General features: G+C 47.9%; 6 protein-coding genes across 6 annotated transcripts; 4 read left to right on the top strand and 2 right to left on the bottom strand.

Moving 5' to 3' along the window:
- Positions 1–15,968: 15,968 nt before the first annotated feature.
- On the top strand, positions 15,969–37,795 carry LOC306954513 (uncharacterized protein; the record flags this gene model as incomplete). The annotated part of the gene is made up of 14 exons (XM_079545609.1): positions 15,969–16,155; positions 21,511–21,585; positions 22,075–22,124; positions 22,711–22,764; positions 26,389–26,539; positions 28,775–28,857; positions 31,492–31,647; positions 31,757–32,035; positions 32,684–32,841; positions 34,436–34,638; positions 35,052–35,116; positions 36,127–36,291; positions 36,961–37,029; positions 37,685–37,795. The coding sequence occupies 14 exons, from the start codon at positions 15,969–15,971 to the stop codon at positions 37,793–37,795; spliced, it is 1,806 nt and encodes a 601-aa protein (XP_079401735.1).
- A 4,968-nt stretch (positions 37,796–42,763) lies between these two features.
- Positions 42,764–43,408, top strand: FNDC10 (fibronectin type III domain containing 10; the record flags this gene model as incomplete). The annotated part of the gene is made up of 1 exon (XM_079545421.1): positions 42,764–43,408. The coding sequence occupies one exon, from the start codon at positions 42,764–42,766 to the stop codon at positions 43,406–43,408; it is 645 nt and encodes a 214-aa protein (XP_079401547.1).
- A 4,861-nt stretch (positions 43,409–48,269) lies between these two features.
- On the top strand, positions 48,270–69,932 carry SSU72 (SSU72 homolog, RNA polymerase II CTD phosphatase; the record flags this gene model as incomplete). Its single annotated transcript, XM_079545509.1, has 5 exons — positions 48,270–48,349; positions 54,408–54,551; positions 67,431–67,570; positions 68,490–68,608; positions 69,627–69,932. The coding sequence occupies 5 exons, from the start codon at positions 48,270–48,272 to the stop codon at positions 69,726–69,728; spliced, it is 585 nt and encodes a 194-aa protein (XP_079401635.1). The 3' UTR covers positions 69,729–69,932.
- A 3,884-nt stretch (positions 69,933–73,816) lies between these two features.
- Positions 73,817–79,582, top strand: TMEM240 (transmembrane protein 240; the record flags this gene model as incomplete). Its single annotated transcript, XM_079545637.1, has 4 exons — positions 73,817–73,873; positions 74,131–74,237; positions 78,736–78,944; positions 79,434–79,582. The coding sequence occupies 4 exons, from the start codon at positions 73,817–73,819 to the stop codon at positions 79,580–79,582; spliced, it is 522 nt and encodes a 173-aa protein (XP_079401763.1).
- A 7,052-nt stretch (positions 79,583–86,634) lies between these two features.
- On the bottom strand, positions 86,635–103,924 carry ATAD3A (ATPase family AAA domain containing 3A; the record flags this gene model as incomplete). Its single annotated transcript, XM_079545400.1, has 16 exons — positions 86,635–86,808; positions 90,410–90,518; positions 90,724–90,891; positions 91,882–91,952; positions 92,295–92,346; positions 93,861–93,985; positions 96,202–96,327; positions 96,860–96,916; positions 97,139–97,294; positions 99,059–99,128; positions 99,612–99,777; positions 100,671–100,740; positions 101,002–101,061; positions 102,167–102,268; positions 103,445–103,521; positions 103,699–103,924. 16 exons carry the CDS (start codon positions 103,922–103,924, stop codon positions 86,635–86,637), a joined length of 1,809 nt encoding a protein of 602 aa, XP_079401526.1.
- Positions 103,925–106,822: 2,898 nt separating this feature from the next.
- Positions 106,823–116,479, bottom strand: VWA1 (von Willebrand factor A domain containing 1; the record flags this gene model as incomplete). The annotated part of the gene is made up of 6 exons (XM_079545611.1): positions 116,377–116,479; positions 111,516–112,079; positions 108,993–109,271; positions 108,213–108,485; positions 107,451–107,720; positions 106,823–106,863 (listed from the first exon to the last, which is right to left on the bottom strand). The coding sequence occupies exons 1-6, from the start codon at positions 116,447–116,449 to the stop codon at positions 106,823–106,825; spliced, it is 1,500 nt and encodes a 499-aa protein (XP_079401737.1). The 5' UTR covers positions 116,450–116,479.
- Positions 116,480–120,300: the final 3,821 nt, after the last annotated feature.

The raw sequence follows: 120,300 nt of genomic DNA, 5'->3' as shown, positions 1-120,300 counted from the left end.
AATATGAAAAAAAGCAAACGACAAAACCAAAACTCGCAAGCAACAGAAGCACAGAGTGCCAAGAGCCAAACTTTGCCACTTCCAAACGTGCAGCCAATCTCAGCAAGTGCCACAGCACAGAGACAGCTCAGCCCGGGCTGACAGAGCAGCTGATGAGCTGCTAGGACATGTACTCAGACGCAGCTGCAGCTCTGTGCCATGTGACATGCAGTTAACACTACCACCTACCAATAAAGCAAGCGAAACCACTGAAGCCTAAAAATAAACTCTTCCTCCAGCCAAACATCCCCTTTTAAATGTATGGAGGAGTAATTTGATGCAAAAATCGAGTTTCTAACATGCAGAGAGCCTGATTTCTGTTCAGCCATAGCATCTCTCTAGCTTCAGGCTTTTTCTGCTGCACATCGCTGTGACATCCCAACACCTCTCACGCAAGCAGCACCAAAAGCAGATGTCCTTGTGAACTTCGTGGCATCTTCAGTTCTAATCATTACAAACAGACGCCTCAGGCAGCACTTTCATCTCCAATCCCTTTGTGGAGGTGGATGCAATATTGCTGAGTTTGAAGCGCACCAGTATTCATCGCTTTTATGAAGCTAAAGCCTCATGAGATTTGTACCATCTCTTCTTCCTTCAGACCTGAGATAAACAAGAAAGGTAAAAAAGACAAACATTTCCTATTTCATCCAAACGAGGGCTCCAACAGTATGTGGGAACAGCAGGCACAGAGCTCAGCAGTTGAGGGTGAAATCCTGCCCTTGGTGAACCCCAGGGGCCTGGGCTGCTCCTGCAGGAGCCAAGGTTTCATCCATAAATTTCATCCAGTCAGGGACATCAAATACCATAAAATAACATAACCAGGAGAAAACAGTCTGTCCTCTGCCTGACAAAACCAGGCACATCAGCACCGCCCAAAGCTCACTATCTGTTTGCTCAGTACCTTGTGTTTGCACTGTGCTCACGGAGCCACTGTGCCACACAGCCACAGACCCACTCTTCCCCATAACCTTTTACCATGCAATGTGTAAGAAAACTTAAGCTTTTGCATCCTCAGCACAACTAAGAGGTGGGTAAAGAAGCTTATTTTAATTAGAAGCGGATCCAAGGAGTTTTACATCCTGCTCTGAAGCCCATAACAGCACCCTGAGTTCTGTTCTCATAGAAGAGTGAAACAGCAGCAACAAAAACCACTAACCAGGGGCTTGAGTTTATCAAATCGGCTTGCAGCAACTGGAAGTGAACTTGTGTCTCAGCTGTCTCCATGGCCTTTCACTCTCTGTGAAACAGAGCAGGCAGAAGGAGCCTCAGCAGCACAGTGAGTTCATGCTGATGAGGCTGCTCCACTGAAAAGCATCAGAAAGAGTTGAAATGGTGACAGGTGTAACAGAGCCATAACAATCAATAGCTGCAAGTGGCAGCAATCAGAGAAAAGATATGCAAACATTTACAGAGCACTGACAGGACAATGACCCTTTTGGGTCGGTGCTGATAAGGCCTTAACCAGCGGAACAAAAGTGTCCCAGCAAGATTCCAGCTGGGAGTTTTATTAGCAAATGCTTAGTTTGTGTTTTGCTTTTTGGTCCTCAACTCATCTCTCTCAGGAAGAAAAGATGCTGTTCACATGACAGGCCTCAGTGGCTTGCAGTTATTTTTGTGATGACAAGACAAAAGTCACTTGCTTTATCCTTCGTCATCTCAGTGCAGACTGGGCAAACCTCATCAAATGTTTACAGACATGTAATACAGACAGCCTGGAACAGAGCACATCAACACTGCCTGCATCAGCAGCAATCCCAGGTAACTGTACTGCAGCACAAGCAAGTAACCCAAATGGTGCTGACCATTCTTCAGGAGACAACTCAACAACAGGGCTCCAGGAGATGCACACTGTAACTTCAGTCGTTTCAGTGGGATTCTATGCAAGAACAGCGGCGTGCAGGCCAGGCCCAGAAGGATCTATTCCCAACACAGTGGGAACGACCCTTTATGGTTTAGCAGGGCACACAGAGCACCTCACAGCTTTCATCCCCTCCCAGCTCCCAGGTGAGCCCAGCAGCCATCAGCCCCATTGCTGCAGCCGTGGCAGTGCCCCAGGTGTGCTGCACTGTGCAACAACTGCCCTGGCCCCCGGCTCCTCACCTCCCTGCTCTCCAGCTCCCATCTCTGGTCAGAGAGTTTGGATTCTTCCAGGGTATTTCATTTGACACAACCTCAATTCACACCAGTTCGATACCCAGCTCTACCACTTGCAAGTCACTCTCTTTGGGTCTTCTCTTTTTACCTTCTGTGAAGTTCTGCTCTTACACACTCTGTTCATACTGAGCCCCATATGGAAATACATGTTCTAATTCTCTCCCATTTCTTCAGAGCCACATTTACTACCTCAGTTCAGTCTCTTGTTTCCAACCAGCTTCCATACTACTACTGACAGGGTCACACAAAACCCTAATAACCCACAAGTGTATCTCTGGTATAATGGCTAATACTAAATTGTAATACATTAGAAAGATGTTTTGCTTTCAGAATAGCTGTTACAATGCCTTATTAATTTACAAACACTGGGCTGTAACACTGCCTTACAACACAGCACCAGGCCCGCTTCTTGATGTGGAAAAGCACACAGCCAGCCTCATTTCATTGTTTATTGTTTTCCAGATCTCATTCCACAGCTCACACTCACACAAAGAGCAGCACTGTCAGATCAGGTCTTGTTTATCCACTGAGACTAAAGGATGGGGCGGAGCTGCAAAGTTAGGCAAGCAGGAGTCGAACTGCCCTGTTTGCAGGAAGCACATTTTGCAGATCACAGAAAAAGTTCAGTAGATCAAAGCCAACCACTTCCAAGTCATGAAAAAAACATCAGTGATACCAGACTAAAGAAAAACAGGGATGGGTTCAATCCTGATAGCAACGCTTCTCTTTAAGTCAGCCATCTGATTCAGCTTAATTTTGCTATAGGCTGATGTCGGAACAACCATGCTCTAGCATAAATTGGTACCTAAGTAGAATTTCAATGGAACAGGCTGAAACCACACTCATCTTACCAGGAACAAACAGAAAGCACCAGGCATATTATTCCTGCACTGTAAGAGTGGTTCTTCTACTTTTCAAGCCCTACTGGTAAGGGCAGTGAACAGATGGCCAAGACAGTGAGCACACTCCAATTGAAATACAGTTTGCAAAGGATTTGGCTTTGTTTATATCCTGGGAAAGGAAAGAAAGCTTAAGGCAACAGAGGCAACGCTGGAGGTGAAGGCAGTGAACGCTGCATCTCTCTCACCCAACACTGCTCTGTATGTTACTGAAGTGTAATGCAGCCCCACTCTGAGAAGGCAGTTTCCAAGTCCTGATCTTCAGTGGCTCAGACAAAGAGGGCAGAGAGAGCCAAGAAATATCACAGTGCCTGACCACAGCTCAGGAGACACAAGCTGCGAGCTGCCCCAGCACCACCAGATCTTCTGGATTAGAACCGTGGCACCATCTCAGCTGCTACATAGCAAATTTAACCAGCAGGAACTAGACTAAATTCATCAAATTCCTCCTTAGCCCACCAAAAGGGTTTGCAGAACTGGCTGAAGCACACAGTTTAATACTGCACTGCTAAGCCACAAGGCCTCAACAACACCTCATTTCACAGCTCACCACAGCTCAGGATATTCTTCCTTGCGCTGACAGCATTGCTGTTTAATCCAAGTTTAGCAAAATGGCATCGCTGGCACAGAGCAGAAGAGAAGAGCAGATGATGCTTCCGTGGGTAAAGTATCACTATCAGCTAAATGAAGCCATCCTTAGTGAAAGGCTATTCTCAGCAGAAAGAAAAATTAAAAATAGGGTAGCTGCTTTTTAAAACCTATCAACCATGAAAAAGCCTGAGTGAGGTCAAACCATTTCCATACCTCATGCCTCACCTGCTCCCAAAGTCTATTTAACTGCATTACATAAACAGAACAAAGCAGGTCATTAATATGCCTTTGCTCAAGGATTAACATCTTGTCATTTCAACTTCACTGTAATTGTTTTGTGGAAGAGCAAGCGTGCATCCTGAAATACTGGGACACAGGGCGAGGAAACACTAAAAATAACTTGCTAGGCACTGTGCTTAAGGACAGTCCCACTGACTGCATTTCACCTCTGCAATCCACACTTGTCCTTTACAGACACCAGCCTGGTGATCCTTCTGTCTAAGCTGAACTCTGCATTCAGTTCATACTGATTGTATTCTAGCTGTTATGGTGAGATGAGAACGTTGCCTTTCCTTTCACTGCTGTAAGAGCAATGCTCTCTGTGGTCATCATGCCAATTTATTATTTATTCTTCCAGCCTGATAAAGGATACTGGCTTAAAAGCAGCAGCAGCTTTGTTAATGTTTTGTTCAATAACAGTAATTGTGTGCAAATCCTTCTAAGAAGCTTGACTCCTTGCCTTGAAAACCAAGCACTCATCTGCATCACCTCAATCCAAAAGGACCCAATTTCCTTAGTGCGAAATAATGAGTGAAAAAGAAAGTGACAGTGTGAGCCACACCACCTATCACCAGCAGCAGATATACAGCAGTATTTTTAATGAATCAGCTCAATGTTGACTAACATACTACACTGATGGAATACAATTCATACTACACTGATGGAAACAAGAGTTGCAAGTAGGTCAATATTTACTTTAGCCCCTACAAATGAGAAAAGAATCTCCAGGAGACACCACAGGTCAACCGAAAATCAACAGCTGTCACTAGCTTCCCACAATAGGTGCTGCAGTGTACCACAGAGAGGTGGAAGACCTTCTGTCAAGTCAGGCGTGCCTGACATTCAGAGCTGCGTGTCACCATCAGCTAAATTCTACAAAACAATTTCTCTCCACTGAGCACAAAAACTTCAGGCTTCAAATTGGTAGGATCAGTGCTCATCTGCTCATTGGAGAATTAGGAGTGATTATAAGTGAAAGTTCACACTGGGCATCTAGTGCATCTCTTATTACATCCCATAAGATAATTGCTCATGAGCCTGATGAAATTTCCTTCTGGCTTTTGATGAACTGTGCTCTCTCCAGGAGGGAGAAAAACATATCAGCTCCAGCCACTTGCTTTAATTGGACCTGACAGCTTGCAGATTGCTGCCTAAAGCCTTGAAAAGCTCAGTAGCTGAGCAAAATCCGCTTTTTCCTCAATAGCATATTTCATAAAACCAAATACAACTCATCCAGGGAAACTGAAAAATCTCCGCTACTCACAGAACAAGCTCAACTTGTCTATTAGGAATGGCTCAGATGTAACCAGGCCTTGTAGCAAAGCATGGGCTCAGTCGCCTCATGAAACTCCTTCCCAGCCCTATTTTCAACCACCTCAAAATGCAGAACCACACAAAAACATATCCCAAAGTCCAGAAATCTCTCCTTTCTTCCCATCTTGCTTGTGCTCTCACTTAGTCATTGGTCTGATATATTTCTCAGAGGCAAGAGTATCTGGCCCAGAGCTGGTGGTGCTGGGCAGTTAGGTTTGTATGTCCTTCACACCAGCTGTCAAATCCTATTTTACCATGAAAGCAAGGATTCAATAACTTAAAAATTCAGAGTCCTCTCATCTTCTTACACAACTGCCTCATCCATCCAGAATGGCAGTTATTCTCCCTAAAAAGTCATTAACAACCAGAACACTGCCATTACTGCATGAGTAAGAATCAAGAGGAGGAGGAAGCACTGAGCTCAAGTTGATGGAGCTGAACAGTGGGCTGAGCAGTGACTTGGAGAAAACACATTGTTATGATTCTGTGATATAATTATTTGCAGGTTTTTTAGATTCAGGAGCCCTCAGTGGTGATTCAACAGGATCACAAACCACCTAAGAACAAAACTTCCTCTAACGTTTTAAAATGAAAAGAACCTTCCTGCATAGAGCAAGCTGCAGCATAAAGCCATCTGAACCTCTGCTGAGCCTTGATATCTCATCCTACCAACCTCCAGATTCCCCTTCAGGCTTTTAGAACAGTCAACATTGCACTCCTGCCATTTTCCAGCCTACAACTCGCCCTTTCTGTGCACTGGAAGCAGATCAAAAGGTTTAAGTCTAATCTATCCTGACATGCCTTTGGCTAGAGAGACATCAGCTGCGTAGGAGCAGAACGAATTGACTAGTAAGCTGTTACTTTCCTTCCTGGTACTCAATAAAGGTTTGCGGGTCAGTACATACACCAATTCCCTTACAATTCTGCACATTTTAAGAGCACAGATGTTATCTTTCAGCTCTGGATAGCTTTACAAATGGAAACTGGAGCCGTGGTTATGGATGGAATTGGTGACAGAGCCAATAGAACATATATCCTCATTCTGTTCTCCAGAATCTGGCCCATATTAGTCACACAAGCAAAAAAAAATTAAAACAAATAAAGAAAAAAATAAGAAAAAACGTGGATCAAGGTCCAAGATCAAGCTATTTACTGTCCTGATAGCACAGATACAACTCCACTGCTGCTTCTTCCCACGTACAGCTGGTCTAAAGGCTAGGAGACTCACTCTCTATTCTGGGAAATTTCAAACAAAACTACAGCTCTCATTACGGAGGGAACAAAAACATTTAAATTCCGTAAGTTTCCCAAGGAACAAAATCTGCCCACTTTTGAGCAGATACACGCCTCTCCCCATTCCAGCCTTGGTTATTTACCTGTCTGAAGTACAAACACACACCCAGCCCCTTCTGCAGCAGAAGAGCTCTCCAGTGCTAATGGAGCAGTCATTTTGATAAGAATCAAAACAATAAAATAGGCAGAGCAGTTCCTTTACACTCCAAATACACAACAACAGGAGCTATGGGACTACAACGTGAGTCACCTGATACACCATCTACTGCCATATTAATTGGCCACCTTCAGGAAGAACTTCATGAAGGGAAATGTCATTGGCCCAGCAGGAGTTAGCTGCACTAGACACAAAAGCAGACAACTGTAACTCAGAGCACAAAGCAAATCCCATAAAGGCATGCAGCTCGCTAGCTCTGCCAAGGCTATTGAAGCCTTTTTTTTTTTTTAGATTTCTGCAATCAATATGACACAGATGTGCATTATTTACAGTAAACGAGGCCCTCATTTAATTCTTACTCAAGAAAGCAAATTCTAGAGTTGAGTGTCAGCAAGAAAATCAGACCAAATGCACACACTGCTTACAATACAGCTGAAGCATCTCCTTAAGTTTGTCCTCTGCTGTTGCTGGTCTTTGTCAGTTCAGAAAAGATGACAAATATCATAGAAACATGCAGGGGGTAAAAAAAAAAAAAAAAAAAAAAAAGCCACATGTGCTTCAGTTCTGAGTTATATTCATAACACAGCATATGGCCCAGCGATAGAAAATACCCAGCAGGAATCAGTTGCAACATTTCAGTCAGTTTTCTCCGTAGCAAGTGAGGACATGGCTGCAGTACCTGCTTCAGAGTAGGGAACAGCCACGTTCACAGCCTGGGACATTAGTGGGGCAGCTAGCACTGGTCACCCAGAGGAAAAGCAGCAGAAAATCAGCAGGAGCAGGCAGAGCCATCCCACGACAGGCTCAGCCGTAGCTGAACGCAGCAGAAAGAAAAGCAGCCACTGAGAGCTGACCTACCCCCAACCCAGTGCAAGAAAAAGGAAAAAACAATTAACGGGCACAAACCTGGCAGAGAGGAGAGACAGCAAAATCCAGAGAGCCCTTCAGACAGCCGCTGTCCTTAATCGACGGCCGCGTTCGTGCCCTTCCCGCATTCATTCTCGGCGCAGGAGCTGGACGCCGACCCGCTCCGCCGGCCTGGGGAGAGAAGAAAACGGGAGCTCAGGCGGCAGCAGCACAGCCTGAGGGCAGCCCAGGACGGGTACCGACCCCGGCCCCACATCCGCGGCACCCGCTGCCGGTTCCCGTAGGGCCGCAAGCCTCCCCGGCAGCCTGGCAGCCCCGCGGCGCTCCGTGCCCGCTCCCCGAGCCAGGCACCCGCAGCCCCGGGCCCCGCACAGCCCCTCCGTCGCTCGGCAGGGCCGCGGCGCCGCCCAGGCCGCGAGGTAGCCGCACACCTCGCTGAGGTAACCCGAAGCCCGGAGGCGGAGCGGCCGAGGGAACTACCCCGCGAGTCTGGCAGCTCCCTCCCGGCGCCCCTCTTACCGGGCCGAAGAGCCAGGCCGGCCCCGCGGGTGCTGCAGCGGTGGCTCTCTTCTACCCCGCTCCCCGGGGCCCCCAGCGCGCCCCGCCCAGGCCTCTCCCGCCGCGCTGACAGCCGCGGGGCACGCTGGGATATGTAGTTCTCCGAGAGCGCTGCTCCGCGACAGGGAGGCGCCGCTGACTACAAATCCCGTCAGGCAACGCGCGCGGAGCCCCGCGGCATGGGCCGGGCCCGCCAAGTCTCGGGGTGCGCGCCAGCGCCTCGCCTGAGGTGAACTGCGCGGGGCGGGAACGCGCTTTGCTCTGTGGTGAGTGTCAGCGTTTGCTCCAAGCTGCGTTTATTTAAACGATTGAGCGTTAGATTTTAGGGCGAGTTAGCTCGCTTTAAGGGTGATGTGGGGACTCGGCGCCACCATTGGCGTGCTATTGGCTCTGCAGGTGCTCAGAACGGCGTTTCCTGCAAGATCACTGCAGGTGCTCTCGTGGATCTCCTGATCCTGGAGCAGAAACGCTCTCTCACGCTGACACTCATCAGTTTGTTGATAACGGCGTGCACTCAGGAATAGGACAGCATGACCATAAAGCACCATTCCTTTTCCTGCTCACCCGTGAATGCTACCCAGAGCCCTGCAGCTCCAAAGGGCTCTGCACAACAGGCACTGCTTACAACTTATAAAGACCAAAAAGACCAAAAATCTGAGGGAAAATCCACAGCATCCCAGCTGCTGCCATTATAAAGACCTGCCCAAAGCCAAACTTCTCATGAACGATTTTCCAATCGTGTTGCAGGGAATCTCTTTTTGCCCACTGGATGCCGCTGTTACACAGAAAGAGTCGCAGGCTGCAGGCTTCTGCAGGCTTCTGCCCCAGGCACTTCACCTTACAGGCGTGCAGGGCCAGCCAAGCTGCATGGATTCAGCCCTGTTAACGAGCCTTTATTAGGGTATAACTCCACGTTTTGCAGCTCGCTGAAGTGCATGTGAACCTGTGATGTGAGTCTTGGGCCATGCCTTGCCCACACGATGGCAATTCCAGCAGCAGAAATCTAGAGATGTTTTCTGAAGATGATTGAACAGGATTTTGGAACAAAATATACGCTGTTGGGGGGAAAACAGGCTGTGCAAGATGTGTCTTCAGGTCATATATAGGACGCTTTCCTCAGCAGCCATGTTCTGCCTATTTTGCATGCTTAATATCTGAATTTGCATGCAAAAAGACTGGCTCGGAATTATCTCCTTAAAAGCAAAGCCTGGAAATGGCACCTTTCTCTGATTCATGTATTACAAATCTGTGCTGAGGTTATGATTACGCCTTGTGGTTATGCCTTCAGAGGCAATGACCTGGATAGAACAAAAAAGATATGTGAGGCTTCCACACTTTAGTGAGAACTGCAGTATTTCAAACTCAGCTGAGTCTCAGAACAAGCCATAAACTGACCTACATCCAATACTCAGCTTTGGGAATTAACTCTGAGGAAGTCCAATTCCACATCTAGGTCTCTCCTCTGAAGCAAATGGAAGCACAGCCTAATAGAATCCATACCCAAGGGGAATCCCTCTTTGTTCCTTGCCAACAACTTTTAGCACTAAAAAACAGCAATCCTGATTTCTTTAAACCATATTTCTTACTGGAGAAAGTATGACTTCAGGTCAATACAGATTTCAGGGTTTGAATCTTTGAGATTCTAAGAACTGAATGATTTCCTTTAATCCCGAGCCTTGGCCTTTTGGGAACTAGTCTAAACAACAGGAGATTTAAAATAAACCAAGAGTCTTTTCAAAGCTAATAGGTGTATATGTTAAAAGGCCTGTGTCTATCCTGGGATGCCATCTGTATCCAATAAACCTAAAGGCAAATAAGGCAACTGATAAAGAACAGGCAAAGCACGAGTCCAGCTCTGTGTGACATGCAGGGGTGTAAATCTGATAACTCTTGAATTTGGTGGAGATTTTCCAGCTTTAAAATAGTGTAATTAACAGTAATGTAGTATAATTGGCCTGTGACCATTAAATAAATTATTCAGGCAAGTAAGACCAAGGCAGTGATATTGTTTTTAACATTTTGCAGTGGGTATTTGAAAAAGTGATTGGAAGGGTTCCCAGCACACTGTGGAACTTGTCTGCATTCGTTTGTTTAAAAAGAATGTCTAGGGAAGGTGAAAGCCGCCTCTTTGGTTCAGAAGAGGACATGCTTACTTTGATTCATACATTAAATATTAGTGCTGTGTGTGTTGGACTGTTCTACCCATAAATAAGGAGCAATACCACCAAAAATTGGGAACAGCACTGCTAGTTTCTGTTGACAACATGAGGACTCATCTGTGCCAGATTCCGTCTTGCTATTACACGGTCATTTTCACAAATACAAATGAAGTGCAAAATAGTACCGAGGAGCACGTAGCGTTCTAATCCCATATAGGCTGAAAGACGATGGAAGGAATGTATCTTCGTTCTTTTGCTATGAACTGATGGACGTGACAGGGTCCTTAAGAAAGTTAGCCCTTTCCCTGACTTCCACCCCACCCATTTCAGCAGATGCACACCTAGAAGCAAGAGGGAAAGCTGCATGATAAAAACAGGCAAATGGTCATTCAGTTACTTAATCTAGCCTTAAAGTTGGAGGATTCCAAAATCAGAAATGTCTTCTCTTTTTAACATTTATTTGTCACGCTGGATGAATGTGGCATATGGAATTCTGCAATGGAAGTCTGTCCATGCTGCTATAATTAGCTAGCAATGGTGACAGCAGGCAGCTTTGCCTCCTTATTATCTTAAGATTCTCAGTGCTGTATTATGCCATGAATTTCTACCACATCAGAATGCTAATGCATGAGAAAGCTTGTGAGTGCAGCATCCTGCAGCATCAACATAGCCTTCAATATCCCAAAGTGATCCCAAGTGTGACTGCAGTGAAGTCAGTGGGATTACATCAGCAATTAATCGAGATTTTGCCTTCTTTTCTCAGCCACAGAGTAGAGAAGGAAGCTGATCTTCCATTTTTCCTGCTTCTGCAATTACTTGAGCAACTTACTCGTGTACCTGTGATCAAGTTCTGCATGGCTGTAGATGAATATTTGACACTGAATCTCCCTGCAAGGAGAACAAGGTTTTTGTGCTTGTCTGGCTGTACTTAGTATGCTGTGTACACAGTCCTTGTATGAAATAGGCAGATTTGCAGCAGGAGAATTAAACCCTTTTGGAAAATTCTGTCACTTTTTAAAAGTAAACACATGAAAAGCAAGCACACCCTTTCAATCCTTAACAAAAGCAGGCAGCCCATTGCAGGTCCAGGTTTAGAGATCACTGCAGACATTAGCTTTGCTCATCTGCAAACCAAGCCATGAAATCCTATTGCTGGTGCAGACACTGGGGAACTTGTCAGAAGGGACACTGCATCTTTGCTACAGGAGCATCTGAGCAGGCAGATGAACAAGGAGCGAGGAAAGATGGGAGCAAACTGGAAGCTTTCAGAGGTAAAAAGCTTGAGTATCATCCTAACTGTCCAATGCTGCGTTCCTTGGGGCACTCAGCAGTGCTCTTTTGAACCCACCATTAACAGTCCTTCATCTCGAGAAGAGGGCCTTGAACTTGTATGCACCAAAGGGGTTTTTCCCTTTTCTAAATTATACAAACAGAGCTTGGAGAGCTGCTTTCCATGAGGTTTGTTACTTGGTGTTATGTAAGAATGAGAGCTTGTGTGATTATAATTTCTTCTTGAGGTTGGGCTTGCAGGCAGTGCTGGCTAGAACATGCATTTTCGTGCGAGAGCCGAGTGCCTGCATGCCAAATGGGCTGTTTGTGTGTACAGCCACAGGATCTATGAGACTAACAGGCACTTGTGCAGATTTTATCTCCAAATATGGCCTCTGTTATTAGTGCAGGGAAGAAACAGGCAATAGTACTTTGATTCCTTTATGCTGCTCAGACAAGTAGAGCTGGAAATGCAGGCAGGTAGCAGTTCTCATATCTAGAGGTCTTTCTGTAACTGGTTTAATATCAGCTTGATTGTTGGCTGTGGAACTCTTCCATACACTAAACCAGAATTGAGGTGTGAATGGCCATGGCCTCGAGGAGCTTATCCCCAAGCAGGCTTGGTAACCAAGATAGCTGGGCCAGCATGCCATACTGAGGCAAAAAGTGTGAAAAATACATTATGAGAAATGGCCCCATTGGTTCCCTATGGAACAATCTAATGGATCCTAATTAGAAGCTGTCACTTCTTGTTACAGGAAGGAAGGAATGGTTCAGCTTTCCCACCTTTGACTGTTGGAGAGGCTGAGATGAAGGCTGCTCCTGAGAGCAGTTTAATTTAAGGCTCTCATTTGCTAAATGTTTGTACCCCTCATTTCTTATACTGGACACCTGTTCATCCTATGCCCTCCAATATTTGAGCACAGATACTTTGAGTGTGTCTACCTGGATGTCAATTGCAAGTCCCACAAAGGATTTTGGTTATAATTAGAGTTGCTTAGTTGCATAAAAAGGGTTGTGGATGTTGCCAGTTTGACAGGTAGGTTTATAAATACAGCTGTGAAACTGCTCTCCCTAAACAATAAAGCCTCCCCCCTGTATCCTCCTAGCACAAAAGTACATTTCTTACAGGCATTTTTTTCCAGACAATTCTTGGCAGCATTTACATAACCTGGTTGAAAACACTCCTGCAGCCAATTAGATGCCTGATCTGAAATCCAAAGCTCTGATTAAAGTGATGGACCATTCCAGGACTGTAATATCTGTACAGATGGTTAATATGCATGGCTTGCTCTCCAGGGGAAAAAAGTGGCTTGTTTTTTTTTTACAAGTACCTACAGTCTGAGCTTTCCAATGGGAAGTGCTGTTTCGTTCAGATTATTATTTGAAAGCCATCATCAGATTAGAGGAGGCAAAGGGAGATGATCAGATAATCCCTGAGGCACAAAAGATTTTGATATGGATTTCAAGAGCGCTGTCACCTGTGGTCAGTTTTCACAGCTCAGGGTGCTTCTCCTCTGCACTTTCATAGAACACTCAGGCTCAGTAGCTGTGCACCTCAAGAAATGTGGGGTGTTGTAGCAGTGTGTGAAAGGAAGGAGCTTCTGAGCTGGCTTCTCAAATGATGGGTGACCTACTGGTAAACCCTGATCTCGCTGGGTTTGTTTAGCTTTCCTTGAAAATTAGAAAACATCCTAGAGGAACAGAGAAGAACAGCTCCTGCTGCTGTGGGCCCTGAGATCTCTCTATACATAATGTGGAAGAACAGGACCAAAAGGAAGGATTTCTGGCTGCTGGGGATATGGGTTCTATTTACAGTCTGCTGGAACTCCAGTAGCAGGCTGCACAGCTCAAACAGCACAAACACTGACAGAGCACGAGTGAGAAGCAAACCCTTTTGCTCTCTGCTGGGCTGCAGTTTCCCTGGCTCTGTATCTGGTGCAAAAATACAGAAGTAAAACTGTAACTGAGTTTCTTACAATGGTAGAATAGTTAAAAGTGATAGATTGGAGTGACTTTATCAGTGGAAGTTCTCAGATTGGCATCCCTTAATTCAGGATTTTAACCTTTTCCAGAGTCCTCTTTGTCAAAACCTCAGGAATCCCCAGCATTTCTCAGGCAGGAACCAGCACATGAGGAAGTAATTAATGAGAGCAGGGAAGGAAAAGAAAAAAAAAAGAATGTGCTGAATAGATGCAAAGCTGAGACTCAAATCCCTCTTTCCCCAGGCTGCCTTCTCAGTCCTCAAGATGCAGACAAAAGGCATTCCAGCTCCTGACAAACAGCCTGGGGAGATGCTGAAGCATCCATCAGCCCCACGGGACATTCCTGATTTCTGCAGAGGAGCGTTTGGACTGAAGGCTGGCTGATGCACAGGGGCTGTGCAGTGTAGGTGGATACCTGAATCAGCAGCAAGGTTATCCCTGGTCCCACGTGAAATGATCTGGCAGGCATAGGTTGAGTGAGCATCACGTTAGAGAAGTTCTGCTTTTCAGAAAGGCCTGAGCACTACATTTCAGCTATTTTGTGTTTGAGTGTTTCAATACAGAATACTCAGTTAATTCCCTTTGTAAAAAGTGTGTTTTTTTCTGGAAGCTGTGCACGAGTGACGGTTCTCCAAATCTCCCACTTTCCTGTAGGCTGTTTCTCCCTCGTGCTGGCATTCACCTCAAAAGATGTATCAATTCCATTGAAAGTATTTGTGTATGGGAACTGCTGCGTCACGGCCTGAAGCTCTGATTGATCACCTGAGGTGAGCCATGAGTCAGCCAGAGGAGCACAGGTGAAGGCAATTCACCTGTCCTAGACCTATTTAAGAGCTGGCTACCACTGGGGAAGGATCTTACCTGGAGATCCTTTCTTCTGGTGCTTTCTGTAGGTGAGCCTAGCTTACAGGTAAACCTTCCATTTATTCTCCTTATTATCATGGTCTACTTCACATAACTCTCATTTATTTTGTGATTATAACATCTTAATATCCATTGATTATACAGTTTGTAAAGAGTAACTTCGAAAACATAGCTGTTTTGGATAAATCATAACCTTACAGGATGCCGTGCCTCTGTATCCCCATCTGCAGATTATGGAGACATTCTGCTATTTCCCAGCAGTACCACAAAGCTCCTTTGATTAACATTTGTAAAACTGTTCCTGACTCTTAGATGGGAATTGCTGCTGAAGCATTAATGGTTATGATTTTTGCTTATTCTCCAGATGCCTGAAACGTGGAACTTGGCAGAACTCCAGAGGAAGCATCCTTCTGAGCTCAGATAAGGGACAAGCCAACCTGGCAGCTGGGCTGCTGGTGCAGGCAAGGTTCATTACAAACCTGGGGGCTTCAGCTGAGCTCAGCAGACAGCTGTGCTGTGCAGGAGGGCTGTTCTCTCCTGCCCCTGTCCAGCTGAGCATCGTCACCTGCCTGGGTAAAACAGGTCGGATTCTGCCAGAAGGAAGCAGCCCATGTAGAATCATAGAACCAGTTGAGTTGGAAGGGACATTTAAAGGTCATCTAGTCCAACTTCCCTGCAATGAGCAGGGACACATAGTGCTAGATCAGGGTGCCCAGAGCCCTGGCCAGCCTACCCTTAAAAACCTTAAGGTTTCAAGGCTGTTTCCCTTGTTAACTAATGCCAGTGTCCCTCATGATAGCAACAAGTGCCCACCACGTAGGCTTTGGGCTCCTCGGCTTGTTTATAAAGGGGAGGGGAAAGCAAACACGTGGGAGAAGTTGGTTTGAGTTGTTCCCGGGTGGGAGCAGGGATGTCTGCTTTACTGCTCGCAGTGGGCTCGGCAGGCGGCCGGGAGAGGTCGGAGGGGCCGAGGACTCCGTGCCGGCTTTGGGGGCAGCGGGGGCACTCTCCCAGCCCCGGGACTCTCTCCTAGCCTCGGGACCTCCGCTTCCTCCCGGCAGCCGCAGGCGGGGAGGGAAGCAGAGGGGAGGGAGCAGCAGCGCTCCTCATCCCACGGCTTATTTTTTCCGGTCGGTGCTGGAGAGGGGGAGGTGGGACAGCCCTCCCCTCCTCCTTCTGCAGCACATGGGAAGCAAAAGTTTCTCTGCTGCTGCTGCTTCTCCTTCTGGTCCCCCTCTGCCGGGTCCCCCCGGTCCGGACCCCGCCGAGGTTCGCCGCTGAAGGATGCGGCGCGGCTCGAACGGCGTTGGGCTGCGCTGCGCTCCGCCGGGCGATGAGGAGTAAACCGCTTTTGGAGCATCTTCCGCTTCTCCGAGGGCTGGGGAGGAGTGAAGGCGAGACTTGGATCGAATCTTGCAGAGAGTAACCTGAGGGATCTGTGGATTTCTGGAGCGAAGGAGCTGTTTGAGGGAGAAAAAAGAATCAGATGCTTTAGCAGCGCCAGGGAGGCAGCGCTGCATCGCTTTGCTTCAGCCCCACCATGGGCACGGGCATGTGTTCGAGGAGGCAGAAGGGGCTCCTGCAGACCGGGTTTTGCCTGCTGGCCGTGGCGTGCCTGGGCTCGGGAGCCTTCCTGTACCACCACTTGCAGCAGAAGGTGAGGAGTGCCGAAGCCCTTGCCCAGAAATACAAACAGCAGCAGGAAGCACTGTCTGCCCAGCTCCAAGGTGAGTGAGCGGCTGCGTGCGCCTGCTGAGCTTCCTTTGCTCCAGCACAGCCCAGCGATGAGTGGGGGGCCTTCGTGGAGTGAGGTTCATCTTTTGGCTTTGAAGAGCTCTAAGATGATGCTTTCCCCTGTTTCTTCCCCCCCCCTCAGCTTTGCATCCTGGAGTTAAACGGCCTCGAGGCTGAATTGCTGCAACAGCAGTGATGGGAACAGCATTTTACTGGAGTGGGGTGTGCAGCATCACACCCGTTTGCTTCTCTCTACAGTTCTCTTTGACCATAAAGGATAACCCTGCATCATTCTAAATGCGGAGCAGGAAAAATGCAAACAGGACCTGTGTAGGTAGGCTGTGAGTTCTGACTGCTCTCTGGACCCTGAAAGAGAATGAAGAGGCAAAAGGGGTCCATCAGTAGAGGTTGTCATCATATCATCTCATCTGTTTCCTTTGGAAGGAAACAGACCCATTGCCATCTTCTCTAGAGATTGGTTTGTGGCTCTTGTCATTCTATTTGGGACTGACTGGATGCTTGAAAAAAGAAAAAGAAAAAAAAAAAATCCACAGAAAACAGGGAAGGTGGTGAATGGGCTTTTCCAAGCTCCCTTACCAGGTACAGGTTGGTGAGCGGTGAGAGCAGGAAAACTCAATCCTCTGATGAGAGCTGCTGGAAAGCAAGCATGTTGTATATATTCCCATCGGTCTGCCTTGCTTACAGAGCTGTCTGCCTGTGGGAGAATGATGCTGTAGCTGTGGAGATGTTCTGGTAGGGAAGGCTGAGGATGAGTTAAGCTGTTCCACTGCTGAACTCTCTTCTTCTGCAGATCTGCATGCTTGATTCTTCCTGCCCATGCCAGAGCGACACTGCCAGCACCTCTTGCTGGGGTTGCTCTCTGGAGAGAGCTTTGCTGAACTCACTGCAGAGGGGCTGGGTAGAAATCCACTCCTTGGTAGCCAGTGGTTGTGTGTAGTGCAGGAGGATGGTTGTTGTGGAGTGCCCACAGCACAGCTCTTATGTGGATGCGATGCTGCTGGCATGTGGTGCCTGTGCCCTGAGGTCAGGGATTCATTTAGGGCTTTTTTTCTCAGAGTGAGCAGGATTAGATTATGGCATTTAAATCCAGAGCTCTTCCTGGGACTGAAATCAAATGCAGTGTATCTGTTATGGCCTCTGTTCACACACAAAGTGACATTGTTTCTATCAGCTGCATGGTTGGAAATACCCCGGGTTTGTGGCTCAAGATACGTGGGCTCTGGGTTAAGCCTCTTCAGGTGGTTTTGTGTGCAGAGTCGTGATGCAAAATGAGCGCTGAACATAAGCTTTCTGTGCTCACGGCTGTGCATTTCTACCTGTGAATTCAGGAAAGAAGATGTGATGTGTGCTGGTGTTATTTTGGATTTGTTGGGTTTTTTCAAAAGTATGTTTCCTTGGGAGACAATGTTGTGAATCAATCTAGCAAGTATATGGGTTTACTGCAATTATCTTACATTTCTTCTTGCTCTGCCATGAAGCATTTGGACACCTGCAGCTCTGGATGTGCTGCACAGCCCCTGCAGTCTCCTCCTGCATCCCGTGTTTGAGATGCAGACACCAGCAGGGCAGGAGCTGGCCCACATTCCTTTCTGGTACGTCAGCATCTCTTGCTTGCCCTGGAGAGGGGCTGGCTCCTTAAGGAGCAAGCTGACAGCAGCAGCCTCAAGGAACCCCATTTCTGTTGGCTGCAGCCAACTGCTGAGACAGGCTCATAGTATTTTTCCTCTCAAAATATGTTTGAATAGCAGTGCTGTCGCCTGTTGCTGGGGTTTCTAACCCTCTGCAAGTCCTCCGATTCCTAAATACAGTTGTTGCCATGGATACACTTTGTATTTTCAGAAGCCACTTGTCCAACAATTTTAAGAGTCAAAGATTATTTTTTTTATGATGTGGGAGAGTTGCTTGGCAGGTAGGAGCACACTGCATGCCTGGCTGTGGCTGGGAGCTGGCTGCCTGTGCCCGGGGGGCTCTTGTGCCCCACGCTGCCTTGGTGCATGGCTTCAACTGTCTTCTGCATCTGATTCATCTTTCCAGCTCTGCTAAAGGAAGATGTGTTGTTATGAGGTGGATTTTGGTGCTGTTTATTTATTGTATTTACTATTATTCATACACCTGAGTGCAGTTAATGCTTCTGCCTCTGTAAATAAAGCTGGAAAGGGCATGGGTTGGGCTGATGGCAGCCTAAAGTGAAAAGGAGTGGAGGAGGGAGCAGAGCTGAATATCTGGATCTGTCTTGAACCAGCCATGCCTGTCCCACACACAGCCTGGGGAATGGGCCTTATCTTCTCCTGCTCAGAATAAGAGCAAAGCTACTGATCTTGCTGTAGTGTAAAACACAGCATGCAAAAAGAAACCTCCTCCCTTCTCAGTGTAGTCCAGATGGCAACAAGGAGCAATCTGCTGGGCTTTTCTGTCCCTGTATCACCTGCTGGGTGAGGGTGAGGATATGTCTGAGGCCACGTGGAGGCTGCTTACCAGGTTCTGGGCACTGCTGGAAGTGCTGGGACATGGAGAACTCTGTGCTCTGGGTGATTCTGGAGTTCAGAATCACCCAGAGTTGTCGGCTGTGATGTGATGGGATGGAGGCTGGCAGGAGTATTCAGTGCCTATAGCAAGGAGAGTAACTGAGAAGAGAGCTTTCTCTAGGTGATTAGCTGGAACTGCCTGTGAAGCTGGAATCACTCTCCTCCTGTCATGGGTCTCCTAAACTCTCCCTGGCAGGTTTATCTCAGCACAGCTGAGATAACAACCCCTTCCCAGAGTCACCCAGCACTCTGAGATCTCGTAAAATGAGAACATGTCTGTGGAAGGCCTGGCCTGTTCTCCTTTCCCAAAGGCAGGACGCTGTGTGGGATTTCATTGTTTCAGCAGTTCAAGTTCTGCATTTTTAGCTCATTTGTCAGCAGGTGACAGTGCTTTAGTGCTGAGTTCTGGCTGGATTCCAGCCTAGTTTTAGGCACCAATCACTCTCCATTCCCTCTTATGATTGCAAATTGTTAAAGACTTCCTGGCTTCCTGTCTGCTGAAGCTATAAGTGCCATTTTGGCGTGCTGAGCTGTTGCTGGGTCCCACTACAGAGGTGAGCAGGAAGACAGCTTTATGCAGCAGCTGCTGAGCTCTGCAAAGCTCAGCCCAACTTCTCTGGTCTGTGCAGACCTGGTGATATAGTGGGGGAGATGACAGCTCCTTTTCTGCTCCTTGGAAATTATCTCAGGGGCAACTGCTTGGGTGTGATGGCCTGTCTGGGGGATGGCTCCTCACTCTGGGGTTGAACTGAGCTTGTCTCACCGTGAGCCCAAGCTGGCAAGCCTGAAAAAAAGTCCTCATCCCTGCAGTATCTAAAAGAAGTGTACTCCAGGAAGAGCCAGCTGGTCTGTCTTGTACTGCTGATGCTTGATTTCAGTCCAGGAAAAGTCACCATCTGGAAGTACTGAGGTTGCTCCACGGGGGACAGTAGGATGCTGAGGTATTTGGATTCAGCTTGTGCTTTGAAACTGGGCCCTCAGTGTGTCAGCTGCTGCCCTACCTGGCTGAGTTTTGCCTCCAGGTGGCTTGGGAAAGAACTGAACTACTGAATTATCATCACCGACATCATTAGGTCCCAACCCCTTATTATTCCTGGCTTGAATTATCCCTCTTCCCTTTCCCTAATTTGCTCAGGCTCTCAATTGTTGCTGGAGATGACTGTAAATAGCAACGGATCTGTTGCTGGTAAACCAGGGTGTTGCAAAGATCCCAATCTTGGACCCAGCCAGTGTCATGATTTAGCTTAAAAGTCATTGAGTTAAACCAGCTGGGGTTTCTCTTTCTGGGCACAAGAGGCACTTCCAGCTGGGAAGGAAAACATCATTCATTGTGAGTCTCTTTAGTAAAGCCACCAGACTTGGATCTCTTGTGATCCAACAGAACACTCGGAACAGCAGCTCCCCAAAGTTCTTGAAGGAAGTGATGTGGGAGCACAGGCTGTGAGAGAGGCAAGTCAGTGTGCAAGATATTGGAGGGTGTTTCTTTCCACCACTTCATTCAATGCCGTGTTGGATTTGTGCGCCTGGCGCTCCTGTCGCTGCGCTGTGATCAGTCTCTGCTCTCTCCTTGCTCTGCCTGCAGGTTTGCTGAAGGCTTGGCAGTTATTTAAAGTGAGAAACAGCCAACTCACTCTGACATCTGGGTTTTGCTTCGCTTGCAGGGAGTCTGAAGGCTAAAACCCACACATGGTTATGAGACGTGACTGGTGCTGGGCTGCCATTTATCAGTGAATAGCTGTGAACTTCATAGTTGCTTGTTTGCAGAAGTGGAAGCTGAGGAGATAGGTGGCTAGAATTCCTTTCCTGGAGAGAAAAGATTGACGTGGCAACAAGATGCTGTTCTTTGGGTGGTTTTTGTTTTCCTTCAGGGTCTGCAAAGGTGTGAGACCTGCAGGTGGTAAGGTAGGGAGGACTATTCTGATCTAAGTTTGGTCCTCAGCCTTGCAATTCCTGGTTGAGCTGTAGTATTATTTATGAAAGTGTCCTGGCCTGACTTCTAGGATGTGTGATGATATCAATCCCATTGGTTCATTTTCCTGGACACTGTGCGGCACCCATGGTGTGATTTGTCCCAGTGTCCTTGGCTTTGGAGGTGAGGTTTTACTGCCCTGGTGTCTGAATTGCTTGGAGCCCCACGCTGTTATGTGGCAGTCTCTGCACAGAGGGAATGGAGCAGCTTCTGGTTGCAGCTGAGTGCTGTGGCTCAAGGGTTGCTCTTTGTTACCATTCAGACATCAGAGTGCATTAAAATCATCATCCATCAGGAGGTTTCTCTGGCACTTCCATTTGTCATGTGGCCAATGCACAAAGCAGTCTCGTCCTTCTATCTTCTTGCTCCTCTGTGCGGAGCACAGATGCTCTTTTGTATCTAATGGGAGAGAGAGCTGCTGGCACACTCTTCCTTCATGTCCTTGAGGGCCAGTTAATGGTTGCGATGGAGAAAGAGAGAAAACATCTCTCTTGCATGCTGCTGGTGTGGAGCAGAAAGCTTGGCAGTCTCTGGTTATCTAAGTCCTAGTATTGGACTTGGCCCATAAACACACAGTTCAGCCACTGGCCACTACATCCAGCTCACAGCTTGGGTTCCTAAGTGAAACCTGAGTGCAGAGACAGGAAGAGCTGCGAAGCCCATTGGAAGCAAAAGAGGCCCGTTGCTCATGTCTAATTGATTGGGCACTTGCTGGCCTGATCTGTGGGAGGACTTGAGGTCCAGATGTGCCCCTGTGTGCGTGACCTGCAGAATAATGTCTGGGAAGAAGTGTCAGGGTTTAGCTCATGCTCTGCCTGTTTCTGCTTCCCCAGTTGTGTATGAGCACAGATCCCGACTGGAGCGATCCCTGCAGAAGGAGCGAGGGGAGCACAAGAAGACAAAGGAAGGTAAGTTGGCAGAGTGGAGGTGGAGCAGCAGCCAGCCGACCTTCCAGCTGTGGGCAGATGCACGTGTGGCATCCAGAGGCCTTCAGCACAGTGTGTGTGTGTTACTCAACACTCACCAGGCAGTAGTGAGCTGACTTGTCTATTGCCTGTGAGCTGGGGGGCGGGTTCTGTTCTCTCATATCCCTGCCTGTATTCTCAGTCTAATCTGTGAGTGATGGCACCCACGATGTGGTGTCTGAGCACTCTAGAAGAGATGGCTATATCTGGTATTAGACTGCTTTTTTTCTTGGAAATAGTAAACTTCTTAAAAGTGATCAGAAGATGCTGAGCTCTACAGGGACTTGTTAACAATGTTAGCATCCCTGCACATGGTGGTATGTGGACACTATGGACTGATGCATCTTCTAAAGCTGATGTACAAGATTAAACGTTCACAGGCAAGTCCTTGTAAATCCCTGCTCATTTAATTGTCTTCTCTTCCATTTCCAGATTTCTTAGTGTACAAATTAGAAGCTCAGGAAGCTCTCAACAAGGAGAAGGTAGGTACAGTTTATTCCTCAGGGCATGCATGTGTATTTGCATGGACACGTGAAAGAATGTTTTTTAGTACTACCATGCTTATAAGGCTGGGGCTGCTGTCTTGAAGATGACAAGTGCAAGAAAAACTTGGGCTGACTTTATTTTGCGAGGCTGTTGGTGTTGGAAGATCTCTTTCACCTTAGGGAGAGACTGTTGTGCCAGAGCTATTGTGCTAATTCTCTTGTGTGATAGCACAGCGGAAGGCTTGATTGTCAGCTGTTGGTGTGGCAGGGAGTCCTGTGCTGCAGGCAATAAGAGTTCTTCTGAGAAGAGAATTTCATGGTACAGAAGAGTCCTGGGGGAGCTGAATTCAATATATACTGCAGGGAGCATGGGGAACAAAGGCCATGAGCAAACCTATCCATTTTCTTTTCCAGGGCTAGGCAAATGATTTCTACTGGCCTGTAAGTGGCAAAGTTGACAGGAAAACGTTGAAATGGAGAGTGTTCAGGATGTGCAGTGTACTCAGTACTGTTCATACTCGGCTGAGCTTTTGGCTTTTCTGAGACCTAATGGCACTACTGACTCTTATTTATTTTTCCCTAGCAAGACTCTATGAACAGATATGGGGCCCTCAGTTCCCAGCACAAGATCCTGAAGGTAAGATTTTGGTCTGGTTCCAATGCTCACTGTGTGCTGCAAGTTAGAAAGTGCCCCGGAAGGCAGGTGTGGGCAGTTCCTTACCACAGATGCCTGGGACAGACCATGGGCTTCCTGCAGCTAGTGCCAGCCCAGAGGGAGGAGGCCACACTGTGGTGTTGATTCACGTTCCTTCCTGCCTATTCAGGTTGATGGGAGTTTTCTTATTTGTTCTGTTGGACTTTGCATCAGATTACAGCCTTGGTGTACACTTATTTCAATGGCAGTCTTTGTGCAGCTTATCACGCAGGAGTTTTGTTCAGGATGTTCTTTTCTGTGTTCCTTACCATGAAAATGGGCCTCTTTGCTGCAGCTTGCCTCATTAGGATAGGAGGATGTTTGAGCAACATAAGCAGCTCAGGTAGAAGTGGCTCATAGTGTTTTTTATCTTATCGTGTGCTCTACCTGAACTGTATCATAACATTAAAGTTGGGTTTTGTTAGCACACTGCAACTGTGGTCTCTCGTTGCTGGTGACTTTCTTAATGTCTAAAGTTGGAGTGTTCCCAGCCCAATGGTGACTTAGTGCTGGGGCTCAGAGAGCAGGCTGACTTCCAGCAGCATTGTGCACCACTGAACAGAGCTGGACGCCCAGCTGCCTGCCTTTGGATCCCAGCCCTGGGAGGAGGGAAGTACAGCTCTCCCGGGCATTATCCAGCTCTGCAGACTCTGGGAACACTTCAGTCATTTTTGTCTTCACAGTAACTACAACATGAGCAGTGTGGTCCAGCTTGCTTTTCTCACGGGGACAGTGAGAGCACTTCATCCTGGCTCCCTTTCTCTTGCTTCCTCTTATTGGAATAAATTTTTCATCTATTTTGTGTAACTGCATTTACAGCTGCTGAAAGAAAGATGGGCCCTTGGGACTGAGGTCTGGTGGATTGCAGCTTCTCCCCTGGAAATGCTGCATACAGCTCAGCTTGTAGCTAGCTATGGAGCTGTGAATAATATTTGTTTGTGGAGTATAGGTGAAAAATGCTTCCCACACGGATTATCCTCTTCACAAGGAATAGTGCTGCCAACTCGATCATTATTGAGGAAGCAAAAATGGATGATTGAGGATGTTTAGCATTGAATAGAAGCATCTAGCCCTGTTAAGGTGAACGTCCCAGATGTGACCAAAGACTTCCATGAAGCCACATCGGTATATCTGGCTTTTGTGTTTGTGGCCACTGTGCTGTACGTGGAGGTTTGCCTCCACAGATAGCTCTGTGTTTAGATAGCTCTAACACAGATAGCTCTCCAGTTGCCTTTTGCTGCTCAGAGAAAAAGGATCACGTTTACTTGACTCCTGAGCTGTCATTCTGATCTGTAGTGAAGGTACCTGTGTCTGATTAATGTCTACAACAGGCAGACTGATCTCAGGAGCTTAGCTCTGTCCAAAAATAGCAGCTGGAGCAGTTGCCTGCTGGGGCCAGATTTCATCTCCTTATAACTTCTTTCACCCTCTTGAATGGAGGTGGAATTTTTTCTTTTTTTAACATCTTTCTGCAGAATGCCTCCTAGCACCCCCGGAATATGCAGGCAAGGAGGCGGGTGGCTTTAAACAAAGAATTGTTCACATGAGCTTCCTGAATCTGCAGGAACCTGGAAACTTGCAGTGAGGTGTGCCCTTCCTTTGCCTGTGGGCAAAGCATTCAACCACTGATCCTATTTTTGTATGGTGCAGCCCACAAAGCTGCCTTCTAAACTGTAGCAGAAATGTGTGGTTTTCATTCTTTCTCCTCCCATCCCTGCTTGTTTCCCCAGGCATGGTGGAGAGATGCTGTGCCTGAATTGCAGCAGCTGTATCTTCTCAAACCCCATTGGGGATGTGGGATGCAAAGTCTCACTGGCAAAAGTCCATCCAGTTGAGACAAGGGGTTCCCTGTTTCACACAGATGAGCTGATTTCTGGCAGTGATGTGCAGGGTCACAGTGAAAGGTGATGGTGGCATGGGTTCTGTGTTTGCACAGCATACATGTAACATGTTCCAGACCTGCTGTCCTGCAGCTACCAACTAGCTTAGCATTTTTAGGTGCCTGAAATGTGCATACATGAGTACAGTTTGTGGGAATGAAGATACTCTGGGTGCTTAACAAGCTGAACCAGGACCAGGTGCTCTGGGTGACCTCTGCCAAGGCAATTCTCTCTCCTCAGTCTCCTGCTGCTATCAGAGGATGAATATTCCCTCTTCTTCCTGGCCGTGAGCAGTCTGGGGACAGACATTATGCGTATCAGACACAATACGGGCCAGAAATTAATTGACCTGAGCTGATGAGGCTTGAGATTCCTTGAATTGCTTAGGGTTCTGTATTAAAACCAGTTCTCACATGCTAGTGCTGGTGCTTCTCTGAGATGGTTAGCATCCAAATGATTTCAGGGGTCTGATTCCCCTTTGCTGCTCTTTACCCACAGTCTCTGAAAGCAAGAGCAGGAATCTTTTTTTTTTTTTTTTTTTTTTTTAATTCTCTATTTTTCTTCCTGATCCTGTGATCTGATGAACCCAACACCCTCTTTGCTCTCTCTCTGGAACCCTTCCTTACTGAAGGCTTTTTCTTCTGCGTTGCATTTATTTTTGGAGCATAGTTATTTCTTTTCTTTTAGCTGAGGATAATTGCTTCAGGGGAGAATGCCCAGGACACAGACACTTTGTTTCACTGGGGATAAATGCCAGCATCGATAGCATCTAAATTAAAAAAAAAAAAAAAAAAAGAGGGAAAGAAAGGAAGAAAGACATTTGTTTCATGGAAAGGCCAATTGAAATTGCTGCCTGAGTTCTGAGGAGCTGCTGTGTAGAGAGGCCAGGGTTCACCTGTGAGCCAATCCATCTGCATATGTAATTGGTGTTGACAAACTGCATGTGGAAGTGTCTCTGGGTTACCATGGGAACCTGAAAGGAGGTGAATTCTGGTTCAGTGGGTCTCAGCAGAAGGATATCTCAGTGTGTTGTGTAGCTGGGCTCTGCAGAGGTGAGAGGAGGAGACAGAAGTGCATTGGAAAGCTGTTATCAGATGAGTTCTGGCCTGTGGTCTTGTGAGGGTCCTGTTATCCTGGTGTCTGATCCCCACATTAACACGAGGAGCGTGGGCCCATCTCTGGCTGCACTGAGATGTGGCTCAGCTCCTGTAACACAGTATAGCTGGTGCTACCTGCACAGAAACATTCATCCTTGCAGGTAATGCTGCCCTTCAGCATCTCCAGGGCTCTGGAAAGGACCCGGGACTTATGCAGCATTTCAGTGGTATTTGGTGTGATATCAGCAGAGCTGAGTGCTGAGGAGGAGTAGGAGTGTTCTTGGCTGTGTCCCAGAGTCCCCATCTCTCTTCCATGAAGCAGTGGACTTGCTCACACGCTTCTCTTCCATTTTAGTGGCTTCTGAGGAGACCTCCCTTCAATTTATTTGGCATTTTACATCCCTCCTACACTACAAAAAGAACACTTTTCTTTTTCTGGCATGTTTAGTTACCTTACTGGAGGAACCAGAGGCTCTTCTGCCTCTTCTCCCCGAGCAACTCATTAAACAAGCTCTCAAGTAACACTTGACAACAGTTAGATTACTTTTCTCCTCCTTTGTTGTACTGACATCGATGCTTTTTGTATTCAGAACCAGCATGAAGATGTCAAGAAGCAGCTGATTGACCTGCAGCTGCAGCACAATAGCTTGAAACTCGAACATCGTAAGACTCTGGAGGCCCATAGCCAGAAGTATGCCCAACTCCAGCAGGAGAAGGATAGTGAAGTCACAAATTTGCAAGGTGAGTATGATGGAGAGCCAAGAAAACGCTGGGCAGGGAAAAGACTAAACATCTGAGCTAGGGAGAGGGCAATGATTGTTCTTCAGGTCTTCCAATAGATGATCCTACACTGTAGGAGAACCTATGTGAGACAGTGAGCATGCAGTGCCAGCCCTGAGCACAGGCATGGGAGACCTATACATGGGATTCAACCTCTCTTCTTGAAATATCCAGCTACCAGTGGACTAAGAAAATGAATTCTGCCGCAGGAAAGAATAACACTCAGGAAAGCAATTGTGAAGACAGAAGCTAGTCAGGAAGGTCAGCTTAAGGCTGAGATATATTAATATTCTCTGCCTGCCTTAATGGGCAGCTGTTTATTTCATCCGATCTCTTTTCTGCGCTTCAAGCTCAAAAGCTGTTAACTTTTCCCATAAAAGAAAGTACAGATGACTGTGGCATACAAAAGAGCAAGGAAGTCTCCTGAGAGGTGGCAGACACAGAACTAGTAGCGTTGCTAATACCTCGTTTTCTTTCCTTATGTTCCATAAATGCTTTCTATTTATAATATGTCCCAAGGAGAGGTGATGGAAGACGTGCCTTGTCGGCAGGTAGAATAAAGAACGAGCAAGATCTGAGTAGAGGACATTGCTCCAAGTTGTTAGAGTGGAACTGAGGGATTTGTGCCAGGTTCAGTTATGAAAAGGAAACCTTTGCCCCAGGTGTGCTGGAAGAAGGCAGAAGTCCTCAGGGAAGCATGAGGAGCTGTTTTCAGCAGTGGAACCAGGTTTAGCAGCTCCTTGTGGTCACCTCGTGCTTCAGAGCTTTGGGTAGCTTTCATGTTGCTGACAAAGCTATCTATGCACGCGTGATGCAGGCTGTGGGATGATGCTCTTGTGCCATGTGGCCCAATGGTTGTGATGCTGTTGGGGTGTTTGTGCCCCATTCTTCTGAGTCTCTCCTTCTGGAAGTGGTTTTTGATTGCTAATTGACAAGATATTACCATATGCTCTTGCCAAGCCTGCTGAAGCTTCCTGATGTTGCTAACAGGAGCCTTTTTAATCCTGTTTGCATCTCCCCCCTCCTGCTGCATTATGATCTATTTTCTCCTCAACTTTGTAAAAATTGCCATCTATTTATGCTGTGTTTCACACTCCAGCACAGCCTGTCCTCTGCTGCTCCCCCACTCTCATTTTGCACTTTCCACTTTTCCCTGCACAACCTGTTCTGAAGACAGAGGGTTGGGTTTGATCACTGCTGAGCTTGTGTTACAGATAACCCCACTGTCACAATTGAAACTTTTGTCTTACTGAAGCCATTGATTAAAAAGCCGTGGTGATGTCATTTGGAGCAAGACTTCACATTTCTGCCTCTTGGCATGAAGGCTTTGATTTCCAGGTTCTGAACATGTTTTGAAGACCCGGATGTGACTGAGACATCGGTTCAGTGAAACTGCTTCATCTCTCCTACACCAGAGAGGCCTCTGGTTCTCTTGAAGGCTGGTGGAAGTCTACACCATGGCCAGAGATCTTAGCAGTGGCAGTCCTGGAGCCTTCTTTGTTCCTGCTGTTAACAGTCTTCACCACAAGGGAAAGACACAGCACACAACCTCAGTGGCACTGTCCTGTCCCAGGGATGGATGTTTAAGAAAGAGATACCACTGTAATAACACCTCAGCCACTGCTGAGCTGCAGTCAAGCACGTGATTTGGCCTACAGCACTGTCCTGTTATGGGGAGAACTTCCCTTCTTGTCAGGGCAGATGCAGCAATGCCTTTTTGCAGAGCAATCACTGTGTGCACGGTTATGGTGATATTTTGAGAAAGCTTCAGGCTCCAAAATAAGGCTGACATTTTTTGATGCTGTTTTTCTTTTTATTGGAGGGTACACAATTATCTGCAAGGCACTGAAACAGAAGTTTATTGTGTCTTGTCACTGAAGCACTAAGCATGCAAAGAGCTTGAAAGGACCCAGGTTTGGGAGCTGCAAGGCACAATCTTGCTACTTAACAGGATGGGAATGAGCATCCCTGGGGACTAAGTTGTCCTGTTTGCTTTCTGTATGTTGCCTGCGTGGTTTTGTTTTGCTTGCACTTAGCCTTTCAAGGCTCAGCTTCTCTGTACAGTTGTAGGGAAGCTCGGTGTTGGATCTGCAGGGTGGATTCTGGAGCTCTGAAGTTTCAGTGGAATTTATGGTGAGGAAGAGACTCTGTGATTGCAGAAACAGCTCCTCAGATAAATTTGTTCTTCTCTTGCAGATACAGTCTTTAAACTCAGAGAAGAGAGCAAACTTCTTCGCAAGGCCCACCAAGAAGTTCACTCTCAGCTACTTAACGCCCAGGTAATGGACAGAGGGGCATCCAGGGCCGCATGGGACAGCTGTACACTGGGGCCTTTGTGCACCATGAAACACTCTCTAAATAATAAACCTACTTAGCAGCTTTATTCCTACATGGAAGCTGCCTATGACAGTGCTAGAGGAGCCGTGTAGAGGGTTTCTGGACAAGTAAAATTCTCCAACCTGGAATCTGTCCCAGTAGCTGAAAATAGATGAGCATGAACCATCTTATTCCCAACCTTGGGATGCTTGCTGTCACTTATCTGCATCTCAAATTCTTCCACCATAAATGATGATAAATTGCTTCTGCTTGTAAAAAAAAAAAAAAAAAAAAAAAAAAAAAAAAAAAAAAATAATAATAATAAATAAAAAAAAAATTAACTGCAGAGTGACACACCAATGCAGAAATGCCTCGACAAGCTTGTTGGGAGTGCAAACAGGAAGGGTCTCCTTCCATGTCTGCTTTTGAAGACATGGATGCTAGTAGAGCATCAGACCTTGAAAAGTATCAGAGAGTTTTGTAAATAAGATGTCACAGCTCCATAATGGAAGGGCTGGAGTGAGGCTCTGTATGTGGAGGCCAGGGGCACAGGTGGAAGCAGTGTTAGAAGAGCATGGAGTTCACCTGGTATGGTGTAGTGCTTGTGCTCTGCAGGTTGTGTCAGCCTTTCCAGCATGCTGCAGAAGTTCTGCCCCCACCCAGTGCTGCTTACTCCTGCTGGGTACCATTGCATTGGGCACAGCTGGTAGGACCAATCCAAATTACCATCCTGCATTAGAGGAAGCAATCAGCACATCAAGTGTGCAAACTTGCAGATACTCTGAGTAGTATTTAAGAAAACTTGACTGGAGGTAGTTAAGGCTGCCAAGCTGAGTGCTTGCAGACTGAAGAACATGATGGCAGCTTCTGTGCTTGCCAGCCTTAATGCTCGGCCCCTTCAGCACTGTGACCAATGGGAACAGCAGATTGCAAGAAACAGCTCACTGTCATTTCTTGCCAAAAGTGGAAGTGAGCAAAGAGTAAAAGGATTTGCCCAGGGAGTGGGAGACAGAGCTCAGCTCCTTGCTCTGAAGGTACCAGACGGTTGTGTTACAAAGCCATGCTCCAGCCATCTGTCTGCTCTGCTATTTCTGCTTCCTTGGGAAGCAGTAGGGCTTGATCCAATGAGTTCAGAAAACACTTTAGATCTTTTTTGACAAGGAGCCTACTGTTAAGTCCTACAGTTTTCTGTTCCATTTTCTGATTGTTTCTTTCTGGCATTTCATCAGTGCTTCAAACACCAAGGTGAAAGGGCTCACATTGCCTTTGGTGGGGCTGGGTGCCACATGCAGGATCAAGGGCCCCACGGGCACGCAGCCTCTCCCAGCACAGCCATGCTTCCTTGTGGTGCCTCTGTGCCAGGTTCTCTTGTTGCTCTGGCTCTCTTCAGGCAGGGGATGGCTTACAGAGGAGCAATTTGCACTCTAGATGCCACATATGTTCATCAGAGATGCAAATGTGTTCCACAAGCCCTACCCAGAGGACTGAGCCCGCAATAGCTGTCACATCAGTTGTTGTGCAAAGGTAAAATGTGGCACAGGATAATGGAGCACAGCTTGCTGGCATGGGATACCAGCAGCCCTCCAGCTCAGTTCCCTATGACACAGGTTTGCTCCCATTTGGTTGTTCTGACTGGAAGCAGTCCCTTACCATGGCTACGTCCACTGAACAGCTCTCTGCTTTTTGTCTTTTCCTCACTTTTTATTCTAGCTTTGGTGGATCTTTTTATTGACTTTTTATTTTGTTTCAATGTTTGCCTTAAGGTCAAATTTCAGGGGGAAGAACTGAAATCAACAAAGCCTGCTCAGGAATTAATTTCCTGCTAAACTTCCCTTGCTGCCTTTTCCTGCTCTGCCCAGTCCCCATTCTGGTCCACTCCCAGGTACCTTGGCAAGCACATGAAAAGCTCTCTCCCCTTGCTTCCCTATAAATAAGGGGGGTAGGAGTGGGGAGCTTTTCCTGAATAGCTTTTCCAAGTCCTACTTTTCAGGGTTGGAGCTGGAGGAAATGTGCTGCAGTAGAGAGAAAAAGTGTTGTGTTTGTTGAACAGTCCAAGAGAATTGATTTTTCTTTTGTCTCACAAAGTAAATTGAATTGTCAAGTGGAATTATGCCAATTGTGTTCGTCTTGGAGGGGCTGACAATATCTACAGAGAAGTGCCTCCACAGAAGGAAAAAAAAGCTGATGTGAATGTATGTGAGAAGAACAGGAGAGGGAGCCTACAAGAGCCATGATGAGGTTTTACTGTGCAAAAGGAGGAATTACATTAACAGCTTGTGCAGTAAACAGCACTGCTGAAAGCATTGCTGTTGTGTGTCACTGTCTCTAAGGTAAAAATATGCAATAAAATAAGATGCAAGATTGGCAAAGGGGGATACAGGATATCTGTGAGATCTGGAAGGAAAGCTGAAGACTAACTTGGTTTCCATTGATGATTGTGGATTATCATCAGTCACGTGGCTGTGTTGTTTTTTGGTTTTTTTTTGTTTTTTTTTTTTTGCAGTGTGTCTGAGCTGCACAACCTTCAGAACTCGGCAAGGAATTGTTCAACCCTGTTATCATCACGTAAGGTTTCTCTTTATTTGTTGTCCCCTCAGACCCAGATGGAAGAGTTCAGACAGCTCAAGGAAGCTCTGCAGAAGATGCCAAGCTTCAAAGGAGGAGGAGGAGGGAAGGGGCAGCAGCAGCTCCAGGTGCTGAAGGAGCAGCCTCTGGATCCAGGCAACAGCCAACTGCAGCTCACGAGGCAGAAGGTGTGATGGTCCTGGGGAACTGGGAGCCTCTCCAGATGATCTAGGGCTTTTGAACTGGGGGGAGCAGTCCTTTCCTCCGGAGCTCACTCTTGTCCTTCCTTTTCTGCAGGCTTTTCCAGTCAATCCGGAGCATCGCCCTGCAGGGAGCTCGCTGGCATCGCAGCTCTCTGGGGTTCGGAAGCAGGCAGACGGTCCTGTGCTGCAGGGCCGGAGCTCCAACAGCAACGATGGCCTCAGGTCCCAGGTGAACGTGCCCCTCACCCACCCGGCCCCTCTGCAAGATGCCGATTCACCACCAGAGGCTCCGCCGGCCTGGCCAGCAGGACACGGGGATGCTCGCATCATCCGATTCACCCGCACTGTGAACAGCCTGCCGAATGGAAGCCCAGTATGTTCTGCAGACCCGGGGTTTGTTTTTCCCTGAGAGCTCTATGGCCTGTGCACTGGGCAGGCCTGCTGAGTTTGTCTCACTTCACAAGCCTGTATAAAAAAAGAACAGCTTTCATTTCTCTCCAAAAAGGAAACCAGTTCACTGGGGAACCTTGCTTGCTTCCTGTGGCCTGCACTGAAATAAGAAGAGTTCACATGTGAATTCAGGGCTGTGAAGGGCCACGGGAATGCTTGGGAGTTGCTGTAAATTGTGTGGGTCCCTGTTAGGGAGCACAGCAAGGGACAGTAATGACAATGTGATAATTAACATATAGTTAAATCGCAATGACATTAGCTATTATAATTGCAATTTTTTTTTTTTTTGTAAGAGGTGGTTTTGCTGTTCCTTTTGTCTTGGCTACTCGAGATGAGGGGAGTCCAGATCTCATAGGACTCAAATCACTTCCTTTTGGCTGTGTGGAAGGGGAACGACCTCTCGTACTGGGGGTGGCTGGACAGGGCTGTCAATTTGTTCTGGGCCGCTTCTGAGTCTGTTGTTGTCTAGAAAAAGATCTGCTGGCCCAAATGCAAGGGGAGAGGTCTGCAGGAATACAGTAAGATTAAGAGCTTGGGTACATCCTGAAAGCATTTGTGTGCCTCTCTGCAGGATGTGAACATGGTGATGCGCATTCAGGTGAGCAGCCATGAGGAAAGCCAAGCTCCTGGATTGTTGCTGTCTGATCTGAAACAACCTTCTGCTGCTGAGAAAACCCAGGTGCCAGACAACCACCGCTCAACAGGGAGCAAACCAGTGCAAATGCAAAGGTTGGTGATGCAAAGCCCCCTTCTGCTCTCCAAGACCTGTGATCCTGAGACTTCTGTATTTGGAATGGGATAAAACAGCAAAAGCTTACGCCAGAAATGAAGACACAGACAGAATCCCCCAGAAAATGCAGGCTTTTGTCCCGTTTTCCTGCGTAGTTGCTCTTGAGATGATGTAGTTTATATCAACTTCAGCTTCATCTGGAGAAGGCAAACCAGTTTAACCATGTCTGGGGACCTGTTAGAATTTTCTGAGCCTAGCTAAAACCCTCAGTATTAAAGTTCCCTGTACCTTGAGGCTGTTTCTCCTCCTACTCACAGAGCATAAGGTGTTCTCCAGACCTGCTCCTGGGGCAAATGTGGAGGGAAGCTATGGGGAGGGCAGCTGCCTGGAAGGGGCTTTCAAAGGAGGGTGTGATGGTGCCCTGTCAGTATTGAGATGGGCAACTCCCACAGTTCTTGTGTTACTGCAGGTTATGGGAGTGCAGGCAGGGTCCAGGATCCTGTCATACTGTTTGCTGAACAGGTGCAGGAGGAACTGCTTTCTGTCTCAGCAGTACTTACAGAAGACCAGGCTGCTTTGCAAAAGGAAGAAAATGTCTTTCTGAGGCTGTAATTCATTGAATTCTGGCCAAAATCCAAAAACCAACTCTGAAAGTAGTGCTTCCTTGTGTGATTTATTTGTCCTGTGTGTGTGTTCAGGTAATAGCTGCTCAGTTTACTTGAGAGGGGAAAAAAAAAAAAAAAGAAAATTTAATTCCAGTTTCATCTGTAGGAGAAACTTCTGGTTTTCATTCCAAACTATCAGCCAGACACCACTAGTGTCTTCTCTGCCCTGTATCTCTGTTTGTTCACTTAACCTGCAGACTTCTCAGGTCAGAGATTGTTCTCTAAAGATGGCTGGAGAAATTTCCTCAGAGTGATGTCACACTGCTTTAGTAGGCAGCATCTGCACAAGCACACAGGGACAGCACAGATGCTGTGTTGCCTTCAGCTGAGGGCAAATGCTGAAGCTGGGGCAGCTGAGTGGCCTCTCTTTGGCTGCTCCAAGTCCAGAAAGGATGTTGTCACTGTTCTGTGAAGCACAACATGCAAACATTGGCCACGTTTTGATAAATGACATCTCAAAGGCAAAGAATATGGTATGCTTTTCCTTCCTGGATCTATCATCAAGAAATTATTGAGCAGCTGGAGGCTGTTGTTTACACTGTTATTTGTGGTATGAGTGCATAAGCCAGCTTCCTCAGGAGGTATGGATGCCAAGAGTAACACTGAATCACAGAAGAGCCCATGTGGCTGGTGCCAAAAACCCTTGCACGGGGCGGCTGAGACCAGCAGATTCCAGACAGACTCTGGATGGCCAGTCTGCGTGTTGATGGCTTTGTGTTGATTGCTGATCTAAAGGCTGGGCTTCTTACTGCAGGTTTGTGTGGTGGTAATGTGCTGGGTTCAAAAAGCTGCTAAAGCTGAGGCATTACATTAGGGCAGACTTCTGCGTGCATTACGTGTTGTTGTTTGCTGTCTTTAAATGGCATTTTGAAGTTATCTCCTGCATATGCTGAGGTGGGGTCTGTTTTGTTTTGTGCCTTTGCTGCAGCTGGAAGGACATAGTCAGCAAAGTGAATGCCCAGATGGATGATGTGCACAGTTATCCCAAGAGCCTTCACCTCAACTCCAGGCCTGGGCAAGAGGCTCAGAAGGGAAGCTCACAGCCATCCAGTCAGAAGAGAGGGGCAGAGAAACAAATGGATGATCAGGAAGGCGAGAGGGAAAGGATGGATAACGAAGAGCTTGAAATGGGTATGGTTTCCCTAATCCTCTGCTGTACAGCACTAATATATTGCCAGCCAAGGCTGGAAGCTAGAAAAGCTTTCTGCATGTGTTTGAAGGAAGACTTGTAGCTTCCACAGAGATCTTGATATTGTCTGGGTAAAGCAATTAAATATTACAGCTACCCAGCCAGTGGGGAGCCCAATGGGCTTTGGGGTACAGCAGTCCAGTCTGAGAGTATTGCTGAGGTGTGCTGCTGTGCTCAAAGGGCTTGAATGCAGAAGGGAGGGAAGCTGGGAACTGAGGCTCCTGTGAGAATCTTACTGGAAACGATGACTTGCATCCTGTAAGCATTGTAAGGATTAGCAGATCAGTCTGTGTCACTGCTCTCTTTTTGTCTTTAATCCAGAGACTGTGCTGATAACTGTCCCTCTTTTTCGTAGATGCAGGAATGATTGAGAGGGAGAACTTGCATTCTCAGAAAGAGACTGTTGTTCAGGAGCCTATGGTAAGAAATACTGCTGTGCTGTTATCAGGATTCCTTCTTCTGAATAAAAATCCACTGTTGCACTTTAATCGGTGCTTTCCCAGAAGTCTTTATGACATGCAACTCCAAACTTCTGTCTGCTTCCGGAGGGTTTTGGGGTTAAAACCATTAATTTGCTTCATTAAAGGTATGACTGGTGAAGTGCTGAGCCAACACTGGCTCTGTCTTCTTAGATTTCAGTGTGCTTCTTCATCTCAGTTCCCCCACTTCAAAAAAAGCAGGCAAACGCAAACCTTTTAGCAGCAGGAATAATATGGCTGGCTGAGTATTTTCTCTGTAAAACTGAAGGTAATTTGCTGATGACTGACATGGGCACAGTGAACTGACAGTGCCAAACTCTCTTTAGAGGGCTCATACCTGTTTCATATGGTGTGGTGGGAGGGCAGCTGTTTTGGATTTGAGCTGAATGGGCAGAAAGGTGGAGGAGGTTGAAGCTCAAGACAAGTATAAGAAGGGAACCACTGAATTTGTAGAAAGCAACTGCTTGATGTTTGTAAAGCTCATCAAATACAGAAGAGAGAACCTACTGGTAATATTTCTGGGAAAGCAGTCAGCTGCAAAACAGCCCTGTGACTATTTTGCTTTCTGTGCTGACAGTGAATTGATCTCCCAAGGAGAAACCAGCTCTAGAGAGAGAAACAAAGCCTGCAGCAAGATCCTTCTGTGCCTCCTATATAGCTTCATTACTGCTGAAATGAGGAGAGCCTGAACTGCAAAGAGCAGATGAAAGATTGAGATAGGACTAGAGAATGGGGAAAAGGCAGGGGAATACTGCTAAGAGTAACCAGTGCTCTCTTCTGGATGAATGATATTCCTGTACTCTTAATCATGTCGTGATGGACCTTCCTCCTGAAATCTGTGTCAGCTCTGGCTGACAGCTTTTCCCAGATGGTGAGGGTGGGGCTCATCTTGGCCTCTGCATCCCATGTAGGTATCTTGTCTGGTACTCACAAGAGCCTTTTCTTGTCCAGATGCCAGATGATGCTGCAGATCCTGCCCAGGATCCCAATAACCAGGGTGAGGATGAGTTTGAGGAAGCTGAGCTGGAGAGACCTGACTTTGAAGAGAAGGTGGGAGGCTTGGAGAAGTTCAGGGAACCCAGTGCAAAAGAAGAGTCCAAGGAGAAGCCACTGAAGGTGACTGACATGAGGGCAGCAGCAGGGGGTAGGGAGAGACTGAGCTGTGAATGGGGGGAGGCAGAGAGCTTAAAGACTCAAAGAGAAACTTAATAATCCTATTGCAGGATGGGGCAAGCAGGAGAAACCTTTTCCCAAGGATCAGTGGGTCGTACCAGAATTTGTTCTGGCCCTGTTGTTTCTCTTTGTCGAAGCCTTGTTGTTCCTGGGCCATGCAGCAAACTTGACAGCAGTGACAAGGTGCAGGAGTCCTGATTTCTTATTTGCCTGCTTGCAGGTGGAATGGAAGCTATTTATCTTTAAAGTGCTTCTTGCCATCTGAAGCCAGACTCTGCATCAGGGAAATGTTAGCTTGTTTTGACATGCAGCTGAGCGTTGCTTGTTTTAAAAAGGAGTGTTTTATCTGTCAGGCTCTAAAATCATGATCAATAGTGAAGTTAAAAAAAATAAATAAATAAATCCAAGCCAATGTAATCAAGGAGGAGAACAAAGACCTCTACAGTGGGAAGGAAAGCACAAGTGGACATGGGGTTGTTTCACTGCCTGATTTCTGAGCTGCAGTCTGGTGTCTTCCAGACCTGAAGCACCACTGCCAGAGAGCTTCTCCCTGCAGGGAATGGAAGTGGATTGGAGCAGAGCTAACAATGTCTGACCTTCTACTTTTCCCAGGATGCTGGCAGACCTCTCAAGCCCAAGGAGGACCCAATGGATGACTATCAAGATCAGGAACAAGAAATTGTATGACACCAAGGTTTCCCTTCTTTGCTTCTCTAGTGAAATTGTTACCTGAGTGTGCTGGTAGCCAGGGGTTGAACACAACTCAGCTTTTAGGGAAGCAGATGTGAGCACTGCTTGCAGTTTTGTCTCTGCTCAATGGGGTGAATCTCCAGAACAAACCTGGATTCCACCCACATGCCTATGGCTTCCAACAGCTCCATGTCTTCCTTGTGTTAGGGACCCCAGAGAAGGGGAGCTCTCCTTGTCCTTTGTAAGAACCTGGCTTGTGCACTGACTACGTGGACCTAAAGGTGCCAAGAGATGCTGTGCTGCCTGCTGCACATCATGGGTGGAATTTGTTAGGCTAGTTTTAGAGTGGTGGAGGTAGGGTATCTTCTCATGCAACAGGCTGAGATGTTAAAATTGCACTGCAGTGCTAGTTTATTCAGTGTTCATGAAATGAACGTGGCTTCTTAACTCTACTTTTTGGTGCATTGCTGGTGTTACCTAAAGGTCCCCTGCACAGCTGAATTCCTCCCTGTTTTCCTGGGTTTCCCAAGCTGGGCTGCTATGGCAGAACATCTTTATTCAGAAGCAGCATGATGCTGTCTGTTAGGGTCTCTTTTCCAGCTGGACCTTGCTGATTTTCCTTCCTGGCTGTTCTCTTTGCACCCAGGAGGACCATGGCGGTGAGGTGGATGACAATGATGACCTCAAACTTGTCCAAGAGCAGAAAAACCGTGCAGGCATCCAGGGAGCTGATGGCAAGAAGGATGACTACTACTGAGAGATGCTGAAGATGGATGCAGTGGGAATGAGAGGAGAGGAACTCCTCCCAGGAACTGGCTGCTGTACTGTGCACAGCCCAGAACAAAGGCAGGAGGAGATAGCTGCCTTGGCAGGCACTGAGCATGGTGTTTGCAGGTATGCATCGTATCTACGTGCGTGGGGCCACTGCCGCCTCTCTGGTGCATGGCATGGAAGTGCCCTCAGACTGTCTGAATGACTTTATATTGCTGCTTCTAAAAGAAGCACCTGTTGATTGATCAAGTTCTTGACCCTCTTGTTTTCCTCATCCATTCCCTAGATTGAGAGTTGGTTGTTTTTTTTTTTTTTTTGCTGGCTGGGCAGGGGAGGGGTGCAGGACTACAAAAGGAGGGTGTCTGAGCTGATCCCTGGAGTTAATCAACTGATGGCTAATACAAAGGAACCTGTCTTATAAAATATTTTTCTCAGTAGTGTTTCTTTAAAATGTCCTTTGCTCCCATCAGGGCAGGGTGGAGAGGAATTGTCTGGAGCAGTGTCAAGGTGATGGCTGGCCACGAGCACCAGCAGAAAGTACCACATGCCAGCTAACACAGTGTGTATGTGCATACAAAGGAGGAGATCCTCCTCCCAGCGCAGGGATCCTTCCCTGTCACCCCTTCTGCAGTTCTCTTTTCCGTGGCTGCCCTGCTGGGGTGGAAGAAGCACTTGATGGCACAGTCCCTGTGTTTGCCTGAACAGTCCTTTTGCTTCATACAGCATTTTGATGGTGTGGATACCCCCGAGTGGGACACCAACACCCAGCCAACAGCTTGTGGGTGAGCATCATGGTAAAGCTCACAGGAGAGATCTTTGTTCCCTGTTTGCATTAGAATTTAAAGCCTTGTTTTGAGGAGTGTTTTGTGGCACTTCCAGACAGTTGGGAAAACAACATTTATGTCCCACTAAATTTGGTCTTTTTTATTCAGGCAATGGTGGGTTTTTTTGTTGTTTTTTTTTTTTTTTTCTCTTACAGTGCTTCTAATGGAGCTTGAAATGAACATGTCAGGGTTTTCTGGTTGCTCTGTTCTTATTTTACTTGTTTTTTTTACCAGTGCAGTCTAAGCAAGTCAAACTCTGGGGTAATCTGGAGTAGTTCATGTGCTTGGGCTCTGCTTGTGTTACATGGAAGCAAGAACTCTGCTTTTCCAGCTGCTGCCCTTTCCCCAGAGCTGCAGTGTCAGGGCAGCTGGGGGTGCTGCTGGCTGTGATGGAACTTTGGGGAAGCATCTTGTTGGGACCTCACCGACCTGATTGCTGCTTTCTGAAACTGGGAGGATGTAGCTGTACAGTGACACTAGGAGAACCTCACTGCAGCAGTTTGCATCTCTGTTCCAAAAGCATGTGAGAAAACAGACCTCCTCATGGGAAGGCGTGAGGCTTTTGGTAGGACATGAGCTGAGAGCTCCTGGCTGCTAAGCTTTTTCTGCACCCACGCCTCACTTAAAAAGCTCACAGACCGTTGGAGAAGACCAATGCTGCTGTAGGGGCTTTATGCTCATTGTATGGGTTGGTATCCCAGCTGGAGGCTGTGCAGGGGGTCCAGAAGAAGGTCTGTTAGCCCAGTGCCATAGCTGCTCACGTAACTGAGTTCACTGCAGAGCTGAAATGAGGTGTGAGATATCCAAAGTGACTTGCAGTGATGAACACCGTGTTAGTGCTGTATGCTGTCAACCTTGCAACGCTGTGACGCAATGCTGCTCAGCCTCCACCATCTGCTATTTATAGCACCTTCAGGATGCATTAGCTGGAACTGCTGCTATGTGTGCAGATGCAGCCTCATCAGAAATGCTCCCAGTTCTCAGCTGGGCAGGCAGAATCTCACTGTTTCACAACGGATCAATGACCAACACAATCTGTGGTAAGAATTTGAAGTCTGAGTGCCCAGGCTGCCCCAGTGGGAGCCGTAGTGCAGCTGTGTGCTGAGCTACGTTCACCCCTGCTCTGTGCTTCTCCTAACCCGTGGCTGTCAGTGCAGAGGTTCAGACCTCACTGCAAGTGAATCAAGTGCTGGAAATAGAACCCTGATGGAAGGGAGACCACGTGCTGAGTCAGAGGCTGCAGGAGATAGCAACATTAGGAGGCAAAATCTCTGCTTATGCGTGTCTGGGATGAGTAATCCTCCAAGCTGACTCCGAGGGAACTATGGTAACTCATCCTAAATGTGAAGCTCCCTGCTAGGAGAATGCTTTAGTAACCATATGTTGCTCGCTGCCCTGAGCCGAGAGCAAAGCAGCTCTGCTCTAGGGACTGCCTGCCACAGCTGTGTGCAAGACTAAAATTGGTGCAGTGCTGCATGAGTTGTTAGCTGGGGGTGGTGAGCGCTTCCTTGCGTGGCCTCTAGCAAGTTGCCACCATTTCAGTACAAGTTCAGGGCGTCCTGTAACAGGAGACAACGAACACAGTGGGGGAGAACCAGGAAAGCAGCAAACCTGCAGTGTTAGGTCTGTCTGAAGGTGAAGAAAGCACCACGGGCTGTTATTGATTTTGATACGCTGCCTGGGGCTTCACTGCTTAAAGCAAACGACAGTGTTTGCCCAAGTGGTGAACTGTTGAGGCTGTGTCTGAGAAGTCCTGGCTGGCTTCTATTGCAGACAGGCATGGAGGAAGGTCTGAGAACAGCTGAGAAAGCAAACAACCAGACGGAGGATTCGCATGAGGTCAGTGCTGGCAGACTGACCAAACCAAAGCAAATGGTTTTTGTTTGTCTTATATAAAAAAAATGATCTTTTGCCTGGAGATGTGGTGCGAGGCCAAAGGATGCAGTGCAGGATAAGGGCTGGTTCACCTGGCACACTTGCTGATTGTTTGATGCTTTGCTCTCTACTTGCCTTTGGATTCCAGCGACGTGATAGAGATGATTTCTGTAAAGAAATGCATTTCCAGGGCTCACATGACAAAGTGATTTGGCCACATCCTTAGTCAGATGATGAGAATTAATTGTGCATTCTGTGCCTTTACAAATAAAGGCACAGATTAGGAAAACATATGCCTATCAATTAGTTAAATTGTTAGGCTCATTATTCATTTACATGGCATTTCTAGGGCTTAAAATGTGACTAATGCTTTAATGAAGAGTTTTCTTGAAGGCATCCAATGTAGTTGGAGGAGAAAATGCCCTAAAGGCCTGCATAACGAAGGAGTGAGCTGTCTGCACCTCCCTGAACCAAGAGCATCCTCCCACTTACATATATGTGTGTGAATTGTTTAAGAGAATGACGCTTGTTTTTAACACGGACTGGTTAGAAACCAAATCCCAGCCCCATCTGTTGGCTCTCCCGACAGAAGAACTCAATGTGTTTCAAATCACGAGCGAGCACCATCGCAGCCTGGTGCCGGATCTAATTGATCACTGGAACAGCGCTAGCTCAGGAGTGCCATCTGCTATTAGCAGGGCTCAGGGAGGCAAAGCTGGCGTGGTTTGGCTCCGTGCATCTCCTGAACGCCTGCACGCTTCTCAGGCAGAGCTGCCAGGTCTTCATCTGCCCATCCCAGCTGGAGCTTCCAGGTAAGTTGGCCTCAGCCACTGAGAAGCGCCTTCAGCAGCACAGCACCTCCTCGCGTCCGCGAGGCCTGCATCGCTGTCCTTTTCTGTGCTGCTCCTAATTTTAGCAAGAGAGATTTCCAACAACTTTCGGCAGGGTAGCAGGAAACAAACGTTGAATTTGGCTTTTTTTTTTTAAAAAAAAAAAAAAACATAGCAATCTATGGACTTCAGCTAACAGAAGAGAACTGTACCAGTGCAGGAGTGAGGCAGAGGTGCTGGACAGCTGTGCTCAACTTATGCTGTTTGTCTCATCCACGGAAAGCCGAAGGCTGCTCTCTGGCACAGCCCAGCCACCTTCCCATTCTGCAGGCTTCTGCCAGAAGATTTAAAGGTGCAGAGTGAGCTGTTCCAAAAAGCTGGAATCTGTGAGGCAGGAAGGGGGGCTGAATGAGCTGCCAGCTGTTTACCTGTTCATTAAAGAACGCTTCCCATGCTGTTGGTCACAGTTGGTTTTTAGATAGTTCAGGTTGGTCGTTGGGTGAGGACTAAAGGCGAGTTGTAAACACTGCTCTGTACTAACAGCACAGAACCATGCTGTCCTCCACCAGGATTTATGGCTTTCCACAGGCTTTTTCAGTGGGTGAAAAGTAATTCCTGTCTTCTGAGCTATTTGAGAGTTCTTAGGACACTGTATAAAACCTGAGCAAAACACAAAGGAAATCTCCCCCCAGTTGCTGGTGTGGAATGAAAGCTGCAAAGTGGGAAAGCGAGGCCTTACTGCAGTTTTTATCATGTTTAAAGACTGCATAAAAACTGTTTAAGAATGTATTTATTCCTTTATTACTTGGAGAACTTCTGTTTCCACATTTAGACAAGCTTATGGTTCCAATATGAATGTTTTGGGTTGCCCAGTGAGCATCTTGGCAGCGATGTGATGGCTGTTGTGCTGCCATTGGGAAATGGCTCGTACAGGGTGAGCCAAAGAGCCCCTTTCCTTCTCCCTCAGCCTCCTGTGCGCCCATGCCCACTATTTACCCCTGCTAGCAGCTGTGCCGTGCTGGAGGGGGAAGCCATCATTTCCTCGTGTCCCATCCTTGCTGAGCAATCTCCGAGTTGGAACACAGAACCGATTAAAAAAATAAACTCGAGGAAAAAAAAAAATAAAAAAGCCACCAAACCCAAACCTGCCCCCCTCCTCTTTCCTCCGAGCCGGGGCAGCCTCCCGGCCCAGCTCCGAGCCCTGCCGCCCCCCGGAGCGCGGCGGCTGGAGGTGCCCGCGCTCCCCCCGGCCCCGCCGCTGCCCGGCGGCGAGCGCTCCGCAGCCCAGCGAGAGTTAACGCCGGAGCCGCCTCTCCATTGGCGGCCGGCGCAGCGGCTGCGGAGCCCGCGCTTATAACGGGCGCGCGGGGCGGCCGCAGCCCCTCCGCCGGCACCGCGGCTCGGCTCCATGCGGCGGCGGCCGGCATGCCCCGCCTGCTGCCGGCCCTGCTCGCCCTGCTCTGCTTCGGGCCGCCGCCGCCGCCCGCCCCGAGGGCTCCGCTGGCCGAGGCCGCGGCGCAGCCGGAGCCGGATGAGCCGTGGTGCCCCTACAAGGTGCGGCCCGAGGGCTCGGCGAGCGGGCGGCTGTGCTTCCGCAGACCGGCCCTCGGCTTCCAGTGCGCGGCGCGCTCCTGCCGCGCCCACCGCTCCCCGGGCGGCGCGCTGGTGGCCAACGTGCTGCGCAACGGCAGCGTGCTGCTGCAGTGGGCGCCGCCGCGTCCCGGCAACGGCCTGCGCGGCTTCGCGCTCAACTGCTCCTGGGACGGCACCTACACGCGCTTCCCCTGCGACGGCGTGGAGCTGGGCGCCGCCTGCCGCGACTACCTGCTGCCCGAGGCGCACGGCGGCGTGCGGTACCGCCTCTGCCTGCAGCCCCGCTACGCGCCGCCGCGCCCCGCGCCGCCCGCCCACTGCGTGGAGTTCCGCGTGGAGCCGGCCGCCATGCGGGACATCGTCGTAGCCATGACGGCCGTGGGGGGCTCCATCTGCGTCATGCTCGTCTTTATCTGCCTGCTGGTGGCCTACATCACCGAGAACCTGATGAGCCCCGCCGCGCCGCGCCGCGCCTAGCGCCGCTCTGCTCCGCCTGGCGCCGCTCTGCCCCGCCGTGCGGCCGCCGCTGCGGGGCCGGGGAGCCGCGCGGGGTCGGGGCGGGTTTGCTCAGGGCGTCGTTGGGAGCTTCGGTTGCTGTGGGTTCGTCCTTTCCAGACTTCCAGGAGTTGGGTTGTGGGTTGTTTGGTTTGTTTTTGTCTGTGTGTGTATTTGGAGCTCTTGTCACATAGGGCGGCTTTTCAGCTTGAGCCATACTGATTTCTGAAGTCGTAGGATCTCAGTGGATTAAAAACGAATCGTGGCAAAAATCCACAAGTGCCAGGAAATTTTCCATTTTAGAAGCAAGCGACAGATCCGGCCGAGGGGCTGCTAGAAGGCACTTAAGAACGTGCTTACTTTAAGCTTGTGCTTAAGTCTCATTGCTCCGGATGAGTTGGACTCGATCCTCGTGGATCCCATCCAGCTCGGGATGTTCGATGGCTCTATGCTTCTAGATGCGTGCATGGTTTTGTTGTTTGTTTTTTTCCCTGAGGGGGGAACGCCATTGAAACCTGCGAGGACAGACGCAGAGCAGCCGCCAGCCACACAGCTGTGTGACCCAAAGGCACTGAGATCTTCCATGGGTGCTGCCTCGTGCTCCCCGAGCGGCAGGGTTGTGGCACAGGGTGCCCCAGCGGCATCGCTCCCCTGCGAGCTGCCCTAAAAAGAAATAAAACACAATTTATAGGAAAATTCCGCCTCGTTGCAAAGTATGAACTGATCTTGAGTCTCTGAAATCCCCCCCACCCCTGTTTGTTTTAGGAACGCTGTGTGGAGCTGCACTAAGGGACACAAAACTCACTGATGTCGTAGCGGAGTGTTTTGAGCGTAGGAACACTCCTTGTGAACTGCTCACTCAATGCTGTAGTAAATAAGGTTTTAGCCATACTCAAGTATGAATTCTCTTGTGCCTTAGTGTTGAGATCCTGTCCCGTTTCTATCGGTGTATCTGTTCTGTAGTCCTCACACAGCTCTGCTGCTGGTCTCGTCTCAAACTGCTGTGTTGTTTTGTTTCTGAAAGCAAACTTTGCTGCTCATTACTTGAACTTCGATATAGACCTGAAGTAGTTCTGTTACCAGCTGTTGTGTTTAGTTTTTATTTAGTTTGTATGTGATAGAAGGTGACTTTATAGCACTTACACATACCGAAAGCAACAGTAGAAAAACTCTTCTGTGATGGGGTATTGCAATCCGAATCCTTTGGTTCCGTACGTGCTCTGTTTGTGTCGATGTGCATCACTGGCGAATCACCCGCGGGCTTTTCTTTTGTGGAATAGTTTGCAGAGTATAAACTTGCTGTTAGAGAGTAAATATAGAAAGTATATGCAACCCCTGATAAAACGCAGTATTGGCACTAATCATAATCCCCTCGAAAACTTGAGAGCGGTCGGGAAGCTGAAGGTCTGTGTTTCACCAGGCAGAAATACCTGTTTGTCATCCCTGCTCTGTTTGCTTTCTCACACGCGGCTGAGATTTCACACTGCTCTCTATTTATTTGCCTGTGTACTTGATAGAAGCAGCCTGACCGTATCCAGCACGGCAGCAATGGAAGGACAGCATCTTTCATTGTCACCGAAGGACAGTGTCGCTTATTTCTTTATTTATGTTGTCCCTAAGGAAGCTGACTGCTCAAAGACGAGGCAATCCCATTTTAAGAGCACTAAGACTGATTGCGTCCAGTGGTTTAGCTCAGTGAATTTAAACCCAGAGTGAATTTGGCTCCAAGGTCTCAGGTCAGTCTTTTCTGTAGCCAGTTCTGCACAGAGTGGCACTGATTTTGTACATCACTGTCAGCCAGCCTGACTGTTTTGGTCTTCATTTGCCAGATGTGAAAATTAACTGTATAACGAATGGGCTTTGTACCACGTTGGCATTGACCTTAATAAATGAAGAGAATAATGAAAAAATCGCATTGAATGGTTCAAGAATTGTTTTATTCGCAAAGTGAACAGACCTGGTTGTAACGGTACTGCACTGCCTGCTGGAAAATGGGGAATCAAAAACAGTTATAACACTTGATTTCTGTTTATTGGAGATTTAGACTGCAGGATCACGGGATAATTCAGGCTAGAAGGAATCCCTGGGGGCCATCTAATTCATCCCTGGGGGGCCATCTAATTCAACCTCCTGTTCAAAGTCATGCATGGAAACTCACCGAGCAAAAACCGCTTTCATCGGGGCGGCCTCGTGTCTTTGTTTTTTATGAGTGATCTCTATTCGACCTCTCCATGAGCTGCCCTTATTCCCAAATCCCTCTCAGTTTGCCAATTCAAGCTACTTGATTTTTTGTGCAGCCAGCACTGTTCATTGCTGTAATGCTGATGTAAGGAAACCGAGGACCAAATTTAATGGATGGATTTGTGTGTGTCTGTTTTCCCTAAGCCATCTCCCACTCACTGATGGGCTGCAGCTACCTGCTAAAACAGCACCTCTTGTATCTCCTGCGGAGAAGTTATTTGTAGTCATCTCACATCTTGATGCATCTGCCTCTGTGGATTGCATTGCAGCAGCGTGCTGGGCAGAGGGTAGACAGGCAAGTGCAAAAGACGTAGAACAAGAACGTAAATCCTGCTGGAAGAAATTCTGTGATTCTCTAGAGGATTATTTTTATCAGCGTTTTTCTCCCCATGCATTACAGATGAGTTATGGGAAACAATATCTCCTAGCTTCTCTTTCATTTTCAGGGGATTAAGGTTTAATTGGACACGTCTCGGTGTCTGGAACAGATAATCAGAGTATTCCCTATTTCATTTTATGTGGCTTTAAGTAAAATGTCTGCCAACTCATTAATAACTAGTAGGCTTGTTTATTGTGTTGTTTGGTTTTTTTTTTTACTCACGAGTGTAGAAATTTCTTGTTGGCAATAATGGCAAAGATTACACGCGTATAGACTTGAAATTAATTTGCCTTCTTTGATTGCACAGTTAAAGAAAGCTTTATCCAGTACTTGCAGCAATTCCCAAAGCATGCAGAGCATCACATGGAGCTGTAATCAATCCTGGCCTGTCCAGGCAGCAGTAAAGAAGTAGCAGCACACTGATTTATAGCTTCTATGGCTCTTACATCCCCAATGCTCCAGGAAAACCTGGGGATAACTTCTAACCCCACTTCTGTGGGCAAACACGGTCTCCCTGTTGTTACTATAACAGGACTTGGGTATTGAAAATACATATGGTACTTTCCTAGGTGGTATTTCATTGTATTTATCTGGTAATTTCCAGTACAGCTATCAGGCCATCTCCATTTGAGCAGGATTTAAAATGGAAGGTTAATATGCTTGTTAACAGGTTTTTTTCTTTTTTTTTTCCTTCTTGTCCTGTGCTAAATGTGAGGAAAACAGCTGCTTAAATTTAAGCTGCTCAAGCTCAGCCTGACCCCAGCTTTGAATCTTCTGGAGGGAGCAGTCTGAGCCTCGGGCAAAGAATCTCTGTTTAATTCCATTAGGGTGCTTTTTGTGGTACATAAAAGCAGAGGGCTGCTTGGTTTTGTTTGAAGGTGCAAGTGAAAGCCGGTGTTTTGCTTCCATGGAGACTTGGAGTTGAACTTACCAGACTGCAGCTTGCTGCTCTGTTTCGCTGTAGGAAGGGAGCTGGAAAAACCAAGGTAACTGTGTCACGTTTCCTGCTGAAGGCTCAGTTCTATAGCAAAGGCTCGGGTGCATTTTCTTGGAGTCAGCCTGAGCAAACAGAACCCGGCTGGCATTGCTTTCAGCAGTACCCGTTTGAAGGCCATCCAGCGCTCTGAGCATAGAAGGAAAGGTGTAAAGAAACCACAGGTTTACCTTCCTTCAACGAAGATGTTTTGGTTTTTGTCCTGGGGAAGCTGTGAGGAGAGAGAGAGAGAGGAAAAAAGGTTTTGGCGGGAAACGGCGTGTGGAGAAGGGCGGGAAGGGAAAAGGACGGGGAAGGGCTGAGGGGGGGCGGTTCAGCCGGGAAATGCTGGGGGAGGAGCGGGAACTGCGAGGAGGAAGAAAGGAGGAGGAGGAGGAAAGGCTTCAGCTGAGCGCTGAGGGGGCAGCGGCCCGTTGTGCGCGGGTCTGCGTCCCACGGCCCAGCTCCTCGCATCCACCGCAACATCGGGCTGCCACCTAGTGCTGGGAAAGAAGCGAGCCCGGAGCCTCTGCTTTTCAGGAAAAAAAAAAAAAAAAAGCGATTGCTTGGATCACTTCACCCTCTGAATAACAGAGTATACAATGCAGAACCAGCATAGCAGCAGCTTTGTTTATTTTCCTTTTTTTTTTTTAAAAAAAAAAAAAACGACAGACTTGAAATTAATTACAAATAAGACCGGTTGACGTTATGAAACCTCAACATCCTACACGCATTTCTCCATCCCAGCTGGAAAATCTTTCGTGAGCCTGTTTTCAAGGCCGCAAAGGCAAACATTGGAAACAGTGGAAACACAGGTGCCACATCTGCCACTCACGAGCCCCCATGTTTCTGCGAAGCTGAATCAGACAAAAAGAAAAGAGAGACACGTTACACAGAGCAACTCAATGCTGACAATCACGTTGCTGACTCCTGCAACTCTTTCCTAATCCCTGGTTTACCAGCTCTGTACGCAGCCGGACCACAGCTCAGTGCCTGGCGGCGCTCTGGCACCGCACCCCCAGCCCCTCTCTATGGTGTTGGCGGCGCTCTGGCACAGCACTCCGCCCCTCTCTATGGTGCGGGCGGTGTCGCCCGCTGCGCGGTTGGCCGCTGCGGGGCGGCGCTGCCCTGCTGACACGTCCCGGCCCCGCCCGCCGCCGCGCCGCAGCCGCCATTTTGTACGAGCCGCCGGCGGGGCAGCGCAGGCTTGGGAGCCGCGGGGAACGAGCTGGGCTCTTCCCTGCGCCGCCATGCCTTCTTCGCCGCTCCGTGTGGCCGTGGTGTGCTCGAGCAACCAGAACCGCAGCATGGAGGCACACAATATCCTCAGGTAACCAGGCCCTGCACGAACGCCTCCTTCAGGCCGGGGGCGGCGAGGCCTGGCCTGTCGCCGGGCCCCGCCGTCGGCCTCCCGAGCCTTGTCGGCCGCCTTCAGTCGCGGGTTATCCCTCGGCACCGCATCAGGGCCTCCGATCGGGGCTTCGGGGCCTTCCTCAGGCTCTGGGGGCAGCGAGGAGCCGGCTGCGGCTTAAGGCCGTGCTCAGGGCCTGCGCCAGACCCCTCTGGCCCACAGCCTGGGGACTCCGTTCTTGTTTGTGTCCTCTTTTCTCCGGCCCCTCCTCCAGGTGGGTTCGCTGGAACAGTCCCAGCGATGGGGCCCGCACCTGCCAGCGGATCGTCGGACCCAGAGCTGCCAAACTTGAGCTGGTGCACGGACGGGCACGGAACAGCTTCTGTATCTCGTCATCGTGAAGCTTAATTGCATTCCCCCTCCCCCCATATGTATGAAGTCTGAAGCTACAGTAGATACAGAAAGGGAGTGTTTGCCCTGTGCAGGAAAACTGCATGAAGTATTTGATTCAGGATGTTGGACGTCTTGAGTTTGTAAGAGTTTGTTTATTTAGCACGAAGAAGACTTTCAGGTTGGCTGAGTTCAAAAGGGGGAGATGGGAGGCAGAGATGGCGGTTGGGCGGACCTGATCTGCCACAAGCTGTTTCTGAACCTTTCCTGTGCAACACAGGGACACGATTAAGGCCTTTTTTTTTTCTTTATTAAAGATATGTAAAGTTAGTATTCACATAAGGTGCCTTTTACTAGCACAGTCACTCAAGCAACAAAGTGTAAGTTATGTGGTACGTTTACAACCATGGAAGGAATAAATAATGGAAATACCTGGTCTGACAGCCATCTTACTGTGAGCATATGACGCTGTTAGTGCATATGCTTGCATCAGATGTTACTTGAAGCAGTTCAGTGAAAACACAGCGTGACCAAAATGTGTTTTGATGAGTAATGGGGAAGGGGTGGTGGTTTTTCTGTTGATTGTCTTCTAACTGCATTGTCTGAATTGAATATTAACCAAAAGCTGAGTCCTCAAGGTGCAGGAGAGTTAATTTTTAATATCGAGCCTTTTTATTCCTCTCTGTTTTTACATGAGAAATAAGTCCCTTCCGTTGTGACTGGTAATCTTCTGGCACATACTGCAGGGAAGTGCTTTTTGGAAGCATCTTCTCCTTTAAGATTGTAATTAGGAAAAATAAAACGTCATTTTGTGGAGGCTCATGAGCAGTAACATCTCATGTAATTAGGATTCGCAAGAAAGGCATAAAGGGCAAAACAGCTGAACAGCTGATCTTGTTCTAAAGAAACAATTAGTCTTGCAGTGAGAACAGCCATTTGCCTTTAAACCTCAGAAGAAAAGTTTGCATTGGCTCCAACTCAGTCTCTTGCATGTAAGGCAGTCTCTCAGTGTTGCTGTGTGTTGCACTGCACTTCTGAGAAAGCACGTGACTAAAAGAGGAAGAACAGTTGGGAAGAGTATTTAAAACAAAGGAGGTTTGTTATTGTAACTTCAAGGTAATTTGTGGAGGAATTGGGAAACTTGAAAGAACAGAAATACAGAAGAACCACAGGTGGCTGAAAACAAAGTCTGGAGTCCAGCCTTCAGTGTTGGCCCGTGGTCTCACAGAACTATTCTATGTGTTCTTTTTTTTTAATATTTATGCTGGGTGATGTACCACAAAGAATATTTTTTGAGGTGTTCATCATGGTCGGTGAGTCTGACCTACATTGCTGCAATCATCTAGGATTCAGAACTAACTTCTCCAGTTCAGTGTGTTCATGAATTACGGTGTTTTCTTTCAGTCGCATTTTTGGGTAGAAGTTACCTGAGTAATTGTCCTTATTCCAACATTCAGTCTGTAGAGAAAAAACATCTGTATCAATCTGCAAGGTGAGCTGTAAGGCCTGCCTAATGCTTACTAGAACTTGAACCTACCGGTTTGGCACTTGCTTTTACAGCAGAAACAATCTCAGAACTGTGTGCACGTCGTGCTGTTCTCTCATTGGGCTCAACAAAACGATATAATTAACCTACATGCTTTGTACACCTCAGCAGTTTAACTTTGTCCTTTGTTCTTTTTTTAGCACCATACCATATAATAAGAATTACTTTTTTTAATATAAACTTACTGTTCTCCTAAGCTGCAGTGGTTCATCCCAGAGGGTTTGCCATATCCCTGGCTTCTCAGATTGAATTTTGTGTTCGTCCTTACTGCACTAAATACCTCTGTGCTATAGCTTGTACCTTTGAAAGACAAATGTCTTTATGTATCTTTGTCACACTGAATAATCCACCAGTTTCAGGGGTAATTTGGTTCAGCCCAAGCTCCCATTTGCTTGGTGGTATTTCCTTTTATTTGTTTGTTTGTTTTTTTAATACAGACCAGCTTTAAAACATTTTATTGTTCTAATCATTCAGCAGGTGTCTTTAAAGTCAATACAGTTACCATCAGCAGTGCTTAATGTTGAGACATTGAAACAGAGCTGAGAGGCAGAACAGTAAGGGCTATGCAGGGAGATGGAATCCTTCCCTAAAAGCTGTCAAACTGGATTTCAGTGTATAATCAATCCATGGTTCAGATCTTACTCATCCTGGGAGTTTTGCTTTTACACATATGACTTGTGCTTGACTCTTTTCCCCCACAGAATACACAGGCTTAGGCCATGATTCTCCTTCTAACACTGAAGAGGAAGGTAGAAGGGTTACACTTAGCAGCAGGCCTTGTTAGGCAACTTCTGCATTTCCATTTGTGTATATTTGGTTGCACAGAGTTGGCCTTGAAAAAGAAATCATCGTTTCAGGCTCCTCAGCATATAGCAGGTGCTCTGGTAGCTTTGTGGTTGCAGGGCTTTATGGCATAGATATCCTGTCTCTGTCTCCATGCTTCAGTTTCTCTTTGTTATTCTGGCAGTGGAAGCTGGTAGGGTGTTTGTATGCACTTCAGTCCTCTTATTTTTAGGGAACTAAGTGCCCTAAGAACCTAAGGATATGAGTGTGAAATATCTCAGTAAACTCCTACGGGTTGCAACCCCAGCAGCCTGAACTTAAATTTCATGTTAGTGATGTGATTTATGGTTCAGCATTTTCCAAGTAGAAGAGCTTGAGTTACACCCTTGCAGTGCAGTGAAGGAGGTCAGTCATAGCTCCTGCACTGAAACCTGTCAGCAGCCAAGTGCTGCCAAATGGGTATTGGAACTTGCGTCATTTAATTGAAGGAGTCTTGAATTGCCTCGTTAAATCCTTCAGAGGGAGGAAGTGCTTTAACACAGCACTTGAATTTGACAGCTTATCACTGATCAGTAAAGTACGTGTTGCAGTGCAGCGAGTTGTTGATGTTTTCAGCATTTTTGTCATCAAAATCAGTTAACAGTGCTTCCATTCCTGCTGTGTAATAGTGTGATTTTTATTTCTTTTAATTGCTTGAATGGCACAAGGTATTTTTCAAGTGATTTAGGAGGAGGACCCTTGCTAATTATTCTCCTTCTGGTAAAACTGAATAAAGTCATTATTTTTCACTTTTTTTTTCCTGGATAGTTTTGCTAGAGCAAAGCCAACTGCTGTTTTGTAGAAGGTAATCATTGTTCACTGGTACAGGCTGCGCAGGGAGGTGGTGGAGTCTCCTTCTCTGGAGATGTTCAAGACCTGCCTGGATGCCGACCTGTGCGACCTGCTGTAGGGAACCTGCTTTGGCAGGGGGTTGGACTCGATGATCTCTGGAGGTCCCTTCCAACCCCTACAATTCTGTGATTCTGTGATTGTTAAAAAGACCGAGCAACAGAAGAATAAAGACTTGATGATTCCCTAAACTAGGTCTGTCCAGCTGCTCAACAAAAGCATGTTTGAGACCAAACTCAAGCTCAACAAAACGGTTTGAGACCATTGAGTAATGTGTGAGTGCAGGCAGCATCATCGTGTCCCCCTCCCCTGTGTTGCAAGAAGAATGTTGAAACATGCTCCAAATATGTTGTAACAGTCCACTGAATGCATAACTAATGTAAAAGCTGTGTGCTGGCAAATGCCAGTGACGTAGCATGGAGTTATTCCAGGTGAGGTGTGCATTCCACCTCTCAGTGTTGAGCTTCAAGTGCTTGAAGCCTCAATGAAGATTTGCTTTGATTGATAGGAGAGGATGTGAGCTTCAGGAGCACTGCTGGCAGTTGGAGGTGAACTTTGTAATGACAAAGTAGGCCTATTTCAGAGCTTAATATTAAAGGAAAAATTAGGAGGAAAGAAGACTGCAGGTTTCCTAGTTGGTTTTTACACCCTTCTCTGTGTTTGGTGTCACTTCACTGAAATTCTAGGTGTGATCCTTGAAATGACAGAGGTTAAGCCATGGTCTTGGCCTGGTTTAGAAGTCTAAAGCCAAAAGTTGCAGCCTTCTGGCCAGCAGTGGCAGTGTTCTGCCGTGTGATTTTCTCCATTGGGCCGTATGGAACAACTCATCTCCATTATCCAAGAAAACAGATTGTAGTGCTGCTTAATGTTAACGTGGTTTGCTTAGGTGCATTTAGGTTAATTGGGGGAAAAACAACCCGACAAAACACAACACTGTGGCATTACCTCCAAGACAGGCAGATTCCTGGCTCTTTCTGTTGAATTTTAGCTATTAAATATGTAGTTCTTCATAAGAATGGAATGAAGCTATGCCTGGCTTAGCCAAGAGTTCTAGGTGCAAGCCAGCAAAATATCTGTTCCACTTTGAAAGGTAATTACAGTGTGTTTCTCAGTCCACTTTAGAGAGGCACCAGATACTGAAATGTTTGCAGGAAGCCAATTAAGGTATAATAGAGGTTTGGCAAAATAGAGAAGAACCATGGCTAAGTCAGCAGCTTTAGCAGAGTAGGTAAATATTTACCATTTGCTAATGTTTATTTCTTATTGCCCAAAATCCAGTAGAGAGTTCATGTGTTGCCAGTCTAAAATATCTGAAAGCACACACAAAAGCAAAAGGTGAAACGGTGTATGCATTAATTCTAAGAAAAAATACTGCAAAACGTGGCCACTGTTGGAGAAATGGTGTGCAAGTCTTGATTGTGACTGCAAGGAAATGCTTGTCTTGGGTCTCTGCCCCCAAGACTTTCCAATAACTAGAAAGAACTTGCTTAAGCAAGACTTGTGTGTTGGATCTCATGATGCAGATAACATCTGCTAGTAAAGTAGACCAATATTGTGTCTGGAAAAACAAACTTGCATTATAGAATTGAAGTAAGTAAATAACCACAAAGTTATCTTAGAAACCCTGCCTCCCTCTTTTTTTTTCTTTCACCGGTTATTGATTTGTTTTCGCTTTGAAGAAGTGATGAATTTTTGCACTGATTCTGTGCTACAGTGGTGGAATGTGCTTGGATCCCTTTTCTCAGCTATAAAACCAATTAGCAGGTAGGAGGGAAAACCTCCATGGGTTGGGAGTTTATTTGCTGTACACTAAAGCAGCACACCTCAATCCCATGGGATTATCTTCCTCCATGTGTAGATGATGAAGTTCAGAAAGAGAATAAAAGAGATGTTTGTTGGGTAGGTGTGTCTGGAGATAACTGACTTCTATCAGCTGAATCACAAATCTTTCCAAGAATGGTTGGTAGCAGAGCTGAGTGTAGCTGGCTTTGCTAAAGATCTTCAGCTGTATGAAGGCTCTGTTCCTTCTGGCTGTAATCCTGTAGGAATGTCTGGGGTTTCTTTTAGGCACTGATCATGGCCCTGTGTCTCTGCTTTAGTGTATGTTTTTTGAGGGGAGGAAAAGACACAAAAAAACCTAGAAATCAATGAGTTGTTCCTATTAGCATTCTTTTATTTTGGAGTAAGATAGGTTTCGGATAACAGTTGTAGGTTAACTCAAGTTCTGCACAAAGTGATACTGAGATGGGGTTTTTGTGTGTGCTGCTTCTCTTCAGGCCTCTGCCCACTTTTCTGCTGCATTGTGAATCCAAGAATGTTGTAAACGTAGTTGTAAATGTTGAAATATATTTGGACTATTGATTGTACTTCAGTGTTTAAAATCCATCCAGTCTAATTAATGCTTCCCTCCCCTCCCTCACTGTCTTTCAGCAAACGAGGATTCAGCGTCCGATCCTTTGGAACAGGAACTCACGTGAAACTGCCAGGACCAGCACCAGACAAACCAAATGTTTATGATTTCAAAACAACATATGATCAGATGTACAATGATCTGCTTAGGAAAGACAAAGAACTGTATCCCTATGGCATGGCCTTAAAAAAAAAAAAAAAAAAAATCCAATATGGTTCTTCTCAAAAGGTGTAGTTCATTATTTGGCATTATGCATTAGGAATATGTAGTTACTTAACTGACAAGCTTAGATGTTTTGAGTTGGTAGGAGGTTTTTTTGGAAGGGCCTCTAATGCTCCCTTCTAAATTGAGTTACAATGTACTCATTCAGAGCTCTTTTGTAGCACGTTAACATGTTTGCCTCCTGGAGCAAAGCACACTCATCTGTCACAGGTTGTCCATTACTCCACAGCACTGTGGGTCGTGTTTCCCAGTGCAGGAACTGTTCCTGGTAACGGTCACGCCAAGAGCTGCTGCCTCAAGATTAAAATAGTATTTAGTTCAAACTGACAGGTAAGGTTTACAATATACTTTCTGTGGGAGAGAAGATACTTGTCATTAAAGAACTCACTCTTCTCAACAAGAGCTACTTGATATGATCTATGCACCAAAGATTCCTACGGTATATTTTAAAGGATGGACATAGGAAAGCACAGTAACATACTTAATCCTGGGGAGCAGAGGTGATCAGGGTTATGCACACTACTTAGTTTGATTTTAAAACTTGTTGGGTTTTTTTTATTATTATTTTTTTAAAGAAGAAAGCCCATGTGATTGCTTTGCACAATCAGGACACTTGTTCTAAGTACTGGTTTTTTTTTTTTTCCTCTCTCAACAAAGGAACTGTTTGGGGTTTTTTTAATTACTTTTTAAATATGAAAGAGGGAACTTACCATAGAAAGACTATCCATACACTGAATTTCTGCTGGAGAAATAGAACCTTCAGAAATGCCTGTTAAAAAAGGTTGGGCTGTTTGGTAAAGCTGTACAGCACAGTGAGTACTGTTTATACCTTGGAATATCTTTCTGCATAGTGTTCCACACAGATTGTGTCCATTGCAGGGGATATTGCTTCTCTAATACTTAGTGGCTCTTTTTTCAAGAAATACTTTCTTAAATGTCTTTTTTTTTCCAAGTAACAGGAATAATAATCATTTTCAAATGCAGGACATAGTCTCAATGCATCATGTGTATAATATGCATTTTTTGTATCCCTCTGCTGATACAAGGGAAATCTTGCAAACGCATCTTACTGAGGTATGCCACATCTTGATTAAAAATGAGTTGTTTCAAAAGAAAATTACCTGAATTGAGCCATAATTTTTCTCAGCACCTCCTTGCATTCTTTGCTGCTGCTGCACTGAATGTCTGAATATGGCACTGCTTTAAGAAAACCTGTCTGGTCTCCATTCAGCATATTTTGGAGCTGCCATGTTTGTTCGGCTCCGTGCTGGAGATGATTGCTGTGCTCCCCAGCCTTACATTTAAAACTTTTCTGAAGAGAAAAGGAAGCAAGTTTAAACAACAACCATTGAAAGAGGGCATAAACAATTCCCTCTGTATCTTTGCACGTTTCTCAGATGCTGTAATATGAAGCTTTCAGAGCGAAGGCAGTCAGTGCAGGAAGCACATGCACTTCCAAAAGTGGGTTTTTGAGGGGGTAAAGACTTCCACAATAACCCAGACCAGGCACATTCTTGTCGTAGAGCTGTGGAGTAGTTTTTTTTGTGAAAGTATCATGTGGGTTCTCAGTTAAGGTAGATTTTTGTTAGCACTGGATCATAGGGATGAGAGGCATGCACACACAGGCTGCAGTAGGTGGGGAGGGCCTGCCCTTCTGAAGGGCTTGGGGTGTAATTGATATGGGAAGACTAATGTGTCGTTCCTACAGTTTAGTTCACCCTGTTCCCCAACCTGCCATGTGTTTTGAAATGCTATGTCTCTGTCAGCTTGTTCCCATATTCCAGTGATGGGGCACAAATTTGTGTGTTGCCTCATCTGGGAGTGATTTCCTTCCTCCAGTTCTGTAGGCCAGCAGGGATCCAAAGCATTAAGGACACCAGATGCTCAGTGAAATTGTGGCTGCAAGGGAACTTGGCACGTTGACCAGACAAGGAAATGGCCCCTTGTTTCAGAAGGCTCTGGTCTCAACCAGGAATGAGCTTCTGCAGTGCTGGACATCAGTCAGAGGAAGGTTTAAAAAAAAATGAAAATAAAAATGGGTAAGAGTGAATAAAGATCACTGGAACTCTTACTAGTCACTTGGGGAAAGGAGGGAGAGCAGAACTCTCAAAAGCACACTGTAGAGAGTAAAAGCACCTTCACTGAGTCAAACCTGGAGCACAAGCTTGCATACCTAGAAGGCAAGGCACGTGCTGAGTTCAGAAGCGTGGGGATGAGGGATTAATGGAGCCAGGCATACGTGTTCAGTTGAGTAGGTGGTTGATTTATATATAGATAGAATGGAAGCAGGCCAAAACGTTTTAAGATGTGGCAGTTGAACCTTACGGTTAAAGTAAGCGTTCCGTTCTACCGTTGCATTTTTAGAACATTGGTTTTAAACTTCCTGTGCCCCAGGAAGGGGGGGCTGCAGCAGAGCTGTGCAAAGCTGTTCTGAGTAGTTTTTGAATGCTTAATACTCTTCATTTTGGGAAAAGAGTGAAGGGTTCTGCTGCTAATCAGTAGGAGGTACCATTGTCTGGGGTACGTGTGTTGGTTTATGCATGGGTAGTGTTGTGCTGCCTTGTATTTGCTTGTGTAACTGGACATCTCAAAGATAGGCCAGTGTGATTACTTGCCATTACAGCTCTGTGAAGGGATTTTAGAACTTACGTGATGGTGACTAGAAAGACAAAAGGAAAATGGAGGAAAATTGATGAGCTTTGCCATCAAGGGAAAGCAAGAGGATGAAACTTTCCAAAAGCCAAAATAAACATGCAACAACAATTGCTTTTATGCCCAGGGGTAGGAACCATTCAAATGGGAACTTGATCAAAATTTGGCAGCAGTAGCTCCTGGGGCCTTTATTAGTATTAACTAACTCCATGATTGACTGTTTTTTTTTTTTCCTTTTTCTAAGTACTAAGAAGAAATACAATTATTTCCCAATATATACCTATTTTAATATTGTTAGGATTTCTAGGCAGCTTGCATGATGTGACCTGTTCCTCTTTCCCATTTTTTTCTAATGTCCTCTTTTAATTTAACCAACTTCCTGACTGTAGATAGAATTCCAGTTCTCTCCGTTGTAATGCAATACCAAATCAGGAGGGGATTTAAAAAAAAGAAGAAAGAAAGAACAACAACAAACAGCAAACCAAACACATACTTGGAAAAAATGTTGGGAATCAAGCACAAAAGCTGGTTTGGTGCATCTCAGTCAAAGAGATAGGGTTCTTTTCTGACCCAAAAATTCAAAACTGTTAGTATTACAGGTGAATGGGATGTAGATTTTTCTCTTTGAACTCTGTAATCGGGCTGGCCATACAGTATTTCTTGTGCTATTGCTGAGTTTTCTTTGGTTTATAGCAGCCTTCCCATTCATTACAAGTGGAAACAGTTTCTCTTGTCATATGCAGACTGCTTTGCCAGCAGATATTCGTAGCATTGTAGACTCCACTTAGCTGACCCTTAACCCTGCTTTATCCTGCAGTCTTCTGCCTGCTTTGCCCTTTGCTGTCTCAACTGTTAAGGTGCATTGTAGAAGAACATCAGTGGAGGAAAATGTGGGAGCTCTGAAGCCAGCAGAGGCAATTCCAGAACTGGGGAAAAATCAGAAAAAAAATCTGAAGCAGGTTCAAGTATGCATGAGATTTTCACAGGGAGCAACTGAAGAAAACTGGAATCTCTGTTTCCTGCTGGACTATGAGGAATACCAGTGGAATTGTATTACTGAACTAGTTGGTGCTGCTCTGGAACTGTACAGGTGTGGGATTCTGTGCCTTTCCCAAAATGTTCTGTTCTCCAGTGCCTGTGGAGAGAAACAAGCGCAGTGGCAGAGGGCTGTGTCCAGCTGAGAAGAGAGCATCCAGGAGTGGTGAGGATATAGCAAGGAACCATTTTTCTCTCTGCAGAGTGGTGATGAAGGGCAGTGCTTTAAAACTGCAGTCATAGTGAGATGTTGCTGTATGAGGCATCTCTGGCAAAAAAGCAAATCTGCATTCCTCTCTTGGAGTCGAGTGTAGTGATATCCAGGACTGGAAGCCAGATTTTTGGGAAGGCTTTCTCTGTACTCCCTTCATAGCAGTACTGGAAGAAGGCAGTAGGTTTCTCGTGCAGATGATTGCAGCTCTATTGAAAGTTATTTGGCCTCAGTCACAACTGCTGAGCTAAGTGTTGTATCCTGCATGCGTAGTGTGGGTGCGTTGCTGGGGGCTGTTCAGAGCGAGGAATAAATTGCTGAGTGGTCCAGGCTCATAGCACCTACAGATAAATGGGCTGTGTTTCTCTGTTCAGCCTACTTCAGTTGAGAAGTAAAATTGAAAAATAGTGTCTTACTTAAGACACCTGATGAACGAAGGATCTGTAAGTATGTACTGGCCCAGGATTACATCTGCCACCTTTTCTGAGTCAGTTGCAGCGTGTTGTGCTCAGAGAATGGTAGCCTGTCTGTTCCAGCCTTGGTCTTAGTCCTTTAGAATACTCAACTTGTATAGCCAGCTTTTAGAGAATTCTTGCTCTTGAAATGATCAGTTTGCTCCAATGCATCTTAATGCTGGAGTAAGCTGGTATGGAGAAGCTAGTTAGTAAGGAGTAGCTTCATTCTGCTTTCCTAGCCTGGTAAGTAAGAGAACAGCTGTTAGACTTGTGATAAAGTTTATTGAAAACATAAAGCAGATTTTTTTTCTGCACTGCAAATCAATCTGGACTTTTATTTTCTGGGGCTTCAGTATCAATGAGTATCTTGAATCTCACTGCTTGGCTGTGTTTTCCCAATTGATACTTTTCTGCCCTTGCCAGTGTACATCTGTGGCTTTGACTAATTCAGATTCACGTAGTTTAAACCCGCTCTTCCTGGAGTAACTTGTCCTGTCTCCAGGCACTTTTTTACCATTGGTCTAGATAGATGATCTTAGTGATTTTTCCCACCTTTATGATTCCGTGACCTTTTTCTGACATTAGATAACCATTTTCCTCTTTTATTCAACTCCTTCTCTGAAGAGGCTGACAATTGCATTACAGTTAATTGGTTGTTTTTCTGCAGTTTGTATTATTTTTCCTGCTTGGTTCCTCTCTGAACTGCTCAAACTACTCAAGAGCTCCTTTGGAAGTCTGGGAAACCTGTATGTTCTTATTCATTTTGGCTGATGGCTGTCTATTTGACTACTTGATAAAGAAGTGATGGAATTAGTTAATTACTGTTTTATTTGGTTTGTTTTCCTCTTTCAGTTTGTTAAGCATCATAGAGCCCAACCTTGCTCTCTCAGTCAGGAGGCTCACACAGCCTTGTCTGCAGGTCAGCCTCTACTGGAAGAAACAGGAGGCAAACTTGTGGTTCTTAGGCAGTGCCAAGTAGCCAGTGCACTTGAAGTTGATGCTCTTTCATACCCACAGTGGTTTGATATCCCTCTTGCGCCCTGAAAACCAAGCATGGTCTTGGTTTTTAACCCTGTAAATAATTGTGCAATTTACATGATACGTGGGTATAAAATAGAGGATATCCCAGGAAGTTCTGAATTTATTTGCGTTGTAATAGAGCTCGAATTAATGTCTGCTTTTTCAAGAAATAGATGGTATAGGAAATAGATGATTATAGTGTAGCAGTACCAGAAATAAGATCCTTTTTCTTTGAAATGAGGTCATATCACTTTGCTTCTTAATTTTCTTATTAACAGAGCAACTAGAACCAGATTGTAGCTGCTGTAGGAAGTTTGCAGTGAAAACAAAAGGTGCAGCACAGAGTGGTGAAGGCAGCAGTGATTTTTTTTTTTTTTCTTGTACAATATTTCATCAGAATCAGTTTCAGGTCTTGCTACTGGAGTTATCGCTTGCTGAAAGGATCTGGGACTTTACTCAGTAAATTTTGGTTCTCTTTTTTATTTTTAACATGTCTGTAACTAAGTTGTTTTTGGCAGCCACGCTGTTTGTGCTTCATTGAGTAGTGAAGAAACATGGTACTGGTATCCAAATATTCATGGACTGAGATGATGGCTGTGCTGGTATTGATGGGGGAGAGCTGCTGGAAGAGAAGTTACAAATGTTTTCCTCTAAAACATTTGCCAGCTTTATTTTGAATACCGTTTATTCATTGCAGAAAGTCTTGCCACTTGAAACTCTAGAACGCGTAACAATTAAGCAATAATTGATGATATTTCTGGATCAGTGAACCTACCTAATATATGGAGAATTTATATTGGACCACTTTCCTGGAGGCTGTACAAAGCCACCGTGAGTTGCTTAGTGGGGAAAGAAAGCACTGCATGGACACGCAGGAGGACTAGTGAGCTCTGCAGAGCATCTGCGTCGCGCTCGGTGAGGCCGTGTAGCTCACTCTTGAGGATTCCTTATTTCAAGAGTAACTTACTCGAATGCCACTCCAGGTAAGCTCTTCATGCATGTGTTTCTCTTTTGTTTTCATTTGTTTTTCTTTCTGAATCTGGATCTGGTGAGCAGTTGTCAGCTGCTGTTCTCAACTGGCATTCCAGTGGTCAGCGGAGCAGCTGCTGGATCCCTGTATGACTGAAGCCACTGCAGACTTCTCCTGAATGCAGTGCAGTGTAAGGCTCATTTTCTTTCTCACACATCTTTCAAAGTACCTTAATACTCTTAGTGAACTGGAGGGTAAGGATGAGGATGGAGTGTTTAAACTGGATTTGAACAATCTGCTGAGAGGTGTGTTTTTGTGAGTCTATACACTTCTGACCATAAGCTGAGTTCCAATCCTTTTTTCTTCACAGAGGATCTTCAGATGAGAACACTTTGCATAAAATCTCAGGCATTTCAAAGGAAGCCATTTTTGGTATTTCCTAGCTTAGCTTCTGAAGAGACTGCTGTTAATTTTGGTTTCATCCACATTAAAAAAGGAAATATACGAAATTTATTAAAAATGTAAACAACAAATTATTTCCTCTACCTTTAAAGTTCCAGGGCGTGATAGAAGCTAAGACACCTTTGTAGCTAAAGGTGCAGACTACTTTGAGCATTTTGCCTTGCAGAGTGCTCTGCTAAAATTAGTGTGTGCAGTTAAGCACATCCCTCTGTACTTCAATATCCTGCTTGTATCAGTGTGCTCAGAAACGCTTGCTGCAGAACTCATCCTGCATATCTTGCTCAGCATACTGTTCTTAAAAGTAGTCCTGCTGTCTTTATCAGTTGTGTCTTGGCTTTCCCAAATACGTGAAATATATGAAATAGCTTAATTTATGTACATTTGGTAATGCTTTTGTTTTATCTGGTGTAAATTCCAGCTCTTTGCTCTATTTAGCTAAAAATAAACGTTGAATTATACTGCACAAAGCAGTACAGCCGTGCAAATCAATCTGAGATAAGTTGCTGCAGGCCCTGCTTCTCTCAGGTGTTCACCAGGATGACTCGTTTCTCTCTCAAACCTTGTCTGTGCAGGTATGTCCAAGGGTTTTCCCCCTGCATCCAACTGCTCCTCTCATGACACTTGCTGCTCATCTTTTGGAGCCTGGAATTGGTTTTTAAACCTGAGGAGCATCCAAAAGCAATCTGTGTTACTTAAGCACCCTCTTCTGTTTCCCCCTGCTTGCCTCCTGGTCTTGATTTTGACTTCTTTATCCCTTTGTTCCACATCTGCGTCACCTCGTGGCTCTGTCAGTAGTTGGAGGTACCTTGCTGAGACGACAGACCATTTTTTTAGGTTCTAGCAATTGAAATCAAACTCCACTTGGAATGCTGGTTGGATGCTGTGCATAATCAGGTGTTTGACTGTGCCATCAAGCAGGCCACATCTTTGAAGTCAGGTCTGCCTTTGATATTCTTGTTCTGATAGTCCCTTCGGGATGTCTGTCATACCTCTCCTTCACACTTGGGATTTTATCCTTGCTTCCTTTCTTTTTCCCCTTTGAAAGCTTATTTCTGCCCAGTTTCAACCTCAGATACAGTTTCATCTGTTCAGAGCTGGTAAGTCGCTGTCTGGTACTCCAGGCTAAAGTAAGGTCTTAGTTCTCCCAGAGATGTGTGGGCACATAGCCCTCAGCTTCAGGACTCAGCCAGACTTGAGGATGGCAGCATGGCCAGCACGTTGTTATTGGGCTAGGTGCTGGTGGTTATGGACCAGCTGCTGTGAGCTTGCTCAGAGGGATTTTATCTGTGCAACTTAGAAATGCTGACCTTTGAAATGTCACTTGCTTTTCATTGCTTACTCATTTCTCTGCAAGTTGTTAATGTGGGCACAAACATTATCAGAAATATTTAACCCAAATCAGAATTTGTTTCATTTTTTGGACTGTGCGTTGCACAGTACCACTAAAGGCTTATGAGCACACTCTCATCTGTACTAAAAATGCTGTTTCCTTGCCAAATGAAAGGCAGTGCATGTTCCAGATACAGAATGTAGACAGTTCTTGCAGCGATAATCGCTGCTGCCTGGAAAGCAGAAATGGTTGTGCAGGTGCCCTTTTGTTCCCCGTGAAAGAAAGTGATTTTGCAGGTGGAAGAAGGTTGGGTAGTCGTTCCCTCTGCAAGCACTTTGCCAAGCAGGGTGAACCATAATGCACCACCTTCTTAACACAGATTTTAATAAATAAGTTGATATGGGAAAGACCTGCAACTGCCATTCAAGCTAGTGTGTGAGACTTCTGCTCCACTGCTATTCTTCTTTCTGAAGAATTGCAGTTTTGGAGTATGATGACAGCTGCACGAAAGTGAATAATCGACATGTCAGATTTGTTGGAAGATGTAGAAGCTTTGGCTGTCAGCCATTACTTCAGAGAGAGTTTTTCCTGAGAAGTGTATGTACGTTTTATGAAATGGAATTTACCTGGTTATGTTTAATAGTTGGGTCTGTTTTGGGTGACTAATTACGCACTCCAGAATTTTCAGGTTATGCTACTGATGGGCTTCTTTGTCAGCTTCTTCTAGAAGTTAACAGTGAAACTTATTGATACGTCAGTCATCAATGGGTTGGTTTTTTTTTTTTTTATCCAAAGATTTTTGACTTTAGGCACTGTGTTGGCTTTCTCTTCTAAGATTAGTCATCTGCTAGATGCCTTGATACGACCTTGTTGGCTGCCCTCACACCAAGGGGAAGAAGGGGATGTTTCAGATCATGTTTGGTTTTTTTTAATGGAGGGTGGAAGAATTTAAACAAGGTAGCTAGGCAGCAGGTACACCGGATTCTTTTTCACTGTCAAGGAAGACTTTCCTCAGTGAACTGGGATGTAGACATTCACTTGGAACCTTCAAAACATGCATGGTTGGATTCCTCTGAACTTCCTCTTAAGGTATGGAAAATACTTCTGAAAATACATTGTTCACGTGCAATGAATGCCACTACAAAATTCAGCCTGTTCAGCAACAGTGGTGAGTAACCTAAGTCTTAAAACTCAGCATCATGTCTTGAAACATCTTAGTGTAAAGAAGTAGGCATTAAATTTTGTTTTGCTGTTTGCATTTCTTACGTGGTGCTGCTTGGTATGCAGGTGATATTTTACAGAGTTCTGAGATAGACATTGCTTATAAACATGCGACTTAGGTGGGCTGAGATGGTGATCATTCCTGTCTGTCCTTCTCTGAATGTCAGGCTATGAGGCTGAACTATTGAAATTTCCCTGCTGAGTTAATGGAGCATTCTTATTCCAGCTGGATGCTGAGCTCCATGGAGCAACAGCTTAATGGCTGTATCCACCTTTGCTTTAGTCCTTCTGTTTTTCTGAATTTCTCAATTGGAATATTGGGGCTTTGTTTTACCTCTAAACTGAGTTGTTAAGTAGGAGGCTTCATCATCATAGATGCTGGGGGAAAAAAAATCCAGTAATATTTAGACTCTTCAAGGCTGGTAGCTACTCTTAATCCTTACTGCTCTGAGAAAAGCAGCAGCAGTCTTGCACTGTGGCAGACACTGCACGTGTCTTCTGTTGCGTAGTGTACCTCTTTCAGCCTTTGATCTTGGGATTTATCTAAGCCTCCTGTTCTTTTCTTCGATAATCTGTTGCTTTTTTTGTCGACCTCAAGTAGGAACTATCTAAATGTAACCCATGATAATTTCTGTGCAGTCTAGTTGCCTTCTGTACCCTGTATTTTGCGATGTTTTGTGCTCTAACAAAAGTATCTGCTTTTATTTAATGCAAATAAAACGCATTTTTTGCATAACATTCTATAAGCTTGTTTGGTGGTTTGAAAAAAGCTCAATTTACAGCCAGTACTTCCTTGCAATCTTGTCTTACTTCTGAGGTTTGTTTCCTCTTAGTGTCCTCTTGTGGTTTTACTTGGGAAGTGTAGCTGACATAAAACACTGATGGCTGGAAGTGATGGGAGGTCGGACACAGGGTTAGGTGTGGCGTGTGGATGGCTCTTCGTATTTAGGAAGGGAAGGAAGTTCTTGCTTATGAGAAGTCAGATCTGATGCTTTAGGTTATTTTAGTGCAGATGATGTACTGCTCTCTCAGGTGCTGACAGTCCACTTTAATGTATCAGGGGGATTAATCTCAGTATGTAGTTCTTAAGGGAATATACCATCTTTTATTCAGGAACAACTCTTTTTTCAAGTACTGTCTACCCTTCAGAGAAAGGCTGTGTCACCTTCCTGCTTAGTTCTGCTGTTTGGTGTGAAGAAGAGAATGCCTTGACTCCCTTTGGTTCTTCGTGGATAGACAAAAATTTCTAAAAACAATCTTATTTTCCCCCCAAAAATAGTTAGCTTCCAAAATGGAGCTTGGAATAACTTGCTACCAAAGATGGCTGCACAGAGGAATCAGTGTGTTGTTCACGTGCAGAGATGGGGAGATAACACTGATGTTTGAATCACCGTGAACGAGACATAATGTGCTGACGTTTGCCTGAGCTCATGACAAGAATGAAGCTGGGTTATGATTGTGCATTGAAAACAGTCAGATCAGGTCCTCCTGCCTGCTGAAATGATGCTGTGCTGTTAGTTGGTTTTTTTTTTTTTTTTTTCCTTCTTTTTCTGGTGAAAACAGGCTTCAGACCACCAAAAATGAAAGTGTCATCAATCTTAACTGCTTATTTCAATCTCCTTATATAGGCAGCTGAACCCTTTTGGGGGGACAAGTAGCTGTAAGTTGGCAGTGGAAAACTCGACTGTGTGAAGCAGAAAGCTTGGCTGTGTGGGTTTTCTGGGTATGCGTAATTCTGTCTCCATGCTCAGGAAAGCTAGGGGACAGATGCCAGCAAAATCTTATCCTAGAAATGGAAAAAATAAAAAAGAACTGAGATAAGTGTGTAGGATGTTGTGGGGTTTTGGTTTTTTTTTTTTCCCTCCAATGACATGATGTAGAAATTAGGATTAGAGAACCCAGGAAGGGCGCACAGTCAAACTGTGGGCAGAGCGATGCAGCCAGATGTTGGCAAGTGTTCTGAAAATGGCTGTTGCAGTTCATTTTCATGCTTTGTACATAACCAGGCATCTCTAGTAGTTGCACTGATGTGTTTTTTTCCAAGCATAACAGACCCAAGGAGACTTACAGCTGTGAGGAAGCTGTGGATGCTGGTGTACAAGGGCTGTTTGATTTAGCTTGGGGCTATAGAGCACAATTCCTTAGTTATACAGGATGAAGTCTTTTGGGAAACAAGGGCAGAAGGCTTGGGAGTGACCTGAAGAAAGGAAATGCAGCAGAAGTTGGTTCCCTGATAGAGATTTGACGATATATATTTGTGAGAAAGCGTCATTGAATTTGTAATTCAAAGCAGATTTTTTTCTTCAGTCAAGTAGTTAGTGGGATGCTGTAGATACAGAAGAGCTGAGCATTTTTTTCCATATAAAGTAGTCTCTTACATGGGTACGAGGATGACTTCAATTTTTAGTACTGTTCAAAAACTTGAGAGGATTTAGTGCTTTTGGAGGCTGTTTGTTTGAAAGCTGTTGAAGAACATCCTGAAGTGTGCAACTTAGCAGCTATGGACCTGGCTGCCTTGGGCACTAGGACTTGAGGGGGGCTGCAGGAAGGTGAACAGTGTGTAGTCTCTTGCTGCAAAAGATCAGGAGTGATTTCTGAGGGAGGGGTGAGGGGGTAGGGGGAAGAAGCCTATTAAGTGTGCAACCTTTTAAATGGAAAATAAACCAAGATAATCTCTTGCATACATACTACTAATGATGGATATATTATATATATATTTCTGCAGAATCCTTCTGTTATCTCAAGAAATCATAAACTGTTATCCTTAATGCTATTTTAATTTAGAAATGTGTGCTTGGATGGCTGGAAATATCTGGTGCTTCCAAGCAAGGAAGAGATGCATCAGTTTCCAGATTTCTTTAGTTCAGGCCTTCCTTGGTATTTATAACGGACCCGTAACATTTTGTCTTTGAAGAGTTTCAGTGAACTGAGCAGATGTGTGTGACAGTCAGCTGTGGTGTGCCCCAAATGAAACTGCATAACCCAGAAAGCTGAGAAGGTGGGGATGATGTGTATGGGGATCAGTGCATGCTGTCTGAAGGAGGAGTGTGGAGTGTCATCTTCAGCCTCAAGGCTGTGATGGTGTGGGCCGTGACTCAAGCGATTGCAGGGCATTCCATTAACAAATGAGTAAGTCTGTGCTCTAAGCATTATGCAGGTAAGAGCAGTTGCCCAAGGAAAGGAGTCCTGAAGAACAAAGATCTAATTGAGGGCCTCTTAAAGCTGCCTCTACCATTGCACAAAGGACACCGACAGTGGCCTAAACCCAGTGGCTGTGTGAATTATCCTTGTTGGGTCGTGCTTCCACCTTTAGGAATCTGCTTAATGGTCATTAATCTTAGTACTTGTAATCAAGGGGGGAAAAAAAAGTATTTTAAAGATACCGTGCTTTTTAACTTGTATTCGTCATTTGCTCAAAAACGTGACTTTTCTTAAAGTAAAGGTACTTAACTCGAGCAACTTCAGATACACACAGAATGGGATTTTACATATGTTGGACAGAAATAAGAGAATCAAGCCACGACCGGAGAGGTTCCAGAACTGCAAAGACGTTTTTGATTTGATCCTAACGTGTGAAGAAAGAGTCTATGATCAAGTAGTAGAAGGTAAGGACCCTGAGCTGATAAACGGGGTTAACTTTGAGTGCTTGTCTCCCTTGAACCCCTGCCAGCATCCTTCACAAGTCTGGGAACATCTGCTTTGCTGGAGCACCAGCATGGAGAAGTGCTCACAAACCATTGACATGGATGGCATGTGCCGGGGAAGCGGCAACTGGAAATGCTGGATGCAGACTGGAGTTTGGGGTGCCCTTTACGTTCGAAGGCCACCCAACTACATCCGTATTGTACACGCAGTGGCTGCTGCCTGTCTCCTCAGTCCTTGTTGATCAAGTTGCAATGAGTGTAGAGCACCCAACATTTGTGCTTCTGCAAGCTGAGCAATTTAGTGTCCTGAGTGCTTCCATGTAGCGTTTGAGAGGGATTGGTGAGTTACATGGGAAGTGCCCTGGGATTGTAGGGGTGGATCTCCAGCTAAGATCAGCGTCTCCAATGGAAAGCAGCTGTTCTGTGGGAGTGTTGTGAGTTAGGAGCATAGGTGAAGAGCAACCTCTCATGTTACGATAATGCTCTTTGTAACTGACCAGTGGCAGGAAGAAATCTAAAGAGCCATTTGGAAGCGCCTGATACGCAAGGCGGCGCCTCAAAATGGCGGCACCTCAAAATGGCAGCATCTCAAAATGGCGGCTCTTCAAAATGGCGGCACCTCAAAATGGCAGCCTCAGCAGGCACTGCTGAGCTGCACAGGGTTAGGAGAGAAACTGGGAACTTGAACTGTCAGGAGCCTTCCGCAATCTAAATTCTTTGATTTCCCAAATCTACCTCTTTTGAAATAAGACTGTGTTTGTTGTTTGTTTTTTTTCCTATCTAAAAAAAAGCTAAATAAACCATTTTCTTATGAATACTGTGTAAAGCTCGATTTCATTCCACCCAACGTTTTGCTGTTGTGTGTTTTGTTTTCAACTAGACTTAAATTCCAGAGAGCAAGAGACATGTCAGCCAGTGCATGTGATCAATGTGGACATTCAGGATAACCATGAGGAGGCAACGCTGGGTGCCTTCCTTATCTGTGAGCTCTGCCAGTGTGTAAGTAGAGAGGGCTCGTTGCCTTGGGTTCGTGTGACCCGACCGACTGCACAGGGGTCGGGGGTTGTTAAAGTGCTGCAAATGGCAGAAATGAAGTGAAATTCATGTGAAGAGACCTAACTTAGCAAATCATTGCAGTTATTTTTGGAGCTGTTGGGCAAGCCGATGAATTGCAATGGAGCTGATGATTTCTGAAGTGAACAGTGCGTTTGTTCAAGAGCAGTGTTAGCTGCCACAGAAAGCAGCATCTCAGAGCACTGGACTCGTTGGGCCCATGTTCACAACATTTGTTCATGGCTAAAATGTCTGTTTCTGAGACAGTTGTAACAAGTGGGATTTAAACATCAGAGCTGCGTTCTGAATCACTGTGTGCTTGAAAAGCACCCTGTGTAGGTGTATTTCATAGTGCCACCCTGTTGTGTGTATGATGTGGAAAACCTGGTGCCTCCTGTCTTCCACCTTCGATGTTCTTGGCCCTGCCTGTTGGAAGAAGGCTGGAAACAGTTGATGCAACCACCAAGAGAACAAAGGCTCTGTTTCACAACATGCAAGCCCGGTTACCTGTTCCGGTGTGGCAACACATTTATTTTTATTTTTTTTCACTCCTGCCTTTGTGATCTATTCTGGTCTCAAATACTTGCATCCTTTCCAGATCCAAAAATCCTAAGAGAATCCAAGGGACTTGAAATTTTAGCCATCTGTTCAGAGTGCTTGTAGCTGTTGTGAAGCTTCCATTTGTTACCCAGGGAGGATGGAAGTTGCCAACTCAACAAAGGGCTCCTTCAGTGCCAGCTCAGTGGGTTGGAGAAGGAAGGTTGTGCAGATGAACACGATGCAGAGCACGAGTGGGTTTGGGAATGTTGGGAATCTCATTAAAGCACCCAGTGCTGCACAGTTGGGTGCTGCATGCTGATTTAGGTTTCACAGTGAGCCAAAAACGTCGAGTCGTTACCATTCTCTTAACTGCATTGTATCCTTGGAGCCTGGTTAATTAGTGTTCTTTTTTTTTCTCATTCAGATACAGCACACAGAAGACATGGAAAATGAAATAGATGAGCTGTTACAGGAATTTGAAGAGAAAAGTGGAAGGACTTTTCTTCATACTGTCTGCTTTTATTAAAGCACATCTGTCTCCTAGGCCTTAATACAGATGAGAGAAGCATGTGTTTAAAGTTCTGATTATACTGTATTTTCCTGGAAAATGAATATTGATTTTTTTTGTTTTGTTCAAGACTCCTCTTCAGTGGTTGTTTTGGTTTCAGGTATTCTGTCACAGGCAGGCAGAGATACCAGTTGAATTGTACATATGCAAAGTATGCACAAAGGCCACCTATTTAAAAATGAAAATCAAGATTTCCTTTAAATCCTACTTCAATTGTTACGAGTAGGCTTTTAATTATAAAGAGAGTATTTCTTGAATATAAGTTTATAATGTATTTTTCCAGCTTAAAAATTTATTTTATTTCAGTTGTGCTTTCTTTTTTTTTTATTATTTTAATGTGACAGAATGGCTGAACTATGTGAAGATATGAATGGAGCGATGACAAATGAGTTATCTGTATATTATTAGATATAAGATTGGAAGCATCCAATAAAAATGAAAAACCTGCAAGTCTGTCTGTTTCTGAAATAGAAGCCAAACAAGCTGTGAGTGCTCTGCAAGGTCTGGACGGGAGCTGGAAGAGCTGCTCTGGGCCTGGCTTGGAGGCCCTGGTGTTTGGGCACATTCCCTTGGTTGTTGATCCTGTGTTGAACCCAACCGAACTGCTTTCTCCACGTGAATTAGGGCACCTCCACTAAATCTTTTTCGGGTCTTCATTGCTTTTGAATGACTGTATGTGAGACTGAAATATAAGGGTGGAACTGTAGCTGTCAGGGCCCAACTGTATATATGTCCTCTATAAGGAGGAAGGGGAGAAACTGCAAACTCCGCTGTTAATAGAAATGGTTTGAAGCTTTGTTAACTGAAATGTCTTTTGAATGGAAATATTCTCTGCACATACAGCAATAATAAACGTGTTTGTCACAGCCTGCAATCCAGATGCTGACTATGTACATGTGAGCAGAGCAAAAGCTCTTTGTGCAAACTGGTAGGAATTAAAAGCACCAACTTAAAAGTGAAGACAGACCAAATTACAGACATTTCCAGTGCGAGTGGTAAATCGCTGTTGCTTAAAGGCAAGAGGAGATCTTAAACGCTGTTTTGTTAAAGGGAGCCGTGAAGGATTTGGAGCAAGTGAAGTCTGTGTGTTCTTTAGTGCTTTGAGAAGTGGAGACAACTTAAATGTGCCAGAAGTGAAGTGGCATGAAATGGAGCTTGGGCTCCTGGCTTCGCGCCTGCCTTCTCACTGCCCTCTGGCAGCTCAAGGGAAGGCTCAGTGCTTTGGAAAGATGCTGATTTCCCTGTGCCTGAAGCCAATGCTGGGGGTTGGCTCTGATTTTTAGGGTGATGCTGCTCTTTGAAGTTGCTCGTCTCAAAGTCAGTTGATCCCAAAGGGATCCTGGGCATCCCTGCCCGTTCCTTTCAGCCACCCCATGCGAAAGCCACAACCTGCTGGCTCACTCAGCGTTCTGGCCAGTGCCCAAATGGGTCAGAGCATCGTGCACGGGGTGCAGGGATGTTTTGTATCCCTCAAACACTTGCACTGCTTTTCTTAGCTGTGAAAAAAAAAAAGAGGAAAAATCCTGCAGAGAATGAATAAAGAGAGCAGAATGCTTTGGGATGGGGAGTCGAAGCAGCAGCTCCCATACGGTGTGCAGGGTGGGTTTGTATGGGTTTGTCCTGTCCTGGTTTGTTTCAGGAGGCTCTGAGAAGGATTTCATTCAGCCTCCTCTGCTTTTCTGCTCCGTTGTCTGATGCCACAGCTTGTTGCCATGGGGATCCACACAGCCCGGGGAGGAGAAGGGTTCTGTAGGGACTGAACTGCTTCAGTTGATCCCTTTAAAGATGTATTTCAAGCAAGCATGGTGCTGAGTGTCTGGAGCAGAGTTCTCTGTGCAGCATCAGGACTGAAGCCTTCGCTCTTTGTTTCTGTGTCTGGAAATGTTTTCTATTTTCAGCTGAACTCATTCTATACAGAGCTCTTTGGGTTGTGCCTGGTGGGCACAATGCGCTTCTTTGGTTTGGTTGATAGGAGATTTCTACTCTGAAAGAGAGCTTTCAGCTCTGCTCTGCTTTCCCATCGGGTCGGAACTGGATGATCTTTAAGATCCCATCCACCCCAAGCCGTTTTTATGAGTCGATTCTGCTTTTCTTTCACCCAGGTGATGCTGTTGGGCTGTGTGTGGTGCAGGACAGCCCTTCCTCAGCCCTCAGTGCTGCTGGATGCACCAAGCTGAGGATCAATGAGTTACAGCCCAGCTAGGCAGACTATCCAGCTCCAACTTTGATTTCTATTGCACGTGGGAACTTAGGTGAAGGTGTTGGGAAAACAAGTGCTGGGACCAGCATGGGAGCACTGAAAGGAATGGGAATGCCTGGAGTCCCATCTCCCACTGCTGGGTGCTGAGCCTTGGGAGATTCTGTACCATGGGTGGGAGCAAAGCTGGGTGTAATGGGGTCTGTGCACGGAGAGCCTGGCTTAGCAAATGCTTCACATGTGTGGTTTCATTAAAAAAAAAAAATCATCTGCAATGCAATCTGTGCTCTAATTTGAGGGCACCGTTTAGTGATTTTAATTGTGTGACAGTATTTTGGTATTTCCAATGCCCAGTAGTAGGTTAATGACTGTTCCTTGAAGAATGGAGTTTATATAACACAAGTCATTACATAAGGAGGCTGATCGTGGCCTGGGGAGCTGAAGGAAAACAAAAGATGCAAGAATGCAAACCCTCGAAGCAGCAAACGGTGGCCCCGAGTGCCAACAAGGTGATGATAACCTTGAGTGATGTGCTGTGGCTGCTGCCCATCCCTATCGCATGGTTTAACGGCACGACCGACCAAGCCAAACAAAAGTTGTTACCTGTTCACCGAGCTATTTTTTTTGCAGGACGAACCCAAACGTGGCCCACAACTCGACGATGTAAAACCATGCGAGAATCCAGAGCACGACCTTCCCTCGGATCGTGGGCTCGAGAGATGCTAGGACGTGGGACTTCGTGGCATTTCTGCTCACCCGCATCGTCGCGGGGTGGGAATGCGGAGATGCGGGGCCGGGCCGGGACCCCCGCGGCTGCGGGGCGGCAGGGAGAGCATCGGGACCGCGTTCGGGCCGGGATGGGAGCGGGGAAGACCCGGGAGGGAGGAAGGGCGGGGTGGGGATGGTGCGGGACTGGAAATGCGGCCAAGCGCCGCTGCCGGGGCTCCGCTCGGGAAAACCGTGCGGCTGCCAGGCGGGGGGAAGCCCGGCAAGGGCAGGTCTGCAGCGCTGCCGCTCGAGATGAGCCGCTCCCGGAGCAGCGCGTCCCCGCCTTAGGTAAAGGGCCGCGGATGGGAGGGAGGGAAGGAGGGGAGGGAGCAGGGGAGGGGGCGGCCGGCCCGGCGGGGAGCAGCCCCCCACAGCCCGCCCAGCCGGAGCCGGAGCCCGAGGGGCTGCGGGCATTGCCCCGGGGCGGGAGGGGGGGAGGGGGGGAACAGCGGAGGGGGAGGACGGGGGGGGGGGGGGGGGGGAGGCGTGTTGTTTTTTGGGTGGATTTTTTTTTTTTTTTTTTTTTTTTTTTTCCGCCGATCGGGAGAGGTTGATTTTGGGGAGGGTCGGGAGAGAGGATGCAATGAGGCTCCCCCGGACTGGGTGATTTTTGTGGCTTGCCTCCTCCTCCCCCAGCCTCCCCCCGGCCTCGGCTGGCTCACTCTCCAGTTGCTGCATGCGGGGCTGTGCCGTGTGCCCGCTCCCGGAGCCGCCGTGGCGCACCTCCATCGGCCGACAGCCTTGAAGGGAACGCATTTTTTAGAGTATTCATCCCATTTTTAAGAGAGAGATATATATTATTTTTATCCTTACCTGTCACCTTCGTCTTAGGAAATAATAATAATAATAATAATAATATCTATCTACAAAATAACAACATAACCCTCCCCCAGCGGGCAGCCCGAGGCGCCCGGCACGGGGCAGTGCGGGTGTGAGCGCGGGGGGCGCCCCGCCGCCCCACCGCCCCCCGCCGCAGCGCAGCGCGATGCGCTCCGGGCTCCGCGCTGCGCAATAGCGCGGCCGCCGCTCGCAGATCGCGGGCTGGGGGCGGCCGGAGCCGATCGCTACCGATTCCCCGTTGATGTCCATGAATGCAAACACCATGATTTTCATGATCCTGGGCGCCTCTATCGTTATGGTAAGAGATTTTGCTTATTTCCCTCCCCTCCATTCCACCTCCCCCCCTTCCCCCCCCTCCAACCCCCCCTTTTTCCCTTCCCCGGCCCCGCGCGTCCCTGTGTGCTCGGTGTGTGTGTGTGCACGGTGTGTCTGCCCCGGGGAACACCAGCGATTATTTTCTATATGACCGCTTCAGTCTTTGGCAATCAAACTGGAGTCAATGTTTTATTCCATCATCCAGAGTTGACCAGATGCCTTGGTTATGGGCTCTTACAGGCAATAGCTTGCTTGATGGACATGAATGCGTTGCTGGACAGATTTCACAATTACATCCTACCGCATCTGAGAGGGGAAGACCGAGTTTGTCACTGCAACTGTGGCAGGTGAGTTAACCTGCGACGCCGGGCTCACCTGACCCAGCCCCTTCCACCCCACCTGGCTGGAGGAGGCCCTGTCTGCATTCTGGCCGTGTCTCAGCATCAACATGGGGGGGGGGGGGGGGGGGGGAAGGGTAGGTTTGTTTTTCTGCAAGAAGAGTTTGCCGTGGGCCTGCAAGTCCATTTTCCTTTGTGTGCATGCATGTGTGCAGGCATCCGGCAGCCCTGGGGAGGAAAGGAACTTGGATTGAATTCCAACACTCCGTGTTTTGCCTTCGCAGACACTGGGCTGCGTGCTTTCCCTGGGGAGAAAGGGGGGGGGGAGTTGTAGGCTGGATGGTGGTGAGGATGGAAGGGCTCGGGGTCTGGGCAGCCCTGCACCCAGGATGGAGTGCTGCTGCTGCTGAGGACGGTGTCACTTTGAGGCTCTGTGATTGTCAGTCAGCTTCCAGTTCTCAGTGGCTTTTCTCCGGAGCCATCATGGTGCTGCACGGAGCGCAGGCCTGGCGCTGGGGGACGTTGGGTGATGTCTTTGCTGCTTGCAAGTTTAGGGCTGCACAGTTTCCTGCCACGGCTGTTGGGCAGCGCTCGGTTCCCCCAAATGCAGCTCCTTGTTCCATGGGTGATGCTGAGGAACTGAGCTTTGGCTGTGGAGGTGAATTTTGCTTTTCTCCATGATCCCTGTCCTGCAGCCCTGGCCACTGCCACCCCCGGCCACTTTCTCCATCCTCCCAACCACTGCTTTCCTCTGGTGGCCCCGGATGGGAGCTGAGCAAACCTTCACACCTTGGGGTGTGCAAACCTTATCCAAAGCCACTGCTCATCCCCTCCACCCTGCTTCGACCTATGGTTCCTGTAGCAAGGAGGTACCTCCAGGGCTGAGCAGAGCCAGGCCAGAGCGATCTGAGAGCAGACCCCACACCCTGGTTCATTGGGCACAACTTCTCTACTGCCAGTTGGGAAGCAACATCTACAGCACCTTTCATTCTATTTGTCAGGGATTCTTTCTCTCGGGTAATTTTTTTGGAGACTTCTTGATGTTTTTTGCTTGTTTAAGAATCATCCCTGCCTCTTCAATCCATTCTTTTTGCTTGCCATGCTTGCATGCAGTGGTGGTGAAAATCAGCTGTTGGTAATGTACTTTAACACTGCCAGGTCCTGCTGGTGTCAGTGGCCGCGTTCCTTCTGCCCAAGCCCAAGGAGGGGGCAAGGCTGCAGATGGATGGGCCATGGCTCTGTCCTCAGATGGAGTCAGGTCATTTCTTAGAAAGTGTACAGCACAGCTTCCAAACTGTCAAGATGACAGGGAGCGAAAGGTGGAAGTTCACTGGTTGCCTTAGGTACGTGCAAGAGATGGATCTTGCCAACAAAACACAAAGCTGCCTTCACTCCTGAGTGAGGGTTTTTGTGCCCTGTGCTCCCTCTGGTTCAAGGGGTGGATGATGAAACGTGCCTCATCCTCTTTGCAGCTGCTTTCTGGGCTCAGCCCCGTGCACACAGCTGTGGCCCAGGCAGGGCATACCCTGGAGCTATGAAAGGTGGCACCGGGTCCTGGCAAAGGGCTCTGACTGTGCTGGCAACAAAAGGGAGCCTTGGAGAGAGGAACTGCCTGCAGTTCAGCGTGCAAGACTGAGGGAAGAGCTCAGGCTTCAGCTCCTGGCTGCCCTGTCCTGGGGTGCCTCGTTGGGGTCTCATGGTTGCATGGCTGGTGGGGAAGGGATGTGCCAACCCCTGTGCCTCTCTGTGATGGCCCATGCCTTGCATGGAGGTCCCAGGACAGGTGAAAGGAGCATGCTCTGCCTGCTGTCTCCTAAAACACCTTCTGCTAACGCTTGCCCTGTGGAGCTCTCGTCTCCTGCAGCTGAAGACTCTGCTCTGGTTTCCATGTTCCTGAGCACTGGCTGTGAGTAAGGAGAGTTGCTAGGGTTGAGAATTCTGGGGAATCAAAGCAGCCCATTGCTAGGGGCTGCTGAACCCTGACTATGCAGGGCTGCTTCAGACCAAAGCTCTTGGCACTTGATGGCAGAAGCAAGGTAGCAGTGCACTGGGACAAGTGTGATGTGGCCATGGTGGGTGCTTTGTAGGTTTGTTTGTCAGTAGGGAGCTGTGGCCACAGGAGGTCAGAGAGAGGTTGTGTGGTGCCAAGCATTCAGCAACTGCCACGGCTGCTTCATGGCCTTTCTCTTCTGGGACAGGTGGCCATATCTGAATTGCACTGATGGCTGTTTGGTGGGGGAGCAGAGGGCAGAGTCCTGCCAGCTGGGTGGGAAGGAAGCTGGTGTAATGATGGTGGACGGAGGGACAGCATCAGCAGAGCAGCAGGGTTGGCCCTGGCACCTGGAGATGGGGGCTGCTCCTCTCTCAGCATCTGCCTTCTTGCAGGAGGTAGAAGGGCTGAGAGCTACATCTGAGAGCTCCTGCTGATGGCAGTGCAGGAATGTTGCTGCTGGATTGGATCCCTGGCACCCTCCGGCTCCAATATGGAAGTTATCCAGGCTGTCCACAGCCCCTCTGGTCCCCCTCCTTGGGCTGTCCCTGCTGCAGGAGACACAGGGCTGCATAGGGCTGCAGAAACAAACACTGCCCCACTCCAGGTGCCTCTGTCCCAGCCAGGAAAGGGTCCTCTCTGGAAGCAGCAGGCTGGCAGCAGATCAGGAGCTGGGTGATGTCATGCAAAGGAAAATCACCAAAGGGCGTCCGTGGCGGCTGGGTGAGCTGGGGAGAGCAGATGACACCTGCATGGAGCACAGACCCATCAAAACAGCCCGGGGGCTCAGGAGTTCCCTGCCTGGGACAGGGTGAGGAGCTCAGAAGCTCTGGTTGTGGTCTTCTCCTTGGCACCGACCTTCTGGGTGACCTTGGGTGAGTTTGTCCCTCCCAAGCAAAGATGCTGTGGCAAAAGCCAAGCACCAAAACCCATCATTTTTGCTCCGTTTCTTCCTTTTTTTAACACTCTGAACAAATCCTTAATTCTCCATTCCTCCATACCCTCTGTGAACACACTGGGAGGCCAAGGATGCTCACTGTTTGTGCTGGAGACCACCAGGCCTTCCCTGGGCTCCCAGCAGCTGCTATAGCATGGAAGGTCCCAGGAAGACATTTTCACCATTGCAATGGAGCCATCCCTGTTGCTGCAGCCCAGCTTTGCTGGCCATGGCTGTGCCAGGAGCTGAGCTGCTTGGCACGTTTGGGGAGAGGCTGCAAGGTCAGGCAGAGATGCAGAACAGAGGCTCTGCGCCTCCTGCAGCCCCTGGGATCGGTGCACCTCAGTGCCCATCCCGGGGCTGTCCAGCAGCACAGGATAAGCTTTGTTCTCCCAAATCCTAAACAGCAGTGCTTTTTGAAGGGCTCCGGTGCTGTGGCTGGGCTGCAGCAGCCAGCAGGCTCACAAGGTCACTGGAAGGGACATTAGCGCTTTGGGCAGCTCCGTAGGGAGCATCCCAGGCGTGCCGGCCACGGCTCTGCTCCATCACGGCTGCACTCAGGGCTTCATGCACGGTTTGCTAAGGGGGGGGAGATCTGTCCCCATCACAAGGGCTGGGAAGGGGCAGGAGTGCTTGAGCCTGTTGTGCCACTGTCTCATCTGAGCTGGTGCTGCCTTGCTGGGGACAAAGCAGTGAATGCAATCCCTGCTTGCTTCAGGGGTGCAGGAGTTGGTGCTCACCAACAGGACCTCACAAGTTCTTTGCTGCTTGGTACCACCAGTGGCTGCATGTGGCTGTGTTTCTGGGCACAAGGCTTGGCCTCTGGCATGGAGGCTCAGAGGTGATGCCTTCCCTCCCTGGATCTGGCTCCCAGAGCCATCCAGGCCACGTTCCAATTTCCAGCTCCCTAGGGCTGCAGTGGGGACCCAGGACCTCTGCATTCTATTAATAATTCTCCATACTGATGTGCTGATGCCTCCGAATTTCTTCTGCCATGTCCCCAAGGGCTTCAGCTGCCACCAGAAGGCTTTCGGGGGGCTGCCCCTCTTCCCCACCCCATCCCAGAGGCTCCACTCTGTCCTGCTAAGCCAAACCAAAGCAGAAAAGTGCCTACAGCTCTTCCAGGATTTGCCCTTTTTGGGACACACTGAGCCCACATGGGTCTCTGTTTGGCCCTCATGAAGACAAGGGCTGTTTTCACTAGGATCCTGCGAGCGGAGCATCACTCGTGACACTGTTTGGACATCTTCTCTCCATCAACCTGCATATGCAACCCAAATATGCAACTGGTGCATCCTCAGAGGCATGGCTGACCTCTGACCTCAGGGAGCGACCGCCGCAGCCCCGAATGTTGTTTGTTGCATTACAGATGATGAGTTCAAGCACGGGCAGCCTGTGTCAGCAACGCGACATGAGCTCTGGGCTGCAGGGTGCTGTGCTTTGCTCTTTGTCTTCCTGGTTTTGAGCCCAGCGGTGTCATAAGGGCTTCAGAGCCCCTGGCCATGGAAACAGATGCTGGTGGAAAACATGCCCTGCTCATCTCCACTGATGCTTCTCCCCATTTCTGTTCCCCACGACAGGCACCACGTCCATTACGTCATTCCGTATGACGGGGATCAGTCTGTGGTGGATTCCTCAGAGAACTACTTTGTGACTGACAATGTAACCAAGCAAGAGATCGATCTGATGCTGGGACTGTTGCTGGGTTTTTGTATCAGCTGGTTTCTGGTGTGGATGGATGGGGTTCTCCACTACGCTGTGCGAGCCTGGAGAACCAGCCGGCGGTACGGTAAGTGTGGCCCTCAGCACATCCTTGGGCCAGATGGTGGGCTCTGGTGGCTCCATGTTGGCCATTGCCACATTGTCTATGCATGGAGATGAGGGCTCTGCTCCGGGTGCTGGCTGTGTGTCTGAGCAGAGTACTGATGAAACCTGGGTTTCTCTGCACCCCCGGTTTGCAGCCAGGAGCCTCGCATTGGTTGCAGGCTCAGGTACAGCCTGCATGGCTTTGGCACGCTGGCTTTCTGTGCTGCACTCCAGGAATGGAGCTGCTCCTTTAGGTGAGGGCGTTGTAGCACTGGCTGCCCAGGGAGGCTGTGCAGCCTCCATCCTTGGAGACGTCCAGGAGCCACCTGGCTGAGCTCCCGGTGCCCTTCTGGAGCAGGGTCCTTCCAAGTGAAGCAGAGGGCCTTGCCTGCAGGGCTGCAGTGCAGATGAGGCAGGAGAGCGCAGGTCTCGGCATCTCTGTAATATCTCCCTTCTCCTTTCTGCCTTCCAGACAATTCCTGGTCTTGGATTCCAAAGTTTTGTAACTTAAAGGAGTTCAGAAAACGTCACCACAGGCAGTACGAGGAGGCGACTGGGAACATGGTGCACATCAAACAGAAGCTGTACCATAACGGGCATCCCAGCCCGCGGCACCTCTGAGGAACGCCTTCCCCTCCAGAGACTGCAGTGAGGTTTTAAAGAGGACTTTGCTCTTCTTCCGGGGGAACAGCTCCTACTTTTACATCTCTCTGGAAGCCAGCGAGAACATCATTTTACTTCTCCATCCCGTGTGTCCCCCGTGGCACACCACGATGCACAACTAAGCCAGTCCTGGATGCTACGCAGCCAAGACATTGCACTGTGTTCCACGTTTTATTGTCAGACTTGTGTACATATGTAAAAAAAAAAAACACCAAACAAACCAAAATCAGACAAAAACAACAAGAAAAAAAAAAAAAAAACAAAACGAGAAAAGAGATTTGCATTATACTTTCAACCCCCCCTTTTCCTGGCATTCACAGCTGTCCTGCACATCCAGCTGCCCTGCAGGGAATGTTGGCTGAGGGTATGGAGGTGGGAGCACATGAAGAAGATGCAGTTTCTCATCCGAGTGCTAGAAGTCCCCCGTTTCTTTGGTCCTTTGGTTTGATTTTGCTCTTCTCTGTTACTTCTGTTGCTAGAATGGTAGTAGGTTTGGACAGGGGCTGCTGCCAGACAGATGGAAGGGCAGCGACCCTTTGCTTTGGTTGGTGTTTTTGGGCATTACTGTGGGGGAAGGAACGCGTGATGGATTTGTTCTTCGTGTTGCTGCACACTGAAACCTGCCTTAAGCAAGCTGAGAAATCTTCCTAGCAGGGCAGCAGCTCTGTGAGGGATCAGCCCAAGCGATGGGGCTGGTGCTGTTACTCCTCGCTGCTGTTGAGAGGGTGGAGAAGAGAGGTGTTACACCTGGCTCGTACCCTGATCCATTGCACTGCAGTGAGCTGGGCTTGGCCTGAGCCAAACTCATCTCCCAAAGCAGATGCGACAGGAGGGGCTGAAGTCAAAGCAATGGATGCTCCTGTGGGGGGTTTTTTTGGTTTTGCTTCTGCTGGGCACAGCTTAGGCTGTGGGTTTCAGTGTTGCTATGATGCGTCTGAAGCCTCACTCCATACCCAGAGACCTTCGTGTCCCGCAGAGCAGCCGGGAGCGATGCTCGTGGGCAGGGATGTGCTGGGCTGGGAGCTGTGTTGTGAGCCAGGGAGGAGCTGAGAACTGAAGGTGGTGGCCCTGCAGCTGCCGTTGCTCCTTCGTTCCTTCTTTCATGGTGAGCAGGCTTGTGTTTATATGGGAAAATGTCCAGAACTAAAGGATGCTGAGCGGTAGCAGGACTGTTGGTTTTTTTTTTCCTGTGGGTTCCTTGACTCTGTCAATGGCCTCCTATTGGTTGCAATGTCAGAGAAGGGAAAATGGCACCATGACCCCCAGCTTTTCTCCTCCCAACCCTGGCTTCTCCACCTCGCCTTTTGGTTGCTTCCTATGCCCAGGCCCAGTTCTGTTATTTATGAGCCCCAAAACAGGCCAAGGGCCAACCACAGCTGCTCTCCCCAGTTCCTACCTTTGCTGTCCCATACTGCCTCTTGTCTTGGAGTCCCAGTTTCTGTCAGGTCCTCAATAGTTGCCCAGTCTGTACTTGTGTCTGTCTGCTTGACTGTCTGTCATTAGGGACTTCTGTGATGCCCACAGCCTCCTGTTAGCATCCGGGGAGCCATGTTTCCTTTCCAAGACATGAGGTTTTGCAGCCTCCTTTTTGTGCTTGCCCATAGGGGCACAGCCTCTAGGGACAGAAGATGCCCACCTCCATGGGCTCAGAGCCAGGGGGCGGCTGGCCAAGCTCTGGTTGCCCTTGTGCAATTTCTGGCACATCAATTGAGCTGTAACGTAGAACAGGTGGGGACCATTCAGCTCTGAGTTGAAGAGGGGGGTGACATTTTGCAGGGCAGAAAGTTTCACTGGGATGAGGACAAATATCGAGCCTTTGGAACAAGTTAAGGGGGAAAATAAACAAATAAAGAAACAGCCCATTTTAAAATAAACATTCTGCTTGGTGCCTCTCACAAAAGGGGTTTAAAGCAGCGATCTCAACTCAGAATTGAACGTACTGGCTTTGCCCTTCTCTGAAATTTGGCTGTGGTTTGAAATATTAATTGGGAACCTTGCAGCTGGACAGGGTGAGGTGGCAGCTGATTGTCTGATCCACACTGGGATTTCAGGATTCTGTTAGGCTCTGGAAGACAAAAAACCAATCCTGCATGGTGCACATCCCCATGGCTTAAGAACAGAAGGTTTTCTAATCTGCTGTGGCTGCAGCAATCACCACGTGAGCTTTCACTTTTGTTTACACACAGTCAAAACACGAAACAAAAAAGAAAATACTCTCAGAGCAATTAAATTCACTAGGAACAATTCTCTGCTCTTGAAGCCATGGGAAGCAGCCCCTCTCTCGCAGTGCAGGACACACAGAGCCAGCAGGGTTCCTATCCTTATTGGTTCTTATCCTTAATAAATAAGGGGCAAAACTCTTCTCCACGCAGCAAGGCCACTATCCAGGAGACACAGTCTGTGCAAGGGCAATGCCAGGCAAGCTCAGCAGTTGGACTGGGTGATCTTAGGGGTTCTTTTCCAACCTGAATGTGAGAGACACGAAGCTCCATTGTCCTGAGCTCAGCTGGCTCTTTTGAACCCAGGGAGCTCCTGTAGATGTGACCCTATGGGATGTGCCCATTGCTCCATGCTTGGGGTGGGCATTCCCAGCACTGCAGTTGCTCGTTGCTCTGTCCCTACGAGGCTGCTGCTGTTTGGCTGTTTGAAGTCTGCTGTTGCTCTGTCTTCTTTCCCTGTGCATGTGTTCGTTTTGCTTCTGTCTGGGTGTGGGGGTGTTTTCTCCTCGTTCATTGTCTGAGATGTACTACTGTTGACTTGTTTGTTGTTCTCTGATCCAGTCTTCCCCTCCTCCCCTCCAAAAAAAAAATCCCCAAAACAACCAACAAAACCAAACCAGACCACAACAACAACAACAACCACCCAAAACCCAGCGACTGCCCCTCGTGAAAAGGGTCTGGGTGGGGAGAAAAGCAGTGGTGGCATGGAGGAGCAATCACAACAGGGTCACGGCACTGCAGAATAGATGATGTGGGGTGCAGAGCTGGACAAGGAGTGGGAGTGTGCTCCGTGTCCCAGTGCTCGGCCACCAGATGCTCTGAGGGAGGTTCCTGCAGCATTTGGTGGTGGAGGAACGTTGTGCTGCCTCAGGAGGGCTTATTTTTAGAGCAGAGACAGCTCTGCAAACTGTGCTTGCTGATCCTCCAGAGCTGGGATTGGTGCTGGAAACGTTCTCCCCGAGAGAAGCACATCGAACCCAGCCTGTGCCAGCCCTCCTCTGTTCCTACCGCGTCCCTTCTTTGTAGGAGAGCCATGTGCTAATGAAGGCCGTCTTGTCCAGTTGCTTCCTATCTGGAATCACTGTGGCCATGTGCTGTAGGAGGCCCGGAAGGGAGCCCAGACCCACATCCCAAGTTTCACACCGTGGCAGGGTGGTCTTGGTGGCTCTCACTGCTGTTCTCTACCTCATTTTCCAGTTGCACGCAGCTGGGAGAAGAGAATATCCAGTCCCAAATGGTTCTAAAGAGCTGCTGAGATGGTGAAGGGAGCAGAGCATCTCCCAGGAGAAGAGAAGGCTATTAGGGGGATTTCACCCATCTGTATGAGTACTTGAAGGGAAGGAGCAAAGCGGACAGAGCCAGGCTCTTCCCAGCGGTGCCAGGGATGGGACACAGGCAATGGAGCATCAGGAAGCACTTTGTGCATGGTGTAGGTGCTGGAGTGCTGGCACAGGTTGCCCAGAGGTTATGGAGTCTTCTCTTTGGAGGGAGAAGGATGAGGTCATCCTGCTCCAGGCAGCACTGCTTGAGCAGGGGCTGGGTCCAGGTCCCCCCTAGCCTCAACCATGTAGAGATTGTGCAAAACACAAAGCTGTGCAGAGGGTGATAGGGAGCTGAAGCTTCCCTTCAGCCCACGAGCCAGTATATTGGTTTGCAGGAGGCACGAGCAAACAGCAGGAGCCCTCACTTACCTTGGGTACCATCTTGGAGGGCACAGGCAGGAGAGCCCTCGGGCAGTCCCACTCCAATGCCACCCTTCCCACCCCCACTTCTATGATGGGAGAGCTTCAAAGGTAGAAACAGCCAACAGAAGCTCCCAGAGCATCTCTAGAGGTGAAAGACCAGAAGTGCTTCCATTATCATTCAGCAGAAAGAGAAAGACCTTTGGACCAGAATGCATTCACCCCGAGTACGCTGGTGGAGCAGACGTGTCTTCCAGCGATAGGGCAGTGCACAGGAGAGCAGGGCAGTGCAGCACAGGAGGAACCTGCCGGGATTGCCCTGCAGTGAGGACACAAGGCAGACCCCAGGGTGCTGCTTTCCCTGATTGTTAATCCTTCCTTTTTTTTTTTTTTTTCCTGCATTCAAACCCGTTCTGCATGCATCAGACAGGAGAGGTACAACTTGAGTTGATAACAACGGAGGGAGAGATTACCCTCTGCTCCGAGTCCAAGCCCAGAGCAGTCCCTACTGTGGTTGAAAAGCAATAATGGCCAATTTTCTATTAAACACACCTGCCCGTGCAGATGGCATTAGGGCTGCTGTGCCCAAGCTGAGGGACATCTCGGAGCACGTGGTGGGGGAGGCAGCAGGAAAAGCACACTGTGATTTTATTTGGGTCAACGAGCGAGCCTAATTCAGCCATTCCTTCCCTTCCAGCGATATGTTTGTACAGTAGGTAACCAGTTCTGCTCCTGAAACTAAGCCCACCCTTTGCTGTTTGTCAGTAAAATATTCTTTTTGCATGTTTTGCATCCGAGTGGTTTTTCTCACCCCCCCTCCCCATTCTCTTTGCACTGAACGATGCTGCTGGGATCAGAGTGAGGCTGGATTGGGGTGGGGGAGGCAGCTGTGCTCAGCCCTGAGCTGGGAATGAGAGAAAGGGGGCCATGCCATTCCCAGCCTCTGCATCAAGGCAGGGTGGAGAGATGCTGAGCACAGCAGTTCGGTGACAAAGTAAATGCTGGGCAGGATGGCAGTGAGGACAGACAGATGACCAGGCTGTAAATCTGCCTCCCAGCTGTAACACAGAGCGCAGGGGAGGCGGTTCAGCTGGCGGCGGTGCGATGGGGAGTGATGGATCACTTGCTCATCCATCTGCTCTTGGATTTGCTCTCCAATACAAAACACTGTTTTAATAAAGTGCTATTAGCTCATAATTCACTCTGTGCCAGGGGATGAGAGATAACCTCAGCCTGGGGTTGCCATTCCATCTCCATCCCCTCATGGGTGCCACCTCTATGGGGACAGTGCTCATCCCGTGAGCCAAGGGCAAAACCCAACCCTGTTGGGAGAGATGGGATGGAGAAGTTCATGGTGTCAACCCCGAGGAAAGCAGGATATCCAAACCTACAGCTACCGCTGTGCCAAGCTGGCCAAGGCTACGTGCAAAGTGCCCAAGTTCTCTGCAGCCATGCCACTGAGCATAGCATGAGGGGACTGGGTCCAAACCATGAGATTTCCATTGGGATTGGCTGGAACTGACCTCACCAGCTCCCAAAACACTGCCTGGGAAAAAAACACTGCCTCCCTCAGGCTGGAGGAATGGAGAGCCATGGCACTGCTCCAGTGCAGTGAGAAGAGAGAAAAACAACAGGTTAGGAAGACTGAACCCAAGGAAAACAAGTTGTCCATTCCTCACTTTACACGGTGCAACATCCCGACTCCTCAGTGCTCCCAAAGCATGGGATGCTCTTCTGCTCCACTCATGCAAGAGAAGCCTCGGGGCAACCAACACCTGCACAGCTCAAAGTGTGCATCAGCAGCAGCACCAGCACTGGTGCCTGTGCAACCCTGTAGGAACCTAGTGTAATCTGAAGGAGGAATTGTATAATAAAAGAGCTGAGACAGCAACTGCATTGCCTGGCTTTAGGGTAGGGCTCTCCTCCTGGCTGTTTGTAGCAGCAGAAGTGCAATCAGCATAAGGACAAGACACGGTGCCTGGGCACGCAGTGGTGCTGCAGGACACGCGGCCCTACAAAGCAGCAGCTCCTCAAATCCTCCCATTCTTTCTCTCTCTTGGCAACCAGAGGAAAGCAGAAGAGAACCACGCTGAGAGAAGCCAGCAGCCAGGGGCACTGCTCATCCCTGCTGTCCCACCATGCTGCCAGCTGCAGCCCCCAGCAGACCCTGCTGCCCTCTGTGCTCCCAGGCTCGAGTCAGGGTGCATCTCTCAGCGCTCGGCAGCAGCCACCAGCGAATTGGGCACAGCTGAGGCTGCTGTCAATTCCTATCGGAGGAGAGAAGCTCAGCAAGGTACTCAAGGGCACAGATTTGGGTCAGACAAACGTGCTCGTGCTGTGTAGTTACAGGAGGGGACTCGGCGCAAAGCACAGAGTTCAAATCCAGTTCAAACTCAGGGCAAAAAAACCACAAGGTTTTCCGACCTGCACACAGACCAAATGTCGTCTGATCAAGACAGGCTTCTCTCCACGATTTGATGACTGAACATCTCTCTGCTGTTGCAGAAACCAAGTGAAAGACAATGCAGAGTGAGAGCAGCTCCATGGCAGCAGTCAGGAGCCAGAGTCCCATCGCTGCCACCTGTGTGCCAGAGCCCTCCATGCGTGGCAACAGGAGAGCAGTGATGCTGTGCAGAGATGCAAGCAGGGAGGAGTCACACCCTGGGCAGGACGTGGGGAAAAAGGTTGGAATTCTGGTGGAATGTAAACCTGATGGATTTATATACATGGGAGGAGAAGGTTTGGACAGCCCCAGGGGTCTTGCAGAGCTGGGTCACCAGGACATCCCAAAACAGTGTCAAATGGCCGAAAAAGATTTGGAGTTGGCCCTCTCTCATAGGACAGGTTACACAGACTGACACAGCCACCAATGTTTGAGCAAGGGGGTCCTTTAATAGCATTATTTCTGCCTTATTTCAACCATTTTTCCTATTTCCATTGCATCCTTAAAACCCGAAATGAAAGGCAGACTGAGGCAGCACTCCCTCCCCTTTCCCTTGCACCAAGGGGCACATTTCTCACATGATTCCACCAAAAATGTGCCCAAAAAGACACTCCCCATTCTTCTCCTCTGCCCACATCCTCATCCACACTGGTCTGCAGGTGCTTCTCACACCGGTGTTCCTTTGGGGAACAGTGGAGTTCTGACACCTTCTTTGCTCGCTTCTGTGCCCTCTGCTTTCAGCCACTCCATCTTCTGCCTGTGCTGCTGCACAGCGTCAGCGACCCGAGCATCGATCATGGCCTCGGTCAGAACGCCGTCCTCTGACGCATAAGCAGCAGCCTGGGGAGGCAAAGGCAGAGGAAAGGCACCCGTGAAGCCAATAAGGTAGAGAGGAAAAGGTGCGTATGGTGATGGAGCATCTCCATCCAAGGCAATGGAAATGGTTTTAAATGGTTACAAGGGAGGACTAAGAGCAGTGTCAGGGTGAACACGGGCAACGCGGCCTCTCTAAAATGGTGTGTGATGTGTGACCCTCTGGTTTTCCACCTGGAATCACCCCATATCACTGCTGTGTTGCATCAAGTCCCATCCCATCCCATCCCATCATGTCCTGCACGGGAATTGTTTGAGTCACAGCCTGAACCAGTGATGGAGCACCTGGGGAAAGGACCGGGTCAGCCCTGGGAGCACAGGTGAAGGCAGTTCAGTGCTGTGATCAGAAGGGGTGGAGCCTGGCTGCACCTCTCTGAGACCTCATTTAAGGGCTGACTTCCACTGGGGAAGGAGCTCTGGTTGGAGATCTCTCCTTGGTGGGGCTTTCCCCTGCAGACCTGGAATCTTCTGATACAGGTAAGCAATTTTCTACCTTTCCTTTATAGTACCTTTCTATCATGCTGATCCTTCTGTCATTACACCTCTGGGGAAACACCTTTTTCCATCATACTGCTCTGTCCAATTGCTACGTGCCCCGGGAGGCTTTCCCTTACCTAATCCTCCAGTGGCTGTGAGGGTAAAAGCCATATGTGCCACTCTCCTGCAACTGTGCCAATGGGGTTGTCCTGCTGGTCTGCCCACAAGGAATGTGGGAGCCCAGCAATGCAATGCAGCATACAGCTGCAGCCCAGAAGGAAGGGGAGGCTGCTGGCACTGCGAGCTGAGCATCTTATCTCCAAGGTAACAACGCAACCCTGAGCTGCAGACTTCTATATCTGCTGACTCCCTGTGCCAGTGCTCCCATAACACATTCCTGGTACAGCAATGCCACTGAGGCAGCCTGACACAGCCAGCTCCTCACCCCAAACCTCTGCCCACATCCCCCTCCTCCCTCCCTGCCTCTGCACAGCCCCTCAATCCCACAGTGGAAACTCCTGCAAAGCTGTGCAGTTCATGCTCTGTTGATTTTCTCAATGACTTTCTATTTATAGGAAGCCTCAGGCCCTTGTTGTCAAGAAAGCAAATGGGGGAAGCAGCTGTCCCTTCTGGGAGGAGTTGCATACACTGAGATGGTGCTGTGCTCATTTGTATTCATACCTCTGACTCCTGCCTGGACAGACTTTAACCCGTTTTAAGCCAACTATTTGTGTTTTGTAACTCTAACCCAAAACAATGTGTGTTGGTGCAAGGAGAAAGATGGAGCACAGGTGACAAACACAGCCTGAATGACCCAGTGCTTCATTGCAGCCCAAATCCAAGTGTGTTTCCACTTGGCCTTGGTGCCTTTGAATCGCAGTTCTGATGAAAGCAGCCTGCTGAAAAATAAAATGGGCAAGATACCTCCATTCTTATGATTAAGGCTTGGAAAAGTGGAGGGCTTCTGTGCTGATGCTTTATCTAAAGCTTATTGGGGGGTTTAAGGTCAGGATGCAAAACTAGGAAGCCTGCACATTACTGTAACAGATTCAAAGGGAACTCTGTGGTGTGCAAATGCATCTAATCCATACTGCATTCATCAAGGATTAGGTACAGGGAGTGGAAAAGAGCAAGGACAAAGGAGAAGGCAAAGTCTTTGGCAGAAGAGATTAAAATGGATTTCCAGCATGCAGACCACAAAACAACAGTGCCACAAACAACAGTGTTCTTTTCAGTGCCAGCACTCACTCCCTGCTTTGCTGCACCTTATTTTTCCTGTTTGGAACATTCAGGACAAAGTGAGAGAGCATTAAAGCATACCTTCATTCAGATGGCATGCCAGAGGAACTCCAATCTATGGAAGCTGCAGCTGCTGCTCAGGCTCTCTTGCTTAACTAAGATGTTTACCTTCATGGCAATAATGGCAAAAGCACCTTTGTGGGAAATGCTGCAAGGCCGTGGGGCTGCAGAGCAGCTTTCTGCTGTCATTCTGGGCTGCTCTTTGGGAAGAGCTGACTGCTGTGATGGTTTATCCCCCAACTACTTCAGAACCTGACCTTCTCCCATACCATCTCTGGGTTTGGTTCTGCCCATGAGCCCAGGCAGGCTGGATAGAGCTGAGGTAAGAGTCTATGAGGTAAGTCCCAGCACCTCAAAATTCTATCACACCTTTCCTACAACTACCTACTGCTTTCTGGGTTTCACTGCACAGAAGTTAAGGCTGAAGGATTGCAGGCAGCATGCCCCAGTCAGCTGGAGGTGATGGCAGGACAGCCCCTGTGAAACTGAACAGCACTTCAATGCAGATGAAGGCTGACACAGTGTCTCTCAGCTCTGCTGCCCAGACATGGGTTAAGGCTCTGTTCTGAGACACCTGTAGAGACAGAATGCTTCCAGACAGCAACACTGCAAATGACTGTTGGAGGAAAAAACTAATTAAGGAAAACATACACAGAAATGCGAGGTGAATTAAGCGACAGGCATATTGCAATTAAGCCTACACTTGGAGGATTAGCTCCAAGTCGCATCAGGTCACTGTAGGAAATAGCTGAAAACAAAAGGCAAACAAAACGCTCCCACCTAGCTCTGTGCTCCAGCACCAGCAAAGCAGTTTTCACCAGAGCTTTGTGCTGTAATCTTCCCAGAATGGGTCAATTGAATCTATTTATTAGGCAGAGACCCGAGGCACGCTGCATCTCAGCAGCTGTCCTGATGAGCCTATCTGAAAGAGCACTGGAAGCTGTTTCAAGGCAGCTTTGAGGAACTTCTGAAGAGCAGCAGGCTCACAACATCTGCTGTTTATCAGCTCTGTAAGGTGTTCCCAAGATGAAAAGCAACTGTAAGAGATGCCTCATTTTCCCTTTTTTCTTGGCTCTTTTTGCCCTTTATCTATTTCTCCTGCCAGACAGCCCCTGCACACCCTGACCTCAGATGTGCCAAGACAACAGTGTGGCTGCACTCAGCTCGCCTTGCCAAGCTATTTTTAATCTCTTTCAGCTCTCTGACCCAGTTCACAGCACAGCCATACAAAGAGGTGTAGCAGCACAATGGAAAGGATAGCAGAAAGGCAGGAATAGGAGGCAGGACTAACACTGCTAGAAATGCTATGTAGGCACGGTGCCTATATAGAAATAAGTAGACAGAATTTCCAGCTCTATTTTCCAGTTAGCATTGTTCCTTCAATCACTCAAATTGTACTAAAAATACATTCAGATTGGAGCAAGGTGGAAGCATGCTTCAGTGTCCTGATGCTGGCGTACCTACAGGCAACATCAGGCATCTCTTCTGCTAAGCCTCTTGAGCTGGAACATGAGCAACAGCCAGCAAGGTTTGGCCACACTTGTTCTTAAGGAACTTGCTTTGCTTTAATTGAATAGGGGGTTTCCCCACTGGTGATTCCAGGAGCTCTTCCTATTTAATGAGACAAGGAGTTACGCAGACACTGACACCACCATAGAGCTACTAGTGTTCTGGTATTGCTACCAGGGCATAATGACATTTTCCAGGATCTGAGACTCCATAAAAAAAAAAAAATCAATAAGCCTTATAGAAAGGGAGAAAGAAGCAGGAAGCCCAGTGAAATCCCACCTACCTGCCATGCCACAGCAAGCTGGGAGATCTCTCGGCCAGACATGCCCTCTGTCAGCCTGGCAATCTCTGAGCACTTTTTGCCATAGTCAAACTGGGCCAGCTTCAAACGTCTAAAAGCAGAAGCACAAGGATTGCTTTATATGCATCCATGTGAGAAGAGGGGGCAAGGCAGAGGGAAGTTTGTATGAAGCAACTTGCTATCGACAATTGCACTCCTGAAGGGGAGCAGCAGATTTTTCTTCATTTTGGAGAAGGGAGCAGCTCCACTACTGCTGAGGACAACAGCAACAAGGAGAATCCTGCAGGGATACTCACTGTTTACCCTCTGTGGCTGGCTTCAGGACATGCCTATCAAAATACATCCTCACGAGCCGCTCTCGCTCTTCTAGCTGGGGCAGATCAAAGTTCACCATTTCATCTATTCGGTCATTGATAGCCCAGTCAAACTGCTCAGGCTGGTTGCTTGCTAAAACAAGCATAAACCTGGAAATGTGAAACAAGAAAAGACTGAAAAGAGCCATAGAAAACTAAATAAAAACCAATTTGGACCTCAGGAACTGCTTTGGTCGAAGGCCCTTCATCACCTGACATGCCTTAGCTTTGTAACTGCATCTCAAGTGACATCCTGCAGTATATAGCCTGAATATCAGCCCTTCTCAGGCTGTCTTTGCCATATAAGCCTAACTTATTGTTTTACCCACAGTCACCCTCGAGTTGTAGATATCAAACATTCAGCAACATTTAGCACCCCCCACAGACCTCCCTGCCTGAGCCCTGAATGGACTCATCCCAGCATGAGAGTAAGGAGAGCATGCTCCTGTTGGGTTTGTGTATGGCAAGGTCATTCTCCTGCAGCAGCTGGCAGGAGTTGCTTTGTTTTCCTCAATCAAGACTGAGATTCCTGCTATCAGGCCTAATGTGTGCTCAATCAGAGGCACTCACAATGGTAAAGAAATGTAAAAGCAGTGGATTAAACCAACTTCTGCCCCGTGGTACAGCTGTGCCAGCTTCCAGGTCACATTGTTTTGGAGACAGAAGTCCTTTCTTTTGCTCTGGAATGTTGTGTCTTCCCAGTGCCAACTGCACTTTAATGCCATAATTGATGTTAGCAGTTTAGCAGTGCGTTGTGATTTGAAATGGGCTTTTAACCACAGCTATTGAAACACTGATGTTCTTGTGGTCTATTTAAATCCAAGCCCACAGGGGGTTGTGTTCTTTGCTGTCATTTGTGCAGATAACTTAGATGGCCCAAGAGCCACACTGGCACAAATCTGCTCCTCTCTATTGACAGGAATTCTCCTCGAGACCCTGCAGAAAAACGTTATAGATAAAGAATGGATACACAACCTGATATTCAGACCTTCCCTTTGACATGTGGGTGAAAAGGATACCAGTGAGCTCCTGTTTATAGCTGTGGGATGCCTTATTGCCCAAATCAGCAATAAGTCAGGTTAGAAACCAGCACATACGTACTTGTTGCTGTGCTGCCCTGTTCTGTGCAGGAATGCATTCAACGTTGCTCTGAGATCTTCACTGATTTTCTCCTGCAAAGATAAAACCCAAAGGAAGATCAGCTGCTTGGGACTTCAGACAGGTCACAGTTTAAGCAGCATTATTGACAACGTGAGCTTTGTTTTCGTCAAGGATTCTCCCAGCCATCTGCAGAGGCTTTTTGCAGGGGAGAATTCTCAGGTCAGCTTTGAGATGCTCACATCGTTGAGCTGCAAAAGGCTCATTTCTCATCTCTGCATCGCTTAATTGAGCAGCACAGCACCTTCCAGTTTTAATCTTTTGCCTGTTTAAGCTGGCTAATCACGTTAAACAAGTAGGCTGCAGGCTGGCTAACTGCAGCGTGCACAGATAATGACCAGAGAGAAAGCACTTACTGTGGCTCTCTTCCGCAGAAATGCATCTGCTTCATCCACGAATAGCAAGAGGCTGCAAAAAGAAAGCACTACACAGTAATAGGGACAGGTAAGTGAGGCTCACAAAGCTCCAAGATTCCCCTGTCTTGCTTCCTTCCAGATACCCACAGCAGTGACCAGCTGTATATCTAGCAGTGCTGCTGCGTTCCTGTCAAGTCAGAGCAGATATGTGAAATCTAGACCTGCTCCCCAGGTATTGGAGAGTGCTTATTTTAGCATTCACTCCTATCCAGAGAAATGTGTGAGGCTGCAAGGCGTTTCAGCATCCCAGGAGCTGAGCTGATGGTGGCTCCTTCCTTATCCCATTCAAAACCTGAAGCCAGAGCCCTCCCCTGCACACTGCTTTGCTGTTTTGTTGGTTTCCCTTTCCAAACCACACTGGCAATAATGGAATGGTTTTACTACCTGTGGAGAAGTGAATTAATAAAGTCAATGAATAATTCAGGAAAATAAATTCACTTATAACCCAAGGGCAGTGCTCTTCCCAAGGGACTGAGTGTATAAAGATGTTTATCAATAACAGAACCAGGCTGCTCATAAAGCTGCCACAGCTTCTATTGCTTTCTTGTTCAGCTTCTAATACATCTCTCTTTCATAGCGTTTGTCCAAGAGGTTTTAGGGCCTCTTAACATCTCATTCTCACATTCAACTCCAGTTTTTCTGAAAACTTTCTCAACTACAATCTCTGCAGAGAAGCATTTCCTGGTTTTGGCCAATAAAGGCAACACAGAACTTGCAAGCAGTTAAAACTGTTGGATATCCAGAATAAAGTCTGCTTAGATGTTTGCATGTTACTCAAGCTTAGAACACTCAAGTATGGACACAGCTAACCTTTGCCCATCACTTTCTTAAGACACTGATCTGAAGCGTATGAAGTTCTTATCAGACAGAAGTTTTTAACCAGGACAGAATAAATTCAGAGGCAGCCAGAGCTCTGAAAGAGAACTCTATGGTGGAAGCATCCAGCAGGTTGAGAGGAATGTAAAGAGTTTAGATCCTCAGGTCATTACTCTGCAGGTTTGTTTTATGAAGGGGAAATAGAAACATTTAGATGACAAATGCAGCAAGGATTGAAACAGACACTGCAAGATAGTGTCCATCTGAAGCAATCAGGGTACACATAAATCATCAATTTGTCGTGTTTGTCTACAGAACACCTGCAATCAAAATATAACACAAAAATCAGCAGGCACTCCCTGCAAGTTCTCCATTGGCTTTAATATCCTGGCTGGACAAAGATGCTCCTCAGCTGCATTTAGACTGCAAAAATCTATTTTCACCAGTACAAATTGACTACACGCTCTTAAGAAATCAAAGAGTGAAGCTTTTTAGAATACTGTAAGGCAAGAAAAATGCAAAAAATGCAAAATGCACTCAATCTAGACAAGCTTTAGAGGATGGTGTTCTTGCTCAGCGCTGCCTCATCTACGCAAGAGCATCACTCACACAGCAGTCTGAACTGCATCACTGCAGTGAGTTTCTTCGAGCAAGAAACCACACTTAGGAGTCAGAGGAAGCTCTACTTACCCTCTCCTACTGGTGTTTGCCCAATCAAAGAGCTTATGTATGGCAGTCACTCCTTCCCGCCCCATAGGGGCAACATCACCACCCGTCATGATGGCGTAATCCATGCCCGAGTGCACAGCTAATTTCTGGAAGGGAACAAAAAGAGAGTTAAGAAACCTCTTTCACTGCAAGGCCATCCCGGATCAGCCTGCCACAGAGCAAAGGGCTTTGATGGAGCTCCTGCGGTGTGCTGGAAATGTCTCCCTTGAGTTGCAGGTAAAATATAAATATACCAATTCTCTGTGAATTGGTAACAAACTATGAGCCTGTCCATCAAGGAAGACTGAGCAGATATAACTGAAGTTCACCCAGAACTTTTTAGGAGTCTTTGGCTCACACTGACCCAACTCTGGTTAGGCTGCCACGTCATCACAGCCTCGAGAAATCCCCCGCCTGCTTCAGCCCCAACTATTAAAATGGCTGATAAGCTCCTAGCTTCAAATTCCATTCCATCTCACTACAATATCTCAGTGGTGAATAAGGCCACAGCCACCTGTGTCTGAAATAACAGACTGGGCCGGGATAGGAAGCCAAGGGATGGAAAGATCTCTACCCTCCATTTCAGAAAGCAGCTCACGTAGCAGCCACCAACTGAGCCACGGGGACAGGCAGCAGCCTGAGCTAACACTCCATTAGCTGACCCAGAGCTGGCTATTTGCTTCTGCTGAGTAAAGGAAAGTCATCTGAAGGTTAAAATGAACAAGTCAAGCCACGTAGATAAGCATCAGCTCCAGCAAAACACACTCAGCTGAACCCAACCAATTATGTGCTGCTCAGCAGGAGGCAGGAAAAAAGAGCTACACTCTGCCCATTAAAACCACCCGGTTCCTGCTGCTAATGTTCAACGTTCTGCATCAGTCCAAGGAAGCTGGGAGCTTTGACAGCTATTACATCCAAGTGTGTTTACATCTGCCTGAAGAACCCTGTCATGTAGCATAAATACTTAACACCACAGATCCACATGGCTTCGTTTTGCAGTAGTCAGAAGGCCACCATGCTATGACAGGTTGCCTTTCTGGAAAGCAGGGACAGCAAACTGCACAGTTGCTGCCATTAATGTAAGCACAGAAGTCACAGCTCAGAAAACAATCTGCTTTTCAATGCAGCATTTTGTCCTCTCCAGAGCATATGCACAGGTACTCAGTCCTTTCCTCACTCTTACATCATCTTCCTTCTGATCCATACCAATTATTTATAGCTATCACCACCCCTTTGGAGCTCCCATCATATTGGAGAAGTATTAAATGCTTCTTCCCCTTTCTCCACTGCCCAATACTCAGCTCTTTTCTCCCTTCTCCTTACACTGTTGTTGTCACTTCCAAGTGCTGCCCTTCCCTATGGGATTCAGAAATCCAAACTAGCTGGCATACAATCAGAACTGGCAGCAAACACAACTGGACTACACATTTATTGTATTGACAGAGGCACAAAACTCATCTTGCATCAGCATGTCAAATCTGCTGCTGCTGAACAACCATAGGGAACCTCACATGTACTGGACAAGCAGAGAAGAACAAGCCAAAAAACTGAAATCCCAATTCAAGCTGTATGAGAACTGTTGAGTCAGGGTATGAACCATTGATTGAGCACTTGGGGAAAGACCCTGTCAGCCCTGGGAGCACAGGTGAAGGCAATTCAGTGCTGTGATCAGGAGTGGAGCCTGATTGCACCTCTCTGAGATCTCATTTAAGAGCTGACTGCCAGTGGGAAAGGATCTCTTTCTGGAGATCCCTCCTTGGTGAAGCTTTCCCCTATGAACCTGGAATCTTCTGATACAGGTGAGCGATCTTCTTCCCTTCCTTTATAGCAGCTTTCTATTGTGCTGGCCCTTCCATCACCGCACCTTTGTTGTAACATTCTTCCCACTGCGCTGATTTGTCCAATTGCTACACAAGCCTGCTTGCAAACCACCCCTGTAGAGCATGTGCAAAATAAAGCCATACTTTTCTTTCTCTTTCACTTGGGGATTAGTAAGTGGCAGCAAGAAAGACCCTATTTGGACAAGTGCATGTAATTAACAGAAGTAGAAATAAGACAGAAGGCTGGTGTTGTAATTTCCCAAGTCACAGTTGCCAACTGCCTTTTCCAGGTGGAAGTTCTTCTGCCTAAGCTTAGCTTAGAACCCAAGTGACTGTGTTAATTCAGAGCTGCTGCAGGTGGATGCTCTCTCCTCCCTTACCAATAGAGATGCAAAAACCCGAAGTTTAAACAATGGGTTTCAGACTAGAGAGGATACTTAAGGCCTGCAGTTTCTGGAACACTTTGCAACACACAGGCAGTCAGAATGCTGGCAGGGCTTTACCTTGGCAAAAAGTGTCTTTCCAGTGCCAGGAGGGCCATACATCAGAATATTCCGGTATAGGCTTTTGTTCTTTTTTGTATTTCTTGTTGCTATGGCAATATCTCTCACACGTGCTTCTAATTGGGGCTGTAAGAGAAGAGTTATGTTTAAGGATTAGAAAGAACCAAGAGACCAGCATTGATCAGCTTCAGGGATCAGCAGCAGCATTTCTACAGTCTCAAGCTTGTAAGCCTTCACTTCAGCTACTTATTGCTTTGGAGCTGAGCTGTTTCCTCAGTATTCAGGATTTACTCAATTCCTAGTTCTGTCCACTTGACTGTGGGGCTCTTCCTTAAGCCAGGAAGCAGTGCAGCAACCATAAGTTCAGTAGTATTTCGTAGATGAGATAAGTGGAACTCTGAATATTAGCATGCTGACTGCAGAGAAAAACTGCAGCCAAGCAAGCACTGAACTATGCTCTGTTCATAGGAAAAAGAAGGTTAACAGAAATGTTAACCTGTGCCAGTGAAGCATCGGAGCTTATATGTAGTCTCAATGCTCTGCAGGTGCTAGAATTACTAGAATTACATCATTTGAAGTGCATGTAAGGAAACAGCTTTCCCTATTTAGATTCAGAAGTCATCCCTCAACAAATAAGACAGCAGAACACAGTACTCACACTGAGAACAACTCCTTCAAGGGCATCCTGAGCCTTACTGGTGAGACGCTTACCAACCTAGAAAGGAAAAATTCAATCACTGACATGTAGAAATTGGCCACAGCTTCCAAAGCTCAGAAACCACAAACTTAATATATAAGACAATGAGATCAGCTCACCCACACAGCCTCTATTAGTACATTTATTCACAGGCAGATCCTTGCCTGACACCTGAGAGCTGGAAAAGGAGTTCTGCATCCTCATAGCTGAGAGCAAAACTAAGACAGAGCCACACTCTACCTTGATAGGGTGCTTCAGTGCCTCCAGCACAGTAATGCGTGAGGTCTCTCTCACCAGAGAAGGTTTACCCAAACGTGCTTCTATGTAGCGTCCTGCTACTGCAGTGGCATTCTTGGCAGAGTAAACTCCCACGGCCAGCAGGGTTAGGCCTGCCACCTGGAAAGAAAAGGGGATGAGGATTAGAAAAAGCATTTGGAATTTTGAGAGATACAGAGATTCCAGTTTATTTACTCGCCTTCCCTAATGAGGGCATGGGGTCAATGTAAATCACCAAATGAGTCAAGACATGCCACTGGAAAAGTGGCAGAGTTCACCACAGGTAACCATCAGAAGTGTATATCTAGAAAGTACTGCAACAGGAGCACGAGCAAGTGAAGGCAAAGATGACCTTGGGAAACACATCACAGAAATTCTTCCTAGAGCTCTTCTTGAACAGGAGACAAAGCTAATAAGTGTTTTAGTGACAGTAGAGGCCAAAACCTCCCACTACAGAGCAGGGAGCAAGAAAGGAATGGGCAAGGGTGCACCTGGTGTAAGAGGACAGTAATGTCAGACACAATGCAAAAGAATGGGTACTTGAGGCATTTCAACACTAAAACTACAGTGGGAATTGACACCACTGCACTACAGTGAGAGAAGAGGTTGTTTACAAACCCCAGAACATGAGACATTGCCATTAATTTGTCAGCAAAGCAGAAAGCCTCTGGATTGCTCTCTGTGATTCCTGGTTGCTGCTCAGCACTCAGTTGGCTCACATTAAAGCAAGCAGCCCTGCAGGCAGCTTTTCTCACCCTAGCTAGTTATCAGAGAAGACAAGGAGCTGCACTGACAATGCTAAGGACATTCCAATCAGAGCAAGCCCAGGTAGACAAAAGAGCAAGCTGCAATTGTTTTAAAAGTTTCTGCAACAAGTACAGATCAATGTCAAGAACCTCAAGGATGACAAGAAAGGCATAATTCAATAAACCACAAGGTGCCACCTGTTCAGTTCTACTCTGCTTAAGTGTGTGACATCACCTTTGCTTTGGATGGTGGAGTTCAGAACAGCAGGTTCAAGGGGCAAAGAGTAAGATCTCTGTACCTGGTTACTCCCAGTTTGCAGGGATTTAGAACACAAGAAGCTCCACGTTTTTAGCAGCAGAAGGTATCCTGGCAGGGTTAATTTAGAGGAGCTCAAAAATAGCTACCTACATCTTGCCTCATAGTCAGCATTACAGCATTTTTCAAAGCAACCCAAAATGTAAGAGTTCTGGCTGTGTTACCTCTTTTCCAAAAATATTTGTACTCTTAGATTTATTTATATATAAAGAAAAAGAAGTCCCAATTTCCCAAGACAAGAGCTGATCAGAAGCAAAAATGACCACAATGCAAGAAACTGGTATCTGGGTCAAGAGAACATACAGCTAAAAGCAGTCATCTTCAAAGGACTCCAGGTACAGCCTGCAGATGACAAAAGGATGCACTGAAAGCATCCATTCCCCAGCACGCTTGGACAAAGCACCTTTTGTGCCAGCCTCTGTGTATAGAACTGCCTGGTGCAGCAGATGGTTGCCACTGATTTAAAGCAAATTGTCCATTTTAACGAGCCATGCTACTAAAAATACCTCAGTGCTGCACAGTTTTGCAGTGAGAAATGACATTACGTCAAACAGGAAGTAACTGCCATGGTCTTCTGTCCTGCAAGAAGATGCTGGGACGTCTTTAATCAACTTATTTAGCACATGTAATGGGTCTAGAAGTACTCTCCAGGTTTCCAGCCTGTCCATCCTGAATAGGCACATTTGATAATGAAAGCATGCGGACAGATCCAAAATGCATTTCAGCTATGAGCTGCTCTGATGCCATTTTAAGAACCTTTGGCAGCCCAATATAAAACAAGAGCTTTGCCAGGCTTTTTGTCTAGATGTGTCACAATCTTACCGTGGCTGTGACCTTATCCCAGTCTGTCACAAAGGCACGGAATCCTTCCCCAAAGAGCATCCCTGCTGTCCTATGGTGAAGAAACATCAAGATAGGCAGAAGAATTCTGAATGCTGGACTGAAATAATTTACAACACAGCTTCACATTCTATAACTATCTCCTTTAGAACCAGTCAAAACTAATTTTTAAATGCCCTCCCTTTATATTTTTTATGGCATATATCCAGAAACTGAGAGAGCTTTGAGTTTTCAGAGTAACCAAGCTTCAGTTTTAATAAATATGGCTTGAAATCATCTGTTAGGAAAACTGTGTGAGACTCACAGCTCTATAAATACTCTTTCTGGTTCACACTCAGACTCCAAAGCACAAAGACAAACAGCTGAAAAAGGTTCTCCTCCATATAATCCCTATTATTCAATGTACAAAAGCGTCCAAAGCAACTCATCGTATTTCTCAGAGCTCAGAGGGATCAACAGCAAAGGCTTCCTACAAGGCAAAGGAAATGTGCACGAGAAGTAAGGCAGCCCACGTCCTTGTCTTGGCTTCACATACTTGAGGGACTCCAGCACTGTCTGGCGATGCTCTGCAGCTTTTAAGCGGATCTGCTCCCGGATGATGTCTGCATTCTCCCTCTCAGCCTTGGCACGGGCTCTTGCCTCTGCTTCAACACGCAGCATTTCGTTCTTATGCCGCAGCTCCATCTCGCGCTCTACTGTGGCTGTAAAGAAAAGAGAGGTCAATCTTTCAGGCTGGCTCAAGACGTTGTCGCAGAGGGGGTGATCTGGGATGCAGAACTGCTGCAGAAGCATTACCATTCACGTGGCTGGAGGATGAATGAGAAACCTAAGAACAACCCATGAGATGAGCACAGCCACCAGCCTCAATCTTCTGTGACACTGCACAAAATCGTGGCTGGACCATCCAGATCTTTGCTAGCAGCCTGGATGCCTGGATGCTGGACAGACTGACTGCCCTGATAGCCACAGCTCCCACAGGGCTCAGAATTGAGCTATGCTGAATTGTTGCCACAATACTACACCAGATGGCAGCAAGGAGCAGACAGACCGGCAGTCCAGGTATGTGCAGCAAGCAAAACAACACTGATCCTATTTGGTTACCTACAAGCTGCCTCATAGTCCTGCTGGTGCTCTACCGACCCACTGATTCTGGTAACTCCGTAACAGTGAAAAGAAACAAAGCCAGTGTCACACGAAAAGGTCATGATTGAGCTTGTACTTTCTACAGCAACAAATAAGTAGAGGTTAGGTGACGTTGTTTCAACCACTCTTCACGTTAGCTATTTTGTTTCTCTTTTCCTCCTCAAAACTGGTTGTATTTTAGGTTGCTCCAGCGTAGAATCAGGCTTTCACTGCAACATCAGGAGATGCTGGTAGTTTATTGAGAAATCCAAGTCCCACAGAGCAGCCATTTAGTAGTTCAATCACTTCTGAAACTGATCTTGCAAGCAATTGGTAGTTCCAGTGCTACTGGGCTTACATTGTTTGCCAATACGTCCCTAAAGGAGCACCAACCAACCTGAAGGAGTCAAAGATGAGTACAGAGTCTGATCTGCCTGCACACCTTAAGAGCTAAGGAAGAATTCTAACTTACCACGCCTCATGGCTTCCTGCTTCTGTACAGATTCTTCCTGCTTCCTCAGATTCTCTTCATTAGCAAGTTGCTGGAGGCAGAGATGACAGCAGAAGATGCATTCAAGTTTAAGAACTCAGTCAAGTAGGTATTTGTGTAAACTTAAGTTGATAAATTGTTATCAAGAAGCTGGCCCGCTAGGTTGAAGTGCATTCTTCCTCTCTCCATTTATCAGATTCATACTGATAATCCCACACAATTGGCCACCCAGTCCTAATTCCTGACCTTCCATTTAATGTCTGGCCAGAACCTAAGAGAAACTACTCCAGTTTTGTTAGAGAAACAACCACACCTGCTGTCTCATCTGTTCGTCGTAGCGCTGCCGTGCCAACTTGTCCTGGTACTGGGCTCTCTGCATGAGGCAAAACAAAATGATAAAAGAAAGGAGCATTCAGAATATAAAGATTAAGCACTTAAGAGAAAAAAGAACCAACAGCAACAAGATTGGGTACATGCAGGGGGGAAAAAAAACAACAAAGCACAAACAACGCAAACCAATCAATCCAGGATCTGAAAAATGAATAGAGGAAAAAATATCCTCAGCTATCTCCAAAAAGTCGTCTATGCTGAGAAGTCTACCAGGCCCAACCTCATTTTAAGGTATCACTGACATCAAAATGAAGACCAAGTGTACTCTGGCTCAAAAAGAGACTTGCTTTACTGGGATAAACATGCTTTCATGTTCTAAAACAAAGTACCTGGACCAGCAATTGCAGGCAACAGAAATGGCAAGATACACTGACTGTCAGATGAGTGGTGTTTCCAATTCATTTTCTTGTTCCTCACTAATCTGTCAGTTCTCCATGGCAACTGACAAATAAACCCACACCAGGTGAACTCAACAGAAAGTGGTCTGGGGGTCCCAATCCACCCATAAGGACTCTACACAACAGCTGATATTATTTTCCATTCCAGATAGAGAGACACCAGAACAGTTATCTCAACAACTGCTCTTCGAAGCATGGCACATCAGAAGCAAATCACAAAGTTAGCTTTGACTTCCAGTGATGCCCTGTGAACTGCAGGAATTTAGAAGCTGACTGAGGCACAGAAGTGGAGCCTGCTCCCTGAGCCAGCCCTGTCCAAAGTCCACACCTTAGAGGGACAAGAAACACATGCCTATCCAGTGGTTTTAGCTACTTTCTCAATATATATAAGTGATTAGAATTCATCAGCCCCTTGCTTCCCTGTTCTCCACCATGTGAGCTGTTAGAACAAAAGCTAGCTTGCACATCCCTGATTTCACTATTATTGCCAATGCATTGACTCGTGCTAAAGTGTTATCAGTAAATACAACTACAAATTAAGCTTAACATCACACAGGCAGGATAGAACACAGGCTCAGCATGGACTGCTGCCTACCACACCACCAAAAACAATCAATGCATTGTTTCCTTCCCCATGCAGGAGGACAGAGACAAGGGCTTCCAACAGTGGGCTTCCCCTCATTCCCTTACTGCTTGATGCTGTTTTGTTTCCTCACTGAGTGTTTTTCGTCTCTCTTCTGCTTGTACTCGTATCTGCTCGTTCTTCAGTTGTTCTATGGCAGCTTCATACTCCTATAGTGAGATAATAATATAATGATAACCACAAATGAGCTCAATGCACAACCCTACAGAGAAAAGACTGTGGCAGTTATGTTCCAAACGATGCATTTGTAATCATTTCACACTTCCCTGCACACAACCCTTGTAACTCCCTAAAAATGGTGGCAATAGCGAGGGGTTACAAAGCCACCTATGGCAGAGACATTATCTGCACCTCACCTTGAATCACAGGGGCTGTTCTGAAAGTGACACCTCCAGTTTTACAATGTTGGTCATAGGGCAGCAGGGGCTGAAACTTGTCACCATCATTCTGGTACATTTTGTCAGATGGCAACAGAGAGGCAACCTGACATGGAAGTGTGTATGAAGCAACAATGTGACACTGAATTCCTCCATGAGGAACAAATGACATTCACTGACACTTGGTGACCAACCAGTGCATGTGAGCACAGTGAGGTGGTTCGTTTCAGCAGTGATGACAGTGGGTCAACACCAGTGGTGCAGATTTTGATGAGCACAGCATGCAAGCTCTGGTGAAAACACAGAGCTTACGGGGGTTGTATGGGAACTGTTGAGTCAGGGCATGAAGCATTGATTGAGCACCTGGGGAAAGGACCAGGTCAGCCCTGGGAGGGCAGGTGAAGGCAATTCAGCTGTGTGATCAGTAGGGGTGGAGCCTGGCTGCACCTCTCTGAGACCTCATTTAAGGGCTGACTGGCATGGGGAAGGATCTCTGGTTGGAGACCCTCTCTTGTGGAGTTTCCTTACAAGCCTAGGTCTTCAGAGATGGGTGAGCACTTCCCCTTTGTAACACGCTCCCATTTGCATTAGTCCTTTTTGCTATTTCAACTCCTCTATTGCCTTTCCAGCGTTAATCTTTCTGATTGTAACAGTAATGGTTATGATGAAAACTAGTGCTTTGTAGCTAAGAGTCTGCTCTATCAAATGGTGTTATCATGATCTTTGTATCTCTTGCAGTCTCCATGGAAATAAACAGAAGGCATTACCTTCACGGCAACCTATATACTTCTTTTTCAAAGGCAAGTATTGACCTCTTGCTAAAGTTAAATGACAGCTGACAAGAACACAGTGCCCAGGGCAGACTGCTGGGAAATGTGGCTACAATTCAGTCCTGGCAGCTGCTGGTACTGGGCTGCCCACTCAGCAGTACCACACGCCCTGATGTACCTTCAGCTTGGTTTGCTGCTCCAGCTGCAGGGTCTGCTCTTGCATCTGGGCCAGGCTGAGTGCATCCTTTGCATGGCCTGCGACGGATAGAGGGAAGGGGCTGTTAACATCGCGGAGCGATTCCTTCCGGCACGAACCCACCCGCTGGAGCTGAGCCCTCGGGGCCCACCCTTCCGCTCCCCCCGCGCCCTGGAGGCTGCAGCTTCGAGACATCAAGCCCCGTCTGACGCTCCCGGCCCCGATCCTTCACGCACGGGACGCGTCCAGCTCCCTCGCCGCCTTGGCCGCCCGCTCCAGGCCCGTGGGGTCGAAGTTGCTCCATTTGTCCTTGGGCGTGCTGCGATCCCCCGCCCCTCCGCCGCCCGCTGGCCCGCCGCCACCACCCGGGCCTGGCGGCAGGGTCAGCCCGGTCCCGCCCTGCCCCGCGTCGCCGCCGCCCGCCGGGGTCGAGCCGCGGTTGATGCCGAAGAGCCAGGACATGGCGCCGCCCCGCCGCCGGCTGCACCGCGGGACCCACGCCGCGCTGAGCCACGCGCGCCGCCTCCGATTGGGCCGGGCGCAGGCGCCAGGGTGACGTCACGCGTCGAACACCAATCAGCGTTAAGCCGGAAGGATGAGAGGAAGGTAGGCCGGGATGGGCAGCGGGGAGGGACAAACTTTATTGAGATGCGCTCTGCCGTAGCAACGGAAGTGTTGTTGTGTTGCTAAGGGAGCGGGCCCAAAATGGCGGCCGGGAGCGCAGCGGCGTGTAACAGCGCTGTGAATGTTTCTGAGGCCGTTACCTCGTACAGCCTTCTGGGTTTGCTGTGCCTTGTGGGTTTGCTGCTGCAGGCAGCCCTGTGTCCTCCAAGCACTGCTGCTGAGGAGCAGGAGGAGGAACTCGTGTTTGTGGCTGGTATAGAAGTATGCTTTGCAAAAGCTGTCCCTAATCTCACTGTTTGTAGTGTGGAGGAACTCGAAGGAGTCAAAGGGGGGAAGAGGAAAAAGTGAGGCAATGAGCTTTATTGAGGCTGATGTCTTTCTGGCTATGTATTTGATTTTTGCAAGGTTGGGAATATAAACCAGACTGTGAAGTCGTGGGAAGAATGCTTATTTTTAACCACTTAAAATCGAGGTGATTCCAGCTTCTCATTCCACTGAACTGATTTGTCTTTACTGCCCCCAAGAACAAAGGAGTCATTCAGTAGCTCTTGTATTTTTAATTGACTGTCTTCAAAAGGATGCATTACATCTGGGGGGGAGGTCTTAATGCAGTAGTAAGCTATGCAGGGAGTTGTACTAAACAGTCTCTATCCTACAGCAAGAACGAACAAGATACTTTATTGCGTGAGAGATTCCAGAGGCTTTATCTTCCCCTCAGCACAGAGCCTCCATTAAGATTAATCAGTCACACATACACATTCCATAGGAGAACACAAATCATACGGAATCTTCTTATCGAGTTAATGAATGACTCACCTCCCTCCCATCCCTTCCTCCTGTGCGAGGAGCCCAAGGCAAATGTCCCACAAAGCCACACGTGTTGAGTTCCACGCTCAGCACTCCAGGTCAGAGACAAAGTTCCTCTCAGCTCCAGAAGGAATTGTTTGAAGGAGTCCATAAGCAGAGCTGTGGAGCGTTTGTGTGATGGACTGTCAGTGGATGGAGGCTCTCCAAGCACAGCTTTAAGAAAATGAATCTTTCATATGCAGACCAAACAAGTAACATATTTAAAACAGAGCAAGCATTAGTGAGGTGGGGTGTTCCCACTGATGCTGGTTTCAGTTACCAGAGATGCAGTTGTTTCTTTATAGCCATAAGTGCCAAACTTTGGAACTGGGCTTTTCATGTGGTTTTGTCACTGGCTGCTAGAATTGTCTTATTTTTTCAACTCCCCTTTCTGAAGAGTAGCATAGTGACAGCCAATTCAAGCGTGGAGCCAGAGGGGAAGAACCAGATTTACTCATCCCTGGAAAAAATAATAGTTCTTAAAATGAGCTAAAGCTTAGCACAGGGTAGGAGCCCAGGACAAGGAATCTTAAAAAATATGTATTTTAAGAGTGCAAAGGATAGAGCCAGGAATGATAGTGCTGAAGTCTGATGTTCCCTAATTAGCCATAGAACATGCTAATTAATCTCAATATAGCTGCTGTAGGACGCATATCTGACTTGCTGCAACTGATTGCAGGTATGCTGCAGTCATTGGGTGGTCACAATCCAGGCAGCACTGTGCTGTTGTGTTGTTTGAAGGTGTGTTGAATGAGAGACCAAAGTAACTGCTTTGTATGGCCATGCAGTCTGGCCTTTCTTGACTTGCTGCTGCTCCTCGGGCTCAGCTGAGGGCTGAGAACAGTGTAACCTGCTGGGGAAGCAAAGTTCCAAGTTTCCGAGTTTTCTGCTCTCTCAGACTGCTATTAAATCCCAAAGCAAATGACTTGGGGGAGCTGAATCCTTCAGAGTCCGTCTGGGATCTCTGTGTCACTGCAGCAGATGAATTTAACACCATTACCAGTGTTGATAAAACTCAGGAATTCAGCAGGCAGACATGAACAAACTTCTCATAGCGCACCCAGCAACATTGCCCTGGGCTGGCACTGCTTTCTTGTTCCGCTCCTCACAGTTCACCAACAAAGTTTGCCATAAATCACCCTTCCCCCCCAGGAAAACTAGATTATTCATTTACTGCAAAATGTCTTTTACAACACGTCTCCATGTCCAGGCCAAAGACCAAATGGGTATAACCTCTTTTCTTCTTTTCAGAAGTCCTAGAGCCTTTGACCAGGTTTCCTCTGTGTACTGTATGTTCTCTGTACTTGTTATTCTTTCTCCTACTGCTTTCACCTTCCATCCCTGAGATGGTATACTTTGGGGATGCCTATTTTGAAACATGTATTAAATACACTGGATGAGTTGAAGGTAAGCTGTTTGTCAGTGTCAGTGGCTGTTGACAGCTTGCAATCTTTCTCTGAGTGCAGTGCCCAGAACAAAAGGCCAGTGCAGTAAACAGCTGCATCCTGAACATGCTCACAGGCTGCAAAAATACAACTGTATCAACATTTAATAAATAGAGTACAGGAAATAAGCAAGCAATAGTGAGGATTCATCAGTTGCCTTTTGTTTGTTGTTTGTCAGGCAGGTTTATACAAGAGAGGGTACAGATTTGGCATCTAGCAGTGGGATTGTCAGCTCCGTCCAGCTGAACCCCATCTTCAAGCTTTGCAAGAACTTGACTGAGGATGGCCCTCAGGCTTTGCAACCAGGACAGCTCAACAGACAGTGCAGGCTGGGACATGGTCTGTGAGCTTCCTGATTTCCTCTGTAGGTCCCTCCGTTTCATCCAAACCTTTGTTCCAAGCAAGATCTCCTGCTCTGTGGGGGATCAGTTCACGCTCAGGTCTGTCATGCCCTCTGCCTGTGCTTGTACCCTGGGGCTTCTGTAGCTGGGAAGAACACAAAAAGCATGATGTCAGCTTTGTTTACCCGTTCTCCAAATCAGACTGAGTCATAGATCTGCTGACTCTGTGGTCATCATCTCCATCACTCTGGCCTCTTGGCGGGAAGAAGGCTGTGCTTCTGCTCTGTCACACAGCTGCTTCTTATCTCTTATTTCAGCCTATTGAGAATCCCTTTGTGTTTCATTATAGTAAGTGGCTTCTGGGTAGTGCAAGGAGGAAAGCAGATGTCATTGCATTGGTAGCTGTGTTGAGTAGTTAGCTTGTCTCTCCCTTGTTGAAAGCCAGCTTTCATCAGCCTCCCCCCATCCTTTGTCATCTCAAATCACCACCAAAACCCCTGCATGCTTTTCCTCCTGCCTGTAACCATAGTGCCACTAGGAGGAGCATTGCTCTTAAAAAGAGGAGAAGAAAAGAAGAGCCAAGCTCAGGGCAATGTCCTTGGAGTGGTGGTAGCTGTGATGAAGCCCTGTTGACAAGCTGGCTGATGAGCACAGTATTTCAGCACAGCTCTGCAGGATCTCCAGCACCCACGCTCCCTTCAGGCCCGGGTCTTCCCTTGTGCCCTGACTCACCTGGCTGCATGTGCACCATGCGGCACAGCCCCTTGCCTGGCTGATCCTTGTACATGGACTTGACACACACTTTGTTTGTGGTGCCTGGGGCCATGTCTGTGAGGAGCACGCTGTGGATTTGTGGTGACACACTGATGAGTGATGAAGGGCCGGTTTGCCGCCGGCACCTGACTCGGTAACCAAGGACCTTCCCATCTGCAGCATCCCATGAAGCCTTCAGGGTGTTGGAGCCCAAGTCTTCAAAGCGAAGGTGCCTCACTTTGGAGCCCTCTAGAGAAAGGAGAAGATCCTTGTAACTGTGGGCCTTTGCATGAAGCAGTTGTTGTAGCTTCACAGCAGCTCAGCCGTATGCAGCCCATAAGAGCAGTCATACAGTGTGCGGCCAATTTGCTTTCAGTCATAAAATTACAGAACCAATTAAGGTTGGAAAAGACCTCTAAGATCTCCGAGCCCAACCCACCCCACCATGCCCACTGACCGTGTCCTTCAGTGCCACGTGTCTATGGTTCTTGAGCACCCCTGGGGACAGTGACTCCCCACCATTTCCTAACATCCAATCTGCCCCTCCCGTGGTGCAACTTGAGGCCATTACCTTGAGCCCTAGGCTTTATGTATCTGCAACACCCTGATAGCATATCACGTGCTGCTCACCAGAAGCTGCAGTTCTCCTCCTCTCATCCAACCCCAGGAACCAGACTGTTATCAGGCCTCACCCAAAGGCAGATCTGTGCCCACACCATTCCCTATCAGCACAGTGCTCACCTTCCTGAGTGCATGCTTTGGCTGACAGCGATTTCTCCTTTCCTGAACTGTAGATCGCAGTCACTGTCACCAGATAGGTGGTGTTGGGTGCCAGGTTCTCCACAACAGTGCTGTTGTGGGTGCCATCCACCTCCAGCAGCTGCGCTGAGTCCCCACGAAGTGGCCCATACAGGACCTGGTAGCTAGTCACACTGTCTGGTGTAGGTGCCCAGCTGACCTGGAAGCTGTGCGGCCTGGAGTCCGAGATGACAATCTGAGCTGGACTGATTTCCTCTGAAAGAAGCATGAAAAGATGGGAATGAGCATGTGGTTCATGGCATCAGGATGCTCTCAGAGGAGCACGATGGACCTGGCTTCCAGGAGGTGGAAGGTTTAGAAAGGCTGGCTGTGCTCAAGTGCTGCCCCAATCCCTCCCCTCACAAAGGATGCCCCAGTGGTGTGCACCCCTGCCTGCAGAAGCACATGACCTTCTCTAGCTGCACCTACAGACCTTGCCTTCTCCCAGGGCTCTGCTTTCTGCCATATCCAATGATTTTAATGTTGGAAGGGCATCTTCTGGCCCTGTACTAGGCAGCGCACAACTTGTTTCTAGGAGAAGATCTGCCTGTATCGTGTCAGTAAAAAGATGCCTTCCCCTTGCTTTGTTCTGGCTTGACTGCAACCGTCTGCCTCCCCCCATCAGACCAGGCAGCATGCAGCACAGACTGCCCTGTCTTCCTCTCTATCTGGGAGGCTCAGCATGGCAGAACTTTTCTTGCATCATGGTTATGCACACTTTACCTGCCAGGGTGGTAACCCTTATTGTCTGGGGAGGGAAGTAGTGGACGTTGGATTCAGGAACGAGTGCCACCTCATATGTAGTTTCTGGAGCAAGATTGCTCAGCGTGAGGCTGGTGTGAGCCCCGGACACCTGCACTGTCCTCTTGGCTGCCAGGTCATCTGTTGGGGCATACTGCAGGGTGTAGTAACCGGTTTCTTGAGAGAGGAGTTGGGGCCACGTCAGACGGAAGCTACTTGATGTGATATCCACCACATGGAGCCGATTTGCTTGGATAACATCTGAGAGAGAGGCAAGAGCAAGAAATCAGTGATGGCAGTTGTACACAGGACATGGAACGCCAGAAATGCAGGCCCTTTGGATGGGAGATGTGACCTTTGGGGACACTGGATGACAGCTGAAGTCACTGAGGTGCAGCTGAGCTCCTCAATAACAATTCAGTGAGCCAAAAGTTCACCAGTACAAACCCGAATTCTCAAAGCCACGCACAAAGCTTCAAAAATGAAAGGCACCTGGAAACTTTGCTTCTAACTGGTGGCATCTAGAGACAGAAAGAAGCTCTGCTATGCCTGCACCAAGCAAGGCAGTCTCATTTTTTTTTCTCTGAGCTGTTGCTTGGCTGTGGGGTGGGCAGCAGCACTGCTCCTTCCCAGCACCATGGACATGGGACTCTGCAGCCTCCTGTGAGCCCCATGGCTGGAACACAGAGGAGCCAGGAACAGAGGAAAGATCCTGGTGCCAAAAGCTCTGCCAAAAGCTCAGGGAACAGAAATGAATGAGCTTGGCTGCAGGGCATGAGGATGCTGCAAATAAATCGGGAAGATTGAAGTGATGGGATGCAGCACCCAAGGATGAGCTACGGCACGCCCAAGCACTTCTGCTGCCACACGACAACTGCTCTGACTATTGAAGAAGGAGATAAATCCAAGAAAGTAGATGCTCATTGATTTCCTTCTCAGTCCCTCCGTGCTGGCAGGGGAATCAATGTGTAACCTCTGGCGCTGGACCAGGCAGTGCCCTCCTGGGAGCACTTGGACACAGCTCAGACACACTTGCCTCCTGCCTGCGGGTGACTCACACAGGATGAGGGTGGACACAGAAGCACCATTTCACAGCAGTGAGCTTGTTGGCATCCCGTGAATGCTGGCGAGGTCAAGATTAGACTTGCAGGAGTGCTGCTGCTTTTATGATGTGCACAAGAAATGCAGTCAGGCAGCAGATGAACCCCTTCTGCCCTGGATCCATAATCCATTCTGCAGGAGATGCAGTGGGGTCTTGGGACAAAGCACCTCTGCTTCATGGCTTTACTTCCCTGCTTTAACATGGATGGGGCAATATTTCCAATTCTGGAAAGGGAAACATGCTTCTCCATCACCAGAATGGACATTCAAGGTTTGGGATAATTTTCCTGGTCACTTGCTCACGGTCAGTGCTACGTGAGGGTGTTGGAGGAAAGGGAACCAAGGCTCATTGCTCTGCAGCACTGATACATTCTCCTTTCATGACACTTTTATACAATGTGGATTCAGGGTGCACTAGAAGCTGGAACAGCTACTTGAAAGGAAACGTTTGGGGTCTGCATGGCACCTGTAAGAGCAGAAGGTCCCATACTCAGATAGGACAGAGAAGAGAATGTGGCCCCTGGGTGTGATTTGCTAAATGGCAGTGGCTGAAAATAGGAAGAAACTGCTACACAGAGAGGATTCTGCACTAAGGGGTTACTTGGACACACCACAGACAGCTCTGTCCGACTCACACAGCAGAAACCAAGTGGGGAATTAAAACAGGACTTCCAACAGTGACAAAGCCTCCAGAAAATGAAAGTCTGCAAAGTCCCAGTTGCTTGCTCAGCTTTCCAAACAGATCCAAAGGCTGAGGCTGAACCCCTGCTTTGTGATCATGGATGCACGCTGCAGTGGCACAGAGGACATGCACTGTGCAGCTCAGCATGCAGCGTTCCTGGCGCTGGTTTCCCAGCACTTATCCCTTGTTCCTCATCCTGGCTTTGGCTCTCTCCAGACTCTTTCCTAGGTGCTTTAAAACACTGGGCTGTTAGAAAGCAGCTCTCTGCCTGTTCTTGCTGTCTGTGCAGTCACAGACGTGCCAGCAGCTGCCTTGCCGAGCCCAACAAACTGGGCTGGGAATTTCTTCCAAGGGCTGCACTGGCCAAGCTGCTCTGTAGATCTGGCAGATGCAGAACACGTTACAACAGGGGATTTGTGGAACAAAAACATTCCTGTGCTGAAGTCTTAATTCTGAGAGCAACAACCATCATCGCTAATTGCTCGTGGTAAGAGAGCACTGACTGCCAGCTACTTGTAGGCAGGGGATGGGTGCCAGCACCCTGCCTGAGCCATAAAAGCGTGCAGGCAGAGCTCAGGGGCCAAAGCCTACCCAGGCACACAGCTTTCGTACGTGCAGTGTGTTAACACGCTCCTGTGGAGCAGGAGATCTGTTGGTTTCAGGGGATTTTCAAGCTTGTCCTGCTGCAAACTCCCCGAGACCGCAGCCCAGCCCCAGCATACCTAGCATAGCATCTCGCAGCTCCTTGGTGATGATGGGGAGGTCATCCACGTCCACAAAGTGCAGGTGCTTCTCAGGAGGCTGGCTGGCAGCAGCAGACAACTCCAGGTAATTCCCCCGCCCGGTGCTGACAATGAAGACTGTCACTCCCATGTCCTTCAGGAGCTGCATGGGCTCAGAGATGTCGTCACTGGAGAACCCATCCGTCACCCAAACCAGAACCTTGGGCACATCTGGCCGGGCACCAGCATCATTGCTGAAGAGCTTCTCCTTGGCAAAGGAGAGCGCTTTGCCTGTGTTGGTGTCACCCATGAGCTGTCTGGTGTCCCGGATGGCTTGCTGCACCGTCCCATGGGACAGGTACCGGTCAAAGGGGAACTCCATGGTGGGGGTCGTGCTGATGTGGATGATGCTGGTCTGGACATCGTTGGGGCCAAAGGTGAAAGGCCGCACGAGGTCCCACATGAATTCCTTGACCTTGGAGAATTCATAGTAGGAGACGCTGCCAGAGCTGTCCAGTAAGAAGAGGATGTCTCCCTCTGAATTGGAAATGGAGGGCTGAGGACCTAACAGGGGAAGAGAGAGGGGTGGTTAGAGAAATGGTGTAGAAATTGGGAAGACTTGGTTATCTTGGGCCAGACCTCAGAATGCTGATCTCAGAAGCTTGCTGGGGAGAGACTTCAGCAGGCACCCTTTTTATTGCTGTTACTTACAGGGAGAGGGCTCCTGGGCTTTGTACTCAGCCCTGCTAGCAGCTGCCTGGGAGCTTCTCATCCCATCACCCTGTGTTTGATGGCTTTGTTTGGACCTTGTGGTGTGGACAGCTGGGCTTTGCTGAACCCTCTGAGATGCACTGAAGTTAGGGTATGCCCAAGGCTGTTCACTACCAACATACACAACAACAACAAAAAAAAAAACTATTGGGAACAAAGACTGGATCCTAAACCCTCTGAGATCCAAAAACCTGCATTGGGTTGGACTCTCCAGGAGCAGGGAGTGGCATTCCCCCTGCCTACAAATGAAATTGTTTTACAGTCCTATTTCAAGTTCAGGATCAGGAGTAGCTCCAAAAGCAAACCCACATGCCCTGGGTCCATCTCTTGTTGCTGCTGAGAAAATGCCTTGGAGCTGTCGCAGTCTGCACTGACACCTCTTGTTAGTCAGCATCAGGCTGTTCCTGGGCACTTTCTTCTCTCGCATGAGGGAGGACATGTTCCTGGTGCTGGGAACATGGATTTGGAATCTTTTTAGCCACCATTCTGCTTTCTGGCAGCTTTTGAGGTGTAAAAAGGGAGAAAAAAAACACAGAGCAGCGGTTGGTGCCAGCCTGCTTGGGCTGCTTCGTCAGGGAAGGAATGGGGAACGCAGGGTTGCCGAGCGATGTGGGACCTGGGGCACTGATGGGCTCGGTGCAGCACACAATGGCTGAGTGCTGGAGCCGTGTGTGGGAGGCAAACCACAAGGCAGCAGACAGCTGAATGGAAAGGCCCCTGCAAAATTAATTGCTCAGAGGAGATGGTTCCTGCAAAGAGCTCTGCCCCTGCAGAAGGCATGCCAAGGCAGGCCCTGAGACAAACAGGAGGAGCAGGGTCACAGAGCCCCTCCTGGGGACTGCTCCCAAATGAAGACACAAATGGCAAACCCAGGGCAGGAGTCAGGGGGTGCCAAGGCCTCATGTATGTGTCCTCAGGGTGGCACCTGGCACGGATCAGATGTGCAATGGTAACTTGAGCGCTCATGGCGAGAACATCGGTGTCCAGGTGTGAAAAACACGCTGCAATGAGCTTCTGTGCTGTTACAGAGAGCAGAGCCACCCAGGGCCCGGCCCTTCACCTCCCTGCTGCATTACGTGCTGGCTGAGAGCACAGAGCCATACCAAACCCATGACGAAACAACTGGAGAAATGGAGAACGATGTTGCTCAGAGGTGACTAAGCCAGAGATGCCAAGAGGAGGCAGGAGCAGCTCACGTCCAGCTCTGCGTGACCCAGCACGACTCAACCCTGTGCAGACACACACACCCAGCAGCCTGGCACTCAGACCTGAGCAGAAAACACAAGCGCAGCCTGGCCAGCTTTCTGCTTGCCCGTGGCGACGTGCAGCTCCAGCAGCACGTCACACAGCACAGCCAAATCCATCACCTCCAGGTCCTTCGAGCTGCTGCTTCACCAAGGCATGCAACACCGGTTCTGCTGTGAGCTCCTGGCTGCGTGGAGCTGCAGCTTCTTGCTCTCCCCTCCACTGGAAGGGCATAAAGCCGCTGACTTGGCTGCCAAGCTGTAGTGAGGGATTTTGGCAACACAGTGGCCTCTTCCCAGCAAAAAATCATCTATTTTAATTTCTCCCCTCTGTTCCCCATTATTTTGAGTGGCGGTGTTTGTTTCCTGAGTGTTGCAACAAGCAGCTGTGAAAGCTTCTGGTGCTGGCAAAGGACATTGCTCCCCCGTGGCAAACAAGGTCACGCATGGAGAAACTTGGAGGTTTCCCCTAGGGAGCAGACAGTAAACTCCTGTCCTGCCAAAGTGAATTCCCCAGGGAAACAGGGTGGCAAGCCACATGGACACCTGCTAGGGGAGAAGGATGCTGATGGAGAGCCAAGAGCCAAACCCTTGTAATGGTGCTGCAGTGTGCCCTGCAGCTGTGGGCACAGCGAGGCGGGCGGAACGTCAGCATCCTGCGGACATGGGTTTCACCCATCACTGCTGGGAATAGCTGCGTGGGTTAGGAAGCACTGCAGGAAGGGCTGCAGTTTGACACCACCACGTCCTGCCTGGGGGGCAGAACGAACAGCCCAGCAGCCAATGGTCACCAACAGCAAGTTGTGCTGGTGGGCAGTTTGGTATTTCAGAGCTATCTGAAGGGGTTGTGATCCGTCATAATTCAGTTCCATCACTCAGCCCTGTGTAAGATGGGAATGAAGTCCTCTCTGTGAGGCTTTTCTGCTAGAGAGGAGTCACAAAAACATCCTCACTGCAGTGATGCTGATTGTGGCTGGGCACACCACCATCCTTCCCTTCAGGCTTTCTGTTCCTTCATCTTTCTTGCTGTTCTTTGTCCTCCATCCAACGCAAACATCTCCCCTATGCCAGAGGTGGGGCTTTGGGGATTTGTTACCAGCAAATCCCTGCCTTACGCAAGCAGCTGCTGTTTTCGAACTGTTTTCTCTCTTTACAGCAAAGAAAGGATCGGCTGCTTGGCCAGATGCCAAGCAGAGATTTCTCACTTTTGTGGGGCTCTTGGAGAAGGGGCGTCCACAAAATCTCCTGCGCCATCAGCCCTGAGCACAGCCGGAGCCCGGGGAACAAGTGTTGGCAGCATCCTTTTGTCCCCCTTGGGCTGGTGCTTGTCGTTAGGCGTGGATCAGTCGTGCAAAGAAGGGTTTAGAAGGGATCAGTTGAGAGCAAAATGTCACCATGGAGTCCCAGCGCTGCTTATTTACACACTTGGCTTTTCCAAGAGGAAAATAGCCAGGCGTGTGCGTCCTGCTCTGAGATGCTGACAGGAGACATCCGCTCCAAGAGCTCCCCTCAGCTGGGACCTGAACACGTGCCATGTGCCTCATTTACGTGGGACTCAGTGCTGCTAGAGCAAAAAGGGTTCCACAGCCAGAAAAAATCGTGTCCTGTCTCGGTTAACTATGCCTTAAATTCCTCATTTGTCTTCCCTTGTGCTATTTGGCCACGCAAAGAAAATTTTTCTGCTGAGCTGAGTGTGGAGGGTGAGCAGCATCGTCTGCACCTTTCCTGGGGCTCTCCGTTCAGCCCCACTGGCTGCCCAGCAGCTCCCTGTCTTTGTCCCCTGAAGTTAATGAAGCTGCCTCCACTCACATCCAGCCAAGACCCCAGGAAGCAGAGTTACGACCACGCATCCTCATGGCTCAATCACTTCCCCTCAGTGCATGGTGATGGCACACCACAATGGCTCCAGACAGGAGCCCTGCCAGGCTGGCTGTTTGCTCAAGGTTGCTTTTGGGAGTGGCCGGAGGTGCCCACATAAAAGCTGCCAGGAAGCAGGCATGCTGCCCACCAGCAGGTTCTCTTCTCCTAGTTTGCAGTTTGCAAGCCTAAAGTAAGCTGTCAGCAGTGCAACAGCATAACTGCCTCTGGGGCATGGCATGGGCAGGGACAGCCGCACAATTCCTGAGCCAGCCTGCACCTCCAGACCCTTCTCCACAGCTTGGGTCACCGGTGGGCAAAATCCATTCCCTGTAATGGGATCTGAGCAACAGTCACTGTCTGCTTTGCCTGCTAGGAGCAGAATTATTCCTGTCCAGGCACAACAGAATTTTATGTCCCCTCTCACACTTCTCAGGTTCAAACTCCAGGGAAAACCAGCTGCAGCCAGCAGCAGTCCCAGAGCTGTTCCTTCTTTTACTGAGCACAAGGATCCCCCCCAGTAACCATACCAGCAGTCCCTGCCCAGCTAACCAGAGAGAGACACTCATCCCCTCCATGTCCCCCTTCCCGCTGTCGGCTCTGACACCACACCGCAGGCGTTCTCCCCGAGCAGCAGCCAAGAGAAAGCATTGCAAGGAGAAAACGTCAGGACTGAATTATACGAGGTTAGGCAGAGGACAACAGGACAGGTACAGTATCAATCACTGCTTTCACTTCTCTTAACCAGGGTGCCCAGTACACGGGGAGCAGCAAGTATCAGGACTCTCCCTCTTACTGCACTAAACTCTGCCAGCTTCTTTTCCAAGGGAGGTAAGTTTTCTTTCTAATATAGCAATTTTAGAAACATTTTCCTTCACTTTACCCTTACGCCAGCAGAGTAACACCCCAGGGGAAGGGCAGAGCTATGGCAGCAGTGTGACTTCAGCTCAGCTCCTGTCCCAGCACGGTGTGGACCCCGCAGCACTCACCTTGGCCAGGTGCTTCCTGCCCCGCAGCGAGCTGCAGCCACACACCAAGCACAAGAGCTGCCTCGGCCAGCATAGCAAAGTCCAGTCCTGGGCAAACTACCTTAAATCCAAAAGGTCGGCTCTGTGAAGGCAGTCGAAAGGCTCAGCATCAGTCATATTACGTGCAGGGATCCAGCAGAGCCCAGGGCAGCTTGTGAGCTGCTCATGCCTTGAGATCCGACAGTTCTTTCTTTCGCTGCGCCGTGGCACAATCTCTGAGTGCTGGAGGCAATTTTCCTTCCTCTCCACGTCCCCCTTGGCTGGGGATGGGGTGCGCTGCCCTCCCGAGCTCTGCTTGCTGCTGGGGTTTGCTCGCAGGCAGCGGGCGTGCAGCTGGGCTGGGGTGAAAAATCTGTCCCGATAGATGAAACGCCGGCCCTGCGAGACACTGGCAGCAGTCCAGCTATGAGGGAAAAAAAAAAGAGAGAGAGAGAGAGAGAAGCTCAGTGAAATCCAAAGCTCTCTCTGCTCTGGAATGAACTAGAAGAAGGGAAAACGCGTATAGAGAGGAAAGAAAAAGTCGATGGGCCGGGGAGCGCGCCCTGCTCAGGGAATATTAGCTAATCCTTTGGGAGGAGGCTGTGGAGCACTCCTAAGGTCCTAGCGCTGCCTGCACAGCTCCAGCCCTGCCCCACGCGGGGCTGCTCCTGCACAGCCCTCTGCCCACCTCCCTCTGGCCTCAGCTTCAGGCTGCGAGTCAAAGGGGGCTAAAGATAAGCCCATGACTGGATGGAGGGGCCCAAGAGCTTGGCTGAGGGCATGTGCCAAATAAAACTCCACCAGGTTTTCCCCTCTTGGGTACACAGCCTCTCTATATTCCCCCTAGATGCAGGAGTTTCTTGCCAATCAACAAAATCCCTGAGCAAACCCCACTTCCCTCCTCACTTCTGCCCTGCCACCCATGTCTCTGCCTTTGGCTCCTGCTCAGCAGGTGGAGGTGACAATATTCCCCTTCTCTTTTGTCCCCACTTTCTGTTCATCTTGGTTATGTAGATCTGTTTGGGAGCAGAGAGTTTAACATGACATCCTCATCTCAGCTACAGCCCTCAGGGGTTACTGCTGCATGGAGCCCTGAGCTGCTCCTCTCTTGAATTATTACCACCCTACAGGGGATAGCAGTTTTCAAGGAAATAAAGCAAAATACAACGTTCAGCTCAGCCACACAGCCATCAGTGGAAAAAACATATTGCATATGGTGCTTCTGGACAGATCCAAGACATTACAAGCAGAGAAAAACTGGAAAATTACACTCAATTATGAAGAGACTCATCAGTATCATCTCCTCTGACAGGGGGAGTGACCAACCAGACAGGATGAAAAGTAGCAGAGGAGGAAAGTTTAGAAGCCGGCGGGATTTCTTAAACCGGTGAGCCATATTTCCCCCAATTTGATTTTGTCTCTCCTGGGAACTATAAAGAAACGAACAGGAATTATGAGCCAAGGAGCTGTGCAGGCTGGAAAAAATCATATCCAAACTCATCAAGCAAATGGAAAGTCAGGACAGGCCCAAGAAATCAGATCCAACTGGGAAGCCCCGGAGCCAGCCAGCTAGTTAAACGTCATGGGCACTTGTTTGTGCTTCTCCTCCCTGCCCCACCTCAGGCAGACGGGCTGGGTTTGGTACCCAGCTGCACCACGAAGGAACGTTGTAGTATCAGGTTGTATGATACCCCATACCCATGTGTCATGAACTTAGGGGAATGACTCAGCCTCACCCACTGATTCATGCGGGCTAGAATAAGCTTCATCCCAGGGACACAGAAGAATTTGATACCCCTACTCTCATCCTCCACCATGTGACCTGACAGATCATAGGATGGCCTGAGTTGGAAGGGGCCTTAAAACCCATTCCTTTCCCCCTGCTGTGGACAGGGTTGCTGGAATAGGCAGCACAGGGCCCATCCAGCATGGCCTCAGGCACCTCCGTGGATGGGGCACACGCACTGCTCTGGGGTGCATCCATCTGGGGTGCAGTGCTCCAGCTGGGGTTTCACAAGGGCACGTAAACACCCTTGTCATGCTTGTCCAAGTCATTTTGGAGGGCATAACTTCCTTCATTAAAAATAAATATCAGCCCAGCATCATCTCTGCTAGAACACTTGTAAGTCCTTGTGGTTAGCAGGGACAGGTGCTGCAGAGGTGCAGGTGCTCCAGCACAGGAGCTGTCTGGTTGTGGCCTCTTTTGAGGATCAGTCTTTCAGGGAAAGATTGCACAAAGCAAGTCATACCAAGAGCAGTGCTCCCAAAGTTCCTCAGCTTCTCCATCTGGATCCTACCATCACCAAGGCTCACGGAACCTCTGGGCACCTTGTGCTATCAGCTGTCTCTCTAATTCTCAAATCCACATAGATCCATTAATGCTGGTCCACATTCAGCTTGATTGCTGATGCTCATGGATGAGCACTCAGAACCCCTCGACTGGAGTTGGTGGGAATGCAGAGATGATTTCCTTGCATTACTCACTTCCCAAGAACACTTCCCATAGAAGAGCTGCTCATAATTTCCTTTTTTGTTTGTCAGTTTTTCAGTGTCAATGCCATTCAGTCTCACACCCTGCAGCCTGGAGAGATTTCAACCTTTATTTCCTTAGAAGTCCTGCTAGGATAAGCAGGAAAAAGCAGCCTGGAAAATCATTAGATCTCACACAATTTAACTTTATTTTTAAACTTTACTGTAAAGGACAGCTCTTGTTTCCAGTAAGGCTGGTGCTTGCGTATGCTGATGCATGCTGTGTTCTGGAGCCAGCAGCATCACCCTATTTTGATCCCACACAACTGTGGCCAGAATGGGGCTGCAGGGCTCAGCTTATGACCTCCATCTGTCATAACTCAACCAAAACTTACCGAGGGCAATTGTGATCATCTTCCTACCATGCCCAAGTGATAATCCAGCTCAGGAGTTGTTAAAACTTGTTTAAAAAAAAAAGAAGTACCACCACCAACCAATCCCTACATTTTGATTGTCCACTCTTCCTAGTTTCAAGGGTTGATCCTAAATCACAGGGTCTGATTTACATGGACAGTGTATGGCAGAGCTCTGCCCGTGGGGAGTTTGGTGGTGGCTGCAGCTGCCAGGATAGATGCAATATCCTCTGAGGCAAAATCACAGCTGGAACAAACAGGCGGTTTGGAACACAGCCTTTCTTCAGCTCGACATAAAAGCTTTTGTTTGGAGGGAGCTATCTATATATGGGAATTTGGAAATTCCCCATTTGGAAAGGAAGTGAAGCAGCCCTGTAAGCAATGGGAGAAGGATGGTATGAACTTCCCTGGACCCACAGGTGGGCAGCAGCCAGGCTGGGCAGTGGGGGCTCAGGCTGTGTCACAGTGGAGGTCTCAGCAGCTCCAGGCTGCGTTTGTGCAGGGCATGAATTGGGAACTCTGCCGACCCCAGCAGTGCCCCTGCAGCAGGATCGGTCCCTGTGCTGGCAGGTCTCAGTTAACACTGTGCCATGCCATCTGCAGGTTCAAGTCAGCTCTTATTTCTGTTATGACTTTGGAGACAAACTACAGAAATAGTTCACTCCCGGAGCTCCCCAGCTGTATTTATCTGCAGAAGTTACCCAGTGACTCCAGCAACTGTACAGCGAGACAAGATCTGGCTGATGCTTCTTCCCAAGCATCTTGAATCACAGAACTGCAGTCACTTCTAGGGTGAAGCACGGCACATTTTCAACCACATGCAGCAACATCACACCAAAACTTTGGAGATGGGAGAAAGTCACAGAAGGGTTTTACGCTAAGAGAACGCAGTTGCTCACGTTGGAGCCATTGGAAAGGCCTCCTCCCATCACAAGCACTGCAGAAGTGGCTGTGGACCCTCAGGCAGCACCCAGAAGGAAGGAAACGCCGTGTGGGCCTTGCTGCTATTTCCCTCCAGCACCGT

The sequence above is a fragment of the Tetrao urogallus genome (genome assembly GCF_951394365.1).
Source record: "Tetrao urogallus genome assembly, chromosome: 21".
Lineage (NCBI taxonomy): Eukaryota > Metazoa > Chordata > Aves > Galliformes > Phasianidae > Tetrao > Tetrao urogallus.
The sequence above is the reverse complement of the archived record's forward strand: the minus strand, read 5'-3'. Positions and strand labels throughout refer to the sequence as shown.